Raw genomic sequence first — 123,063 nt, forward strand, 5'->3', positions numbered from 1 at the left:
AACCACTGCCTACCTATACCCATAGCACACACGAGATTAAGACGTGTTCCAGCGTGGATATATATATATATATATATATATATATATATATATATATATATATATATATATATATAGGAGTGACATGGTCGATCAAAATTGGAGGTCATGCCAGAATGAATAAGAAGCAGTAAGCAGTAAGCAGTAGTACAGTACAGCCTCGTGTTGAGTCAAAACTTGAGAGAAAAAGATAAAAAGGAGTGAACGGGGACATGGACATGTACCTGCCGGTCTTATCATTGGTAGCCATCCAATGGAAGACTTGAAGAAGGTAGGTAAAGATTGACAAGGAGTAGAAGGTCCATAAAACAGGACTCCAGGATTTCTTAGGTTCATGTGACTGATTACTGTAATAGCAGAAACTATATGGGCTTGACTGTGTTAATTGAAGTTAAGGTTTAACCTGTCGGTTTCATCATTTGTAGATTTAAAGTTTTGGCAGATTTTTTTTTATAGGTAATTTAAGGTTTTCTACATTTGAGGTCAATAAAAGCAATCGAATAATAAAGAAATTTGACAGACTCAGTTTTTTTAATGGGTTTATATTTTCACATAACATACTATTAAAGATGTCGATTAGTTTTACTCATAAAAAATAAGATCTTGTATTTGAATTATGTTTTTGTCACATACATTTGAATAATAATAATAATAATAATAATAAATAAATAAATAAATAAATAATGAAATGGATTTGTGTGGCTTATATTTTCATCTAACAAAATATTAAAGATGTTGATTAGTTTAGCTCATAAAAGAATAAGATCTTGGAATCTAATAATGTCTTTATCACATACATATGAAACAATAATAAATAATAAAATAATGAAAGAGATATGTGTGGTTTATATTTTCATCTAACAAATTATTAAAGATGTCGATTAGTTTAGCTCATAAAAGAACAAGACCTTGCATATTGGGAATCTATCATACAAATTGATACTGTTAAAAAAGATAAAAGATAGAAATTATGAAAAAAGTTATAGAAATGTTCTCCTTATTTATTTATATAGGAGTGAGGATTTTCCTTGATAGAGTAGCGAGATTTCCTCGTACAGTTAGAAAAATCTTATCTGAATACATCGTAAACCGTCGTCCTTACCAAAATGAATCAAGGATGGAGATTTGATGCAAGTCAATGCATGTTACTCTCAAGACTGCTGGAAATGTCTCACTGTTCTGCTGCCCTCGAGTAAATCCATGCATCTCATGAAGAAACGCACTAGTTACACATTTATTTCCATGAGAAGGGCCCAATCACGGCCCGTTTCGTGATTACACGGGCAAGCTTGGGCTGTTGCTTCGGTAATCATTGTGTGCGTGTGTGTTCCAAATGTTGTGATAACTATTCTTTGTGTCGCACGAGTATAGGAACAGTCGTTTTTATCGTGCTGTGGAGAAGATGTTCCATAGGACAAGGAGTTCAAGTGTACCCAATCAAGCTCGATAGAATCTGAACCCAACTGACCTGCTAGCGGTCGGGCTTCAACAAATGAACTCCTTCCACGGCTCAAGCCTTCCCCTTGGAATCAAAACCGAGTGCTCATCACACCACAGCTCCACAGTCCATCAGCTTCACCCTTCCCCTCCGGCCTGTTGGCCTTAGGTCACCTCTCTCTCTCTCTCTCTCTCTCGCATGTGGACAGCTGCAGGCGAACTACCAGCCACCGGTGAACAGTTGTCGTATCATTGGTTGGTGCAATATCCACGTTTCGGGGAAAAAAGACAGCGCAAGGACACCTCATACACGGCACTCGTCCTCGTCAATTGATACGTGACACGTGGCTCCCACGGTCAACCGGAAGAAGGTACGGTCAGCGTTGCCATTTTTGTTATTTTAAAGTTGCCAAACTTCGTTTTGCACTGCTGGGATTGTAAATGCTGCTGCCATTTCTTAAGACATGGCCATGTACGCCTCAACCGCACTGCCGTCCTCTCTTTTCCGAGAGTTTAGTCTCCCTTCGTATAATTAGTTTATGCTGATGTTTTAAGAAAATATCTAGAAATTCAATTTTTTTTCGGATGGATTAACGGCTTTAATTTTGGATATCAATGATGCTCATGGTTGCTTAAGTCAGACCTAAATTCTATCCTTGTCGAAGTCCAATTGACTTTGTTTGAGGTGACTAAAGACGCGTGAAGTTACTTCTCTTAATGGTGAAGGGCCAAGAAGGTTTCTCGCATGTTTGAATTAGAAATCCAAATAAGATATATAGTTGATACGAAAATATCATCCATTAATTATTATCTCACATATGTTTTTCATATGATATTCAAGCTAGAAAAATAAGACAAAAGACAAAAGCTGTCTTTTATCATTTTATCCACATATATATAAGTCCAAATAGTTATAGATTATCTATATTCTTATCACAAAAGATCAAATTAAGATTGTTAAAGATTATTGAAGATTTCATAAAATATTTTGTCCATTCACTAGTAAATATAAAAACTCACTTTTAACATAGTTAAGGATGACACATTTTTACTGCTCATTATCACAGTCACCTTCCTTAAGCTACTAACTTGGGTGTTAGAGGGACCGAGTTGATAAACCTTTTTTGACATTGATCTTCATGCATGTGACACCTCGGGAGATCATCATTTTTACTTCGGAGGTATCTCAGACAACTATGTATACATGGGTTAGAACCATATTGGACTGATCAGGACATTAACGATATCTTCCCATAATATTTTTAGTACTAAAAGGAGGGTCCGATGTTGTATAAATGTCGACCTATCGATCCTCTCAATGAACGCTTGAGTGAAGAGTCTTTATCCTGGACTCATAGTATCTTCACCCAAGTGAGATAGCAGCTATCATTTTTGTACATTAGTACATATACCTTGATGTAGATATCGATGAGATACTAATGCTTATTTGATGATCTAAGTCTCTCATCCCTAGGGATGGCCTTGAGTCACCTGCTTGTTCTCGTCGAGATATTTTTAAATCTCACTTAGCAAATATAGATGCTAATAAACATGATATAGGTCAACGTTTTGCTTTTGCCTTAATTGACTCAACAAACAATGTTACCAGCTTACTCACAATCCTTGGCTCCATCGCCTCAGGCACCCATCAAGGTTCCCTGGCCCAACAAGATGTTGACAACCTAAGAGCACCCAAGGCCTATCAAACCACCGATCAATGGGGCACTTCGATCCCCAACCATGAAATTTAGCGAATTGCACTAAACTCAGTAATGAGAAAAGGGGGTGGGGTGGGCACTTTTTATTGCTCATCACCACACTCACATTTCTTAAGTTACTAACTTATGTATCAAAGGGATCGAATCGAGAAATCTCTCTCGACCTCGATCTTTGTGTAGATGGCACCTCGGGATATCATCATTTTTACCTCAGATGCACCTCAAATAACGTTGCGCACATAAGTCAGAACCACATCGGGCTGACTAGGATATCAACATCTTTTTATAATATTTTTAGTGCTAAAAGGAGAGTCCAATATCGTAGTAACACATGCTTATTGATCCCCTTAATGAACACTCAAGCAAAGAGACTTTGTCTTCAACCCATAGTACTTTTACCTAAAGGGGCTAGTAGCTACAATTTTTGCACATTAGTGCATCCATCTTGATGTATACATCGATGAGATACTATCATCTATTCAATAACCTGAGTCTCTTACTTTCAGGGATTGCCTTGAGCCATATACTCATCTCCGCTGAGGTGTTCTTAAACCTCACTCAACAAATACATATGCTAACAAACATAATACAAGTCATCATTCTACTTTTGCCATAATTGGCCTAACAAGCGATGCCACTAGTTCACTAGAGGTACTTAGCTCAATCACCACTAGCACTTGTCAAGGTCCTTGACCTAACATGATGCCGACATCTAGGTGCGCCTAAGGCCTATCAAACCAATGATTGAGGGGGCACTTAGATCGTTGATTGTGAAACTCAATGGTCGACACCACTCTCGGTTATTGGGGGACAGGCACTTTTTACTACTCATCACCACACTTATCTTCCTTGGGTTACTAACTTAGGCATCAGAAGAATCAGGTTAGGAAACATCTCATGAACTTGATTTTCATGCATGTGGCACCTCAAGAGATCGTTGTTTCTACTTCAAGGCACCTCGAATAACCCTATGCGCATGGGTCAAAACCATGCAGTTAGAACATCAACAACATCTTATCATATCATCGATCCTCTCAATAAACGCCTAAGCGAAGGGGCCTTGCCCTCAACCCATAGTACTTTTACCCAAGGGGGCAACAATCATCATTTTCATACATCGATGTTTCCACCTTAACATAGACACTAGTAATATACTAGTGCCTATTCAACAACCTAGATCTCTCACCCGTAGGGATGGTCCCGGGCCACCTACTCATCTCTATTGAGGTGTTCTTAAACTTCACTATATAAATATAGATGCTAGGCATTATACAAGTTGTCGCTCCGCTTTTGCCTTAGTTAACCCAATAGGTGGTGCCACCAATGCACTCGTAGTCCTCGACTCCATTCCCACCCATAGTCCCCAACTCCATGCACTCGAGGTTCCCTGACTCGATATGATGTCGACATTGAAAGAGTACCTAAGGCCTATCAAATCATTAGCCAAGAGGGTACTTCAATCACCGACTATGAAATTCAAAGGATTACACCACCCATAGTTATGTGGGATGGCACTTTTTATTGCTTATCACCACACTCACTTTCCTTATATTACTAATTTGGATATTGGAGAGACTGGGTTAGGAAACCTCTCTCGACCTCAATCTTCATGTTGGTGACACCTCAAACAACCCTATGCACATGAGTCAGAATCATGTCAGGTTAACCTGTAACATCCCATTAGTCCCACATTCGAAGTGGCAATGTGTATGATTGACTTATATGAGTCTGATGAGTATATTATGTAAACTCCCGCTTAAGTATATTGGTATATGGTTGAAGGATCAAAATGAAGTTATTGGTCGGTTGGCTTATCAGACTCGGGTCATGACATTTGGTATTAGAGTCGACCTAGCATTTGGGTAGGGTGAGAGGGCTTGGGTAAGAAAGGGCTACCCATGGAGGAGATCAATTCACTTTTAAACATAGATCCTAAATATTCGTAATCATAGGTTACTCGTCTATATGATGAAGGACACCAATGCTGCTTTATTTAAATGTATTTTGGTTCGCTTTATTTGAATACTTCATTATTTGATGCCGAACTTGAACTTATAGGTCTGGAAGTTTCAAATCTAGTACAAATAACCATTAGGGCCTAGAGGAAGTTTTGAGTCAGAAGAGGTCAGAAGGGGTTCTCATAGGTGTAACTCATGGTCAGGTACAAACCATTAGGGCCTAGAGGAAGCATTAAGCTTAAAGGGGTTATTGGCTAGAGATGCCAATATCTATTAAGCTAATGATTATTGGATGGAGATCCAATACCTATTAAGAATGATCTATTAGGGGTTTTATGTAGGAGCTCTCTATAAATAGGAGTCGGGCTCAAAGGATCATAGGCTAGACCCCTAGAGCCGTCGGCCTCCTCATATCTTTCACCCATCTCTCCCTTGCCATGAGCCCCCTCCCTGGTGTGAGAGGATAGTAAGAGGGCCGACCCTTTCTTGCTTATTACTGTTGTATGGTGGTGCACTGTCATGATGAGAGAACTCACAATGAAAAAGAGGTGCATCATTGTTATTCGCCACTATGTAGATTATCGTTAGAGAGGAGTTTACGAGAATTATTTCATCCATTAGACCAGAATCTACATTTTAGGGGATATACAAACTCCCCTAGGTGAGAATGTATCGCTCCTTGATGAGGTTTTGTGATTTTGAGTTTTACGCTCATGGTCATCACCCGGCGATCCAATGCTCCTTGTTTGGGAAACGATTTTGTTTTAATTTTTTCATTGTGCATGTGATACTCCCTGATGTTTCCCAACATCTTTGCTCATATTTGAAGCACATATTTTACAAGTGATTATCGATCAATCACTCAAATAGGTTCTCTTATGGTTTGACATCTCAGATCGATTATTAATATGGTCAATAAAGTTGGAGGAGTTCGATATCTGATATATTTTGAGGATTGCCATAAAGACTTAAGCGATATCAGATTTTATCTTAGAACTTACTCTTCCTTCGTTTAAGATCGACAACCGTACCTCATTTGCATGGACATTGTCCATGAATGGCTTTGTCACCTCAAATGGAGGCGACATCGAACTTATTTTGAAAGGCCCAAATAGATAAGTGTACAAGTAAGCTCTTTTATTTGGGTTCAAGATCTCAATAACAAAGTCGAGTTTGAGGTACTTCTCTTAAGGCTCTAGCTTGCCCAAGAGCTTCAAGTTCAAGACTTGATAGTGTTTCGTGACTTGCAACTAGTCATAAACCAAGGGAAACTATGAGGCCTAAGATACGTTTATGGTAATGTATCTTACCGAGGTATAGAAATTGCTAGTCATAAGTGCCTTGCAAGTTAATCATGTGAGTGATGGCACGTATGACATACACTCTTTTTATATATTATTATTACGATATTTTTTCACTTTATATTATTTATTAAAATATATTATGATATTCATGGATTTGTATAATGGGAATCGGATCGTGATGAGATCACGATAATGAGACCGATTCATCTTTAAACACATACTATAAATAATCCTGATCATAGGTTAATCGAGATGGACATTCAGATAACTAGATAAACTGGTATATTATATACTCATTCATATGATGAAAGCGGTTGGTCACATAGCTGCTCATGTGGAAACACTATGGATACAGTGTAGGTGCTCATTGGAGAATGAGTTCATTGATTGATCCACTTACGGAATGTTGAATGGTAGATGATACCTCATTATCAGATAATAATTCTGTTACTGTTAGACTTGAGATACCAAGGATGTCATGTATGAAAACTTCACTCTTTGATACCAGACTTATAGGTCTGGAAGTTTCAAATCTAGTACAACTAGTTATTGGGAGTGACAGCCAACCTTTTGAGAGCTATTGAGTGTCAATAAATAATCATCCGCTCTCAATATCATGAGAGAAATATCTCATGTGTTCTTGCTTAGACAAATCCTTGGCTAAAGTCATTCGGATTGAGAGAGAAGAAGTTCTCTAGGAGAATCCAATTAGAGCGAGACTCGAGTATAAACCGTATGAGCTTGCTAGCACCATGTCCGGTATATGGTCTCTAGGATATTAGATGGATAAGGGATTATATATACATGATAAATGAGGACAGATAGGTATAATGGATTGGATTCCGCTGTATCGTTTGGGGACTGCGACGTAGTGGCCTAATACATTCGTAGTCGATGAGTCGAGTAAATTATTATGGAGATAGTAATTCATTGAGCTAGAAATAGTTCTGATAGGTATTACTCATGACCAGCTCGATATTTGACCTAGAGGGTCACATATATATGGTTGGTATTACGACGATTAGAGGTTCGTATATTAAATATCTATTGGAGCCCCTATCTTATTGGATATCCAATAAGCCCATGAATTATTGGATCCTGTAAATGAGATCCAATAAAAGCTAATGAGAGATTATTGGGTAGAGACCTACTAATCTAAGAGGCTTGGGTAGTTGGATAAAGATCCAATACCCAATAAGGCATAATCCATTAGGATTAAGTTGACAAAGGGTCTCAATAAATAAAAGGGAACCAAAGGGTTATAGGCTAAGCCTTCTTGGCTGCCACCTCCTATTCTCCTTTCCCCTTCTCCTCCTTAGCCAGTAGGTATGGAGATTTGGGCAGCGACTTAAGGAGCGTCTTCGTAGCCGCTACTGTGTGGATCATTGTTAGAGAGGAGAACACTTGATCTCCTTCATCCTCTCCCACATATTTGTAGGACTTCAGGAATATATGATCTTTCTATGTAACACAACTATCTCACATGTATTTTTTAGTTTCGTGGGTTTTTGCACACCAATCTTCGTATGATGACGAACACCTTTTGGGAAATCTAAGATTTTTATTTTTTGTTCTTCCATTGCGCATGTGATGTCGCCCTTAGATTTCTTTACAGAAACTAACCCATAGTTTTTTTTATATAATGTATTGCAAGTTCCCCATGAAGAGAATGCTCAGGTCAATATACTTGCCAAATTAGCATCGGCTTGGGCCATGAAGGATGGTTGGCTGCTAGTTGAGATACTATCAACTCGAACCATTGGCATGCATAAGATGACTATGGTCAAGAAAGAATTGAATCAGATGCACGAGATTTTGCACTACAAAAAAAATGAAAACACTCTCGATGGACCTTGGGTTGACCCAAAGAGTCAAGCATCATCAGACATGGTATTGACTAATTAGTGATTGCTTATATCCCAAGCATTTTAGTTAGCTATTCTTTATATGCCTATCACCTTGGGAATCCGAGAGGGTGCATGAGGGTATCTATGGGAAGCATATTGGTAGACAAATCCTCACTTTCAAAGTACTTAGCAAGGGTTCTACTAGTTGACATTGTACAAGGACATTATAGCCTATGCCCAAATTTGTGATTTGTACTAGAGATTTATGTAGATACAATATCAACTAATAGTCCATTTGAGTCTTATCGATTGTGGATGACCCTTCACTTAATGATGTATGGACATCTTCGAACCCTTTCCATTATCCTCAAGCCAACGAAGGTTTCTCCTTATCGAAGTTGATTGTTTTACAAAGTAGGCGGAGGTTAAGCCATTGGCATCAATAACTTAGAAGCAGGTTCAAGGATTTATATAGAAGAATACCATCACCCGCTTTGGAATTCTAAGAGTCATAATCACCGATAATGGAACTCTATTCAATAAGACAAAGTTCAAGAAATTTTGTTAATCATATGGAGTTCGTATAAAGTTCATATCGGTAGCTTATTTCTATATCAATGTTCTCGTTGAGGTCACCAACTGAGTCATTCTCGAAGGGTTAAAAAAATAGATCGTTGGAGCAAAAGGTACTTGGGTGGATGAGTTATAAAGTATTTATGGGCCTCTCAAACGACACCCAAGATCGAGTTGGAAGAGTCACCTTTCAACTCATTGACATTGAGGCTATCCTGTCACTCGAGATAGTCTTTCTAGCATATCGGGTTGAGAACCTTGACGAAAAAAACCCCGAAGAAGGACTTTTGGCTAGGCTTGACCTAATTAGCGAGGTTAGAGTAGAAGCGTACCTAAGGGTGCTGAGATACAAAAAAAATGATAACTAAGCTTTACAATCAAGGTGTTCACCATCAAAGAGTTAGATTAGGAGACTTGGTGCTTTGAAAAGCTATAGTCAATGATATAACTAAATCTCTGGATAAGCTAACACCAGACTAGGCCTGTTGGGTCATCAAGATCGTCCGAGATAGAACCTATTATCTTAAAACAATAGAAAGCATGGTGTTGTTAAGGATATTGCACATTACAAATTCAAAGTTCTATCCCAAAGGCATCCATAGGGTCAAGTCGGGGTAATTATGCCCCAAGTGTCAAGCCTTTGGTGTCAACTCAGCTCCCCAAGCCTTTACTTTGGCAACAAGCGTTGGATCTCCCCTCTGTCTCTTTAACCCCTTCACCTCCTCATGAAGATTGTTGATCATAAGAGACTGCTGATTAATAATAGAGCTAGTATTTCGCACATGTTAAAAAAGAGCTATGACATAATGATGATGTTCCAAGTCAAAGACTAATGGGTTAGCCATAATACAACAACAAGATACTAAAGGGGCAACCTAGGACCTATTACTTAACTTACTAATGCATCCTAACACTAGTCTGTGTCAAGAAAAACCTCCATGGGAGAGTAATAAATCTACTTTGCTATCTTGGAGCTCACAGACCCCGAGTAATATTGCTCCATGACTTCGACATTGCTTCATATTTTTTGTCATTCTTGTACGCCCTTCCATTTTGGTTGTAGTGGTGTGCCATGAGTTGGATCCGATAGAATGACTATTTTTAGTTCCCGGAAGGAACTTGCCCTTGCATAGGTTAAATATGGACATTTGCCTCTCTCCTTTCTTTCACGAGGACCTTGAGCTTCGGGGACCCCCTAAAAATGCTAACACCTCGTTTAGTTTATCTTCGATAATCTGCACTACCTCGAGCTCCCCGACCCATCAAGGTGCTAGTCATAGGTGCCCAGCAAGCCAATCACGTGAGTGATGGCACGTGTGACTTGATACAGAATCTTTTTGCTTATTATATTATGGCGTATATCACTTTATAACTATTGCATAAATGCATATATATTGTGATGTCCTTGGATTTGTGCAATGGGAATCGGATCGTGATGAGATCACGATAATGAGATCGATTCACCTTTAAATACATATCCTAAATAATCCCGGTCATAGGTTACTCGAGAGGGACATCGTGATAACCGGATAGACTGGTGTGCTGTATACCCGTCCATATGATGGATGCAGCTGGTCTCATAGCTGCTCGTGTAGGGACACTAGGGATACAGTACAGGTGCTCATTGGAGAATGAGTTCACTGATTGATCCGCTTACGGAATGCTGGATGGTTGATGATGCCTTATTGTCAGACAGCGATTCCGTAGTCCTAGTGGTGTATCTGGTCCTTAGACTTGAGACACCAAGGATGTCCTGTATGAGTGCTCCACTCTTTGATACCAGACTTATAGGTTTGACTGTTCTCAGATCTAGTACAGCTGGTCATTGGGAGTGGTAGTCGACCTTACGAGGGCTATTGAGTGTCGACAGAGGATCATCCACTCTCGGCGTCATGAGAGGAATATCCTATGTGTTCTTGCTCAGACAAATCCCTGGCCAGGGTCATTCGGGTTGAGAGAGAAAGAGTTCTCCGGGAGAATCCGATTAGAGCGAGACTCGAGTAGAAACCGTGTGGGTCTGACAGCACCATGCTCGATATACGGTCTCTGGGATATTAGATGGATGAGGGACTATAGGTACATGGTAACTGAGGACAGACAGGTCCAATGGATTGGATTCCCCTGTATCGTCTGGGGACTACGGCGTAGTGGCCTAGTACTTCCGTAGTCGATGAGTCGAGTGAATTATTACAGAGATAATAATTCACTAAGTTAGAAGGAGTTCTGACAGGTATGACTCACGGCCAGCTCGATATTGGGCCTAGAGGGTCACACACATATGGTAGGCATTGCGATGAGTAGAGGTTCGGATATGAGATATCCGACGGAGCCCTTGTCTTATTGGATGCAGATCCAATACCCACTAGGGAAAGGACCCATTAGGGTTTTGACACGGGATCTCTATAAATAGGAGGGATTCACAGCCTCATAGGCTAGAGTCTTTGCTTGCCCTTCCTATTCTCCTCTCCCTCTCCACCTCAGAGTAGGCCTGGAGTTTTGAGGAGCGTCGTCGCAACCCTGCTGTGTGGATCACCGCTAGAGAGGAGGACGCTTGACCTCCTTCACCCTCTCCTAAGGATCTGCGAGGAAACAGGGATATACGATCTCCCTAGGTAACACAATCTTTATACGCAGTTTTGTGTTTTGCGGATTTTTGCGCACCAATCTTCGCACGACGACGAACATCTTTTTGGGAATCGGGGATTTTTGTTTTATTGTTCTTCCGCTGCGCATATGATGTCGCCCCCCAATGATTTCCCAACAGTGGTATCAGAGCCAGGTTGTTCGTGCGAATGATTGGTTTTTGAACTGCGTGTATTGTGTTTAGGAAGAATTTTGACGTCAAAATCATTGACGCAAAAGCGAGGAAGGGCAGCAACAGTTGCTGCCCTCGATCTGCATACCTGCAGCCACCTGCAGCGGCAGCCGCAGTCGCAGCCAGGCAGCACAGCGCCGGCGCATGCGCAAGCGCTGTGCCTGCAGCAGCCGGCCGGCGGCCTGCTTGCAGCAGGCTTGCGGCCGGCGGGGCAGCAGCGCGGGCTGAGGCACCGCAGGGCAGCGGCGCATGTGGCCGCTGCTCCCACGGGCAAAAACCCCGCAGGGGCGGCCGCCAGCGAGGCAGCACCGCCTGCGGGCGCTGCCTCGCCGGCAGAACTGCCCGCGGAGGCGGCGACGCCCGCAGGCGAGGGCAGCGCCCCGCCCCTCACCGCACAGGCCGCCGCCGGCAGGGTGGCGGCGGCGGCAGCAGCGAAAAGGGGAAAGGGCATTAGGGTTTTCTGGGAAAAAGACAGTTTTGCCCCTCGGAATTTGAGAAATTCCAGTTTCTGTCTTTTGTCCAAATTACGAAAATACCCTTAGGAATTGAGAAATTCCCTACATGTCCCTGATTTCAGAAAAATATTAATTAATTAAAAGGTTTAGTTGATTATTATTTTTATTATTATCTAGTAGTCCTACATGATGATGATTATTTATACATGTGATGTATGATGTGTGGACGGATGATCATGGACCGTGTGATGTGTGTACTTGTGATTATTATTATTGAGGTCTGCGAACCTCCATTATATTTCTCGTTTATTGTCGGGCCTGCGTGCCTATGATTAAGTTGTAATCACATGAGGAGGCGCAGCGGGAGCGTGGATGCGACAGCAGGACCCACGAGACGAACGATCCTGATGCATGGAGATGCATCAAGATGTCGACGAAACCGACGAGGACGAGATGGACGATCACAGGGCATGGAGATGCACCGTTGCACACATAGATCTTGATGTGAGTGATTAGGCCTACTGGCTCGGGCCTAATCATATTAGGTTGTGGTCCATGATCATCTGATGTGATTGCTTATACACATACTAGATAAGTATATATATTTGCATGCGATGTAGATATATATTAAATATGTATATGTGTGACATGTCATATTAGGAGACCAAATTATAGAAACATCTCTCGATAATATTAAGTCGGTAAACGTGAGGCAATTAGATTGACCCACGTGGCCTTCCATCGTTATGAGTAGGAACCGAATCCCGGTGTAGGTTGAGTTGGTCGAGTCCCTCGAGACTCACCTATATCGCGATTCGCTATCTTGCTTACGACATAGAGATGTCACCGGTGACCTGAGGACATGGTATGCTTGGTCGAGTCCCTCGAGGGTATATCATCAAATCAGACTCATCTTGTAACGAAGGTGTTGACTTAACCGAGCATCATGGTTGGTCGAGTCCCTCGAGGCCATGGTGATTCGGAGGCCGAACAGGACGGGAATCACAAGGAGTTGTGATCGGCAAGAGTTGCCTACCTTTTAGGCTTAGTGTGATTGGTCGAGTCCCTCGAGGTTACACTAAGACGCTGATTGGATCCTGATCCCCACTAGAAGTCTGCCGGAGACTTCCGTTTCACGTGCTGAGGGTGTCGCGTGACTCGTTAGTAAAATAGTGGGAGCATATTAAGATAGAAGTCCATATCTTGATAGTTTATTTCTTGCAAAATCTGCATGTTATTCATTTTGCTACATCTTTATTTTCAGAAAATGTCGCTTTCAAATCCCTTACGTGGCATACTTGATGTCAACCGCCTCACTGGTCCAAATTATACGGATTGGCTCCGTAACTTGAGAATTGTTCTCACAGCGGAGAAAATCGTGTACGTCCTTGATACAGTGATGCCTACGCCCGAAGAAGGGGCAAGCGAGGATGAGATCGCTCGTTACGTGAAGTACATTGATGACTCCACTCTTGCTCAGTGCTATATGTTGGGCTCTATGACTCCAGAGTTACAAAGACAACATGAAAAGATGGATGCCAGATCCATTCTCCTACATGTCCGTAAATTGTTTGAGGAACAGGGAAGGACTCAACGATATGAGATATCCAAGAGCCTTTTCCGCGCTAGGATGACTGAGGGGACACCGGTTCAGAACCATGTCCTAAAGATGATTGAGTGGATAGAGAAACTCACAGGTCTAGGAATGGTCCTAGAGGATAACTTGTGTGTGGACATTGTGCTTCAGTCCCTACCAGATTCCTTTTCACAGTTCATAATGAATTTTAATATGAACAAGCTTGAGGTGACTCTCCCAGAGCTCCTCAATATGTTGAGGGAGGCAGAGAGTACTATTAAGAAAGAGAAGCCAGTTCTCTACACTGGTGAGACCAGAAAGAAAAGGAAAGCAGAAAGGTCCCTTAAGAAGGGAAAGGGCAAGGGCAAACAAGGTAAAGCAAAGGTTGCTAAGAAAGACCCAACAAAGGACAAAGGCCAGTGCTTCCACTGTGGTAAAGATGGGCACTGGAAGAGAAACTGCAAAGAGTACCTTGCAGAAAGGGCGAAACAAAAGCTTGATGAAGCTTCAGGTACATTCATGATCAGTCTCCATTTGTCAGACTCTTATGATAACACATGGGTATTAGATACTGGTAGTGCTTATCATATATGCAATTCGTTGCAGGTTCTGGCAAGGCCTAGGAGACTAGAGAGAGGCGAGATGGACCTAAAGATGGGTAATGGAGCAAAAGTTGCTGTATTAGCTGTTGGCGAGGTCGCTCTACATCTGCCTAGTGGAGCTTTTATTGCATTAGATGCATGTTATTTTGTTCCTTCTATTATCAAAAACATTATTTCCATTTCATGTTTAACAGTTAGTGGATATAAATTTGTTTTTGAGAACAATGGTTGTTCGATATTATTAGATGATAAGATCATCACGAAAGGAACAGTGCATAATGGTTTATTTATGTTAGACACCACTCCACATATCATGAATGTAAATGTGTCTAAGAGGAAACGAGATGAGGTGAACAATGCATACCTGTGGCATTGTAGGCTAGGTCACATCCATGGAAGAAGGATTCAAAAGTTGCTAAATGATGGATATCTAGATCCATTCGACTATGTGTCATATGCAACTTGTGAGCCTTGCATTCGTGGAAAACTGACCAACTCTCCATTTAGTGGAACTGGAGAGAGAGCCACTGAGTTGTTGGAACTCATACATAGTGATGTATGTGGACCCATGTCAACTCATGCCATTGGAGGTTACTCCTACTTCATTACATTTACTGATGATTTCTCAAGGTATGGATATGTGTACTTAATGAAGTACAAGTCCGAGGCCTTTGAGAAATTCAGAGAGTATAAGAATGAGGTGGAGAACCAGACTGGAAAGAGTATCAAAACTCTTCGATCAGATCGAGGAGGTGAGTACTTAAGTACAGAGTTTACTCACTTTCTCAAGGACCATGGGATATTATCCCAATGGACACCTCCTTATACACCTCAGCTCAATGGTGTCTCTGAAAGGAGAAATCGTACATTATTAGATATGGTACGGTCCATGATGAGTTTCGCTGACCTACCCATCTCATTCTGGGGATATGCCCTAGAAACCGCAGCTTACCTTCTGAACAGAGTTCCAACTAAGTCGGTAGTGTCTACACCATATGAGATATGGAAAGGGAAGAAGCCTGATCTTAAAGTTGTTAAGATTTGGGGCTGTTCTGCCCATGTTAAAAGACACAACCCCGATAAGTTAGAATCAAGGACAGAGCGATGCAAATTTGTGGGATACCCCAAGGAAACTTGTGGGTATTATTTCTATCATCTCGAGGACCAAAAGGTCTTTGTAGCTAAGAGAGCAGTGTTCCTTGAGAAGGAACACATTCTTGGCGGAGACAGTGGGAGAATGATAGAGTTGAGCGAAGTTAGGGAACCAAGCTCAAGCACCACTCTACAGCCCGAGTCTGTTCAGGTACCTAATACACAAGTATCAACTTTACGCAGGTCTGATAGAGTATCCCATCCTCCTGAGAGATATGTGGGACATATTAGAGCAGAGGATGTAGAGGATATTGATCCTCAGACCTACGAGGAGGCTATTATGAGTATAGACTCCGGGAAGTGGAAAGAAGCCATGAATTCTGAGATGGATTCTATGTACTCCAATAAGGTTTGGAACCTAGTTGATGCACCCGAAGGTATTGTACCCATCGGTTGCAAGTGGATCTTTAAGAAAAAGATCGGAGTAGATGGAAAGGTAGAGACCTATAAAGCAAGGCTAGTGGCTAAGGGGTATCGTCAAAGGCAAGGTGTTGACTACGACGAAACTTTCTCACCCGTAGCAATGCTAAAATCCATCAGAATTCTATTGGCTATTGCAGCACACTATGATTATGAGATCTGGCAGATGGATGTGAAAACCGCATTCCTCAACGGGAACCTGGAGGAGGAGGTGTATATGATGCAACCTGAGGGATTCGTGTCCAAGAACTGCCCAGATAAGGTGTGTAGGTTGCTTAGATCCATTTATGGACTAAAGCAAGCTTCCCGAAGTTGGAACATAAGATTTGATGAGGCAATCAGATCTTATGACTTCGTTAAGAACGAAGATGAGCCTTGTGTGTACAGAAAGGTAAGAGGGAGCGCTATCACCTTTTTGGTGTTATATGTGGATGACATCCTCATCATTGGGAATGACGTAGGAATGCTATCCACAGTAAAGACTTGGTTATCTAGACACTTCTCCATAAAGGACTTAGGGGAAGCATCTTATATCTTGGGGATTAGAATCTATAGAGATAGATCCAAGAGGATGCTTGGCTTGTCCCAGTCCAGGTACATAGTAACCATTGTCAAAAGGTTTGGCATGGAAAATTCCAAAGGGCAAACATGAATATGATACCTTATGCTTCAGCAATAGGGTCTATCATGTATGCCATGCTATGTACTAGGCCTGATATAGCGCATGCTCTGAGTGTCACGAGCAGGTATCAGGCGGATCCAGGCTTGGAGCACTGGAAAGCAGTAAAGTGTATCCTTAAGTACTTGAGAAGGACTAAGGATCTTTTACTAGTATATGGAGGTAATAGCCTTAAGGTTGAAGGCTACACTGACTCAAGTTTTCAGTCTGATGTCGATGATAGCAAGTCGAATTCAGGATATGTGTTTACCTTGAATGGAGGAGCAGTGTGCTGGAAGAGTTCCAAGCAAGATACCACTGCTGACTCGACCACAGAGGCGGAGTACATTGCTGCATCAGATGCAGCAAAGGAGGGAGTCTGGGTGAAGAAGTTCATCACAGATTTGGGAGTCGATACAGATAGCGACAAGTCGACTTCCTTATATTGCGACAACTATGGGGTGATTACTCAAATAAGGGAACCCGGGTCTTATCAGAAGTGTTCTGAGGAGGTTCCAGCTTATAAGAGAGATCGTGACCCGAGGAGATGTAGCAGTGGAAAGAGTTCCATCCGAAGATAACATTGCAGATCCACTGACAAAGCCGTTGTCTCAGATTGTCTTTGAGCGTCACAGGGGTCTGATGGGGATCAGACACATAGGTGATTGGCTTTAGGTCAAGTGGGAGATTGCTAGTCATAGGTGCCCAGCAAGCCAATCACGTGAGTGATGGCACGTGTGACTTGATACAGAATCTTTTTGCTTATTATATTATGGCGTATATCACTTTATAACTATTGCATAAATGCATATATATTGTGATGTCCTTGGATTTGTGCAATGGGAATCGGATCGTGATGAGATCACGATAATGAGATCGATTCACCTTTAAATACATATCCTAAATAATCCCGGTCATAGGTTACTCGAGAGGGACATCGTGATAACCGGATAGACTGGTGTGCTGTATACCCGTCCATATGATGGATGCAGCTGGTCTCATAGCTGCTCGTGTAGGGACACTAGGGATACAGTACAGGTGCTCATTGGAGAATGAGTTCACTGATTGATCCGCTTACGGAATGCTGGATGGTTGATGATGCCTTATTGTCAGACAGCGATTCCGTAGTCCTAGTGGTGTATCTGGTCCTTAGACTTGAGACACCAAGGATGTCCTGTATGAGTGCTCCACTCTTTGATACCAGACTTATAGGTTTGACTGTTCTCAGATCTAGTACAGCTGGTCATTGGGAGTGGTAGTCGACCTTACGAGGGCTATTGAGTGTCGACAGAGGATCATCCACTCTCGGCGTCATGAGAGGAATATCCTATGTGTTCTTGCTCAGACAAATCCCTGGCCAGGGTCATTCGGGTTGAGAGAGAAAGAGTTCTCCGGGAGAATCCGATTAGAGCGAGACTCGAGTAGAAACCGTGTGGGTCTGACAGCACCATGCTCGATATACGGTCTCTGGGATATTAGATGGATGAGGGACTATAGGTACATGGTAACTGAGGACAGACAGGTCCAATGGATTGGATTCCCCTGTATCGTCTGGGGACTACGGCGTAGTGGCCTAGTACTTCCGTAGTCGATGAGTCGAGTGAATTATTACAGAGATAATAATTCACTAAGTTAGAAGGAGTTCTGACAGGTATGACTCACGGCCAGCTCGATATTGGGCCTAGAGGGTCACACACATATGGTAGGCATTGCGATGAGTAGAGGTTCGGATATGAGATATCCGACGGAGCCCTTGTCTTATTGGATGCAGATCCAATACCCACTAGGGAAAGGACCCATTAGGGTTTTGACACGGGATCTCTATAAATAGGAGGGATTCACAGCCTCATAGGCTAGAGTCTTTGCTTGCCCTTCCTATTCTCCTCTCCCTCTCCACCTCAGAGTAGGCCTGGAGTTTTGAGGAGCGTCGTCGCAACCCTGCTGTGTGGATCACCGCTAGAGAGGAGGACGCTTGACCTCCTTCACCCTCTCCTAAGGATCTGCGAGGAAACAGGGATATACGATCTCCCTAGGTAACACAATCTTTATACGCAGTTTTGTGTTTTGCGGATTTTTGCGCACCAATCTTCGCACGACGACGAACATCTTTTTGGGAATCGGGGATTTTTGTTTTATTGTTCTTCCGCTGCGCATATGATGTCGCCCCCCAATGATTTCCCAACAGGATGGGTCACCTTCACAACTTTCTTCATCTTTAGCTGATCGACAATGGAATGATGGTTGGACCAGATTGAGACTGATGCCTCAAATGATGGCTCATGAATGGACTAAGGAGGAGCCAAAGAAACTACTGCTATGCCCGAAGAGGAACCAACTCCCCTTCTCCTTAAAGCTCAAAGATCCATACTTATAAGAGATCAAAATTATGATACTACATAGGTTAATTTCTTAAAGTGCAAAAAGAGGTAGAACCACATCGATCACCCAATCCTCGTCCATCTTCTTAATAGCCTCAAAAGAAGAGAGTAAATCTCTCAACTAAAGCATTTGATCTGTCTCCTTATTTGATAGAAATAGAAGCATGTTATCTATAGAGCATATAGACCAAGCGATACTTAATCCCCAATCCTAACCCGTACTTATGAGGAAAAAGCACTCCTTCTAAGCCTTAATGTTAGAAGGGGTACCACTAATCTTAAAGCTCTCCTAAGCAACCAGAAAGTAGCCACATTTTTCTTTGCATAACTTAAATTAAGTGGCAAAAACTTTACTGGTTGTAGTAATACTAATGTGGTAGCACTCTTTAATGAACACTACCAAATAGCGTCATGAGTTAGACATTATTTGAGAGGGCGATGCCATCTACCATTGGAGGCAAGACACACTCACTAGGTGGACGGGAGGTGAAATCCCACCTCTAGAATGGTAGAAGACAAGTAAAGAAACCTAAACATTGAGTTATAAGGATAGTGATCAGGCTAAGGGACTTACAACTCGAACTCGATCAGGATAAAATACTTGATTTGCAAGCAGCCTAGGAATTATGTGGTCATCACTGAGTCCTGATCATATATGCTTTTAATAGACTCTAATCCTAAAAGATATCTAGGTTCACTTGGACCGACTCTCCCAATGAATGAGAGGTTGGAATTCCCTTCATTCTTGGGCTATCCAAGGATAGAGTATAGCCGCTTCAACCATTTAGTAATAATGAGATTGGGAGAAACTTGTACAAGAAAAGAAAGATATCTAACCCACAGAAGCAAAATAAGTTCTTCAGGACCATGGTGATTTACCTTATTTTTTATTTTTATATTATTATTAGTTTGTTCAACTAGCTTCAAAGATGAACAACTTTCATTATCCTTAGAGTGAGGCTATGAAAAGTAAACTCTTAAGGAAGATCAACTGAAAGAATAAGCTTCACCCCTGTAGCTAAGAGAGATTTATAGGAAAGGAATCAACTTCTCCCCTCCCATATTGAAGACAAGTGTCTCTTTAGGTCGAATCCGAAAATACACTAATTAAGAGTAAAGGGACACCACAGAAGGTATGAGGAAGCTCAATGTTTGAAGATTATCTCGAAAAGCACGAATGAATCCTTTATGAAAGGAGGCATAAAGCAAAATGTACCCAAGGTATAGTTGAAAAAACTCAACTTACATGAGAAAAAACCCATCATTACGGGGGGCATAAGATAAAATATGTTTGAAGTGCATAAGTAAAAAAAACTCGACTCACATGAGAAGAAACACATCACAGTGAGAAACATAAGGCAAAACTGTTAGGATCAAGTTGGCACTAAGAGGAGGAGAGGGGTGTATGAATTAGTACTTTCGATAAAAACCTCAATGGTTCAAAGATTCGTTCGATAAAGCTTATATCAGAAAAAACATTTAAACTTGAAAGCGTTTGTAAGTGATTGAGGGCAGTGAGCAAGTAAATCAGTGAGTGATGAGAATGAAAAGCATGAAAGAAATGATACTAAAAGAAAGCACGCCAGATTTATAGTGGTTCGGTCATTGTGACCTATATCCACTTTTGATCCCTCCTCCGTTGAGGTCACCGGCATCCACTAATGATCTTCCTTCACGGGTTTAGGAGACAATGCTTACAAGTCTCACACCTCTCTTGAATGATCACAAAACTAGAAAGAAAGGAGGAGGACACTTAACAATTTTATAACCCAAAATCTCAAGATTTTTGTTCACACTTTCATTGTCCTTTCATGCAGGAAAGAGTGGGGTATTTATAGGCCCCCAATGGGTTAAAAAATGGAGCAAAAAAGTATCTCATCTTGGGTTTCCGAGGTACTGGCGATACCACCGCCAGTATTAGGCGATACCATCATTTGTGGACTGACATTGGGCGGTACCATCACCCAGTCTGGGTGGTATCATCGCCTAATTTGAGTGGTACGATCGCTTAACAGAGCCTCGAAGACCAGGCTCTGATAGTACCATCGCTTGGCATCATTAACTGTCGATGGTACCATTGCCTTTGGGCGGTGCCATTACATGACGTGGCTCCAAGTGGCTGAATGGGTCATCCAACTAGCCTAATTCAGCCCTATTTTAGGTCCAATTAGCTCCTAATTGAGTTAATAGGATTTCTCCTAAAACTAACTTAAACATAAAGTTCTAACTACGATAGTTATGGCTAAAACAATTACGATACACGTAATCTAAGTTATCTGGTACATCAATTGTTCAACCGAACTCTCAGTAAACTTTCGGCGAACTCTCGACGATCTTCCAGGGTGCTTTCGACAAACTTATAGTGAACTCCCAATGAACTTCCGATGAGTTTTCAATGCATCGTCTGATCCTTCGGTGTATCCCCCGATTCATCGGCCCGATGCCCGATCATTGACTTCGACCCAACTTCGATTATTTTTTAATCATTTTACCTTTCTCACGATCGTAGTTAGTCTTGCATCACTTATGGATTAGATCACTAATTTATCAATTGATTTCAATATCAAAATCCGAGATTCAATAATCTTCCCATTTTTAATTATGACAATCAATTGATGACGGAGTTAACTTTAACTCTCCGTATCTATATGTCATATTGAGATAAGGCAAACTTGAATTCAAAACGAATCATAACCTTTGAATTCAAGTAAAACAATTTTGATCATACTGATCAAATACAAGGATTTAAACCAAGAAAAATTAAGTTATAAGAACCAAATCCATGAAAGGATTTAAACCAAATCAAATCCATGAAAAAATAAGCTTCATTGAATCAATCTTCTACTTTCGTAAGGAGAAATGATTCATCATAAAATATCAAAATATGCATATTAGAATTTTATGAATCAAATCCCTATTCTTTTAAATAGAAGGAAGATTTATCGCATAATAGGAATTGATTATCATATAAAAGATCAAGTATATTAAAAGTCTATAAAAACTATTCTTTAGTGAATTGTAAGAAGAAGAAATGAAGGAAACAATCTCGATTTAAAAAAAATAAACTCAAGTTACGAAAAATCAAGAAATCCAAAAAATGTATAAAGGAATTCATGCATTCGGAAGATTTAACATACCTAATTCTCTTATAATAAAATTAAATTATTTCTCATTTAAAGGTTTTGTGAAAATATCAGCTAATTAATGTTTTGTATCAACAAATTCTAAAGATATATCATGGTTATTAACATGATCTCTAAATAATACCTAATGTCAATATATTTAGTTATAGAGTGTTAAATGAGATTTTTTGTTAAACATATTACACTAGTGTTATCATATTTTATAGATATTTTTTTCAAATGAATTTCATAATATTCTAAAGTGTTTTTCATCCATATAACTTGTACACAACATGCACCTGCTATTATATACTCAGCTTCAGTTGTAGATAATGCAATCGAGTTTTATTTCTTAGAAGATCAAAAGACAAGTGCATGACCTAAAAATTGACATGTTCGAGATGTGTTTTTTCTATCTATTTGACAACCAACAAAATCAACATCGGCATAAGCAATCAATTCAAGATTTTTAGTTTTAAATACCATAATCCTAGATTAGGAGTTCCTTTTAGGTATCTAAAAATTCTTTTAACAGCTTTTAAGTGAGATTGCTTAGGATTTGACTAAAATCTAGCACATAGTCAAACACTAAACATAATATCAGGTCTAGTTGCTGTAGAAAAATCTTAGGGGCAACATTACATGCGTAGTAGAAGAACATAAAACAAAATATCTAATTTTCCAAAGATGTGTTCGTCGTCGTGTGAAGATTGGTGCGCAAAATTCATAAAACTGAAAACTGCATATATTAAAGATTATGTTACCTAGAGAGATCGTATATCTCTGAATCCCTACAGATCTCTAAGAAAGGGTAAAAGAGGTCAAGCGTCATCTATTCTAGTGGTGATCCCCACAGTAGGGCTGCGACGATGCTCCTCAAAACTCCAGGCCTGCTATATGAAGAGGAAAAGGGGAGGAGAATAAGTGATAGCAACCAAAAAGGCTCCAGCCTATGAACCATTGGTTCCCTCCTATTTATAAAGGTCCCTTGTCAACTTAACCATAATTGATCCTGCCCTATTGGGTATTGGATCTCCATCCAACTACTCAAGCCTCTTAGATTAGTAAATCTCTATTTAATAATATCTCATTAGCTTTATTGGATCTCATCCACAGGATCTAATAATTCATGAGCTTATTGAATACCTAATAAAATTGGGGCTCTGACGGATATCTCATATCTGAACCTCTACTCATCGTAACGCTTACCATATGTGTGTGACTCTCTAGGTCTAATATTGAGCTGGTCATGAGTCATACCTGTCAGAACTCCTTCTGGCTAAATGAATTATTATCTCCATAATAATTCTCATCGATTGCGGATGTACTAGGCCACTACGCTATAGTCCATAGACAATATAGGGGAATCCAATTCAATGGACATGTTTGACTTTAGTTACCATATACCTATAATCCCTCATCCATCTAATATCCCAAAGATAGTATATTGAGCATGGTGCTGTAAGACTTATATAATTTCTACTCAAGTCTCGCTCTAATCGAATTCTCTTGAAGAACTCTTTCTCTCTTAATCCGAATGGCCTTGGCCAGGGATTTGTGTGAGCAAGAACACAAAGTTGGCTACCACTCTTGATGACCGATTGTACTAGATCTAGAACCTTCAAACCTATAAGTCTGGTATCAAAGAGTGGAATACTCATATAGGACATCCTTGGTGTCTCAAGTCTATGGACCAAATACATCACCGGGACTATGGAATCGATGTTTGACAATAAAGCATCATCAACCATTTAGCATTCCATAAGTGTATCAATCGATGAACTCGTTCTCCAATGAGTACCTGTACTGTATCACTAGTGTTCTCACATAAGCAACTATGAGACCAGTTGTTCCATTATATGGATGGGTATATAGCATACTAGTTTGTCCAGTATCTCGATGTCCCTCTTGAGTAAACTATGACTGAGATTATTTAGGATATGTATTTAAAGGCAAATCGGTCTCATTATCATGATCTCATCATGATCCGATTCTCATTGCATAGATCCATGGACATCACAATATATTTAAGCAACATACAATATAAAGTAATAAAATATCAAATAATAATAATAAGCAAAAAGACTGCGTATCAAGTCATATGTGTCATCACTTATGTGATTGGCTTGTAGGACACCTATGACCAGTTGCTATAAGCTATAATAAACTACCTATCAAACCCCTACAAGTCTTTTGATCAAAACCTTCTCCATTAATGTTCATATCTAATTTTGTAGAAGTACTCATTGGTATATTTATAGCCTTAGCACTATCCATATTAAATCGTTTTAATAGATCTAATGCATACTTAGTTTGACTAACAAAAGTTCTGTCACTAAGTTGTTTGATTTGTAAGCCTAGGAGAAAGGGTTAATTCCCTCATTAAACTCATTTTGAATTCATGGCTCATACTATTGGTAAAAGATTCACATAAAGACTCATTTGAAGATTCAAAAATGATATCATTAATATAAATTTAAATAATAAAAAAATATTTTTAAAATATTTAATAAACAATGTAGTATCGACTTTGTCTTTCATAAAATTATTCTCAATTAGAAAGGAACTAAGTCTCTCATACCAAGCCCTTGAGGCTTATTTTAAACCATAGAGAGCCTTAAACAACTTAAAAACATGATTCAGAAAAACGATATTCTCAAATCCAGGTGGTTGTTCAACATAAAGTTCTTCAGAAATAAAACCCATTAAGAAAAGTACTTTTAACATTCATTTGAAATAATTTAAAATTATTATAACTAGCATAGGCAAGGAGAATTCTTATGGCTTTAAGTCTAGCCATAGGAACGAAAGTTTATTTATAATTGATACTTTCTTCTTGGTTGAAACATTTGGCCACTAATCTAGCATTGTTTCTAACCATGATACCAAGTTCATCTTGATTGTTTCTAAAGACCTATTTATTACTAATTACTAAATGGTCACTAGGTCTAGGAATTCTTTCGTACCTCATTTCTCTTAAAGTGATTTAATTCCTCATACGTTGCAAAGACTCATGAATCATCTTTCAAGACTTCAATACATTTTAATTCAATTTAAGACAAGAAGGCTACATTAGCACAAAATTCTTAAATGAAGAGAGATTTTGAACACCTTTCGATATATCTCTAATGATTACCTCCTTAGAATGAGCATCTACATACTTCAAATTCTTATGTAAGGATTCTTTGGAAGAAGATACATCCAAGTTGCTTGAGGGAGGAGAGTTTTTATTCAAATTTAAAACATCAAAATTAAGATCATCATCAAGATCATTTTTTTTAAATTTGGAAAGCTCACTAAACATAACACAGATAGATTCCTCTATAACTAAAGTTCTTTTATTAAAGATACGAAAAGCTTTAGACATAGAGGAATAACCAAGAAAAATGCCTTCATCAGATTTTACATCAAATTTTCCTAAGACATCTTTTTCATTTAAAACAAAACATTTATAACTGAAAACTTTAAAATATAAAATATTATGTTTTTTATTATTCTATAATTCATAGGAAGTTTTGAAAAGTAATAGTCTTACAAGAACCTTATTCATGACAAAGCATATCGTGTTAATTGCTTCGGCCCCAAAATACTTGGATATGCTATGCTTATTAAGCATGGTTCTTGTCATTTCTTCTAAACTTTTATTTTTTCTCTCAACAACTCTATTTTGTTGAGGGTTTCTTGGAGTGGAGAAGTTGTAATTATACTAATTTGAATCACAAAAGTTTTTAAAATCATGGTTTTGAAATTCACTATCATGATCACTTCCAATAGAGACAATCATAAAACCCTTTTCATTTTGATATAATTTAGAAAATTTTAAAAAATATTTAAAGCAATCACTTTTATGTGCTAAGAATTATGTCCAGGTGTATCTACTATAATCATCAACAATTACAAAGGCATATTTACTATTTCCTAGGCTTATTGTATCAATTGATCCAAATAAATCCATATGGATCAATTATAATGGTCTAAAGGTGTTTATTTGATTCTTTAATTTGAAACTACTTTTATTTGTTTTTCTAATTGACATGCATCACAAACTTTGTCTTTGAGAAACTTGATACTAGGAATTCCTTTTACAAGTTCTCTAGTTGAAATTTGAGAGATTAGTTTCATGTTAGTATGACCTAATCTCTCATATCAAAGCCATGCATCATTGTCTAAAGTTGAAAAACACATTTCATCATAAAAATCATCAACATCAATAGTATGCATATTATTATTTTTTAAGGCAATCATAGATATATTTTTATGTAGTATTTCAAGTATATAAGCATTAGATTCAAATTTGATAATATATCATTTATCGCACAATTGACTAATGCTTAGTATATTATGTTTTAAAACATCTACTAATAACACATCTTTAATTAAAAGGTTTAATTTATTATCTATATTTTTTTTCTAATAATTTTTCCTTTGTTGTTGTCTCCAAATATACCATTCGTCTTGGCTAGTGAGCTTAGAGAAGTGTGTTGGATCTCCGATCATATACCTTGAGCATCCACTATCAATGTATCATCTCTTACTTCTAACTTATGATTATAGACATATATACAAGAAATGAGATTTTCTTTTAGGTACCCATTTAACCTTGGGTCTCTCATAAATAGATCTATCTATCATTGAGTAATTTATGGTTCCTTTAGAACCCAAACTAATTTGTATAGACTATACATTTTAAATAGATATTTATAGGCAAAATGATCATATTTTTCATAAAAATTATTCTTTAAGTGAGACATGTAATGTAGGTTCTTTAACGAAGATGGTTGGTTTTTATTGAGTGTTACTCACAAAGTCAATTCCTTCCTTTCTATGAATATGACCTTTATTAGCAATGATCATGTTTAGAAATTTATTACCTATTTTAAAATTTTTTAATATTTCTTGTAGTAAGACATTTTCTTTTCTAAGTGAATATATCTCATCACACTTGTAAGAAGCTAGCATACTATCATCATGCTCATTTTTTAATTTATCAAATTCACTAACAAGAGAAGCATACTCCTTTTTTAATAATTTATATTTTTTTTCTAACTAGCTTACATTCATCATATAGATCATTGAAAGTGATAAGTAAATCATCATAAGCTAAATGAGATTCGATTGAGTCACTTATCTCATCATTAAGTGTCATTAGAGCGTAGTTAGTAATTTCTTTTTTGTTAGTTAACTCTTCATTTTCGGATGCATTCGAATCATCCCAAGTTGTTTTGAGCACATTCTTTTTCTTTGGTAGCTTCTTCTTCACTTGGGGATATTTATTTTTAAATTGTCCTAGTTTCTTGCATTCATAGCAAATTACTTGGTCCTTTTTTAGTTCACTTTTGCACTTGGTTTCTTGTTTTGTTTTGTTTTATTTCTTTTAAAGAATTTTTTAAATCTTCTTATAAGAAGTGTCAAGTCATCATCATTATCATTGTCATCACTTGAGTTTTTACCAAAGTAACCTTCTTTAGTTCTAAGTATCATGTCATTCCTATTCGAAAGGTTATTCTTAAGTTCATTATGTATTATACACGTCATTTCATATGTCATCAAGGACCCAATAAGTTCTTCAAGTAGAAAGATATTAAGATATTTTGCTTCTTGTATTGTCATTACTTTAGAATCCCAACTTTTTGGAAGGGATCCTAATATCTTGTTAACAAGTTCAAAATTAGAAAAACTTTTATCAAGTGCTTTTAGACTATTGATAACATCCATGAAACGAATGTACATATCTCTAATAGTCTCGTTTGGTTTCATATGAAACAACTTATAGCTATGAACCAAAAGATTAATCTTTAACTCTTAATCCCTACTTGTGCCTTAATGTGTGACTTCAAATTTGTGAAAAATCTCATGTGCAGTTTCGCATATAGAAACCCAATTAAATTCATTCTTATTAAGAGCACAAAATAAAGCGGCATTCATCACTTTAGCATTCAAAGAGAAAATCTTCTTTTCCAAATCATTCCATTCATTCATTGGTTTGGAAGACTTTTCAAAATCACTTTCAACAATATTCCATAAATTAAAATCTATAGAAAGTAAGAAGATTCTCATTCTGATTTTCCACTACGTGTAGTCCATCCCATTGAACATAGGAGGACGAGTGATAAAAAGACCCTCTTGGTTGCCAGCTATTAGGATCAAGATGGTACTAGGGGTGGGGGGGGGGAGGGGGGGTGGTCGTGAATTAGTGCTTTCGATAAAAACCTCAATGATTCGAAGATTCATTTGATAAAGCTTACATCTTAAAAAGCGTTTAAACTTGAAAACGTTTGTAAGTGTTTGAGGGCAATGAGCAAGTAAATCAACGAGTGATGAGAATGAAAAACATGAACGAAATGACATTAAAAGAAAGCATACTGAATTTATAGTGGTTCGGTCGTCGTGACCTATATTCACTTCCGATTCCTCCTCCATTGAGACCACCGGCGTCCACTAATGATCTTCCTTCAATGGGCGAAGACCAACCACCCTTTTATAACACGTTTTTCTTTTCACAGGTTTAGGAGACACCCCTTACAAGCCTCACACTTCTCTTGAATAATCACAAAACTAGAAAGGGGTGAGGAGGACCCTTAGAAATTTTACAACCCAAAATCTCAAGATTTTTATTCACATTTTCATTGTCCTTTCATGCAGAAAAGAGTGGGGTATTTATAGGCCTCAATGACTTAAAAAATGGAGCTAAAAAGTATCTCATCCCAGGTTTCCGAGGTACTGATGGTACCATCGCCTGTAGACTAATACTGGACGGTACGACCACTTGACAAAGCCTCGGAGACCGGGCTCTAGCGGTACCACCACTTGATAGGGCAGTACCACTGCTTGGCAGCATTAACTGTTGATGGTACTACCTCCCAGACCACTTAGGAGGGTGAGCCTCAAGTGGTGGCTAAATGACCCATCCAACCAGCCCAATTCAACCTTGTTTGGGGCCCAATTAGCCCCTAATTGAGTTAGTATGATTTCTCCCAAAATTAACTCAAACATAAAGCTCTAACTATGATAATTAAGGCTAAAATAATTATGATACACATAATCTAAGTTGTATGGTACGTCAATTGTTCAACCGAACTCTCGGTGAACTTCTGGCGAACTGCCGGTGATCTTCCACCAAGCTTTCGACGAACTTCCGATGAGTTTTCGGTAAACTCCCGGTGAACTTCTGGTGAGCTTTCACTATATCATCTGATCCTTTAGTGTATCCCTTGATTCATTGGGCCCGATGCCCGAGCATTGACTCCGGTGCAACTTCTTTTCTTCTTTAATTGTTTTGCCTTTCTTGTGATCATCATAGTTAGTCTTACATTACTTATCTTAACACATTGATTAGATCATTAATTCATCAATTAATTTCATTATCAAAATCTGGTATTCAACAAAAACATATCTAAGAAGCATGAGTCAAGAAAACCAAATCACATGAGAAGAAACCCACTTTGATATGAGATACAAGCTGAAATATGCCAAAGGTGTGTGAATAAAAAAAACTTGACTCTCAAGAGAAGAAGTCTGCCATGATGAAAGGTACAGAGGAAGAGGTGCTTGAGGTATGCTCCATCTAAGGAGAGTCATCAAAGGCACAAGTCAAGTTAGGTCATGAAAGCTCTAAAGCGAGGCTTGCCCGAGGTATGGAGATCGAAGAAACCCAACTCCCTTAAGGCTAACTTGAGGTGGATGGGTTAGGTGTCGACCCCCTCTTTGCTTGAGATAGGTAGATCAAGTGCCAACCTCTCTCTTTGCCCTAGGTGGAGAGATCAAGTGTCAACCCTCTCTCCACTAGAGGTGGGTAGGTCGGGGGCCAACCTTCCCTTTTGCCCAAGATGGAGAGGGCGGGCATTAACACTCTCCGCCCAAGTTGGGTATGTTAGGCATCGACCTCCCCCTTTGCCAAAGATACGTAGGTTAGGTGCCGACCCACTCTTCCCCTAAAGTGGGTAGGTTAAGTGCCAACCTCCCCTCTTTACTTAAGGTAGAGAGGTCAAGCGTTGACCCCTCTCGGCCCGAGATGGGTAGGTCGAATGTCGACGTCCATAATTGCCCAAGGTGAAGATGTCAAGCTGACTCCCTCTTTATCCAAAGTCAATAGATCGAGTGCCCTAATCTCCACATAGCTCGAGGCAAAGAGGACAAGCTCCCCAATTCTCTTTTTTGGGCACACTTAAAGTACATTTGTCGAGCACTCTTGCTCCCCTAAAGAGAAATAATTAAAAGAGTATAAGGGCACCATGTCAAATGAGACAAATATCATGCCTCAAGACCCTCGCCAAAGAACTCTTAAAGCACACCTTCGAAAAAGAGGGGAGAGGAGAAATAAATAATAGGGAAAATATCATCAGCCAATCATCATATGACATATGTTTTTCATGTGATGTCCAAGCTAAAAAAAGGTGACAAAAGTTGTCCCTCACTAGTTTGCCCATGTGGATATAGGTTCAAAGCATACAATTATAGGTTGTATCTATCTTTGTCACCTGCATGGATAAAAAGTCAAATTAAAATTGTTAAAGGCTATTGAAAGTTGTCCACCTCGAAAAATATTCTATCTCTTCACTGTTAAGTATAAGAATTCACTTTCAACATAGTTAAACGGGGGCACGTTTTATTACTCATCACTCAACTCACTTTCCTTGGGGTACTAACTTAGATTTTGGAAGAACCGGGTCGATAAACCTCACTTAACCTCAATCGTCATGCAAGTGGCACCTCAGGAGATCATTGTTTCCATCTCGAAGGTATCTTCGACAATCCTGTGCACATAGGTCAGAACCATATCAAGCTATCTAAATCGTCAATGATATCTTCTCATAACAAAAGTAGAAAGAGAATATAAACCTAAATGTATAATTGATATATATATATTTTTTCAAACGAGACAAAGATAAAATTTAAGATAAAGATTTTTCAATAAACTATCAAATCTTTATCAATTAAGCTAATTAACACATTAAATTATCATAAGTTAACTTATTTTTATACCTTCAATATTAATATGACAGTGAAGAATCAAACCCATTTACTAAGAGGTTTCCAAATACAATAAGCTATCAAATATTTATAATTAAACTAATTGACATATTGAAAAATTAATTTAATAAATTATCATAAGTTATTTTTTTATACTTTAAATATTTCTATGATAATGAAGAATCAAACCCACTTAGATTCAAAATATCATTTGATATCAAATCTTTACCTCTCACCTCCTATATTGAAGATAAGTGTCTCTTCGGGTCGAATTCGAAGAGACACTAATCAATAGCGAAGGGACAACTCGGAAGGCGTGAGGATGTTTGATATATAAAGATTATATAAAAAAAATGAAGAAATCTATCATAACAAAAGACACAAGAAAAAACATACGTAAGCTGCATGAGTCGATAAAATTCAATCGTGTGAGAAGAAACCCACTACGACGAGAGGCACAAGACAATATATGTTCGAGGTATATGAGTTGAAAAAACATGACCCACGTGTAAAGAAACTTACTAGAGTGGAAAGAAAAAAAGCAAAATGTGCCCAAGATATGTGAGTAAAAAAAAACTAACTCACATGAGAAGAACCCTACCACGGTGGGAAATACAGTTGGGTAGGCTAAGCACCGAACTCCTCTCCGACAAAGGTGGGTAGGTCAGGCACCAATCTCCCCCTTTGTCTGAGGTAGAGAGGTCAAGCACTAACCTCCTCTTTGTCTAAGCTAGGTAGGTCAGGTGTCAACCTCTCTTTTGTTGAATCTCGGATTTTGATGATGAAGTCAATTGTCATTTGGTTATCTAATTCATGTGTTGAGATAAGTGTGCAGGATTAACTACGATGGTAGTAAGACATGCAGCAGGTGTTAAGCCGGAGCCAAGACCAAGATCATGTTGGGGGTTCGAGAGTTCGTCGGAAGTTTGAACAGTTGTCGGAGGTTCTGAGGGAACAATCCGAGAAGCCCAGGGGCTTGCCAAAGAAGCTCGTCGGAACTCACCAAGAGGATCATCGCAAGTCCAGGAGTTTGCCGGGAGTTCGCTGGAGCATCGTCGAGGGTTCGTCGGATGTTCGTTGGAAGTTCGCCGGAAGCTCGTCGGAAGAAGCGATTGACGCACCGGAACACGATCTGCAGTATTGATGTCTTAATTGTCATAGTTAGCATATAGATTAAGTTAGGATTGGGAGGTGATCCCATTAACTTAATCTGGGGCCAATTGGGCCCTTGGCAGACCTAAATTGGGCCGAATTGATCAACCCATTCGGACCTAGAATTTCTGGCCGACGGTGGCACCGCTCAGGAGACTCGATCTCCAAGGAGTTCTGGGTGGTAGTACCACCCCTATCAGGCGATGGTACCACCGACAGTTATTACTGTCAGTGGTGGTACCGCCCCCGCCCTTGTCAGGCGGTGGTACCGCCTGAGCTCGGTCTCTGAGCAATGTCAGGCCATAGTACCATCCAGACTAAGCGGTAGTACTACTCAGTGACAGATGACAGGCGGTAGTACCGCCCAGTTATGACGGTTGTACCGTCAGGACCTTGAAAATATGGGAATTGATACTTTTGAGCTCCGAATTCAAACTGATTGGGGCCTATATAAACCCCACCCTTTCCTACATAAAAGAAAACCAAAAAGCTTGCTTTTATTATGAGTATTTGAGAGCTTAAAAGTGTTATAAAAGGCTAGAGTTCCTCTCTCTCTTTTCTTTCTAAGTCTTGATTATTCAAGAGAGGAGTAAAAACTTATAAGTGTTGTCTTCTGAGCCCGTCAAAAGGAGAAAAGCTGTAAAAGGGTGATTGGCCTTCGCCTATTGAAGGAAGGCCTTTAGTGGACGTCGATAACCTCATCAAAGGGGGAAGCCAAAAGTGGATGTAGGTCAAAATTGACCGAACCACTCTAAATCTCAGTTTGCATTTACATTCTGCTCTTTATCTTAACTGCAAACTGCCTCCATTGTTTTACATCAACTATATTTTTGTTTGCTCTCAAGTTAAAGATCTTTCCGAAATGGTTTTCGTACGAAATCTTTTTAAACCGACGAAAGTTTTCTGCTGCACTAATTCACCCCTCCCCCCCCCCCCCCTCCTTAGTACTCTTGATCCTAACACTTTTTGCATGACATGTAGAGGTCGACCACTAAACCCCTCTCCACTTGTGGTGGGTAAGTCGAGTGCCAACCTCCACCTTTGCTCAAGGTGGAGAGGTTGGGCATCGATCCCCTCTCTGCTTACGGTGAAGAGGTCGGGCGTCCACCCCCTCTTCACCCATGGTGGGTAGGTCAAGCGCCCTATTTCCTATACTACTCGAGGTAGGAAAGACGAGCTCCCCAACCCCCTATTCCCTATATGTTGGTCAAACACCTTAGTCCCCCTCAAAGAAGAAATCAAAATAGCATGAGGCCAATGTATCAGATGGATCAGACATCACGCTTCAAGACCCTTCCAAAAAACTCTTGAAGCATGGGGGGAGGGTGCAAATGATATAGAGGATTTCATCAACCAATTATCATATGATGTATTTTTCACGTAGCATCCAAACTGATAGAAGGTGACAAAAGTTATCCCTTACCAGTCTGCCTATGTAGATATGAGTCTAAAGTAAGTAATTATAGGCTATCTTCACCCTTATCTCGTATGTAAACAAAAAAGTCAAATTGAGGTTGTTAAAAGCTGTTGAAGGCTACCCCTTGAAAAATATTCTATAGAATATTCTGTCTTTTCACTACTAAGTATAAAAGCTCACTTTTAACATAGTTACAAATGATACTTTTTATTGTTAATCATCGTACTAATCTTCATAGAGTTACTAACTTATGCATCGAAGAGATCCAGTCAAGAAATATCTCCCAACCTTGATCTTCATATAGGTGATACCTCGAGAGATCATCATTTTCACTTCGGAAGTATATTGGATAACCCTACACACGAGTCAAAACCATATCAAGTTAACCAAAACATCAATGATATTTTCTCATAATAAAAATAAAAATAGAATATAAACCTAAATATAGAATTAATATATTTTTTATTTTTGAAAAAATAAGTTACGAAAGAAAAAAAAAAGCCACATTTCAATAAACTATCAAATCTTTACCATTTAAGTTAATTGACATATTTAAAAATTAATTTATTAAATTATACTAAATTAATTTATTTTTATATTTTAAATATTAATATAATAACGAAGGATCAAACCCATTTACCAAGAAGATTCAAAATCTCACGTGATATCTTTATCCTATAGAGAATTTTAACATCAACCTTGCGCATGAATGACATGCACAAATCTGAGAAATTTGCATGCCCTTGTTATAGTATCCCTAAACGCTTAGGAAATATTCTTCGAGTCAAATATATATATATACATATATATTTCATTCTAATCGCTAGCAATAGAACAGATTTATTCTATCGTGTTTTGTCATTTTTGAGCTCCAATTAATAGCGAATATTCCATCATAGATAGGTATACTTGTATTTTGTGTGCATATACATAAATGCAATAGAATCTTTTTCTGTATCTACAGTCACACCCATGGAATCATACGTTGCACGCTTCGACAGGTGAGCGAGCATGTTCATATGGATAACATCTGACTCACGTTTGTCCGGTGCCAGGGACCACACCTGCAAGTGGCATTAGACCGCCGAGAGCCGCCTCCATCGGATAGTACTCATGGTAGCATCCCACCGCACAACGACATGCGAAGACGATGATGGCGCTCGTTCCCGATGTCCGTGTTATCTACAGCCACCCTTGTCGGACACACATACTCATGCACGCATAGCATTAATGACACCGGTGGCGTCAGTGAAGGGTTCATCTCGAGGAAGAAAAGGGTGGATAGGTATGGCGTAAGTATGAGTTCCTGTGGGAACCTCTGGAGGCGGTTGGTGGTGGGTCGTCTGTGCCCTACCTCCACAAATCAAATGCTGTCGTCGTCTTCTTCCCAACGCATTTCAATTTGCCACACACAAGCCTTCCTCATCACGGCATCGTCATCATAACTAGCAAAAGATAAGAAGATGAGCATCTGGGTTTCATTAAAAGGAGAAGGTTATTCCACCAGTGATGTAACAAGCAATAACCCTTCTATAATCCCCATTATAAGGATAACCACGAATAATTTAGTGGAAATCCAGAAACGATCCACTTGTGTAATCATGAAATGCTAATAGAAGCTAATTACCATCTTATTGTCGATCGATCGCATGTGATTGAAGTTGTTGACCGGCTCAAACTATTCCGTGCCCATCTTCTCAGCTCCCACCAATGATGGAGACGCAACTTTCCTCCATTAAATTAGTTTTGTCAGCGCCCCAACTAACAGTAACTGTACCCATTTGTTGCACATCGAGTCTTATCTCCGTCTGTGGGACGAGAAGCCATTTATTTGGTCACTCCCTTCGTTTCCAAGGCTTACAAGAACATGACATGATACCTCGTGATTGGGTGGGTGTTAATGAGGAGCAAATGACGACCATGAAATCTCTAATTATTTGGTTATTATATCTCCACTTGCCCTATTTATTTGATTGCAATACAAGGAAGTAACAGCTTGGCATTCGTCCGCTACCTGCGAGCAGATGTATTCGAGTCATCAATTATTTTCCATATGCCAAAAATACCCTTCTTCCTACTGGGGCTTACTATGAAATGGTCGAATCGACCCGCGGTGGCAACATCGTGGTTTCTTGCGAAATATGAGGATAATTACTTCAAAGTATTCATTGCCAGGTCACCTGGTCCCACCGCCACTTCTTCTTCGACCCTTCCGTCCGTTAAACTTCCGTCACAGTCTCCGACTTCATAAGCACTCCGCCCCCATTCACGAGAGAGAGAGAGAGAGAGAGAGAGAGAGAGAGAGGAACGAAAGGGAGGGGATTCGACGGAAGGCGACGATGACGGCTGCTCTGAGCATAGCGACGGCGGTGGTCATGCTGTCATGCATCGTGACGGCGGCGGTTGCTTTGAACGTGACGACGTTGCCCTTCGACGAAGGCTTCTGCCACCTCTTCGGCGACGACAACCTCGTACGCTCCCCGGACGGCCGCAGCGCCCGTCTCATCCTCAACCGCTACTCCGGTAATTTCCATCCCCGGCCTCGTTCGAGCATGCTCACCCTTGTTTACATATGTAGTATATATAGAGTGATTTATGCGTTGATCGTGGTCAATTAGGTTCGGGCTTCATATCAAACGACCTTTACGACCATGGGTTCTTCAGCGCCTCCATCAAGTTGCCGTCCGATTACACGGCCGGCGTCGTCGTCGCCTTCTATGTGAGTCCACGCCCTCTCATCTTCACTTTCCCTCTGCACAATATAGCGTTCTAGTAATCCTGTGTTGTTATTAGGAATCATACAATAGGAAAAAGGCTAGTTGTTCACGTTTCCTGCAAAATAATGAACCAAAATGGAATGGAGCGTCTGGTACATGAAGAAGGAAAGACACCTACGCCAGGCTTGTTGGTCCGATACCTTCATGCTCCTTTTGGACCGTTCAAACATTGCTGTCAACTGTTGTTTCTTGTGGAGTTCGAAGTTGTGTTTCCACGTACTGGTCGAAGTTTTAGTACCATCACCACCCAAATACATTGAAGACTTTGAGTTCTATTGGATACAGACGTGCTCGTCAATTTCAACCATCTAAGGAAATGCTGGGTTATAGGACGTTGCACTAAACTGTTGTATTGATTCTGGTATTGATGCTGAGTTGTGGAATTCTGCTCCGCAGACTTCTAATGGAGATATATTCGAGAAGACACACGATGAGTTGGACTTCGAGTTCCTGGGCAACACGAGGGGTAGAGAGTGGAGGATACAGACTAATGTGTACGGGAACGGAAGCACCAGTCGAGGCCGGGAGGAGCGCTACGTCCTTCCCTTCGATCCCACCGTCGAAGCTCACCGATACTCCATCCTGTGGACCTCCGACTTCATCATGTATGCCCCTTTTTACCCTGCCATCTCATCTTACGCTCATGAAATATGCCTTGGTTGGGTACATCCTCAGAAGAAGGCATTTTTGGTAATTTACTCTCCATTTATACTCTGCTGCAGTAGTAATCTTTTTTTCCTTCTTTGAGATGATGGAATACAAACTGTCAGTATGCTACTCCTCCCCATGCAATGTTTCCTAGTCCATGCCAAGTTGACGACTGGGAAATACTAAGGGTCGTGTTGTTGGCTTTGCAGATTCTACATCGACGACACCCCTATCAGGGAGGTGGTCCGGAGCGACGCCATGGGCGGCGACTACCCGTCGAAGCCCATGTCCGTCTACGCCACCATATGGGATGGCTCCACCTGGGCCACCGGCAACGGCAAGTACAAGGTGAACTACAAGTACGCGCCGTTCGTCTCCGATTTCTCCGACCTCGTCCTCCGCGGCTGCCGCGTCGACCCCATACAGCAGCCGGACTCCGCCAGGCGGTGCGCCGAGGCCAACGAAGACCTCCTGACGGCCGACTTCGCGGTGATGACCCCCAAGAAGCGTGCCGCCATGCGCCGCTTCCGCGAGCGCTATATGACCTACGCCTTCTGCTACGACACCAACCGGTACCCGCTCACGTTCCCGGACTGCGACGTGATTCCGTCGGAGCAGAGCAGGTTCTTCGAGTGGGGCGAGACCAAGTACCCGAGGGAGCGCCGGAGGTCCAGGCGCCAGATCCGGAAGCCGCCGAGGGCCGGCGACCCAAAGCGCGAGGCGGACGTCTAACTGCTGCTGTTGCTATGCTCATCCCGACAATATTCTTCCATTCTTGGTTGTTCATGTGAGTAGGACTGATGGCTTCTTTGTTTTGTTATGGTGTGTGCGTCGTCGGTACGTATTCGTTGATTCTTTGTGGGTGGTCATCCGTGTGCAACTTAATTTTATGTGAAGCGATGGTGGGTGTTTAGATGCTATCAAGGGGTTGGTTAGATCTCGTAGTCCTGGAGGACATCGATGGATGCTTTTCCCGAGTGCGAGCATATCGGGTTGGCCATTTGGTACACGCAAATATATGCTATCTTATCTTTCGGTGTGTTGCTTGGATATTGGACGGCTGCGCAGGGCAGAACCGGGAAGGCCCAAAGCAGCGTCTTTTTAAGCCATATGTATCTTCGTGGGTGGTCCAACTCGGTCGCCGTTGGTGATGGAAGTGGGCGGAGTTACTGCGGAAAAGCAATGTGAACTTGTAGAACGTGGGGGGCGGGGCGCTCCGGCGACCAACGGAGGTGGCTTCTCATCTGTCACGGCTGGTGGATAAGGGATATGGTGTGAGCAGCCACTGAATGTTATTCTCACGTTGTTAGAGGGAGAAGCTGAGATCGTGGGTCTCTCTGGTGTCCCTCACGAGTCCACAGATCCACAGCAGCAGCCGCGGATGATTAGGTGTGGGGTATGTGGGTCCTCCATTCGAGGTAATCCATCCGATGGATTGCAACGGAGACACCGGAGGACTTGAGGGGGTCGACGATGGTGAGTTGCTGCCAGCGAAATAAAGGGGAGACACAGTTGGGAGGTTTGCACGGCACATTCTTCATCCTCTTCTTCATGTTCCTGTCAAAAAGAAGACGGCCAACGTACTGAAATGAGCTGCGTTCCCATAGGAGATCTATCCTTGTTTTGGATTCGAACATTTGGTGCGCGTTAATCTCCAGAAAACATTTCTGCAAATCCAAGGATACATCGAGACTCTGCACCCGACCACAACACCCAACGTTTACTGCACCCCCTTTGATGATTCTGCGGCAAGACACAGATCATCACAAACTTTTTTTTCTTCTCCTTCACCGTCTGTAAAAGGGAGACGTATGGATATGGGTCGAGTTGAGCTTTGATGGGCCGCCAAGCGATCAGTCGGCATGACACTACTTGCTGAGCGGTGAAACTTGTCTCTCACCAGAACTGAAACCCCCGACTAGGCAGCTAGTCTGTTGACTCGGATCATTGACTATTGCTAATTTATAGGATTATTCCATATGTCGGACACTAATAGTCAACTTGAGTTCAGACTTATTACAAGCTTCAAAGCTAGATATAACTGAAGATTTAAAGGACAAGTTACACTCGATTAGAGATCCTACAAAAACTACGTTATGATGTAACTGAAGCCGTTAGATCAAAAGGATTATAGAATGTTTTGTTGTCCATTGTGCTAATCCAATGAGGTATTGGACTCTAAACATTTGAATTAGTATCGGATTAACAATGATGTGACATCAGGTCAACCATTTACTTCCGACCTCATCACATACCAACACTAATTTCTTCCCATCAATAGTCTCCCACCGCATTTTCCTTTCATTTAGTTTACTACATACACGACGTCTTTGATTCAACCCTACGACGGCCCAACGAGGCCGACGGGAAAGAGTAGAGGAGACATTCGAATATTCCGAGGGAGATATGCTTCAACTGTAGAGAGAGAGAGAGAGAGAGAGAGAGCTCCGCTGTTGAAATCGAACGGTTGTGATTACAGATCCTATGTGTAATCGTCCAAGCGGTGATGATAGTATCTATCACACGACTCACTTTTCGTATTACTTATATTTTATAAGCGTTGTCCCCTCCACACCACCAAAAAAAATCGTTTCCCTGATAGTGATAAGATTGCCTCGGAATTGAAGATGAAACATCACCGACGAAAGGAACGAAACGGCTCGATGACCGACGCACCACCAATTTCTTCTCCGGTCCGACACCGCAAGTCGGCAGCGTCTATTTGCGAGCAGTCAAAACCTTTTGGTATTTACATGTAGGATAAATAATTAAAGAACGATTAAGATTTCTTTATTTTTCGATATTTTTTTATTCACGCTAAAAAAAATGAATCATATGTGAACAGGAGTGGCTGACGTACTCACGGGTAAAGACCACGGGCCACGTGGGGGGATCTCGTCGCGTCCAACGCCGGTGCTTCGTTGGATCCCCACGCCCGTCGCAACGGATCCCGCACAACGCATGCGACCGTCACACGATGCCACACGAGACTTGTGGAGGGAGGAGAGTCGCGGAGAGATCAAGGGGAGGGCCTCGATTCAATGTGTCTTGGGAAATGATGCCGCTATTCGAAGCAGCTGAGAGATTGACAGTCCAAATGTCTTCTGTTTTGGGAGCTGGCAGACTATTCACCGCCACCTTTTCTTTCATCTAAAGCACAGTGTACCGGCATTATATATATATATATATATATATATAGACAGTTTGTTCATGAACTGTTAGATTAGACGTATATATACAACATAATCTCTTCGTTGATCAGAAAACATGCGTGTCATCCCTTTAAGGAGCGTGCGGCTCAACCTTCTAATCAAGGCATCCGTCTCCTCCGCGGTACCGCAAGTCTCGTCGGGCTCTCTCGCGAAGACAAGGATGCACCGACAATCTCTCGGAAAGCCTGGCGCCAAGCATCTCATCTCCGGCGCAGCGGGAGGGGCTCGGAAGGAGGAGAAGCGGAAGAGCTTCGCCAGCGCTGCTGGATCTGCGGTTGCGCAGGAGCCGGCGGCGGAGGATATGGCCATTGAGGCAGACAAGCTGCTCCGAGCGAGCTCGAGGACGAACAAGTCCATCCATCTCATCCCCGTCTTCACCATCCTCTGCCTTCTCGTCCTCTACTTCTTCTCCCACGAGCCCTCCCCCACAGGTTGGTTTGCCCTGCCGCCGCCGCCCAGATAAATTGTACGCTGACCTTCTCATCTCCCTGCTTTGTCGACTACAGATATGCAAGCCTTCGGTAGCTCCGCCCTGCGATTAGACTCCAGAGGTATAATGCTGCTCCTAAGGGCTCTCCTCGATGGCCTTGTGTTGCTTTCTCGCCGTGATTCCTCTATCGGCGGTCTCTTTTGGACTTAATATCTTCTTCTGGTTGTAGCGGCGGTTTCCGGAGCGCAGACCGGGGGACATGTCGGCGCGGAGAGAGGCAACGTGGCGTTGGCGACCCACCGAAGCCGTCGGAGGCTGAAGGCAGCGGCGGGGCCGGTCCGCCACCGGAAGATCGGGAGTTCCTGGCTATGCCGGGCACGTGAGGACTACAGTCGGTGACGAGCAAATAAAATGCATGGTTGCTATCGTTCCGTGTAGTCTCTCATCTGTGGGTAATCGTTCTATCTCTTTCCATGATCATTAAAGTGCACGAGAGTCGCAAAAGAATTACGAGGGATGACTAGAAATTTACAAGATAGATTGTAATCTTTTGTTTCAAGACTGACGTCACCCAATACGAGCTTGCGAGTCGAATCGCACTTAATAGCAACGCAATGGATATCAGGAAACAGAAATCACAGCGGCACGCATCGCAAAGCATCATGATAGCAAAACGGGTGCACACCCCACGGCGATGATTCGTGTGTGCAATTGATCTTGCTAGGAATCTACAATTCACAATCCGAATCAATTGATTAGAGAAGTTGGCTCACCCAATCTTGCAAATTACGTTCAAACCATCTATTTAATGTTCCCAATCCGAGAGAAATAAAATACATTATCTTTAATATCTTGATTTCTATACTTTCAAAAGTTTCAATCAGATGAATATGTAAATTTATACGGAAGTAAAATATTTAATATTATTTCTTTTTACGTCATCGATTCTGTTGACGAAAATATCATAAGATATATCATCGAGCATGTCTTGACTCCGGTTTACTTTATAATTATAGAGATCTCAATATAAATTTTAAAATTAAAATTATAAAATTATAAAAAAATATATAATTATTTCTCTAACTATCGCTACGGACCATATGTTAGGGAGCCCACCTGTTGCTTTTGTATCTCTCTGTTTGGGACATCGTTACCTATCTCGATCGTCACAGGTGGTTTGGACTCGCCATCTGCTGCCGCTGCTTTTTGTGTTGGATCGATGAATTGCTCCGGTACATCTCGTCATCGTTATCGTGGAAGCATGCAGGACTGCCGGCTAACAAATAGAGGTCTGATTCGTATCTCCATTTCCGATGTGCACCATCTCTGTGATCAAAAGAAAGCTGGCATCAAGCAACGATCTGTTTTCCTCTTCTTTTTACTGTCTGCTTCGTGTTTCCAAAGAGAGCACTGAGGCTTCCATTTCACCTGAACCGATGAGACGTCATGACAGCTACCCCCTCCTTATCGTCGTCCCTCGCCTGCGATCGAGCATTCCATGTATGAAACACAAGAGTCGATGATTGAAGATGACAGCCACGCACGTCATCCCACCGTGTCGTAGCAAAAACTTCGTCCTGCACCGTGTTCATCATCAATCATTACAAAAAACAAAGCTCAGCTAATCAATCCCCGGGGTAGCTGGAGAAGGGCAGCTGACGGGGCTGCACCACCTTCTTCCCAGTTGGGGCTCCTCTTCTAAGCCACACACAACTCCATAAGGGTAGTCGACCGGATGTTTGTTGTTCTTCAACGCCCGATAAAACAAAAAGTGTAATTGCAATCGTGGCACATAATTGGCGTGTCATCTGTAGACGGAGACTGTGCGATTCCGACGCTATCATTGAATTAAATGATTGACGAAGCAACCGACAGGGATTGGCTGTGGAAGGAAAGAAAAGGTTACGGCCGTGGAGACTCGCCCCTCAGGAACGGGCGAACCTATGTAATGATAATGCAAATAATCGTACCATATCACGCACTCATCACATACATAGTGGGTCTACTGCTTTGGAAATACCACCAGCATGATGTGACTCGGGTTTTGGCCCGAGTAAAAGATCGGGCAGTACGCCATTCGCTGTTTTTATACTGCTGCTGCTGCTGCTGCTGCGGGGCCAAACACATGTGAACTGCACCCTGTAATTGCAGCCGCTGTCCAGCCATTACGTTCTAATAATGCTAATGTGCTGACTTGATTGAGTCATCAGTGGGCTTTACGAACTAAACATCGATCGATTCACGGCATGAGGACACGTCAACGTGATCGACGAGTTCTCCGAGGCGCGCGCTCTCTCTCTCTCTCTCTCTCTTCGTATGTTGTTTCACTGTGGTGACTGCAAGCTGGAACCTCAGTGCTGCCGGTGCCCACTGACGCCACTATGAAAGGTGGTGAATGAGAGGGAATCGCTCGCTTTTCCTCGGTCTCCATCTGTGACGGCCCCCAAAGCCCGAGAGGGAGAAGGTTGCCTTTCCCCTCTCTTACCTCGGCGACGCTTTGCTGCTCTCTCTGGTGATTTTTCAATTCCGTCGGGCCAAATAGGTTCATCTCTTCTCTCCGTGACGTGAATTACACCGAATCTTTTACCCTTCTTTCGGTTCCTCTGCACTTTCGGTTCTAAATATTCTCAAAACAGGTTAGAGGTCTGCTGTATCTGTCTTCTGTGTTCTTCTAATCAGTGGCTGATTTCCTCCCCTATCTTGAACCATCTCTTTGTCGTTTGTTTTTGATTGTTTGACGGGTGTCCACCGGGACATCTGTAGATAGGCTATAATCTGTGCTGCTAAAGTCTACCATTTTACCTGCTTTTTAGGGCTGTCGTTGGCAAAAAGATTCTCTGTGCATTTACTGTTTGTGCTAGCAATTTGATCCGCAATGCAATCATCCTTAGCATGCCTGTGACGATGTTCTTTATCATGTTTGTGGTGTTGCTGTTTCATGATGTCTTTCAGATTGTTATTAGAACTCCATGGTTTTGAGTCTTTTGTTTTGTGCATCTGCAGGTTTGCGTTAGAGTGAGTTAGGCCTAAAATCCAGCTGAAACATAACATAGATTTCAGCAAGAATTCCTGCCGTCAGTGTGGTATATGATCTTTGACCGATTTGTCGTCTCTTAGGATCTGCAAAGCCAGTGTGTAAAATCTTTCCAAGTCTTCCAATACTCTGTTCGGCATAATGGTTTCGAGATCGTACTCAAACCTTCTGGACCTTGCGTCCGGCGAGTTCCCCGCATTTGGCCGGACTGGCAAGAAGCTCCCTAGAGTGATGACTGTCGCCGGGATCATCTCCGATCTGGACGAGGAGAACACCAACAGTATGACGTCGGATGGCCCCTCTTCTGTCACTCAGGACCGGATGATCATAGTCGGCAATCAGCTGCCGATTCGCGCTCACCGAAGACCCGATGGCAAGGGCTGGAACTTCAGCTGGGACGAGGACTCGCTACTCCTGCAGCTCAAAGATGGTCTTGGGGAGGACGTGGAAGTCGTATATATCGGTTGCTTGAGGGAGGAGATAGATCCCGCAGAACAGGATGATGTTTCCCAGACGTTGCTCGAGACGTTTAGGTGCGTCCCGACGTTCCTCGCGCCCGATCTCTTCTCCAAGTTCTACCATGGGTTCTGCAAGCAACATCTGTGGCCCCTGTTCCACTACATGCTCCCCCTGTCGCCGGACCTCGGCGGGCGTTTCGACCGGGTTCTTTGGCAAGCTTATGTTTCGGTGAACAAGATATTTGCGGACAAGATCATGGAGGTGATAAATCCGGATGATGATTTCGTGTGGGTGCATGATTACCATCTTATGGTGTTGCCGACCTTCCTGAGGAAGAGGTTTAACAGGGTGAAGCTTGGGTTCTTTCTCCATAGCCCGTTTCCCTCTTCCGAGATTTACAGAACCCTTCCTGTGAGAGATGAACTCCTCAGAGCTCTCCTGAACGCCGATCTCATTGGCTTTCATACCTTCGATTATGCCAGACACTTCCTTTCTTGCTGTGGTAGAATGCTTGGCCTCGCCTATGAATCGAAAAGGGGCTACATTGGGCTCGAGTACTACGGCCGCACTGTCAGTATCAAAATCCTTCCGGTAGGGATTCACACTGGTCAGCTCCAGTCGGTTCTACGGCTTGCAGAAACCGAAGCTAGAGTATCTGAGTTCAGGGATCAACTCAAGGATCGAATCGTGTTGCTTGGAGTGGACGACATGGACATATTCAAAGGAATAAGCTTAAAGCTTTTGGCCACGGAGCAATTGCTTGTGCAGCACCCGGAGTGGAGGGAGAAGGTGGTGTTGGTGCAGATTGCCAATCCCGCAAGAGGCCGAGGCAAAGACGTGCAAGACGTTCAATCGGAGATGCATACCACCGCTGAAAGGATAAATGAGAGATTCGGAAGGCCAGGCTACAAACCTGTCATCTTGATCGATCACCCACTTCAGTTCTACGAGAGGATTGCGTATTATGTAATCGCCGAGTGTTGTCTGGTCACGGCAGTGAGGGATGGGATGAATCTGATACCCTACGAGTATGTGATTTGCCGGCAAGGTACGGAGAGATTGGATGAGATACTGCAGCTCGGTCCATCGGTGCCGAAGAGGAGCATGCTGGTTGTCTCTGAATTCATCGGCTGTTCTCCATCCCTCAGCGGAGCCATTCGTGTCAATCCATGGAACATAGATTCCGTGGCTGAGGCAATGGACACAGCTTTGGTAATTCAGGAGTCGGAGAAACAATTACGCCACGAGAAGCATTACAAGTATGTGATCACCCACGACGTTGGGTATTGGGCAAACAGCTTTTTGCAAGATCTGCAGAGGGCTTGCCGAGACCACACGATGAGGAGGTGCTGGGGGATTGGTTTCGGCTTAGGCTTCAGGGTCATTGCGCTAGATTACACTTTCAGGAAGCTGTCCGTAGATCACATTGTGTCTGCTTACCGAAGGACCAAAAGCCGAGCCATTCTCTTGGATTACGATGGTACCATAATGCCTCAGACGTCGATCAACAAGACCCCGACCCCTGAGGCCATCAGTACATTGAAGAGCTTGTGCAATGATCCCAGGAATGTAGTGTTTCTTGTTAGTGGAAGAGACAAGATCACTCTGAGCGAGTGGTTTTCTTCTTGCGACAAGCTAGTAATTGCAGCCGAGCATGGCTACTTCCTGAGGTAAAACATACATTGTCTGGATCGTTGGACATCTTTAGAGTCGTAGTTCGAGTCTGCATTACCGGCTTCACTTATATAGTTCGATCTGTTTTCAGGGAGAAGTCTGATGCAGAATGGGAAACATGCGTTTCGGTGGCCGACTTCGACTGGAAGCAGATGGCAGAGCCGATCATGCAGTTATACACCGAAGCCACTGATGGTTCGTCCATAGAGACCAGGGAAAGTGCACTAGTCTGGCACTACCAGTATGCTGATCCGGATTTCGGGTCATGCCAAGCCAAAGAACTCCTCGACCATCTAGAGAGCGTCCTCACGAACGAGCCGGTGTCCGTGAAGAGTGGCCAACACATCGTAGAAGTCAAGCCACAGGTCAATCAAAAACATTCCTTTGTGATACCCGCATACTTTCATCGACATCACTGTGTATCATCTAACCCAGCTCAAGATGTGCAGGGTGTGTCGAAGGGCGTGGTGGCGGAACGACTTCTGTCCACAGCAAGCCAGAAGGGCGTGCTTCCGGATTTTGTTCTTTGCATAGGTGATGATAGATCAGACGAGGATATGTTCCAAGTCTATCATGAGCGCCATGGCAGGACCTAATCTCTCCTTCCGGATTTTGTTCTTTGCATAGGTGATGATAGATCAGACGAGGATATGTTCGAAGTCATCATGAGCGCCATGGCCGGACCTAATCTCTCACCGGTTGCAGAAGTGTTTGCCTGCACGGTCGGGCAAAAGCCGAGCAAAGCAAAGTACTTCTTGGAGGATACTACTGAGATCGTCAGAATGTTGCAGGGCCTCGCGACGGCTTCAGACCAAATGGCTCGTGCTGCTGCATCTCAAACTCCGCCACAGTGAATCAAGCAATGCTGTTTTTGTTCCTCCTGTGTTTATGTATATATGTCCACGTCTGCTATAACATAAACTTGGTAGAACATTTGCGCTCTACTTTTGGGATTGGACTGCTCCTTCTCGATTTCTTATTGTGTGCAAGTGCTCTATCTTTTCATGTGACCGACTGACTCACATATGGTTAGTCGTTAACACATAATCCCACGTTAAGAAAATCAAGTTTGGTATCTCCTATTTAAACTATAAATAAGAGCTTATATTTTAAAGTTAGATGCAACATAAGAAAATCTAATTGTTTATTTTAAGCTTTTTTTGTTTAGTAGTTTTTGGCCTAGGAATATCTTCCTAAAGCATTTGTAATAGTCCCTATTTTATAGTAGTGATTTGCTCTTCCTTCATCCGTGGATGTAGGACAATTGATCGAACCACGTAAATCTGGTGTTCTTGTCGCTTTTATTATTTCTGCTTTATTGTCTTTCTTTTTGGGTTGTCAAATTATCCTTTGGTAAATTTTCTAGCACTAACTCTAACAAACTAGTATCAAAGTCTGATTTCGGGATCTTTTGGTAACAATGACAATAACAAAGATCGTTGTCGAGAAATTCGACAGAAATATCAACTTCGGCATGTGGCAACTCAAGATGAAGGTCATTTTAGTTGAAGACGGAGTTGATTTGGCACTACAAGGAGTTGAGAATATTCCAGATGGTACGTCAAAGGAAGATCTTATGGGTATGGATAAGAAGGTCCGATCAAGCATTATTCTAAATCTCTCTGACGAGGTTTTACGGGAGGTAGCTACGGAGACTACGGCTAAAAGCATGTGGGACAAACTTAAAGCCTTGTATATGAAGAGGACAGTGGAGAATCGATTCTACTTGAAGCAGAGTTTGTATATGCTTCGGATAATTGAAGGTACATATATGCTCTCACATCTTGATAAATTTGATTCCTTAGTTATGAATTTGGAGAATATAGATACGAAAATTGATAACAAGGATAAGACCTTGTTACTTTTGTGTTCTTTTCTCCGATCCTTTAAGTATTTCTGTAATACTATGATTTATGGAAAAGAAACAATTTCATATCAGAAAATTAAATCTGTACTAAAATCTAAGGAGCAGATAGACAGGGATATCACTGAGGAAAGTAAAGGGAATCAGGCTAAGGGTCTGGTTGTCAAGGGGAGAACAGATCAAAGGGAATTTGACAGTAGTAAATCTAAATCTAGATCTAAATCCAGACATAGAAATTTGGAGTGCAGATATTATCATAAAATGAGGCACATTAAGGCTGATTGCTTTAAATTGAAAATTAAATTAAAGCAAAAGGAAAAAATTATTGAGAAAACTACTGAGTCCACTGAAGCTAGTGTAGCAGCTGATGAGAATGTTGGAAATATTTTCTTTGCTATTGATGATAGGACGAGGTCTAAAAATGAATGGATTTTAGATTCGAGTTGTTCTTATCACATGTGTCCTAATAGAGATTTGTTTTCCACATATAAATCTTGTAATGGTAGAATTGTTTTGATGGACGATAATGCCGCGTGTGATGTTGTTGGTAGAGGTACAATCCGAATTAAAATGCATGATGGTATTGTGAGGATGCTCACTAATGTTAGACATGTTCCTGATTAAAAAAAAAAATTTATTTCTTTAGGCACCCTAGAGGCTCTTGGGTGTAAATACGCTGCTGAAGGTGGAGTTATGAAAGTTTCTAGAAGTGCTCTTGTTATTATGAAAGCTTGTAGGTCTGGTAGCTTGTATATTTTGTAGGGAACTACTGTCACAGGCTTAATTGCAGTCTAGTCATCATCATTGTCTGATTCTGACATCACCAAATTATGGTATATGCGTTTGGGTCATATGAGTGAAAAAGGTTTGAGCATATTGAATAAAAGGGGTATTCTTTGCGGACAGAGTACTGGGCCACTTGATTTTTATGAATACTACATTTTTTAAAAGTAGAAAAGAGTCAGCTTCAATTCTTCGGCAGTTCACAAAACAAAAGTTACTCTTGACTATATTCATTCAGACCTTTGGGGTCCAGCTCATGTTCAGTCTAAGGGTGGTGTCAAGTATATGTTGACTTTCATTAACGATTATTCCAAGAAAGTTTGAGTTTATTTTCTAAAGCATAAAAATGATGTTTTACGAGAGGTAGCTACGGAGACTACGGCTAAAAGCATGTGGGACAAACTTAAAGCCTTGTATATGAAGAGGACAGTGGAGAATCAATTCTACTTGAAGCAGAGTTTGTATATGCTTTGGATAACTGAAGGTACATATATGCTCTCACATCTTGATAAATTTGATTCCTTAGTTATGGATTTGGAGAATATAGATACGAAAATTGATGACAAGGATAAGATCCTGTTACTTTTGTGTTCTTTTCTCCAATCCTTTATGATTTATGGAAAAGAAACAATTTCATATCAGAAAATTAAATCTGCACTAAAATCTAAGGAGCAGATAGATAGGGATATCACTGAGGAAAGTAAAGGGAATCAAGCTGAGGGTCTAGTTGTCAAGGGGAGAACAGATAAAAGGGAATTTGACAGTAGTAAATCTAAATCTAGATCTAAATCCAGACATAGAAATTTGGAGTACAGATATTATCATAAAATGAGGCACATTAAGGCTGATTGCTTTAAATTGAAAAATAAATTAAAGCAAAAAGAAAAAATTATTGAGAAAACTACTGAGTCCGCTGAAGCTAGTGTAGCAGTTGATGAGAATATTGGAAATATTTTCTTTGCTATTGATGACAGGACGAGGTCTAAAAATGAATGAATTTTAGATTCGAGTTGTTCTTATCACATGTGTCCTAATAGAGATTTGTTTTCCACATATGAATCTTGTAATAGTGGAATTATTTTGATGGGCCATAATGCCGCGTGTAATGTTGTTGGTAGAGGCACAATCCGAATTAAAATGCATGATGATATTGTGAGGACGCTCACTAATGTTAGACATGTTCCTGATTAAAAAAAATTTTTCATTTCTTTAGGCACCCTAGAGGCTCTTGGGTAATACGCTACTGAAGGTGGAGTTATGAAAGTTTCTAGAAGTGCTCTTGTTGTTATGAAAGCTTGTAGGTCTGGTAGTTTGTATATTTTGTAGGGAACTACTATCACAGGCTCAATTGTAGTCTAGTCATCATCATTGTCTAATTCTGACATCATCAAATTATGGTATATGCGTTTGGGTCATATGAGTGAAAAATGTTTGAGCATATTGAACAAAAGGGGTCTTTTTGCGGACAGAGTACTAGGCCACTGGATTTTTATGAACATTGTATTTTTTAAAAGCAAAAAAGAGTCAGCTTCAATTCTTCGACAGTTCACAAAACAAAAGGTACTCTTGACTATATTCATTAAGACCTTTGGGGTCTAGCTCATATTTAGTCTAAGGGTGGTGTCAAGTATATGTTGACTTTCATTAACGATTATTCCAAGAAAGTTTGAGTTTATTTTCTGAAGCATAAAAATGATGTTTTTCTAATATTTAAATAATGAAAGGCTTTGATTGAGAAGCAAACAGGTAAATAGATTAAGCGGCTTCGAACAAATAACGACATGAAATTTTGTGAATGTGACTTTGATGAATTATGCAAAAATGAAGGAATTGTTCGGCATCGCATTGTTAGGATAATGTCTCAGCAAAATGATGTGGCCGAATGTATGAACAGAATACTCTTAGAGAGAGCAAGGTGTATGATCTCAAATGCAGGGTTGACAAAGGGCTTTTGGACAGAGGCGATTAATATGGTCTGTTACATTGTCAACCGCACTCCTTCTGCAGCACTTAACTTTAAAACTCCAGAGGAAGTTTAGTCATATACTCCTACTGATTACTCTGATTTAAAAATTTTTAGGTGTCCAGCATATATGCATGTAAATGAAGAAAAATTAGAGCCTCGAGCGAAAAAGTGCATTTTCCTTAGGTATGCTTCTGGGGTGAAAGGATACAAATTATGGTGTTCTGATCCCAAATCCCCAAAATTTATAATCAGTAAAGATGTTACTTTTGATGAATTGTCTATGTTATCTTCTAAAGAGGAATCTACTAGTTGTACAAATGATAGTGCGCAGAAGCAGGTGGAGCTTGAGATTGGTAGTTCAGATTATTTTAAGTCGAACTCTTTTACTCAAAGAATGCCAGTAGATGATCCCGAGTCTACTGACGAAAATGATCTAGAGGAAGAGCAATATTTCATAGCCAAGGATAGACCACGGAGAGATATTCGACCACCACAAAGATATGCAAATTTGGTTACATATGCTTTGTCTATTGCAGACGAAACAAGTAAAGTTGGTGAGCCTACTACCTACTCAGATGTAGTTTCTTATGATAATTTCGCTAAGTGGTTGATTGCGATGACCGAAGAAATTGAATCTCTCCATCGGAATAGAACTTGGGATCTTGTAAAGCCACCTTCGGGTAAGAAAATTATTGGATACAAATGAGTCTTCAAAAGGAATAAAGGTATTCCAGGAGTTGAAGATGCAAGGTACAAAGCACGATTGGTTGCAAAGGGCTATAGTCAAATACATGGTGTTGATTTTAATAACGTATTTTCACCTATTGTTAAACATAGTTCTATTTGTGTTTTTTTGCTTTAGTTGCCATGTATGATTTAGAATTGGAGCAACTTGATATCAAGATAGCTTTCTTACATGGTGAACTTGAAGAACAAATTTACATGGAGCAACCTCATGGATTTGAAGTTGACGATAAGGAAGATCATGTTTGTTTGTTAAAGAAATCCTTGTAGTGATTGAAACAGTCTCCAAGACAGTGGTATAAGAGATTTGATTCTTTTATGTTAGGTCATGGTTACACGAGGAGCATGTATGATAGTTGTGTCTACTTCCGGAAGTTAACTGATGACTCTTTTATATATTTATTGCTTTATGTTGATGACATGCTTATTGTAGCTAAGAATTTATCAGAAATTCATACTTTGAAAATGCAACTGAGTAGTGAATTTGAAATGAAAGATTTAGGAGCAGCTAAGAAAATTCTTAGCATGGAGATCAGAAGAGAACGAGGAGTTGGAAAATTATTTCTGACCTAGAAAAATTACCTCAAGAAAGTCTTGGAGAGGTTTGGCATAAAAAATGCTAAGCCAGTAAATACTCCTCTTGCTAGCCATTTTCAGCTATCTACTGCTCAGTCACCACAGTCAGTTGAAGAGGAAGAATATATGGTATAAGTTCCATATTCCAATGCCCTCAGCAGTATTATGTATGCAATGGCTTGTACTTATCCAGATATTTCACAAGTAGTTAGTGTGGTTAGCAGATATATGTCTCGCTCGAGTAAAATACATTGACAGGCTGTGAAGTGGATTCTCAGATACTTGCAAGGGACTTCAGATGCTTGTTTGGAGTTTAGGAAAAATCATGACACTTTGGTTGGTTTCGTCGACTCTGATTATGCTGCGGATCTTGATAAATGAAGATCTTTGACAGGCTATGTTTTTTGTGTTAGCAGTTATGTAGTTAGTTGGAAAGCTTCCTTACAACCTGTCGTGGCTTTATCTACTACAGAGGCAGAATATATGGCAGCGACAGAGGTGATCAAAGAAGTCTTATGGTTAAGAGGTTTGTTCGGCGAATTATGTCTATATCAAGGTGTTACTACAATTTATTGTGATAGTCAAAATGCTATTCATTTGACTAAAGATAAGATGTATCATGAAAGGATGAAACACATCGATGTGAAGTTTTATTTTATTCGGGATACCAGGGAAAAGTCCTTATTCAGAAAATTCATACGAAGGACAATCTAACTGATATGGTTATGAAGCCTCTTCCGGTTTACAAGTTCAAGCAGTGCTTGGACTTGGTTGGTGTTCATTGTTAGTGATTGCCCGTTGGGGCTTTTGTGAAGAAGGTGGAGCAAGTTTTGTTAATTGTTAATATTGAGACGTGCCAATGTGGAGATTTGTTAGTTTGACAAGTCCCACATAGTCCCATATCAGGAAAATCAAGCTTGGTATCTCCTGTTTAAACTACAAATAAGGGTATGAGCTTTGAAGTCAGATGCACTACAAGAAAACCTAATTATTTGTTTTAGACTTTTATTGTTTAGTAGTTTCGTGTTTTATGACCTAGGAACATCTTCCTAAAGCATTTATAATAGTCCCTCTTTTATAATAGTGATTTGCTTCTCCTTGGAAGTACATAAATTTTGTATTTTTATCACTTTTATTATTTCTATTTTATTATTATTATTTTATTATCAAATTATCCTTTGATAAATTTTCTGATGCTAGCTCTGAGATATATCTTATGTTCATCGCTGCAGCATCGTAGACATCGGATGATCAAGCAAGTTCTTATGAGTGTGTGCGTGAGTACATGAAGGAACTTCCTGATTGGTCTTGAGAGTGCCAAGTCGTCGTAGACGTCGCATTGTCATTTCAGATGCAGATGAGGATGGACTGACTTCCACGTTTTCCCCAAACGTCCTGAATACAACAAGCATATGGCTTCATCCGATGGATGAAACTCGATAATATTTTCGGACACTTCCTTCTTTGTTTGCTAAGGTATGAGAGGTAAGTAAGGAGATTGATTTGATGTGATGAGACACTTTTTTTTTTTTTATGGTCCTCAAATTCCTACTCCTCCATCCGGCGGTCACTTTTTTGAGGACCAGTTTGATTGCTTGCTGGAGTGGCACTCACATGACATCTTAAAATTGTTCACTAGATTTCTTTAGACAAAAAAAAAACAAGTCATAGATCGATGGAGAATATTATAACGGTGGCGATATGTGCAAGTAATGTCTTAAGACATTAAGATTACCGATATGTGCAATTAATAATCTTAATTAAAATTTAATTAATTTTTAATATATCTTATCCAATCATATAATTTAATAATTAATATATATATTTATTAAATTCTTATAAGTCAATCTTAATCTTATCTACCGTCGATACGAAATTAATCGTAATTGAATTGTAATAAATAGATTTTTTTTTCCTTTGGGTGGTTGCAATATCATTAACATAGTAAAGCAGTACAAGAAAATAAAGTTTTTTTCCTCTTTCTATTTTTCATAAAATTATTATAATAATAATGATATTTAAGATGGACGATTAGAATTCAAGAAGGTTCTCTCATTATTATATAGGTAAGAATAAAAAATTTAGAAATAATTTCTTAATAGAATCTCAAAATAATATATCAAGATTACGACTCTCTTTTTATTGGTTAATAATCTTAATTAGAATTCAACTAAGTATTAATACGTCTTATCGAAAGACAGAGAAGAAGAAAGTGTTTAAGATGCAGCGGCTCTGCCTTTTCCTTCTCCTTCACACTAGATTTTGCAGCTAAGGAAAGAATGGGGTAACACCTAAAGCTGGCAAAGCACGTTGGATTAATGTTCCCATCAGCTGACATATGGGAAAGACGAGAGCGCTATATGCACTTGTCTCCATGTGGCAGATGCAGTGATCAATCATTCCAGTATGTGAAGTCATGCTCTGTCCAAGTTGTCCGGCTGATTAAGGGACACTCCAAACGCAGACTTGGACAAGCATAATAGATGGACATGGTGTGGCTTGCAGGCAACTCCATTGTCTGGCAAACTCTTGAATGGTTTTTACCCTTGTTGATGTTGCAGATGGAGCGAGGAAAATACCAGTCCTACATGCCCAAACCGTGACACCTCTCTTTGGTTAAATCATGCTTTATATCTAATGACGTAGTGGATGATATATAGATTAAGATGATTGCTCGGAGAGTAGGAGGTGTAAACCTGCGGAAGATGGCCACAAGAAGTGAGATGAGATCGGAAGGTACTGCAACTATTGGGTGGAGTTGAGAAAGTCAGCAGTGTTCTTATCCATGTACCATTTTACCAGGTTCATTACTTCGGAAGAACAAGTTCCTCCAAGGTTGGTGCCAAAGGCCACCAAACTTCACTTGCCTCCGAGATATATGTGTAACCTGGTCTTCAGAATCCGTCCGTCTTTTTTGATATTAAGCCTTTGCCTCAATCGCATGAGTACCGGTAAGAATCACTAGCACAGATAGTATCTGATCTCACAGATTGAAACAAAAAGGAAGGAAATTGCCTGTTGCAGTTTGTAGAAGAAAGGAGCAAGTGCAGTCATACAGCAGCGACAACAACACTCGTAGTGATGTTCGAAGAAGAAAGGGTGTGCATTAATCACTCAACAAAATGCTGTCAAGATCAGGTGTTATCGAGATGATTAGTTAGCAGGAATAAACGCTATCATACAGCATGTACGGAGAACTTCGTCGGACAAATAGCTATCGAATGGTTGAACCATCACCTCTTCTTTTATTGCTTGATGCAACCTAAACCTACTCTCTCATCGGTTTTCTTGCTTACGTGCACTCCCCTGAAACCCAGCCCCGAGGCCAAGGCTGCCTTCTGCCACAAGGGACCGGGATCTGATGCATCATCCTCTCTCTCTCTCTCGTTCTCTCTCTCTCTCTCTCTCTATCTCTTGTCCTAACCAAATTGGTATCATGCAGATGTAGAATATGCACACCCTCGAAAACTTTCCTGGGAGCTGGGAGTCTCCCTACATTTAGAAAGAAGAAATATAGAACACTGCTGGGAGATAAAACCATGTCCGCTTGCGTTGACCGAGTGGTCGGGTAGTCAGACTACGTCCCCTATAAGAGCAGCACATCACTTACCAGAACCTTACCATCTCTCTTGCTCAGGTTTGTCTTCCATCTTCTCGGTCCCTTGATTGGGTCTTGCAGGGGAGACATGGGGAGGCCGCCTTGCTGCGATGAGATGGTCGTGAAGAAGGGGCCGTGGACGCCGGAGGAGGACAAGAAGCTGGTGGAGTACATCCAGCGGCATGGCCATGGGAGCTGGCGAAACTTGCCGAAGAATGCCGGGCTGAACCGGTGCGGCAAAAGCTGCCGACTCCGCTGGACCAACTACCTCCGTCCTGACGTCAAGAGGGGGAAGTTCTCCGAGGACGAGGAGCAGATCATCATTCACCTCCACTCCATCCTCGGAAACAAGTACGTGTTGATCAGCTTTCCTCGTCAACACCAGTTGAGCTATCAACTTGTTTGTATCTGTTTTTATAGCAATGTATTCATGCAGGTGGTCTACCATTTCCAGGCGTCTACCAGGAAGGACAGACAATGAGATCAAGAACTACTGGAACACCCATCTCAAGAAGAAGCTCCTCCTTATGGGCGTCGACCCAGTCACCCATGCGCCCAGAACTGATCTCGACCTGCTCGCCCTCCTCCCTGTTCTTCTTGCTGCCGCCACCGGCCTTGGAAACTTGGGCAGCTCTTCGAGCGATGCTCCTGGGCTTCAAGCAGATCCTGTGCACTTGGTCAGGCTCCGAGTGCTCCAGACGCTGATCCAAGCCACGACTGCTGGTCCCAGTATCGATGTCATGAATCCCTTGGGCGCAGCCTCCCTCGGCTGCGCCCAACCGAACCAGCAGCTTGTGGGACTTGCTCCTGACCTCTCGGCCGTGGCCAATCCCGGTGGTTCATCCTTCCAAACCGGGCCGAAGACTGAGAGTTGCAGTGGAATAGCCGTACCAGTAGTGTTCAGCTCCTGTGCCGTTCCCACAGCTCGTTCCGTCCACCCACCAATTTCGATTCCCCAAGAATCGGCACCGATGGACTCGCCTGCTTCGATCCCGTTCGAGGATTGGCATGGACTCAATCCAGGTGAATCTAACGCTGACGACATGATCTGCTGGAAAGATATTATAGAGTAAGCAATTTACTTCCCATTTTACTCGATTTCGAAGAACACTCAGCCAATGAACGCCACTGAAAAATCTGCTTCTTTATGAACTTTGCGATGCAGCCAAATATGTTGGACAGGACAATCATAGATCAAGAGTGACGATCACAGGCGTCAATTTTCTGCGCTGCGCTTCAGTCATCTGTCGATTTGCTGACTGTTCTTTACGAATAGAATCTATCTATTTCGACGCACAACAACACACACACACACACACAATGTACGAGAGGTTGGTCACACATTGTTCTCACTGTCTGTAGCATATGATTTGTGTCATAAATCTTCTAGTTTTCTTGGAATTAAAGAGTTGTGCATTCATCTTTCCTGGAGTGTCTATGTGCCTGTTAGAATTCTTCTGGAGCCATGCATCCGAATGCAAACCATGGACTCTGTACAGTTTGATGATTAGTTTAGTTGGAGTAGGAAGCAGCTAGCTACTGAGAAGGACAGTGTTGATTTAGATTTTATGCGTCAAGTCATGAAAGTATTAATTGCTGCATGATATAATATTATATATATATATATATATATATATATATATATATATATATATATATATATATATCAGGCATATAAAGAAACAAAAAGGTCCATTATTAGTTATCAATTAGGTAAGATGGATTTCTTTAGCAGTAAGCCATCCACCGGTGTAGAAGCCTAACAGATCATGATTCATCATCGCTTTCTCCGATCTAATGCACTGTTGTATTGCTTGCAATCAAATGTTACCACAGACTTTTCTTCTTGAAGCATCATTATGTATGAACTGTTGACTTTGTGAGATGTTATAATAAGGGGTCTTACCAAAGACTTACCCTAAGAGTTGATCATGTTGCTGATCGATAAGGAGTCTGACACAAAGCCAAAGACTTATCATAAGATGGATTGTTACTAAGTAGAATATCATCGAGCACCACAATATCATAGGCTTTATGTAGTCGACATGAAAGTCTTATCAGCTTGATACATTGATCAAATGGTCTGCTAGCTTCGCGACCGTAACATTTCGATGATCTCATACAATTACTATATAAAATATATTAGATATTTATTTTTTTTACTGACTTTTAATGGTCTGCTTGACGTCGAGGTTCCGTGCTTTGCTCAGAGAGTTAGAGAGTTCCAAAAGCGTACGTAATGGATTAGGTAGATGGTTTACTAGGGAAGATTGGTTTCACCGGAGCAGCCGTGAGCAAATCTGCTTTTGCTTGTGACCTGCTATCGGCTCACGCGGCATTTCTAGAATCAAGATGACACGAGGCTCGGGAAGTCTTCAACTACTTTAGCTGCTGAGCTGAAGGCAACACCTGATTCATTCACCTTTCCTCTTCGAGGATAGAGGAGTCAATGCAGATGGTTTCGGTTAAGCGTTTGAACTCCTTTAAGGATTGTTTGGTTCTTCTTTATTGACCCGAAAACAGGCATTTGTTGTGTGAAGTGTAAAGTAATATTTTTGAAGAGACTTTAGATGTTTTTATGTTGTTTGATGATAAAGTGGATGTCGATGATAATGAAACAACAAGTTTGACTTGGTCAAAAGAGAGGCAAAAACAATTGTTCAGTAGCTAAGGGGTGTTTGTTTGAGTGGGAGTGGTCCCTCTAATGCTCTACATAATACCTCGATTATTATGGTTTGATGAATTTTTTATAATGATGTTCTATTCCACTGGTATTTTATATTAGGCCGATGCCCACATGACACGATTATTGATTTTTCTTCATTGTACGTACTATCGCGTATCAAGTCATGATTGCGATAATTAAGTTTAAATAGATAAATGAGGTAGTAGAGACCACTAAATAAATATAAACATGATAAGATAATGTAGTCCTAATTCAACATGTTGCATGAAGCCCACAAACAAAATATACTGCCATTGGGCTGTGGGCCTGAGGATTGTTGGGCTATCAGCCAATCCTTAATGCTTCTCTAACCTAAACAAGCATTTTCTTGGAAATTTGTTTGCTTCCATAACGCAACATTATTTATTGTTTTTGTTGGTGAAACATCTCTTGCTTCCTCCCCACTGCTGAATTCACTTAATAAAGCAAGAGACAAAGATAGGTTTGGCCTCATCTTTGGAGAAATGTGTGACATCTCTCACCACATATCATTGGATGGATTTAATTCATGCACTATTTGCTCGCTTGGCGAGGGTGAGGAAAATAAAAAATATCTATGAATTAATAATAAAAATATATTAAAAATCGATACAAGCTTAACCCTATCTATATCATCCACAATATATATATATATATATATAATGTGAGATCAATTATAAGACCTTAAATTATCTTCGCTCAAGTATAATTTTCTTATATTTTCTTTCGTATAGGTCTCAAAAAATTTGCAACTCAGAAAGCATCCTCTATGGATACCTTAGAAGAAACCTAAGAACACCTAAAATATTTTTTAGGTCCCATCGTCCCCCACCAAAATCTAAAGATACGTTAAATATTTATAGATGAATCGATTTTTTTCTTTGATGAGAACTACATATCGTACTAGTGTTTATTATTTTCATAGGATATTGACTTAAAATATTTTAAAATACTTATCAATCCCAACACGTATTAGTATTCCTTATCTTGATAGGAGATTGATTTAAAATATTTTAAAATACTTATCAGTCCCAACACTAATAATAAGATAGAAGGGAGCAATTTGGATCGGTGAGAAGAGTGAAGAGTTGTTTGCTAATTGCAAATGAACTTTGCAACCACTGCATGCGTCCTACCTTTCCTCCTTCCGTCACCCAAATAATGCAGCACTTGGATCGATCAGTCTTCTTCATTTAGAATCGACATCAAAATCCCAATCCTCAGCTTAAACTAACGAAAACAAGTATTCAAAGAATTTTGCATTGAGTTTCCAACACCAGAAAACTTGCATGTCTGTCTTTGCATGACAAGTGATCTTAAGAACTCTTTGCATGGGATCAAAATGAAAGATTAATCGTATAAGAAGGGGCAACCAAACAGCTTAGAATCGTAACTCCGACATGTTTCAAGAACGTTTCCAACCTTCCAAACATTGCAACCTTCATCATCCATCATCTGTTGTTCTGTAACACGTTGCCGAGCTAACAGTCACATGATATGACCTCTTTGTCTACCCCACAAAAAAAGAAGATTATAACTTTCAGCTTTAGTCCATGTCCATCATGTCCCCCCCCCCCCCCCCCCCCCCAATCATGGTTTCTTTCGTTTTCCAATGGTGGCGGTAGCAATGAGCTTAATAATATATATGTATAAGCAAGCATATACGTCCAGCCTTGATTAGCTTGGTTTATTAGGCTCAATTACCTGTTGGGCATCTGATTAGCTGTTCATGTATGATTTTGAAGGCATATATTTGTCAACAGATCCTCCAAGCTCGTCAGCAAATTCTCCCAAAACTACACTGGTGATGGAATGGAAAGGACAAGAGATACGCATTGGGAAACCATGTTCTTACAAAGATGAAGCATTAATCGCAGCACATGCCATGTTGACATCAACCACTTTATCTCTGGAGACTTTTCACCACCTTGTGGTTTTGTAATCACGTCAACCCAAGTTTAGGAGGCTATGGCTATGGCTATATGAGAGAGAGAGAGAGAGAGAGAGTGAGTGAGTGTCTGTGTGTGTGAGATTCTATCCGAATAATGCAACACAGAGGGGGTCCGCTTCCGTCTGTCCTCCTTTGGGCGAGTTTTATGGGGTTCTCCAAGGACCTCGAGTTACTAGTCTTTTGTGCAGGGTAAGTCCTGCGGCAGCCTAGAACAGTAACGTTTCAGGAAAAGTAGGCACAGTACTGCCCTACCTGTTCGTCTCTCCAAGGCATACAGTAGGAAGATTCCTGGGGTTTGCAAGTACCAACATATGCTTTGGACAACGCCACGCCAAAGAATGCATGCATGCAGTGCCGGAAAGAAAAAGCAGTTTGCATGATTGAGTAAAGATGTCAGAACGCCTCACATGATGGAAAAAGCTAAAGTAATTGGACATCTCACATGAATTCACAGCGAAAGAGAGTCTCAAAGGAAAGCGAGCGTTTGATCCCCAAACCCAACAAAACTCCAAAGCCAAGCATGTCCGAGGAGAAAAGAATTACTATAACGACATGTCCCGAGCTTTCCCCCGCGTCTTTTTGCGAGTGCAAAAGAGGACCAAAGTAGATCTCTGACTTAACCTTCCATTGGTGGAATCAAGTTGCCATGTGCCTGTGACTAATCTTGGCTGATCTGCTTCCCTTGTTTTCCTAAACGCTACAACTGTGTCATGTTGAATGTTAGGTCTTGATAATAAAATATGATAAGAGAAAAAGTATTGGAAAGAATAAAAAATATAAAAAAAATTATTGAAAAAACTTTATTGAAAAAGTTTAAATGTATTAATATGTTCATCTTCTATTTATACAGATCAGGAGAGATTTTCCTTAACAGAGTAGAGAGATTTTCTTATATAATTGAAAAAAATCTTATCTGCTATTATGCTTTTACAAGATGGTGTTCCTATCGAGGATATCAATCTTGGATCGATGCAAAGCAAATAATTTATGAACGAGATGCTTCGTGAGTAGGGCAAGAGCATATCGTTACTGCTGTTGCTATTGTTGCGACTACGACGATAACGACTACAGTAGAGGAGAAAGCTACAGCAATGGAGAAAGCTATAACAATGCTGTAGTAGAGAAAGAAGCCGCAACAAAAGAGAAAGCTCTAGTGATGTTACAGTGATACTACAGCAGAGGAGAAAACTACAGCGATGCTACGGTAGAGAAGAAAACTATTTTACATTGAAGCTATTCTCTCCCTATTTATATATATTAAGAGGGAGGATTACTCTCAACAGAATAAAGAATTTCCCTCAATAGAATAGAAAGATTTTCTTATATAGTTAGAAAAATCTTATCTACTAGATGTTATTCATGTATATATTCTTCAAACATATGCACCGATCCACATCATCATTCAGCGGTCCTCCTTCATGAGAACTAAATCAGTGCAATATTGAAAGGACACTGAGAGGAGTTGGTTCTCTGGAGAAACAAGTAAACAATTTCTGATACAAGCACTGTAACGTAACATCTTTAGACAAGACGATCGTAAACACATTACAAGCATCATCACAAGCCATCATCCATCATGTAAATTGTATTACAAATAATTCCAGCAGCAGCTCTTTCTTTACTTGTTGCTCTTTTTTTTCAGTAGGCTCCCAACTCTCTGCATGAATGCCTTCTTTTTCTTTTGCTGTTGTTGTTGCCGCTGCTTATTGGGCGAGGTTGCTCCAATTTCAATATTGCCCGGTGTTAATCCTTTCGCGATATCCAAGCTAACAACATCCATCTTCAAGTCCAATTCATCGTATGTGGACTCGGTCTCATGCTCCCTCTCTGTTGACAGATCCTTGTCCATTGTCTTGCAATTTTCCCATGTTGTACCTTCCAGATCTGTTTCTTCTTCTTCTAGAGCACCATTATACGTCTTCTTGTCCTCCATTATCACTTTATCGCTGCTATGTTCTTCCAGCTTTTCCAAAGCTACTTCTGAGTTTGCTTTCTGTGCTCCACACACATCACCTGTATTTTCCTCTGAGGAATCAACTGAGACTGTTAGGTCAGAATGCTTTGAATGCCTTGATATTTCACCATTTTGCTCGGGCTTCTTGGATGCGGCCTCAGCTACTAACAAAGATAGTTCTTTCACCTTCTCTAAGGCTGCAGTTTCTCGTACCCTGAGGTCATCGTTCTCCTGACTTATACTTTGCAGCTCATTCTCCTTGTCCAATAGCATCTCCTTCAGTCGCAAACTCTCAGCCTTCGCTTCTTCCGCGTCTATGCTTGCGGAACCTGCCTCAGACTCCAAATGCTTAAGCTTATCCATCATTCGGAGTTCCTCTTCTCTTGCAGCCCTTACTCTGAGTTCTGCTTCTTTCAATGAGTCAGTTATCTTCTCCATGTCTGCCCTCATGGTGGTAATTTCCTCCTCTGATCTCTCAATAGAATTCACAAAATGAAGCACTTTCGAGTCCAGCTCAGATCTCGAATTCCCAATTTCCTTTTCAAGTCTTTCGGCAGTATCTTGAACACTAACTATCTCATGCTTCGCTTTCTCTTGGATTATCTCGTAACTTTTTTGATTTGTCTTGATACTCACCTTCAACTCCTCTATCTGAGCATGGCAATCCTCAACCTCAGATTGTTTAGTTAACAACCTTTCTCGTGTTTCACGCACTTCTGTCGATACTTCATGCAAAGCTGAAGCCAAGCCATCCATTGCCTTCCGATCTTTCTCAAGTTTGCACCGAGCAGCATCCAGTTCATTTTCCAATTTGTTCCTCTCCTCTGTCAACTGTTGCATATTTAAAATAGCCGCCTTCTCATTATTTAGAGCATGAATTTTTGCTTCCTCTGCAATCTGAAGCTCAGATTTTAGAACAGCAATCATCTTTCCCATCTCTGCTGCTTCTTGTTCTGCTACACCAAGATGCTGACTTGATTCGTCGAGTTCTGTTGTGCGTCTAGCAACCTCAAGCCTCAAAGATTCCACCTGAGCTCCAAGAGCAGCTACTTCACGTTCTTTGTCCTGCAAGACAGCATTGTTATCCTCCAGCTGTTTCATGACAGAAGCAAGAGTCTCCAAGGAGGTTTTTCTCAGCTCATTTGCTTCCTCCAGTTGAACTTCTAGCAGCCCGGTCTTCTTCTTCCACTCCTCCATTAGACAGCTAGTATCTGATTCAGCCTTCTTTGAATCGATGACCTCGATCCTAAGACCCTCAATTGTTGCTTCCATCTCTACCAACCTTTCTTCAGCAGCCTTTGCTTTCTCAAGCTCATTCTTCAATGTAAAGACCACCAAATCTAACTCCAACTTGGAGTCAAGCAAGGCTTTAAGCTGGCTGGTTTCCCCCGAAAGAAGCTCCAGCTTCTCTGCATTAATTTCTGCACTCTTCATCGCTTCACTAGCCTGAATCAGGGCAGTGTTCTTTGCATCAATGGCCATTCTAAGTTCATGTTGTACCTTTTCGAGCTCCTCCGTAGTCGAAAGTAATTTGGCAACATTCAGGGCATGCTGGTTTTCAACAATTTCGAGCTTCGTCCGCCACTCTTCTTCTCTCTTCTTAGCACTTCTGATGTTGTCTTGCTCCAAATTGCTTGCACGAATCTTGTAAGCTTCCAAATCCTCCTCAGCTCTTTCTTGAGCAGAAAGATTCTCTTTGAGTCGCTCACTAGCTTCATCAGCCAACCCCTTGGCTTCCTTTAATTCCTCGAGAATGTGGGTCTTCTCTGCTTTAGCAGAAACCAATCGCTCATTTGACTTCTTAAAGTCCTCCTGAGCCAAGTTTAACATTGCTTTCAAGTCCATTTCCTTCTCAGCTAGCTCTGAAGCTTCAGTGTTCTTACCCTCCACAGCTGAATCAAGCAAAGCTTTGAGGCGGCTAACTTCCCTGGATAAGAGCTCCACCTTGTCTGCATTGATCTCAGCAATCTTCATCGCATCGTCAGCATGGCCCAAGGCACTGTTCTTAGCCTCTGTGGTCATTGCCAGTTCTTGCTTCACCCTCTGGAGCTCCTGAGTTGTGGAAAGCAGTGCCGCAACATCAAAAGCATGCTGGTTCCGAACAATTTCAAACTCCTCCTCCCATTCGTCTTCCTTCTTCTGTGCAGCATCGATCCCAGCCTGCTCCAACTCATCTGCCCGGAACTTGTCGATCTCCGAAGCTTCTTCTGCTATCCTCTGTGCAACAAGCGCATCTTGAAGCTTGTCGTTCGCCTCGTCAGCAGATTTCTTTGATAATTTTAATTCCTCAAGAATTAGGCTCTTCTCCTTCTCAACAGATGCCAACTGCTCTTTTGCCTTCTTCAGATCCTCCTGAGCCGCACTCAGCTGTGTCTGCAACTCCAATCCCTTGACCGAGCGTGGTTGCTTCTGCAATTAAAACCGAAAAAAATCCAAGACACCAAGTTATTCTTTAGAGCCAGAGAGGGTAGCTGAATCATACCAAGGGACTCCAGTGTCTTACATCAGAAGTGGTGATCTTAGGCGAACGGTGCTCGATGGTAGGCCTAGATTCAACTGACTTCGGTGATCGATCGATGGAAGCGCGTGATGGCTGCTGAGGTGAAGGCGAAAACGGATCTGCCTTGGTAGATCCACCCCTTCCGGATTTACCAGCCCTAGGAGTTGCTGGTGTGCCTTTGCTAACAGAAGCTTCAGATAAACCGGATCTGTGTACAATGTATGCATCTTAGAGCTTCTAAGCAACCAAATCAAGCGATTGTAGCACAAAGATCAGCAATGCCAAACAAATTTAACCCTAGATCAGATTGAAATGCAAGAAAAACGAGAGCGATAGCAACCCTCAGGGCATAGTCCCATAATTCACAATCAGATCGAGACTACACGAGTGAGAGAACAGAGTGCATATTTAACCCAAACTCGACGAAAAAGATGGGAACTTGACGACCGGATCAAGCCCAATAACCCCGCATGTTGGAACTAGGAGTGAAGGAGTAGAGCACGAAGGCCGAACGGAATCAACGCAACACCGCAGGTAACTAACTTTTCACACGCATTTCAAGCGATAAAAGAGACGGAATGGACCAAAAGATTACATCTCGAGGGCAAAATTGGAGGGAAGCAAGATTCGCCCACCTGAGATCTGGGGAGAACAGGGTACTTACTTGGATTTGGAGGACAGCATCGTTGGCGGCCCTAGAAGAGCAGCAGCGAGGTGGAAGTGGAAGAAAGAGGGAATGCCGACAGGTCGAGATATTGGAGAGGGTTTTGGAGTTTGGGAAAGGGGACGCTTTTGGCCAAGAAGAAGAAGAAGAACGAGGAGGAGGAGGATTCGAGCAATTATAGCAGTTGGGTTCTGCAAAAGATTACTCTTTCTCACGACTCGTCTTTCTCTGACACCAAAACTGCAACCGCAGTTTTCAGCAAAATATATGTAGGAGTGTTGAAAGGAACTGTCTCACCTTCATATTTATTCATGCCTATACTCTCTCTCTCTCTCTCTAGTTAGGTCTGTGCGTGAAGCAAATCTGTCACCAGATTTTGCTCTCTGCAGCAACGAGACTCGTGGTTGACCTCAAAAAATACATTAGAACTTGGCCACTTGGACCTTCGTACTTGTTCTTCTGGCGTCTCGATTGGGAATTATGATGATTACATGTCTCCCAGTTCGATTAACTATCATATAAAAAACATTGCAGACTGCCTCAAGTGGATTCAACTGCTGCCATTTCGATAGAAAGAAGTGAAGAGTTACTGTCCATACGAAGTGATGCTTCAATCTCTTCTACTGTCGCTCACTCTGTTGGCAATTAAGGCTTATTTAAGGCCATACAACGAACACAGCTGAGGACATGAACGACCTGATTTCGTAACAGGAAGGAACCCTAATCTCTGCGATGCTTGTCATTGAAGATAAAGCAGGGCGCCATGAATGCAAGAGAGTAAAAGGTTAAGCTACGGAGTTGACTTGCGTGGCGCGAAAGACCAAATTGAAGTGTGCCTTCGACAAATGGCTGGCTCTGTTATCTCTCCACATCCACCTCCACCTCCACCTCCAACTCCACCTCCACCTCCGAACTGTCCGTCGTCCACTATCTGCTTTTGGCAGTCCCTTCCGCTGCGTCCAGAGCAATAAAGACGGAAGCGCAGACTTCGTCACGGCACGGACCGAAAGCTTCTCTGTTGCTTTAACCACTGAGGGGAACGAGTAGGTGGAGCGACAGTTGCGTCACAGTTTGCTCTCGTCTCAGTTTCTTCAGCCCAATAAATTGGCCCCATTTCCCATTCGCCCTTACTCCGTCGAACTCTTGGTGTCTTCGGACAGCGACTACCCTCCACTTCGAAGTCAGCTTGACCACTGTTCTGCTGAGTTCCTGTCGATATTTATTTCCACATGCCCAAATGGCATCGCCTATGAGATGCACGACACGGAGCCTGTGGTTATCTAAAGTGGAAGAAAGGATGAAAGAAGAAGACAAACACACGCAGAGATACCTAACGAGCCCGTGTTTGACACCGGCCCACTTCCGGCTACATTTAGAGTTGGGTTCCTTGTTCCATGGCCCAGTCTTGGATGCGAGCGCCGCTAGGGTGCAGCCTTGGGTACGGGTAAACGCACATCGCCGCCGCCGCTGCTGCTGCTGCTGCGAGTGCCACGAACAAAAAGACACAACAAGCCCAGAGGATTCATTCATTGTGCCGGACCAGATCTCACCCTTCTCCCTCTGGCCGAGGATATCGACACTGTGGTGTCTCTCTCACGTGGCTCGACCATTGCGCTCCATCCGTGTGGATCCCACCATGCCACCTGTTTCGTCCACTCTCATGATGGTGCGTGTACACGTGTCTCACGGCTCAGTCGCTCCGACGCCATTGACGGACGATGATTGAAGTCGTTCGACAATCACGTGCTCCACGCGGCGTCTGTGCCCACACCGCGCTGCCGGCTGCACATGGTACCCACCCGCCAGACGTGGAGCTGCGGTACTGCCGCATCCCCTGTGCGTCGCACTGCCCGCGTGTGACCCACCGCCTTTGGGCTTCATTCAAAGCCTTGATAGGTAGGCGTCGGGGTAAATACTAATAGCGTAGCGATAGGGCAACAGAGAGCTACGCGACAAGTCACACGTCAGGCGGCTGTTCGTCGTAATGTTGCCGACTTCTTGTACCTCAAAACTGCGTGCGTCGTTGGACTTATCACCCTTTCAGACACGCCGAATATATATTATTGGACGATTTTTCCAGAAAATATATACATTTAAAAAATTTTAATTAATTTTTTTTATTTTTTTTTTCAAATAATATTTTTTTAAATTAAAAATATCTAAATTATTCTTTAAAATTGTTTATCTTGTTTTGATATATTACAATTTTTTTGACCTATTATAATATTTAATCATTATAACAGAAAAATATAAATAATCTAAATAGACTTCTAATGTCAGTCAAACTAATCAAAAGACTAAAAATATAATATTATATAAGATGTACTGAAAATACTATAAAGGTTAATAAAAAATATTATAATAAAAACACTAAACATGGGTTAAAAAAACCAGACGAAAAAAATTGGTGAAAAAACTTTTGAAGAATATTTTAGATATTTTTAAATTAAAATATTATTTAAAAAACCTAAGATATAAATATTTTCTAAAAAATCGCCCTATATTAATAATTTTAAAAAATAGAATTTTAGAGCTGTCACACCAACCAACTCTCTATTTGCTTTTTTTTATCTCAACGTTTACCTACAAATAATTGTATTAGTTGTTTCTGCGGCCTCAGAGTAAACTCTTTTTTTGTTAGATGTTTAGAAACTTTGAACTATGAATCAGATAGCACACGTATAAATTGAACTCACCAGCCAGAAAACTAGCACGCGTCTATTGAGAAAAAACAAGTCAAAGGTCGTAGAGTTGAATTGGGAGGGGTATGAATCATGTGATGACTAATATAACTCACGTGATACCATAGTTAATCATGTGTGTGTATATGTATATATGCGCGCCGTACCACATTGTTAAGCATCTTTAAAGTGAATCAATCACATTAATGAGATCATGTGGCACTGATGCGGCCTTCCTGTCGTCCAATAAAATACATAAATAAATAAATAAAAAGAATGGCCGAGCCAACCTTATCACATGGCCATGGGCTTCCGCCACGTGACGATAAGGACAAACGAACACCCAGCGACTATAACGTAACGTGTCGCTCCCTACACCACATCCAATGCTAATGGAACCCCCACCTTTCAGTTTCCATCGAATGGAACCATAGAAATGAGGCCGCGGACGGTGGCGGCCCACTTAAATATTCGTGCAGGCTTGATTGATACCTTTGTGCGTCTGTGATCCCCCGCGAGAGGTTATCGGCTCCATTTGGCACGTGCGACGAATCAGCGGTCAAACAAACCCGCCAGTCTCGCTCGTCACCCGCTTGCTGTTGTGAGTTCACCACAGTTAGTTTGGTAGTTATGAGCAGGTTAAACAAACTGCATTAAAATAGACTAATTTCGCAGAAGAAAATGAATTAAAAAAAAGGCTTTTCGTAATTGATTAATTGCTTATATAAGGGAAATCGATGAAGCTTGAGAAAAATAAATAAAGGTAAGAAAGAAGAGCAGTGGAAGCATTGAGGAGGCATGGAAACATCCACAGTGAATGGAACTGTACGATTGAAGTGCAAACAAAAGCACACACGTGAAACGGACCCACCACCACACCATTCTTTTGCGTGTGCGTCTCCATCTTTCTCCCCCCTACCACTCCGCTTACCTTCCTCTTCTGCGCCTTTACGCCCTCTTTCCACGCCTTCTTCCTTGCTCTGTCAACGGTAGCTGCCAAGCTCCCTGCTCCGCTCTCTCTCGCGCGCACGGTGGGTGACAGGAACAGAGGGATCCGGTTCATGCGCAGGAGGCGGACCGCCTTCGGTGATCGATCGAGAAGAGGATGAACCTGTGGGCAGATGATAATGCCTCCATGATGGAGGCCTTCACCGATCTCCAGGGCTTCCCGTGGGCGGCTACTCCTACTCCGTCCACCCCACCCCTTCCCACAGCCTTGGATCCGGGGAGGGCCCTAATCGGCCCTGCCACTCCCGCTCCGCCTCCGACGGCGTACTTCAACCAGGAGACGCTCCAGCAGCGGCTGCAGACCCTGATCGATGGGGCGGGGGAGAACTGGACGTACGGCATATTCTGGCAGTCGTCGGTGGACGCCGCCTCCGGGGCGTCTTTCCTTGGGTGGGGCGACGGCTATTACAAGGGTTGCGAGGAGGACAAGCGGAAGCAGCGGGCCGCCAGCGCCGCCTCCGCTGCCGAGCAGGAGCACCGCAAGCGCGTTCTGCGGGAGCTCAACTCGCTCATCTCCGGCGGCGGGTCCTCGGCTCAGGACGAGACCGTCGAGGAGGAGGTCACTGACACCGAGTGGTTCTTCCTCGTCTCCATGACCCAGTCCTTCGTCAACGGCGACGGCCTGCCCGGCCAGGCTCTCTACGACGGCGCCCCCTCCTGGGTTGCCGGCTGCGACCATCTGGCTGCCGCGCCTTGCGAGCGCGCCCGCCAGGCCCAGCTGTTCGGTATCCAGACCATGGTCTGCGCCCCCGTCGGGTCCGGCGTGCTCGAGCTCGGATCCACCAACGTGATCCTCCACAGCCCCGAGATCATGGGCAAGATCCGCGTCCTCTTCAATTTCGGCTCCCCGGATTCGCCCTCCACTGCTGCCGCATCCTTGATCGCGCCGCAATCTGCAGCTGCGACCCCCGCTGCAGACCAGGGAGAGACGGATCCGTCGGTGCTCTGGCTAACAGAACCCTCCATGGTCGAGATCAAAGACTCCGTCTCCCCTGCACCGGCCGCCGCCGACATCTCCGTCACAAAACTCCCGATCCAACTCGAAAGCAACCCTAGCTCCACTGTCCACATCGAAAACCCTGCTTCTTCTATGGAGATCCAAAAAGCCCTCTACGGCCACCAGCAACAGATCCATCAACCGCAGCATCAGAGTAGCGGCAGTAAACCGCAGAGCCAACCTTTCTTCTCCAAAGAGTTAAATTTCTCCGGGTTCGCCTCGAACGGCTCCGTGGCTTTCCACTCGGTCAAGCCGGAGTCGGGGGACATCCTAAATTTCGCCGGTGGCAAGAGGAATTCCTCGCCGGTCCCTGTCACCGGCAGCGTCTTCTCCCACCACCAAGCCGCCGCTGTGGCAGACGACAAGAAGAACAGCAAATCCACGGGGACGACATCCATGGTGAGCAACAACGATGAGGGGATGCTCTCCTTCTCGTCGGCTCCCACAAGGCCGCCCTCCAATAGCCAACTGAAGTCTTCCTGTGGCGGCGGTGTCCTCGATGGTGCCGATTCAGATCAGTCGGACCTGGAGGCGTCGGTGCGCGAGGTGGAGAGCATCCGGGTGGTGGAACCGGAGAAGCGACCGAGGAAGCGGGGCCGTAAGCCTGCCAACGGTCGTGAGGAGCCTCTGAACCATGTAGAAGCCGAGCGGCAGCGCCGTGAGAAGCTCAATCAGAGGTTCTATGCGCTGCGTGCGGTAGTGCCCAACGTGTCCAAGATGGACAAAGCCTCCCTCCTGGGTGATGCCGTCTCATACATCAACGAGCTCCGGTCAAAGCTTCAAGCTACGGAAGCCGACAAGGAGGAGCTGCAGTCACAAATGGAGATCATCAAGAAGGAGCGCGAATCCGCCCCTGCCCGCCCAGCGCCGCCGCCTCGATACGACGTCAAGATGATGAAGGGATGCCATGGGGTGGAAATCGACGTGAAGTTACTGGGATCGGAGGCCATGATCCGATTGCAGAGTCAAAAACGGAATCACCCAGCCGCAAGGCTGATGGCTGCATTGCAGGACCTCGATCTCGAAGTGCATTACGCAAGCGTGTCCGTGGTGAAGGACCTCATGATCCAGCAGGCAACGGTGCAGATGTCTAGCAGGGTGTACACGCAGGAGCAGCTCAATGCCGCCCTTTACTCTAGACTGGTTGCCGAGACACCACCATTCAGCAGATAAGTCTGCTGAGAGCGAGGACAGTTTTGGCGAGGATTGCTGGCTCAGCCTGCGTTTACTTGTGGCCGGCCGGAGTTCGTAGTTTATGTGCCGAATTCTGTGTCATGTCTACTGATATATAAACGGAACTGTGGAAGTTGTCATGTCTACTCCTTAGGGTTGCAGTAAGTTTCTCAAAAGTGAGACGGAGCTGCGGCCAGGAAGGTCGGTATTTGTACGCAAGGAAGGTGGTGCTATGTCTCTGTTGCATGTCTACTGCTGCAGCTTTTCTCGGATCAGAGATGGCCTTCTGGATCTTGTTTCATGTGAAACGTGGCTTGCTTCATTTTAGATCTCGCAGGCACTACAGCAGTACAAGAGGCCAAAAGTCATGCTGTAAGAGGCACTGGCATGAACTTGAGGTCCTTTGTTTCTTAGAAGGATGGTTGCCATTATTTAAAATCCAAGAACAATAATTTTTAGATGTGCATGAATCACAAGCTGTCACTCTGGAATAGAATAGAATATAATACTTCTCACAAAAATGTCTGGTAGCACTCAGAAGGATTTCTTTTCGTATGAAACCAAGCCATGCACTCCTCCCTCCGCCTGTGCAGCTCCTGTTCGGACCTGGAACAGGAGATAAGGACAGAAAATAAGCATCTAAATAAATGAGGACTTACATATAGTAATTTCAACATCTTCCTATATGACATATAACTGTCTTGTTTTTGAACCTAAATGAAAAAAAAAAACAGTTGTTCTTGTGCTGAAATTTTCCAACTCATATCCCTTTCCATACAATCCTGGCCTTCTTTGGGGAGGGAGTCCTTAGTGAAGTTACAAAAAAAGATAAGGAAATCTGTAATCTGCACAATTTTGGTGGTGGTGGTCATTACCAACATTTCATCCAACAAACAGTAAGAGTATAGGCATATATCTTCAGAGAGAACAGAGCTAGATTACATTGAGATACATTTTAAATTATTCTAACTCCCCCCGATGAGAAGAAAGAATGAACCGAGTAAATGACAGAAAACTAGATTATCTCGAAATCAATCACCAAGCAAGCCCCACAATAAATTTTACGAAGCCAATTAAATTGGAGATGAGATATGCAACATGGTGTTTGTTTCGACATTTTCATAGCTCATCATTTGAGAATACCAGAGGCCTCTTCAGTGGTTACAGTCCATCGTATTCTATCACTATAACTAAAAGAAGGCACGAAAGTTGATCCAAATACCAAGCTCCACAATCAATGAGTAACGGTTGATTAGTATGTAACAAGTTTAAGCTATAAAAACAAGTCATACCTCGAATCTTAGCACCTCCGAACGTAACAGATCATGAGCCGACTCCAAAGATGATGCACCAAGATCCTGAAATCCTTGCTTGACAGCTTGCATGGTGTAAGGAATAAACTTCAATATGGAGCCTTTGTCAGCTACAGCACCAACAACTCCCTGAGCAACCTTGAGCTTCAGTGTGTCGCCCAAGTAGCGGGCATCACTACCCTTTGTCATAGCTTCTAAAGAGCCCATGCCCCGATACTTCTTGACTCGGCGACCATTCTGTAAAAGCAGATATCAGGCAGGACAAAGTCATTGCAGTGCAACAACAAAATATCGAGCCCTGGAAAGAGAATTGGTGTACAAATGCCATCAAAAGCTTCAAGATAAACATGCTCACTTTGCAAAGCAAAAAAGTCTACACGTGTGTCTTTTGATGATACACTTGAGTATTCAGTCTTAACTGAGTGTATGCACTTGAGTATTAGTTCTGGGTATCGGGGTCAATTGGTCACTCTTTATATGGCTTCAACACTTCATTAGGTGCTTATTTTTAAGATTTGTCCACCACACTAGAATTACATCAACTTCTTTTAATTTAGGCAAAGAAGATGTACCTACCTGTTTAATCTCAGCCACCAGACGTCATTTCCTATAAAGAAACATAAATGAATTGAAGTCCCCATAAAATTATAGGCTTATTCTCAAGACATATTTTCTTTGTGGTTACTACAAGATCTCTAGCATGAACGACAAGGCAACGGGCCTTATGGATCTGATAAGATGCTACATTCTTTGGTTTGAGAATGTGAATTTGAAAAGAGATATTCATGTTATGTACTCTTTCATTATATGGCATATATTTCAAATGTGAACTTGAGATAGGCATATAACAGAAAACAGAGCTTTAACATAAAGCCAAGACAATTGTGTAAACCCAGCTATGCGAGCATACAAGATCATCTAGTTTGAAGCATTTCATTCACTACGCTGATCATCAAACAGCACGAGTTAAAACACATGTATATACAGAAGATGTCATACTGTTTAGATGATACGATGATGTTAAAACCGTTGACCAGAAATTTTTTGCTCTTTTATGACAAGTTAAATGAAATTTCCTTCCATCTAGGGCTCATTAACAAGTCATTCAGCTAAGTTAAAAACTCAAATTATGCCTGACCTAATTAACAATGCATGATCATAGCAAGTCAGAGATTAGATGCATGACTAATTCAAGAATATGTAAGATCTGGATATATAGAATGCATGCTGCATGTTGCACGCAGTGGCAGATGATCACAACTCAGAGGTACGTCATAATAAACCAGTAAAGACTAAGAATTTCCCGATCTCTAGGTAATGTGCATGAGGACATTGCACAGCACATGCTGGCCTTGATCATCATGCATAGTTGATGCATTCGAGCAGTTGCCCATGAAAATAAACAAACAACAACAAACGGTTATTACAGCAGGCATAATATATCAACGAGGGAAGTTGTCTAAGAACATAAGCAAATATTTATCTCTTAATAAAACATACCAGATACTCATAAACACCAGGAGCCTCACCACTACCAGCTAGAAAACTGCCCATCATCACAGTAGAAGCCCCTAAAACCAAAGCTTTCACGATGTGTCCAGAATTTGAAATCCCACCATCAGCAATAACAGGCACATCATGGTCCTTTGCAAAAGATGCAACCTTGTATACTGCTGTTGCCTATGCAAATCAATGCAAGCACAGCGTTTAAATCTCTAATAGTCTTAAAAGAATGTGTGAAGTTATACAGAATGATTACACCTTTGCAGCCACTAGAAGAGGCTTAATGCGTATTGTAAAAATTAGTAATCGACAAAGTATTATTCTGCAGGTGATACAAAGTACAATGGGGATGAGGTAGTAGAGATAGCATACCTGTCCTCTGCCCACAGCACAGACCTCCTGGGTGGTACATATGGATCCCGATCCCATGCCCACCCTCAACCCATCAGCCCCGGCCTTGATCAGATTCTGAGCCTGCGGAATCGTGACAACATTCCCTCCGATGACATCCAACTCCGGGTACGTACTCTTTGCATGCTTGATCATCTCGATCTGGTAAATCGAGTTCCCCTGCGAGCTGTCCACCACCACGACGTTCGTCCCGGCCTTCACCAGATGTTCCAGCCTCTCCTTGTCCGCCTCCCGGGTTCCTATCGCCGCCCCTATCACGAACCGCGCATCAGGTCCCAAGGATGGCACTCCCAACCTCGGGAATCCCTTGATCCTCTCCACGTCGCCCTTGGTGACCAGATCCACCACTTCCCCGTCCTCCGCCACCAGCGGAGCGTACTCCAAACCCCCGCCGGCGAGGAAAGACGCCACCTTTTCCAAGTCGTAGCTCGCCGGGGCCGACGCTGGCGCCGGCCTCATGTACTCGGAGACAGCAGCGGCCCTGTCCGCTAGGCCCTCCCAATCGGACTTGGCGACGACGCCGACAACCCTCGATTTGGAGGTACCCGACTCGGTGACGAGGGCGTAAGCGGCGGGACCGAAGTCGGGTACGGTGTCGGAGGGCGAGAAGAAGACGGGGTCGGTAGCAAAGGGGATGCGACGGGCCTTTGCGGCGCGGACAATGGCGGCCTGGTCTTCGGGGGGGGCGTTGCAGTGGACGATGGCAGCGCCGCCAAGGGAGGCCATGGCGACGGACATGGAGGCCTCAGAGACGGTGTCCATGGGGGAGGCGACACAGGGGATGGAGAGGGGGAGGCGGCGGGAGAGGCGGGTGGAGAGGTTGACGGCGTCGGCGGGGAAGTCGATGTAACCGGGGAGGACGATGACATCGTCGTAGGTGTACGAGACGCCCTGGGCAAAGAGTCGCGTCGCAGGGAACCCGTCTTCCAGCTCGTAGCGAGGGCCGTTCATGGCGTAGTCGTAAGGTCTTCTAGGGTTTCAACGAAGAGCGGGCAGCGAAAGAGGTCGAACACGAGAGAACGGGGAGCGGGGCGTTACACCCGTGGACACGCCACGCTTAGAGAGGTTGGTGAGGATCCTATCCAAGAACAATTTTAATCGGAACCCCTGCAAATCGTCTCAGATCTCGACCGTCCACCCACAAGCGGCCGCAATCACCGTCACCAACTTCTTCAAACACCGAACACAGTGATTGGATAGCATCCGAAGTTGGCGGGGGGTCGCCACTTTGGCTGCAGCCGTATCCGACGGATATACTAATCGACGGTGGAAATTGGAAGGAAGCAGCGGCACGCGTTGGACGCTACTCGGATGGTTGACAGCGGTACTCTTCCATCTACTTCGGGATGATACATCTTTTAATATGGATTGAGATTTTTTTCTAATTGTTCGGCCAATGATCTCCTGCAGCGTTATTTCTGGGATTATCTCAAAGCTTTTGATTCGCAAACCAAAGGTGTTCGTCCCAAACGATTGTAGCCACAAGCAGACTACTCTCCCCCTTTCCACCTGCTTTCAACAAGCGGTCCAGTTTTATCACAAGATCGGACGGTAGAGATTGACACGAACAGAAACAACTTCGACGGATCCGTCGATCAATAACTCTCGACCTTTCACGGTGTTTCATAAACATATCATACATGCGGAAACTTTACCCAATGACAGCGGTTAATTTGCTGCTTTGGCCGTGTGAAAGGTCGACGACTTGAGACTTTCCTACGGGTCTTATTTAGCTCTAGTCGGTACCGCTAAAGCGGCGGCCTCTCCTGTACCACATTCGTCGATCGTCGGTGCCGGAAAGGGTTCATGGGGCTCGGAAAATGCCATCGCCATCCCCCCTTTCCCCTCTCGTCCTCGCCTCCGGATCCCGCCAATCCCGCCGCACCAACCGATCTCGACCTGGATAGCTCCGCTGCTGCTGCTGCTGCTGCCGCCGCCCTCGAGAACGGCCAGAACGACGCCCACCTCCTCCCTCCCTTAGGCCGCGGCGGAGCTCCGCCGCTGTCTACGTGGCTGGCGACCGGTCTCGTTTCTCGCATGAGCTGGAAACCGACGGATCTGGACCGCCGGAAGGCCGGCTCCCTCTCGATCAACCGCGATACGACCCCCTCCGCGCCGATCCCGCCGCTGCCTCCGATGGATCCGGTGAGATCGGTGAAGGAGATTGAGGACCGCGAGGAGGATGACGTTGATGAGGAAGACGAAGAGGGGAGGAAGCAGCCGCAGGGGCGTTCGTTAGCGCAGTGCGGGCAGAGGCGGAGGAGGCGATCGCGAAGGCAGCCAGAACAAACGCCGTAACGGGGCTGGGAGGTGAATGTGTGCTTCCGGCATCTCCACCCCGCTCCCTCCTCCTCATCCTCCGTCGCCCATAGGACCATCTCCTCAGCCATCGATCTCCGGGCGCCACCCATTTCCTTCTTCTCTGCTTCTCCCCTTCTCTTCTTTGTGGGGATTCTTCGACGACGGAGGCGGTCACCTGTGGTGTTCGGCATATATACACACACAACAGTGTGGTGATAAGAAACCGGTTTAAGGTAACCGCTAATGGCTTACTGGTGGATTTAAGTTTGGGTGGGTGGAAGGAACAAACGGCTGGAATGCGTCGGGGAGCATCATGATCTCTTGGAGGAACACGCGATCATGATGATGGATGGAGTGGAGGAAGCGAAGAAGGCATCGATGGAGCACGAGACCGCAATCATAGCGATGTGGGCCGACCATTCTCGTGCACTCACTCGAATACAGATGCAGATTTATATTTCATATTAATTAGTTTGATATGCTAAATTATGTGTATATTTATTAAAATTGCAGAGTCACATACACACACCGACCTCAATTATCGCAATTGATTGGGCTAAGAGACCTTTTGACTCCGGTGGTTCCAACCATCATCCTCGCTCGTTGTCATCTTTTGGCCGCTTTTCTTGAAGACTATCCTCTGTTTAGCAAATGTAGTTCAGAACATTCACATACCATTGTTTATATCTAACAAATATGTTTTTAGTTGCAATCGATGACATAATTTTTGAAGGAAATGACCGTTGAATATCCTACTTCTAGTTTCATACATATCCTAAAATAATATATTTTTAATTTAATTATTACTATCAATAAGAGTATAATAAAAAATAGATAATTTTAAAATTCAAACTAATTAATTTACTAAATAAAACGATAAGATTTCTTTTGTATATACTCATCTTAACATTGGTAACTATAACTTTTAACCAAAAGGTAAACACACATATAATAAGTTATGACGTTCAAAAGCTATAAATATAATATACTCATAAGTTATCGTTGACAACATACATATGTTTATTTCCTTATCCAATCACTCGAATGAGGTTTTAATATTCTTATATGCAAAATAGTATCATATTTTAAAATCATAAATATATGATAATTAATAGTTAAAATATTATTATAACTTTTTTTAGCAAATATAATCCTAGAATATAGTATATGCAAAACAAAGAGAAAAATTTTACAACGAAATAATTTAAAACACTTATATACACATGAAACATATCAAATTTATAAATTTGTATATCTCATATCATAACATATATGTAAATTCTCACATCATATATATATATATATATATATATATATATATATATATATATATATATATATATATATATATATATATATATATATACCATACATTGTAATACATACATGCACTCCCACAACATATGTTATAATATATATGTATATTCTTACATTGTATTGTCACAGACAAACTTTAAACAGGATGTTTGATGTAATGCTTATGTATGTCCGTGTCTTTTGGTATGTTCATACTTTGCATAGCATATAGAGGGACGCCCGAAGGCTTAATAGTCTCATTTTAGTTGGGTTGGTGGTCGCTTTAGGCTTGTAAATAAAGGTTGTGTCATGTGGACACTTGTAAGAGATTTTCGATCTATAATGGACCATTTTGACCCTTTGTTGTGCAACTATTCAAAGCTTGTAAAGTCTGTTTGTAATTTGAATTGTCTATAAAGTGTTTTCGGATATGTTTCCTTATGGATTCCGAGTGAGGCGTTTTCTCTAACTCACTTTCTCTTTTGTGGGTCCTAAGGGACCATGGGAGGCTGACCTTTGCGGACGGACAAGCAAGGGTGCTGCACGACTTAGGTAAAACCAGATAAGTCTATGACAGATGGTATCAGAGCGGGACAATCACTCATAGAAATACTTAGCATGCAAACGTGGGGGACCTAGCGGGGCTGCATTGAGGGCGGTCAGCACACGTGCGACCGTTTGGGGGAAAACAGACATGGGAGATGTAGAGAAAAGGAGTCGCTCGGAGGTGCAGACATATGAGATTGGCATTCAAAGGAATGGCCAACCTTTTACGTAAGAGGCACCACGAGAACAAGCAAGCTTGGAAGAATGCGGAGCGCACAAAGGTTGGGATGGCTGAGTTTAAGCTACAGCTCAACGTTGACAACTATACTTGATAGTACTCAAGGCAAGCGAGACGCTTGGTAAAGGATGAGACCATATAAGGTGGAATGAGTTGCTTAGCGACCGAAAGAGTTGTGCAAAGCTCACAGAGGTGAGGGAAATTGCTAACTCGAAGAATTCGGTACTCATGCATGGGCTTGTATGCGGACGATGGAATGTTCGTGGCCATCCCCAAGCGACCGAAACTCGGCACCATGGAGCATTAGAACTTTCTCTTTGGCATGTGAAGGATACGTCCGTAGGAGGCTAAAGTGTGCAACGAGTTCAGTATTTTTCTAGGCCTTGAGTGGTGCAGCGGGGGCTGTATTGGCATGGAGTCACAATCTAGCAAGTGCGTTTGCAGGAGGCAAAACAATGCACAGTTTGTTCAGCAAATCGAAGTAGTCTGAAGGGGATGGTGGTCTGCGAAACGAAGAGAGATGTTACTTCAACGGGATAGATATCTAGGAGGGATAAGTCTCTGCTCTTTAGAGGGAGAATCATGTGTAACAGACCGCACATGTTGAGGAGGAGTACCTCAATAAACAACAACCCCACGAAGCTCAATGGATTGAGCAAGCGGCAAGGAGTCGTCGCATGATCTCGCTTGAGAGAATGCATTGGAGGATGCATTACGAGATTAAGTCGGGGAGTAACCCAAAGCAACACAAATGAAGGCACACTTGGAGTCGATATGAAGATCGAATTCAAGGGAGGGCTAACCCGTGGAATTGTGGGCGTGAGGGCCACCATCAACTCAATGTAAAAACGGGGAGCAGAGTAACTTGGGTATAACTTGGGGAAGTACCCAAGCCGCATGAAGGGAGCCAACATAGAAGATGGAACATGGAGTGGAGATACAGTGTTTTCCTTGGATAGAGATCAAGGATATGAACTCTTGCAGAGGCAAGAGCAGAATCATGTTGTTCTATGGGTCCTTCATTCTGACAAAGCGGACTCATCTTGCATGGTGCCAAAGACGAAGGGAGCTTCTGGGCACATGCACCTTATCTCGGAGAAGCATTTGATGGAGAAACTAAGGCGACTTAACTTGTGGAGGCGATGTTGGGTTCAAAAGGCCTTGGCATGGGACAAGAGGACGTGGAGGCGGGTACTCTTGAAGAATATGCCATAGTGTTATCATTCAAGTTGCCAGGCGGGAAGCGGTGCACAGCGGAGATTGTGCTGGTAGGGGCAGAGGCCTAGGATACAAACAATGGTGCACCATTTTCAGCGAAGTCAATGGACTTTGAGAGCTACTAGGCGATGGACTGTCCTAGAGCGGTGCTTCATCTAGGTGTGACCTAATAGTGGGTGGATGAAGGTCGATTGCCAAAGAAGCGAACAAAATCGAAGGTGGAAGAGACCCTGCGATGTATTGGCAGAGGCCACACATGGAGGGATCATAATTTGAGTTCATCCCACAAGGATCAGAATGCAATAGAGATGTCACCATGAGGCGACATGGTGCAACGGATCGTGGTGGAATAGTTCGTGGCAATGTGATACACACGACATTGTCCCGTGAGGGACTAGATCATACGGAGGTATGATTGGGAGCTACTGGAAGCTCCACTTCAGTGAACAACATGATGGCAAGAAGGGCTATGGATTCAAGGAGTAAAGGCCATGGTACCACAGAGGCGGGTCTTCGGTGCGTGCATCGAATTTTGTATCGGATGAAAACCTTGGTCATCAGCATATGGGGGCTATGTTCCATTAAGGGAAAAGTTTGAATGCAAGTACCAATGAGTCCCATGGGAGGGACTTGATCATGCAGAGGTATGATCGAAGCAGCTGAAGAGTTGGACTACTCTAGAGCCCATATCGCTTAAGGGAGCCCGGCAAATCAGAGGACAAGGTCGAGTCAACGAACGTTGCTACCAAAGAAGCTAAGGAGAACAGAATCGATGCAAACCTTATAATGCGATGGCAAAGGCCATGCATGGGAGTTGCAATCTGTCTTTCCATTAACCAAAGGGAGCTGCTTGGAGAACACAGAGGTATTGAAGTAGGGGGTCGAAAGGGGCAAGGAAGTGACGACGAGTCCAGAGGGACTTAGCTATCCTAAATCAAGCATCAGTTAGAATGGAGGTGGACTCAGAGGAGTGCCACAGAGACATATCTATTGATCATGAAGAAAAGAGATGTAGATGCAAGATGACGGATAGTAAAGCCATGGGCATGGTAGTGCCATGGTACCACAGAGGCGGGACTTCCGTGAAAGTCATTGATCCCTTGCTCTCATGGAGGGAGAGTGTTTGGTCGTGAAAGGGGCCGAGGAGGTGGAGCATGCAGAGGCAAACTCTAAGTACCAAGACAAAGCTGAAGGGTAGAGGCCAAGGAACTTCGTAAGATTAGTGTCAACAAGCTTCTCATCAAGATAGTCGAAAGCGAAGGACTTCTTGTCATGCAAAAGTGCACGACCAAGGAATGAAGCAAGTAGTACACGGTGCTGTACCTTTGCTACTCAATGGAGTATGTGATAGGATTGATGGAGAAGACGGTATAATCCCAGAGGCAACCAAATCTATTAGAGAATTACTCCAAGTTGGGGTGAAAACTTCCTACATTCTAGAAGTTCGATGGCATTGAGAAGGTGAATCACAATAACTAACTCAACACAAGGAGTGCAAACATTTCAAGTGCTTCAGAAGTGTTAGCAAAGAGCAAGCGAAGGCTAGTAATCAGCTCAATGCATGGAGTACAACCTCGAGGAGGCAGGCAAAGTCAAGTAACCTTTGCCTTCTTAACTCTTAAAAGAATGAGCGAAACCGAGTACCCTAATTCTCTTATCTATCCAGTAGAGGAGCTCTGCACAAGTTCAAAGACCCTTCGAAGATAATAGAAAATAATAGTTGTCAAATCCTCACCGACGGTGATCAATGTTACTGAGAGTAAATTATCCGCTTCATTTCCCAATGAAATGCCAATCGAAAGCGGAAGTGATGTGAATCTAGTTGGAAGTGACAACTAAGTGAAAGAAGAGTCAATATGCAAATTTTGTGAAGGAATGACCCAAAACTTCAGAAGTTTGTGAGGCGATGCTCATTAAAGCTCCAACAAGCATCCACCCAGTACAAGCAGCATGAGACATTTGAGAGATTGGCGCATAGTAAGGATGGTCTTTTTCTTCATCTGGAGGATCCGCAGGAACCAACAGGGATCAACACAACTTAGCCAACCCCACATTAGAGTTAGAATTATTGGCGAGTTGAAGCAGCATTGCGAATCAAAGGTTCGACTACTCAAAAATAACAGCGGAGAGCAGTTGGGAGCCAGGAGGCGCATTGCAGTTGGACCAGAAGATTGAAGACTCAACAAAGGCAAGAAGTTGTAGTGTCGACAAAGGCTTCGACGAGGACGTCGAAGGAATAAGTGGGGGAGAATGTCATGGACAAACTTCTAAACATAATGTTTGATATAATGTTTATGTATGTCCATGTCTTTTGGTATGTTCATGCTTTACACAGCATGTAGAGGGACGACCGAAGGCTAAATAGTCCCATTTTAGTTGGGTTGGTGGCCGCTTTAGGCTTGTAAATAAAAGTTGTATCATGTGGACACTTGTGAGAGATTTTCGATCTGTAATGGATTATTTTGACCTTTTGTTGTGTAACTATTAAGAGCTTGTAAAGTCTGTTTGTAATTTGCATTGTCTATCAAGTGTTTTCGGAAATGTTCGCTTGTGGATCCCGAGTGAAGCGTTTTCTCTAACCCGTTTTATCTTTTGTGGGTCCTAAGGGACCATGAGAGGCCTCAGGGAGACTAATCTTTGTGGACGGACAAGCAAGGGTGCCGCACGGCTTAGACAAAACCAACTAAATCCGTGACAATACGTTATAATGCATACAAGCTCTCCTACACCGCACGTCATAGCATATACTTGCATTGCACATTGTAACATATTCAAACACTCTCATACTGCACGTCATAAAAAAACATGTGTGCTCTAATATCACATGTCAATATATATATTATATATATATATATATATATATTATATATATATATATATATATATATATTATATATATATATATATATATATATATATATATATATATATATATATATATATATATATATATATTATGCCTAACTTATAACGATCGTATAATTTGAAATATACTTTTTGAAATACATTATGCTTATGATAATTTATATGACCATTATTTTATAGTGAATTAAACTTATACTTAATCGATTGAACTAAAAAATAAAGATATCAATGAAAGATCGCATTGTATAATGAGCGAGCATATTAGGAGAGCAATACACCTATCAAATTAGGAGTATAGGGTCATGAGATGTTTTAATCAAGAACTCTACCTCTTGAATTATTAATTTATAATAATTAATTATAATAATTTATAAAAAAATTGATAAAATATCTTATAAAATAAACTATACTTAATGTTAAAATTCATCTAGATTATACTATTATTTTTTTAATAATTCACTCTATAATTAAATGAACTAGGTAGTATCGATCGAACCATCATATAATTTTGAGAAGAAATTTTACTTTACTATTTTAGTTGACCAAACGATCTTGAATTATCATGAAACTTTATAAAAAAAAATTAGGAGATATATAAACTAAATACATACTAAATTTTAGCTTAAAATAGAATTATTTGGAGGCTAAACTATTATCCTAATTTAACTATCAATACTTATTATGTTTTATTGAAATGAGGTTGGGATTGTCTAAACTTATAAATCTATTGATAATAGGTGGTATTGACTCAATTCTAAATTTTATAGAATCCTAAGAAAGGTTTTTAAAATATATCAAAAGGATAAAACATACTTATATCCATAAAGAGGTCAATTTAGGTTGAATAGAAACCCTTCTTAAAAAATAGGAGATTATGAGTATCGGATAGTAATAACTCTATGTTTCAATTTCAGATTAAAATCATACTAGAGACCTTAGAACCATAAAAAATTCATACAAGATATATAAAAAAAAATTAAAAATTAATTTAAAATCAGTATATAATTTGTAAATTAAAATCCTAGGTATAGCAAGAAAGAATTGGATTTTTCTTATCTCAATCTTCCTTGGATTGGGGTTTCTTTAACTTCATGAGAAAAGACGAGAGAATGATCAAAGAAAAAGAGAAAGGGTCATGAGTTATCAGGTTGATATAAAGAATATTGTCAAAATAAGATAGAGGTACTTAGAATGTTATTTCGAGGCATATGGTTCAATCTTATTAGGTCTCATTTTAAATTTATTTTAAATTATTTTAATAATATAATTTTAATATTTTAGCAACTTCAATTAAATTTAATTTTATTTGATAAAAAAGATATTTTTGGTCTAAACTCATCCTTCAATTTTACTTATGTATCTCAACATTTAGTATAACACATATTTTTTTATTTATATTTTTAATTAACTTTTTATTATTCCATTCATACCTAATTAGTTTATTATCTTCCACGTACATAACTCAAACTTTCTTAATTTAATCATGTTCAAACTCATTCAAGCCTTGAGATTCACTTAAAGATCGGTTAAAGTTCAACCACCACTTTTAATCACTATACATATAACTTAGGCTCATACTCGAATCAGCTAGTATATTTAAACCTGTTGCATTGAAGAATCATGCCTTTTGGTTGTAAAATATGCTCAAAGTAAATAGTAATACCTATATATATTTAATCAATATTTCATAGAATGTTGAGAATAATAATTTTAAAAAATATATATTTTAATCTTAAAAGTTAAAAACATATTATTTATATCACTAAGTAAAGATAATATATACATATTATTTATATCTTTATTATCGTATCAATTATAGTTGAATGTGTGTCAGATTCAAACAACATTACTTATTACTTACTGAAAGACGTGTCCTTTTGCATTTAAGATTGTCAAGTTGAGTCTATTATAATCGTAAAACATGATTTAGATTGGCCCACTTAAATGTTCTTTATGAGAAAATAAGATCAAAGCATCATAGATAGAACGGCATTTGGATTGGGCTACATGAATTGGAAGATGCATATTCTGAAATCAAGATCAATGCATTGTCGAGGTAGACCAACATGTTCATGGAAATGCTAATCTTGGAAGAGAAAACACAACAAAAACAAATGCAGAAAAGTGCCCTTAGCATCTCCCAAAGAACAAAAAAAATTTCTGGATCGAAAAGAAAAAACAAAATAGAGGCAATCAAATCCGATCTTACCATTCCTAAGTGGATCACCCGAGGGACAATGATAATAGATTCACATCAACTCGGCTTACGATGCCATGCCAGAATATGTTATTAGTGTTACCAAATTAAATCATATTCATAGTGATCATATAGATTATAAATATCAAATCGCATTTACGGACATCATGTAAGTCATGAATATCAAATCATTTTCAAAGAGATTATGAGTACTAAAGATTTTTTATTTTATACCATAGAGAATTATTTATATATTAGCCATCGATTCTTTATATTTATTCTTGATTATAATCATCTCATATATCGTATCATGTACGATCAGTTAGTCTTATATCTAAGTTTTAATGTCACAAGTGAATAGCAATCTTCATGTTCTTCACAATTTTTACGATCACTCTATCACGCCGATAATACACACCATCAGTCTTCTAACATATCCAATAAATTCAAGTTAGTACTACTAATTTTCGTTAGCATCTCTATAGATTGATTACTACCGATTGTGTTTGTTAATTACTTTAAAAAAAATATTAAAATTTTAAATATCTAAACTATCTCTCATCACTATAAGTTTTAGTTTTGTATATTTAGAATCATTATTGGTAACATGAGCTTCACCTTAAAAAGAAAATAAGGTACGTCAAATATTATTTTTGGTGTAGGCGATGACAATGAAGACAACAGCCATCTTTATATTTGTTAAAAATTTATTAACATTGGTCCAAGTTAAATCACTTATCATTAACATATATCGAGCCAAACACAAAATTAATCTAAAAATTTAAGCAATAATTTAATCCAAAAACCTAAATTACTAGGTTATGGGTCAAATTTAGTATATATAATCTGACTTTCTTTTAAATATTTTAAATATCTTATCTATCAGAATCTACTCAATCATATTAATACATCTTCTCACATATATTATTTTTAATTTTTTATTCATTCAAATTATTTTTTTAATCATGCTATGATATTATGCTAGAATTTAAATATTAATGAGTTTTGAGTCAAATTGATTAAGCTTAACATATATTCTAACCATATACCAATTTAACCTAAAAATATATAAAATCTGACTCTTTCAATCTTTAACGGGATGAGACTATTTGCTCATTCTATAACACCCCCAACTTAACGGATAGACTAGTCTATATATATATAACTTGACTCTATTTATAACATCTTTAATATTTTTAATATCTTATCCATAAAAATCTGCTCAAACATATGAATCCATCTTCCCACATTTTTTAATATTTCATCTTTTTTAATTTATTTAAATTATTTTTTTAATTTATGCTATGATATTATGTTAGAATTTAAGATGAGTCCAAGTCAAACTGGTTAGGCTTAATATTTATCTAACAAAATATCAATTTAACTCAAAAGTACATATAATCTGAGTTTTTCAATCTTTAACATTATGAGACCATCCATTCACTCCGAAAAGCTGAGAATCATATAATGCCACAATCAGATAGGTTTCCTTATAAGAATGCAAGGTCCAAACCAGAACAAATAACTCTCATAAAAAAAACTATTACATAATTAAATCCATAATCAATCTACCTATAAGATATTCTATAATATATTTAATAAATTAATTATATAATTCAATCAATAATCGATCCATCATGCTTTCACTGTGCATTAAAAAATTAAGAGATAATCTCTTGGATTAAGTTTAAGAAGGCTTTTATAAAAAAATATTTTCCTACAAATATTCAAATGCAAATGGAGGAAAGATTTCTGAGGCAAAAACTGTTGAATGAGAAATATATGACTTGTTTTATTTATTGATAAATAGGGAGAGATTTCTCTACACGTAATTTATGATTTATCCTTGAATATTAGATTTCTATATATTTCTCTATCAATGATTTATCCTTAAATATTAGATTTCCATATATTTCTCTATCAGTTCTTCTATCATACTCCCGAAAGATTAATCTTCTATCAAGAATGTCAATATGACAGATTAAGCTACAAAAGAGGAACCTAGCTGAAGTAGGAGAATAACGATTGGCGCGCTTAAATCTATTTTGAGAAAGATGGCGGGCGGATGTTGTGATTTAGTTGAAGTTTGTGACTTGATTTCTTGAGTACTAAGAGCAGCGGGAGGGTTGTCAGAATTGGCAACGATGTGCACCTCCAAGGATAAGGGGGCCAAGAGGTGGTAGTGGGTGCTTTGCTAGTTATAAGTGCCCTGCAAGTCAATCATGTGAGTGATGGCACGTGTGACTTAACACGTAGTCTTTTTGCTTATTATTATTATTTGATATTTTATCACTTTATACTGACTATTGCTTGAATATATTGTGATGTCTATGGATATATGCAATGGGAATCGGATCATAATGAGATCACGATAATGAGACTGATTCGTCTTTAAACACATATCCTAAATAATCTCGGTCATAGATTACTCGAGAGGGACATCGAGATAACCGAACAGACTAGTGTGTTGTATACCCGTCCATATGATGGATGCAACTGGTCTCATAGTTGCTCGTGTGGGGACACAATGGATATAGTACAAGTGCTCATTGGAGAATGAGTTTACTGATTGATCCACTTATGGAATGCTGGATGGTTATTGATACCTTATTGTTAGACAGCGATTCTGTAGTCCTAGTGGTGTATCTAGTCCTTAGACTTGAGATACCAAGGATGTCCTGTATGAGTAATTCATTCTTTGATACCAGACTTATAGGTTTGGAGGTTTCAGATCTAGTATAACCGCTCATCGAGTGTGATAACTAACATTACAAGGACTATTGAGTGTTGATAGAGGATCATTCACTCTCAGTATCTTAAGAGGAATATCTTATATGTTCTTGCTCAGAAAAATCCTTGGCTAGAGTCATTCGGATTGAGAGAGAAAGAGTTCTTCGGGAGAATCCGATCAAAGCGAGACTTGGTTAAAAACTGTATGAGTCTGACAGCACCATACTCGATATACGATCTTTGGGATATTAGATGAATGAGGGACTATAGATATATGGTAATTGAGGACAGACAGGTCCAATGGAGTGAAATCCCCTTTATCGTTTGGGGACTACAGCGTAGTGGCCTAGTACGTCTGCAGTCGATGAGTCGAGTGAATTATTATGGAGATAATAATTCACCGAGCCAAAAGAAGTTCTAACAGGTATGACTCACGGCCAGCTTGATATTGAGCCTAGAGGGTCATAGACATGTGGTAGACGTTGCGATGAGTAGAGGTTCGAATATGAGATATCTACCGGAGCTTCTATCTTATTCGATATCCAATAAACCCCTGAATTATTGGATTCTATGGATGAGATCCAATAAGAGCCCATGAGAGATTATTAGATAGAGATCTACTAATATAAGAGACTTATGTAGTTGGATGAAGATTCAATACCTAATAGAATAGGATCCATTAGGGTTAAGTTGACAGGAGACTTCTATAAATAGGAGAGAACTAGTGGTTCATAGGCTAGAGCTTTTTGGTTGTCTCTCTTATTCTCCTCCCCCTCTCTACCTCAAAGCAAGCCTGGTGTTTTGAGGAGCCTCGTCGTAGTCCTACCGTATGGATCACCGCAGAGAGGAGGACGCTTGACCTTATTCACCCTCTCCTAGAGATATGCAAAGATTTAGGGATATACGATCTCCTTAGGTAACACAATCTATCTTATACGTAGTTTTAAGTTTTACGAATTTTTACGCACCAATCTTCGCATGACGATGAACACATATTTGGGAATTTAGATATTTTATTTTTTTCTATTCTTCCACTACGCATGTGATGTCGCCCCTCAAGATTTTCCAACATGCTTGACCTCCTGCTATGCAACCTGGGCACTATAGAACTCGACAGAGATCAACCCACGATAGGAGGATGGCAGTAGCAGCAAGAGTGACAGTAGTAACAGTAAGATGATAATAATAATAAGTTGACCCATGAGAGGGTCGCCAAAAGAGTAGCACCAATGAGAGGCTAGTGAGGTTGTTGGAGTAGGAAAGAGGTTGTGAAAGCAGGAGAGAGGAAGAATAATAGCATTAAATTTCTTACCATTGTTGGTCTTGGTGAAAAAAAGAGAGATAAGGAAAAGGACTAGTGAGAGTGGCGATAAGGCTTGAAGCAAAGAGTTGAGAGGAGGAGGGTGCGGTGGACACCGTGAGGCAGCCAATGCAGCACTTGATGTAGAGATGAGCGCTCTAGAAGAGAGTGCTTAGGGTAGAGAGCGGTAGTTGATAGAGTTGCAATGTTGGAGAAGGCGTTGATATAGGGAGGAGGAGGCCGTTGGCTATAACAAGGCAGATCAGGGAAGTAAAGGCGGGCGCTTAGCTCGCTTGAAGTCCATTGACGAGGAAGATCGGTGGCGATAGAGAGCAGAGGAGGAGCAACAGTAGTGAGGAGTTGTGGTGAACAAGCCAGCGACTTTCTTGAAGTGGATTAAAGGCATCGTAGTAGTTCTCTGAGGAAAGACTGTTATTGTTGCTGCAACAATGATGACAAATTGATGGTGTCTGGTATATATTAACTACGGAAACAAAGAGTGAAGTTGCTAAGCAGAGGAAGAGACTAGGCAACGCTGATTAGCAGAGAAGAGATATAGATGGATTATCGAGTAAGGGAGAAAATTAATAGTTGGGAGAGGAGGGATTGCTATCGTCAGACAATGAGAAAGGAGAAGTCTTCGATAGGCAATGACCACAAAGAGAGGCAAGGAAGTAGTGAGCATAGTCCAAAGCATGGAAGCCTAGCAAGTCACAGTAAAGAAGGGAGTGGAGGATTTGGATGGTGGTAGAGGGACAGCACGATCGCTTTACTGGTGAGGAAGAATAGAGAGGCTTCATTTGTGAGGAAGAACAGCTTTACAGGCAGAGAGCGAGAAAGGAAAGAGGAGGGGATAACCGTGGAACAAGAGGAGGAGGATGAAATAAGAGAGAGGAGTAAAGAAGGTTAAAAGGGTGGCGACCACGAAGAGGGCCGAGGAAGGGAAGAGAAGATCTAAACCTAAGAGAAAGCAAGGGTAGATCGGAGAAAGGAAGAGATCGAAGGCTTTAGGTCAAAGAAAGAAGGAGACCAGGTAACGTTTGGTGATCGAAGAGTGAGGGTAGTTGGTGGGTTTTTAGGGCAAAGAAAGAAAGTAACAAACGTGAGGGTCGACGAAGACCGCCGTGGTGGCTTGGAGTCTACTGATTAGCGACAGATCTGTAGTTGCTATTGTCGACAGTGAAGACAATGAGGAAGAAGAACCTTGCTCGAGATAAAAAGAGCTCTGATACCATGTCAAATTGAGGAATACACTATGAAAGAGATTTTTCTCAATCATGCACTCAAATTACATAATTAAATTAGCTATTCAAATATATGATTTATCCTTAAATATTAGATTTTTATATATCTCTCGATCTTCTATCAAAAGGAAAAGGATAATATGTCAAGTATCAAATTAAGTTTAAAAGATTAGCTAAGTATGTTAAAAAAATGGTTAGTATAGATATTTATATCTCGATTAAGGGACAAATCAACATTTGAATTTTCGATATATGCGGCTGTGGTTAATAAAACTTGAATTATGGAAATGAGACTCGAAAAACTTTGAAGAGAGAATCAAATAAAGATTCAGAGCAAAAAAGAAAGAACGTCAAAAGAAGATATTTAATTGTTCATACTTCCGTCAAAATCAAACTACTTATGAGAGGACCAAGAGGTGAAATATTTAATAATAAACATAGAAAGTACAATAAGAAACGAGTTAAATATAAATATTATAATAAATTTTATTTTAATAAAGAATAAAGAATGTTGATGACTCTCTAGAGTATGATTTTATTATGGTTAGAAGGGTCATAAGATTACCGAATATCTTTTATAGAAGACACATACTAAGAGGGTCTAATTTGAAAGGATACCCTCAACTTATCACACCGAGGCTAGCTATAAAAAATCTAAAGCATTGAAAATGTTTATGTCATGAGACCATAAGATGCTTATCTTTCTAATATTGTAGTATCAAGTAGTATGTTAGTGTCTTATGCAATTGTCTCAATATTATTCGAGTGCCCCTCATTCCTGTGTGTCTATAAATTTTGTTAAGAAGAAAATTAATATTTATAAATCTTGCATAGTCAATATTAATGATAAACAGCTTCGTGTTGATTTAACTAAACTAGAAATGTCATTTTTTGATGTAATTCTAGGAATGAACTAGTTATCCAAGTATTATGCCACCCTTAATTGTCAAAAAAAGATTATAAATTTTTAGATCCCCGGTATAACTAAATTTAATTTTTATAGGTGCCCTACCAATATTCCTGCTTAAATCATTTCAACCATTCAAGCTAAACATCCTGTAACATATGATGAATAATATGTTTAAGTTAATTTTAGATAAATTTGTTTTGACTTTTATTGATGATATTATGATATATTTAAAAAGTAGAGCAGAGTAGAAGAATATTTAAGAATTATTTTATAAGTCCTAGGAGATAATAGGTTATATGCAAGTTGAAGAAATGAGACTTCTAATTAAAGAAGGTAGCATTTTTGGGTCATGTGATTTCTAAAGAAGGAATTTCAATCAATAAAATGAAAGCTATTGTACAATGGAATAGATCAACTGATGTATGTGGGGTTCATAGTTTTAGGATTGGCTAGCTATTGTAGAAAATTTGTAGAAAGATTTTCTAGCATTGTTGCACCTTTAACTCATTATGTCTTTTTGTTATGGAGGCTTGACTATATATATCTTTTTGTTATGGATGCTTGACTATATATAGTGGTGCTTCAAAAAGCAGGATTGAGATGTGTTATGATGCAATATGGTAAGATCGTAACTTATACCTTCAAACAACTAAAATTATATAAAATGATTTTTAATTGGTAATAATAGTCTTTGCTTTGAAAATATATAGACATTATTTGTATGGTGATAAATTATTAAAAAATATAGACATTATTTGTATGGTGATAAATGACTTGAAGTATTAAAAAATTATGATCTGACTATAAATTATTTCCTTGTATGAATAAATATTGTTGGTGCACTTAGTAGGAAAAGTACAGATAATATTGCGACTATGATCACTACTCAAATATGTGTTCTAAAAAAATTGTGAAAGTTGGGAATTAGAGTACATTGGCATGAACTAGGGGTTCGAGTTACTTATCTTACCATTCAACCTACTTTGATTGAAAGAATTAAATATACTCAGGAGAATGATACTTATCTGAAGAAAATTTGAGATGATGTCAAAGCAAGATCCCTTCATAATTTAAAATTCATAAATATGGCTCTTTTTGATTTGGTAATAGAAATTATGTGTCAAATAATCTAGACTTGAAAATAAAATTAATAAGAAAAGCTTATAACACAAGTTATATAATGCATCAGATGGACATAGATGTAAAAGAAAATTTTTGGTGGAATAATATGAAAAAAAGTTATAGAATTTATTTGTCAATAAATAAAATTTGACCATAGGAGATCATTTGAAAAATTAGAACCTTTACCAATACCTCAATGAAAGTGGTATGATATATCTATGAATTTTATGTCAAGATTACAAAAACTCACCACGAAAATGATGATATCTGGGTGATTATGGATCGAGTTACTAAATCAACTCATTTTATTGCTATCAGAATTGATACTTTCACTTGAAAAGTTGGCCGAATTATATATTGAAGAAATTATTAGATTATATGATATATTGGTGACCTGTTTCAAATAGAGACCTAAGATTTGTTTCAAACTTGTAGAAAAAGTCTTGGTAAGTCTTTAAGAGCATAACAAAGTTTCAGTGTAGTTTCACATCGATAATCAATCAGAAAGAGTTATACCAATGCTTAAAGACATGCTTAGAGTTTGTGCTATTGATTTGGGTGGATTTTGGGATGGAAGATTATAATTAGTGGAGTTTGCTTATAACAATAACTATCAAGCAAGTGTTAAGATGTGCCCATTTGAAGTAGTACTACATGAAAGAAAATATAGATCTTCTATATGTTAGGATGACATTAGTGATAGTAAGCACTTGAGACCTGATATAATTGAATAAACTATTGAAAAGATCAAATGATTAGATAGCACCTTCAATAATATAGAGTAGACAAAAGAGTTATACTAATAATAGAAGACATGATTTGGAATTTAATATTAGAGATCATGTTTTCCCAAAAGTTTCCTAGCAAAGGTGTTATAAGATTTGGATTATGTGGTAACCGAGTCCTAGATTTATAGAATCATTTGAGATATGAGAAATAGTTTAACAAGTAGCTTATAGACTTGTCTTACCACCTGCACTGCACTGGATGGACTCCATAATATGTTTTATTTGTCGATATTGAGTAAATATATTCATGATCTAGATTGTATAATTGAGCTTGAACCAATTTAGTTGGAAAAAGATTTTATCATATGAAGAGCACAACATCATATGTGAATGTGTAATGGAGTAATCATAGCAAAAGAGAAACAACTTGGGAACTCGAAGAGATTACGAAGAAGATCAACTACCTTTAATTATTTTTTGATTCAAGTATGTTAAGTTTAGAGGACTATATATATATATATATATATATATATATATATATATATATATATATATATATATATATATATATATATATATATATATATATATATATATATATATATATATATATATATATATATATATTTCTTTTGGGTACGGGGAAGGAGAGAATGTAAGGAATACCCATGATATGTAATTAAGATTACAATATGGGACATATTTGAAAATCTAAGATATTAGAGTCTTTAGTGTGTAACCTCTATTATTTTCTCATGAGAGCGTCTTTCTTCTTCTACACATGAAAAGAGGTGGTTTTCTAGAAAAACTCTATGGGGTCAACACCCAATGGGGAATCAAGATCGTGCCACGGAGTAGGTAAGGATTATGATCTTTCTTATAATTTCTTCATCAAAATTTTTAGATTGTAAGAAAAAGAATCTTATGATTTGATCAGATACAAATCTTGATCTTATAACGAAGAAAAAAAGAACGGTGTCACAGCAAGTCGTGGATGACTTACGGTGGCGTATGGTGTGATGTGTGTGAGAAAGGAGTTGCACCATAAAGAAGAGATGGAGTGCCTCGTGAAATTTGGTGGGGAGGAAGAGAATGGGTGATGTGTGTGCATGGTAGATTTGGCAGAGAGAAAGAAATGAGAAAAAATAAATAAATAAAATTATAATTATTCATTATATTGATTTATATTATTTGAATGATCTTTATTCACTATATCATTTCTAATAGTCTAGGATTAAGGTAAGTATCCAGTGACTCTATCTGATTTTTTTTAATTTAATTTAATAATATATATTTGTTAATAATAAAATTATATGATTTGTAAGCGTTAGAATAAATAAATTGTTGGCTTTTGAAAATAACTATGTCGGTAGTGCAGTTATTTTTAAAATGATTGAAAAATATTTTATTATTGTATGTTTGAATGTTATCTTGTTTGACAACTTTGAAATGATATATAAAAATTTATACATTAGAAGGATATATTGATAGATTATTTTAAGTGATATTCAATTGCTTAGTCAGTTTGACTATGATTTAGATCTTACTAATGAAGGTTATATGTTAATTAAGTTTATAAACTAATTTCTTCTGGACCTGACATGGAGATAAATGTATTACTTCTTTTCGGATATATGCCTCTAGCTTTAATTATGGTTATTTATAAACTTAGATGTGAACTTAACTATATTCATACTGATTCCGGATTAGTTAATGGTAACCTTTGCATTAAAATGGTTTCTATTCACTTATGTTTTTGTTATAAAAATATATTCAATGATTATGTTTGAAACTTATTTTATATATAGGCATAAAGGAATATTTAATATATATATATATATATATATATATATATATATTTAGATACAAATTTAAATGCATAAAGGATATACAAGTTTAATAATACATTCTTTTGTTACTAGTTTTAAAGTATATGAATTATGATGCCAATAATATAACTTTTGTTAAAATTTTTCATATCACAAGGAGTAGATAAGATTTGATTTTACCTTGAGCAAATAAATTGTATTATTTTAAGGTATCCAACTCTTAAAGACTTGTCATGTAATAAACCTTTAGTTGGATGTCATTTGGTGAACTTATTTATATTTGAGAGTTCAACATATCACTGATGTTATTTGTGAACATTTTGGATGTATCTATTTTGTGTTGTATGAAGTGGATGAATTTGATTTTAAGCTGTGTGTAAGTTTAGGTCTTGTAATTCTCATAAGGATGTTTTGTGTTGTGTGAAGTGGACGTGACTTATGCTCTCTCTCTCTCTCTCTCTCTCTCTCTCTCTCTCTTTTATCTCATATACAACAAAAAATATTTCCAACAATTTTAACATTGCTTATATAAGGTGTGATACAGCCCTCCAAAGCTACCAAAGTGATGACTTTAATCTCAAAGTTGCACGCGAGTCTTGTTGACCTCTCTTCATAGATGATGGGTATGCATGGCATGGCAGTCAAGGTCAAGCAAGCATCCATCAAGAGTCGCTTTAGCACGTGTGCCCCCCCCCCAACCCCCCAACAGTTTGTTTGGACTCCAAATGCAATGCACCCTCTCGTGCTTCATCTTTTTCATTCCCTCGCCCCTCGTTCTTCATCCCAAACCAATCATTCTAATAAGGTTTTCCAGTGGACGGTAAGATTGACGTCTTCAATGTTGGGTTGGCTGTTTATTGTGAGCCAAAGACATGAGTGAACACACACAGTGGGTAAGAATGTCGCTTTGTCAAAAGTCGTACCGAGGTTTTGCTTTGTAGAGATTGCCGGACAAGCTTGGTTTGGACCAAATAGATGCTTTGCTAATGCAAACAACAGTCGCTGAGATGGACAGCTGACCTTCCTCCAAAGAAGAAGAGGAAGTCCTTAATCCTTTACTAATAACCTTATTCGGTCAGTAACCATATATGGATTTGAATTCTATAATACGTTGATTGGGAGTTGCTTACTGTCATCTCCATTATTTTTTTGATTGTACCAATAGGTGTTCATTCAGCTAATGCTGATGGCATTGCTTACTTGTTTCTCTAATTCTAGTGTTTCTTGAAACGCAAGCTTCGTCGATCGTTGACCGACTCATGTGGAAGAAGACATAGTTATATGTATATTATTACCACCGCAGATGCTTATGGTTGAGAGATTCAGCAGTACTAATCACTCATCTGAGGCTTATTTCAATGTTTGCTATCTATCTGGCAAATCAAAACACTTTGCAGATTAGAAAGAAGATGAACATGGTAGGTTTGACTTCCTTGTCTATCTGAAGAAAGCACTACATTAGATAAGTTGGCAAATGAAGAAAGAAACTAGTTAGGCTTCTAACAGTGCATATCATTCTCTCCTATAATATGCATGCTCATGAATGCTGTGCAGGCCCAGCGGCAGGGCAACACTGTGATGCGCTCTCGTCACTTGTGCTCCGATTCCACGCTGTTACTAACACCCCCATTTCCATGGTCTTTCTCGAGGAAAAGAAGCCATGGCAAGCAATCGAAAGACGACACAGACGCATCCGTCTTTCTACGTGTCCAACCACCCAACCAGCAGACTGCAGCCCCATCACTGTTCCTTCTTTTATGTCTTCCGTTAGCCATGACATCACCTGCCCACCAGAAGTGTGTGTGTGCGTGCGTGGCCATTGGAGTCGGGTCAATCTTGTCACCTAAACCAGGGTCTCTTCCTTAACCTCGGGATGAGGTTGTCCATGAGGTGGACCGAGGACGACACCCAGCAGAGCTCCATAGCTCCACCGTCACCCACCACTAGAAAATTCTCGGATGCTGAGTACCATCTTCACTAGAAGAATCGCGCACTCTTCGTCCTTTCTCTCGAGTTCAACCTGCATGCAGAATTCCACGCCACCACTGGCCACTGTGGTTGGCGACTTACCATCACTCATCAACTGTGTTATTCTATGATAGATATTCTACCCTCAGGCAGTGGATGGGAAAAGGTCAAGAAGCTCGGCGTGGTGTGGTGTGGATATCCACACGGAATTCCCCATTCCCCGAAGAAGATTATACTTAATGCCATCATCAGGTTCATTTCATCAAAGTTTCTTTTGCCCCAGCAAGTGCTATGTGAATCAAAAGGAATTGGGGCAAAAGCAGCTCCCCTCCTCCACAGTGCACACTGTTTTTGGAGATAAGGCTTGTTCATATTTGTTCATCATGGAAGTTCCAAATGGGGAGTTGCATTCATCACGAAGAAAATGACCCAAGGAAGAAAAGTCCAGAGGTCTAAAACTAAAGCAAACAGCATTAGCTGCCTTTCACATATAATAGTAGATGAGAGAACCTAGTGTTAGGTCAGTGGGGTTCCTACCTAATTAATTAATTATAATATATATATATAATGTATGAGATGAACTGATTAAAATGAAGTCTTGGTTTACCAAATTATCAATTACCAGCCAATTAAACATAAAGAAAGTGGTCCAGAGTGCGGTTGATGAATGTTACTTGGACATGAGTGCTGCTGAATTAGACACCACATGGATTGATGAGGACGTGTAGTGACATGTAAGATGGTAGCTTAGTTATTACAAGGCAATTCCATGGTTAATTTATTGGCCAACAAATGAGGCCACAAAGTATGCGCAAGTAGATCAGATGGAGGGATAGAATTGACATGCATTCACAATAAACAAATGGAGGAGGTAATGGTAAGGGCGGAATGGTAGAGAAAAAGGAGACTTCCTAGCAATTGAACTCGACACAATAGAGGAGAGAGAGAGAGCGGATAGGAACGGCCACTCTCTCTCTCTCTCTCTCCCTCTCTCTCTCTCTCTCTCTCTCTAAAGTCTACAAAGGCCACAACCCCTGCCCTTAGCAGCCCTTCTTCTAAGCCCGCAGTCTTCCTCTTTCCTTGCTCGTGTCTTTTGAATAGAAATCAGCAGGAACACAGACGAGTGGAAGGTGTTGACGATTGAAATGGCGATCGATCAGGAATCCCCCTTCAAGGAGCTCAATCTCAAGAACCGACGAGTCATGGTGATGATCTTTCTTTCATGTATTATCGTTTGTCTTTGTTGGTTCTCTCTAATATTGGTGCTGTGGGTTTCTGATGTGGTGGTTGTCTTGGATGGATTGGTACTGGAACAGGGCGGAGGAGGGCCGGCGGACGACAACCGGTGGCCGCCGTGGCTTCGTCCCCTGCTGTCGACGAGGTTCTTCGTCCCGTGCAAGCTCCACGCCGACTCCCACAAGAGCGAGTGCAACATGTATTGTCTCGACTGCACCGGGGGCGCCTTGTGCTCGCTCTGCCTCAACCATCACCGCGATCACCGCACCATCCAGGTCCGCCTCTCTTCTTCCTTTCTTACGCTCTTCCCTTTGCATCCGTTGGCCGGCATAGCCCTTGCCATTCCTTGTCCCGCCATATGAATGACGGCTTCTTGATGGAGGATAGATGGATGGATGGGTTCCGCTGTTCCTTCCCTTCCGCCGATGAAGGCAGCACCTTCGGTAGCGGTTCCGTGCTTATTCCACCCAAAGAAATCCCCACCTTCTCTCCATCCATCGCTGGCACTGCTTCATCCCGAGGCAGCGCATTCTACCTCGGATTAATCTCTGTTGGTTGTTGATGCAGATTCGGCGCTCGTCCTACCATGACGTGATCAGGGTGTCGGAGATCCAGAAGGTACTAGACATCACCGGCGTGCAGACGTACATCATCAATAGCGCCCGTGTGGTGTTCCTGAACGAGCGCCCCCAGCCGAGGCCAGGCAAGGGCGTCACCAACACCTGCGAGGTCTGCGAGAGGAGCCTCCTCGACTCCTTCCGCTTCTGCTCCCTCGGCTGCAAGGTCCGCTTCCCACTTAATTCCCCTCCGCCGATTACACATCTATTGTACTGAATGTCGATACGCTGAATTCAGATTTCCGGCACCGGGAACGATTACAACGGCAGCAGGACGAACAAGTCGACCACGAAGAAGGCGATGGCAGAAGCATCGGACTCGGAAGAATCATACACCAGCTCAAGCCGGGGCCACGAGAAGAGCAACAACGTGAAGCAGAGCTTCACTCCGTCCACCCCGCCGCCAGCTGTCGTCAGCTACCGGAGCGCCAAGAGGAGGAAGGGCATTCCACACAGAGCCCCCTTCGGAAGCCGCATCTTGGAAGTCTAGGCCATGCCGCCCTTCTTCGTTACCACCACCCACAGTGATACATACTGATACGCTACTACTACTAGTGTCCACCACATAGGCAAACTTATCGAAGCAGTTGCTGAAGCTTAAACTAAGGCATGGATTCTACAGTTATTACTATGTGATGGGTTAGTTAAGAGGAGGGACAGTTAGGTAGGTGGACTGGGGATATCTAAGTTTTGTGATGGTAGATAGGTTTTGGGCTTGATAAATGTAAATACTGATAAAAAGGGGAGCCATAGGGAGATGGTTGGCTACATAAAAGGATAGAAGAATGTGTAATAAAATGCTCCTTGTCTACTTCGTGTTAACGATCGGCCATGGGTGCGACGGAGTGTGGTGGCTGCGCCCGCCATCTCCAGCTTTTTCCGGTAAAGGCGGGTGGCGTCGGCTCTCGCTTCCTGGGGCCCACGCTCGTGGCCTCCGCCGTGGTGGCCCGCGTGCGTGCAAGTGGTTCGTGGGGACGGGTTCTATAACGGAGGGGTCCACGCTGGCGGCGTTCCCTTGGTGTTGCGTTGTCCACAGGACCAGCCTCCACCGTTGACGTCGTAATTAACCACCACCACCTCGCTTACCAGCATAAAGTAATCAACACTCGGTGCCAAGGAGAATACTTAATCGGGTCGGATCCTAATCTTAGAAAAGTAGAAGCAATAAGTGGAATATGTTTTCTTCGCGATGGTGGCGAGACCCACACGTGCCGACCGTGGCACTCGAGACGTTTCGTGGCTCGGATTGAGCTTCCACTGTCCGGGTCCCACGTGTCGGCCCCGTCGCGGGAACATCCCGTGCACCTGAGCAGATTTTTTTTCCCTCTACATCTTCCTTTGTATGTCGTCGGGGCGTGTCGACAGATGATCATGGCCGTTGATGTGATCTCACGTGAATCCTGCGATGCGAATGTGCTGACTCAACTAGACGGGTATTAATTGGTGGGGGTCCACGTAGGGCCTACGTTCTCCAGCGAGAGGATAAGTATGGAATTAATTGAAGATAAGGATAAATAAAGCAGATGGATTCCTCGGCATGGAGTGGCACGTGTTTCTTACCCTTTAAGCATGGAAAACGCGCGGCTCACACGTGCTTCCTCCACCGACGAACGTACGTATCGGCGTCGTAGCTCGGCATGAACGGCGTCAGATTTCAAGTCAAGTCTGACACTTAATCTTCCGCTACTGCTTCTTCCTCTTCTTCGTGTTGCGGTTAAACGAGAGCTTTGGATGCGCATGAAGTGGCCCCTGCCGAGAACAGCAACCACATCCTCCCGTGAATTTGTTTCTTTATTCTCCTCTCCTATCTCATGATGTGAGTTGCTTGCTCATCCTTCATCCTCATCCTCTACCTGACAGCTGCTCTGTCGACTGCGGGACCTTTCGTCCTTGTTCTTCCTTCCATACGGTGGCTGGGAAACCGGCAAAGTCTTGTGGATATGGAGGTAGAGATAGCCAATTTGTTTACGGTAATCGCGGTCTTAGAACGTGATTAGAAAATGAACACTTCCGGACGAAGTGGAACTTTCACACATCAGTCGCACCATTTTACACAAACATACATCATTAAAGGAACACACCTCATCTCTGTAATGGTGTGGGAGAAGGTGGACACCCCTTGGAATTGGGTGGCCAACTCGCAGTCCATTATTGGTGATGAGAGCACGGTTGGACCTCTGAGGAGCGCCCATGCCCAAATGTCTCTCAACCTTCCGGAAAAGTCTGTGTCACAATTGAGGGGATGGGTAAGCATACAGGTGACTAAAAGGCAAACAGTGGAGTAATTCAGGCGTTACTTGTGACTCTAAAAAATGAAACAGCGCAATGACCAAGTGACGGAGCACTCGTCCTCCTTACACTGGCTTGGCTCAGTGTCTTGGTGGCATATTTCTACTCTCCGAGAGCCAAACTCGTGGGCATGTCCTCGAGTGACCTTCCGGACAAGTCCATTAAAGGTTGTATTGTCTATAAATAGGCCCATCTCTTTCGATGAGGTGAAGATAGTAGACTTAGCAACATGCTCAAACAACATATGCCAACTAATTTAGTTAGTCAAAATCTTAAAATAATACTAAAAAATCTCTCGAAAATATAGTGGGATCAAGAGATCACAGAAGAAAGTATGGAGGAGAATAAAAACTTACAATCTTTTAGACCTTGAATCTCTGAACTTCTTGGCTCCTTATCTTTGCATTATATGAACCATTTATCTATAGAGGAGTAAACTCAAAATTTTAACTTTAACTATAATAGAAACTCTTATCTAATCACAAAGTTTGATTTAATATTTCAACATCCTCTCTCAAATTAAACTTTACAAAAAATATTATGGAGAGCCTTGAAGCTTTATGCAACCTACTTAGATGTTGTTATTGTGTGTAATGATTTCTGGATTCTATTAATTTTTGAGCCACACAATCTACAGTGGTCATCCATGTGCTCAATCTATCTCATTTGTCTTGAACCAATCTTCAAATATAAAATCAATCTGATCAACATAACCATTTGCATAAAAATTTAACTTCTTTATCATAGAATATTCATTAGTCTTTATTGCTTCTATATCTTCAATAATAATCTTCAAATCAGCATTAATAACATCTTTTGAATACTTAATAAGTGATTTTATAAATTTTTTATTTTTATAGGTTGGTAAATGGCTTTTACATTTTTCAATAAAAATAAAATCATCTACTCCAAAAAAAAATCAATAATATCCCTGCTGGAATATGAATCTTGCTTTTGTATGATATTGGCATCTTTAATCTCAATAAGAATACTATTGAGAGAATCTACCATATGTGATGAGGTCTCTTTTTTATCTTTTTCAGTTGAAATAGCTTCACTTTTTTCTAGTTCTTGTATTTTTTTTATTTACTTTAAGATGATATATATCTCTTTTATAAATATCTTTAGTGTTATTTTCTCATCTTCTATGTTAAAAACCATTCTTTTTTTCTTATATTCGAAGAGTAATTCAAAATCTCTATTATCCGTCATATCTTTAAAACCATCAAAGATAATTTCTTTTAAACTTTTCGATCCAAATAAGTTCTCTTTCCATCTCTAGTAATTTTCTTTTATCAAATCCAGGTAACAATGAGATCCAAAATAATTCATAAAAGTCATCATCCTTATTTTCAATCATCTCTTTTGAAAGTAATCAAAATTTTAATATGTCGATATTTCTTTGTTATCTAATCAACATCAGTGATCTCTTTTACTTTTTCTCCTATTATAATGTAATTTTGTTGATTGCTTTCTTGAGCTCAATATCTTCTCTTATTTGATGGTTGTCATGATCGAATTTGTTCTTTTCTCTCTTATTAATTTTTCTCTATAGTTTCAGATTTTCTCTTTCTATTATTTTTCTCTCTAAATAATCTTATTTTCTCTCTCTAAAGTTTTTTTTAATGTTCTGGTAAGTCATATACTCGAATCTCATCTTTGTCATTTATCCTTGTAAAAAAAAAATGTTTGAAGAAAAAACTCATAAAATTCTACTTAAAATCCAATACATATAATCTGATTCCTTTCGTCCTTAAGAATATTCTTTTAATTTTCATAATATTCACATAAATATTTCTAAGCATTATTAGCACTAGGAAGCCACATGTGCATACCAACTGGGATAAATTATATTTTTCTGAGAGAGAATAAAGGATTTATTTGTATGCAAGTCTGGGAGACAATTTTATTAACTACTTCAATCTTTTTCCTACCTGTATATTATCAACGCTAGCTTTAAGGAGTTTGATGATGTTACGGTCATATCAGCAGCAGATGCAGCTTTAGATTTCCTGTCATCGATATTTCAAGCCCTTGCAGAAATGAACCCGTAGATCATGATCATGATCATGATCATGGAATCTTTAGCGTTCCAAAGCATCATATTGGCGACTCTCCAGAAACCAGATCGATCTGTGACATTGGAAAGATTGTCAGAAAGATTCGTCTCTCCGTCCCATCTTTTTAACTGGTCAGTTGCCCGTCGTCTTAAACAGTGGCAACTGCGTCAAAAGACTCACGGGAGGAGTCATCAGTCACTACTTTGCATGCCCAGCTCAGTGTCTCACTGCTGACACTCTGAGGGCCCCTGCAGGGATTCACTTGGCCGGGTGGACTCCTAGCTTTTGCGTATACGCGTTAGAGAGAGAGAGAGAGAGAGGAGGATGATGGTGTCTTAGCTTTATCTGATGCCCTTTATTCCAGATTGCCTCTTTCTTTCAAGCTTGTTAAGCTTGTTTGAGACTCCTCTTCCTGGTTGGTTTGCCGATGAATTCTTCTCCCGTCAGCCTCGGCGTTAATCAGCTTCGTGGATTGTTGAACCACTTCAGAACAATTCGACAAAGCTAGAAGAGGAACGATGTGGCTTCTTTCTTGCAACCGTAAGACCTATCCTAGCTAAATGTCATACCGACAGCATAATCCTCTTCCAGCTTATCTTCATCTGTTTGTTGCATATACATTTCGGTCCAACCTCGCTTTTCTTGAACCTTGAGATCTCACTTTCATAACCTCGGCAGAGAACATTCATTTGCTAGCCTCTTTGATCTTTTAACTGACCCCATCACGTGCTCCAGTTGGTACACGAAAGACTCTACTTCTCTGGTGTCACTCTGGCATTTACTACGAACCACTTGTGTTCTTCCTGCTGATGTAGAGGTGTTATCTTTATGCTCCATGGAGCTGACTCACCGATGATAACCCACATATTCGATTCCCATGCCATGTTGATCATGTGTTAGTCTAAAGCCGTCGAGGTGGGCGACTGGAACTGTGGCGAAAAGGAGATCAGCAGTTCAGATCTTCGAGAAAGAGACTGGATTCTGAGACAACATGTTCTCGCCCTCCAAGAACAAAAAGCTGTGTCTTTGACTGCTGATAAAGCCAACACATCCTCAGTTTGGCGTACACCGAGACCGACTGTTGGGTTGAGCAGTAAAATCTGATCCCAACATTGGCCATCGGCAGATGCTCACCGAAGCGCATGAGCAGTGACCCACTGGAGGATTCCTTTGGCCTTGATTTGACTTCATGTCGATGAGGAGGAGTTTGTCTAATGTCGATAGTCACCAACTCTCAACAATAATGTTGCAGTAATGTTATTGGCATCCTCCTCGGTCAACCAACCATCAACCCTCCCACCACATGTCCGTCACCCACCCTAGCAAAGAAAAACAAAGGAAATATGGAAAGATAAAGAGCCAAAGGAGCCTTGACAAAAGCAATCTAACCATCATCTCTCTTCCTCCACACTTTGCTTTGCAATCAAGCACGTCTGATTCCTTCACCACACTTCATAAACCCACCCATCAAGCTGAAGTAGAGCTCTTTGTCTCTCACGACTCCTCTTCCCTTCTCCCTCTTTCAATCTCCCAGTTCACTTCCTACTTTGATCCCCATCAATTTCTGCGCTGCGATTTCTTCATGGCCGCTTCCGACAACCAACAATCTTGGGTTCCGTATGTGCCGACTAGAGATTGCTCTATGGGCTTCTGTAGCATCTACTGTCCGCAGTGGTGCTACGTCGTCTTCCCACCCCCTCCCCCTGTTGAATTCACCAGCGACAACTCCGGCCTCACCTTCTCCCCCCTCGTGATCGTCATCATCGGCATCCTCGCCGGCGCCTTCCTCCTCGTCTGCTACTACGCCATCGTCTCCAAGTACTGCGGCACCTTTGACTCGCTGCGACGGTGGCTCGATCCGCCCGGCACAGATAACCGCGAGGTCGACGATGGTAATGTCGGACAATCTCGCCGCCATGAAGCTTGGCATGCCTCCCCGACGAACGGGCTCGACGAGATCTTAATCAGTAAGATTGCGGTCTACCAGTATCGGAGAGGCGATGGCATGGTGCAGGGCACCGATTGCGCCGTTTGCCTCAGCGAGTTCCGGGAGGATGACAGCCTTCGGTTGCTCCCCAAGTGCAGCCACGCCTTTCATCTCCGGTGCATCGACACGTGGCTGAAATCGCACTCTAATTGCCCCCTCTGCCGTGCCAATATCGTAACAGTCAATCCAGCGTTGCCGCCGCAGTCGCCGTCCGCTCCAGAGCCTCAGAACAACCCTGAGGTCGAAGAAGCTGCACAAGCTGATGAGACAGTTCTGGTTATAGAAGATCTAGTCGTCAATGCAGAAGAGGAGACAGATCCCGGAAGCAGTCGCGATGCAGCAAAGGATCCTTGTTCACAGATCTACCGTGATTCGAGAGGGGTAGAAGAGACGGACGCAATAGTTGAGATCAGAGACGACGACATCCAACCGATGAGGCGATCGTCCTCGATGGACGCTTCGTGTTGCGACCGGGTTTCGATCGCCGACGTATTGCAAATGAGCATGGAGGATGAGTTGCTAGCTGCAAAGGAAAACGGGCTGTGGGTGGCTACCAGCTCCTCGAGGCGTGCAGCGGGAGATCACAGCAAGGTCAGGAGATCGCAAGAGAACAGGGGATTGCATGGTGTTATGAGCGCAGTGCCGATGAAAAGATCATTCTCCAGCGGGAGGTTCTGCTTAACCAAGCAAGGAAGGCGAAGGAATGGTCTTCAGGTACAAGAAGCTGCCGAATGATCTTTTGTGGAAGAACTCCCCATTGTTGAGTTGGACATGAGAGAAACATGGTGATTCTTGGGCAAATAATTCTGGTAAGAGCTCCCTGGTTGTTCTGTATACATGCTTCGGTTTGAGTGGCTTCGAATTCGTTCAACACAGCCCATGCTTGGTCTCCATGTTGTGTCGTTGTTTCTTCTCTTTGCTTTCTTGCTCTTATTCTGCTTCATACGACTTCGACCTCGCGCACGGCCTTCTGGCTTCATCTTTGGTTTTGTTCATTGCCAAGTTATAGGTAACTCAGAAAAGATGATCCTTTGTACGAAAAGGAAATTGTGGATAATTACCTGGTGTTTGATGTATTGTCTCTACAATCTTTCATTGGGTTGGTAATGAAATCAGTTAACATTCGATGAAAACATGGTTTGCTGCAAGCATCGAGTGGGCACGGGAGCACATAAGGTTGTAGACCAGAACAAGCAAAATTTAACTTTTGGTCAGGTATCAAAGAACCCCTCTGGTTCTTTCCTGGGGACCTCTCCATGGTCAGGACAAACTCCATTCGAGTAGCACTCCATTCTTGATCAAAGGGTTAGGTAGGTGGTGGAGGGTTGAGAGGTTGGCCAAAGCCAGGCGGCTGCCCGTGGAGCGTCTTATTCTGAGGAGGCTGACATACTACCCACCTGAATACAGATCCAGTTCAGGTTGATGTTCGCCTTGAAGCTTTTCGGCCTACCAATGGCTTCCCATGAATTATTTCGACAAAGAAAGCTAACAGAGGTGTTTGTGATGTCGTGGATTCCCTTACCTCAGAGTTAATGAAAGTGGACCTTCTCTATCCGCTTCAGCTGACATGCCGAGGAAGGAAGCATGTGGGAGACACAATACAATGTTCTTGTGGGAATGATTCGTATAGCACGAAATCCACCAAACTTAGGGTCGATGCGTTGACATGCAGCAGGATATCGACAAGTGATTGTAACAAAGCACAGGACGTGTCCAACTACATGCAGATTGTAATCTACTTAGCTAATGGCAGAGCCACTAGTAACTTAATATTGTCATCGATTTCAATTCCCGTGTGTTGTTCGTAAGCTCTAATAAATCTCGGCAAAAAACTCCGATCAAATCTAAGTCGGAAAGATACGAGCATTTATAGCCACGTGTTTCCTATGAGGTCCGCTCCTTCTCGGGCGCTCGCACTGTTCGTCTTCATCGTGCTGCACCCTCGTCGGCATCCTCCCTCCTCTCTCCTGCATTCGTCGGGTTCGACGTCCTCTCCGGTGCCGATTTCTCCAACCGTCCCTCCGCCCCCTCCCCGTCGTCGTCGATCGAGATGCAATGGCTGTCGCATCCACCGTCGACGGCCTCCCGCACCGCCATGACGGCGGCCTCGTCGGGCGGTGCCTTCAGGTCGCAGCGGCAGAGGGGGCAGGTGGCGTGGGCGGCGAGCCAGGAGTCGATGCAGGGCGGGTGGAAGGCGTGGCAGCAGACGGTGAGCAGGCGGATTACGTCGCCACCGGCGAACTCGGCGAGGCAGACGGCACACTCCGCTCCGCACTTGCCCTCCTGCAGCCCCCTCACCAAGGAATAGGGCAGCGTGGGGAACGACGCCAGGATGTCGGGGTCCAGCCCGCGCAGGCAGGAATCCGCGGCGGCGGCGTTTGAGGTGGTGGGCCGGCGGACGGCGCTGGGCGACCCTCCGTAGAAGAACGCATAGGTGAAGTGGAGGATGTCGCGGAAGAGGAAGATCGAGAGGAAGAAAAGGAGAAGGAAGAAGAGAAAGACGATGGGGAGGAGGATGGGGATGGAGCGGGACGGGGGGAGGGCTTTGGAGACTCCGGCAGCGGGGGAGGGAAAGGAACAGTGGGGGGACGGAGGAGAAGATGGGGAAGGGAGGAGGGAGCGGCAGTGGTGGTGGAACGAAGGTGGGTTGCTCGCCATCGCCAAATGGGTCTGGCTCCGGGAGACCGGTTGGCGGCGCTTCGCATGGAACTTTGGTCGAACAATTGGTGGCGCGTGAACTTGGCCACAGATTGTTACTCGTTCGCTTATTTGCTTCAGAGAGAGAGAGAGAGAGAGAGAGAGAGAGAACGGCGAGTGTCGGAGTGGTTCTTCTGTGGTGGTACGTACGAGGGGGCTGGTAAGGACGTGGGGGACGGGGTTGGGAGGCGGGGAGAGAGGGTCGGTAGAGAAGAAGACTCGGGGAGAGCGGTTAGCGGTGGACGGCCGGTGCTTCGCGTGGTTAGTGAACGGGGCTCATGTGGCTGTGGGCCGCTTCGCGGAGATCGCGTCGTGTGTATGTGTGTGTGTCGAGCAGCAAACGCGGCCACTCACACTCCGCGATCGCTTCGGAATACGGACACTTCTCATTTGGATCCGATCTACCCGCTGGGCGACGATGAAGGGTGCCGCATTGCGTCGAGTCCAGCTGACCGCACACCCGCCTATCATTTGACCGCTCCCTTCCTATTTTGACCCTCTTCTTTGTTCGTTCCATCACCACCATGAAACCTTGATGAGATTTGTGCTATTTCTGATTTTGATGTACCAAGAAATCCACAGTATCTGCTTCCATGTTTCACCAGTAGTCATTGCAGGAACACGACCCATTTCTGAAATGGTGGAATCGGCTTCTATCCCTTATCGTGAATGCTCGCCGACGGAAAAGTCCTGAAACCAGTTTGATCGCTGCATGACAGTCGCCGCACACTCTTAAGGTTCTTCATCATATCGATTTCATATTTCGGTGCCATCTTTATCAATCCAAACCACAGCTAACTTCTCACTGTGCTGAGAAAGCGAGCCTTTCTTTTCTTCCTCCTCGACGTTGAGCAACAGATCTGATGTGTCCGGCACATGACCTGCTGCACTCAATCTTTCGCTCATGTAATTTAGCATCGGATATATGCTCTCTGACTCTGGATGAGACTGATCCCCCACCATGAACTCGTATTTGATCCCATCTACCACGATCGAGCTGCACCCCGGTGATTTCCTTATCCCTCTTTGGTGCATCAGGCTCCTCACCTTTCTCACCTCTTCCCATCTCTCTTCTTAGCAAAGATGTTCTACACAAGCACGTACGCGCCATCGTTGTTTGGCTCTATTTCCCGTAGGCGTTCAGCTACGTTCTCGCCGACATCGATGTTGTGGTGTGTTGGGTTCAGCCTATATGGGCTTGGACAATTGGACCTATTGAGTCCAAATAAGTAATTAAGAGAGAAAGGGTAAAATTGGGCAGCGTGCAACGTGTGTGCGCAGAACTGAGTGCAGCGTGCGCGGCCGCGTGCAGGGAAAAAAAAGGAGAGAGAAATAGAGAGAGAAAGTAAGGTTTTTGAGTTTTCTGCTTGACGATCGGTAGCCAAACGTTGTCAATTTCGGCCCAAATTTTATGTGGAGAATCCTTGCAGCAAACTCTACAATCCTAACGGTGTTGATCTGCAGTTTACCCTCTCTAAGGTACTTTCCTGTGATATCCACTCTATAAGACCTAGAATTCTCTTTCGAGGAGATCCATCCTACGTGATGAAGATATGCTATCCTTGAGCCAAGATCTATGATCTTGATGTTATTCTGATCCTCTAGTTATTCTAGAGAAGACCTACTGTAAACCTGTTATCATTATTATTGATAGTGGAAGTTTGAGGTGGACTACGGTCCCGTGGTTTTTCCTACATTGGGTTTTCCACGTTAAAAAGATTTGGTCTCATTGTGTGATTGATTTATTGCTCTGTTGTTTATGTTGTGCTGATTGATTTAGCATTTTGATATCAAGTTGGTATTTTGATGAGGAACCTATTTTGATACACAAAGAGGGAAAAGAGTTATTCCGCATTAACAGGTTTCTTCCCAACAAGTGGTATCAGAGCATCAGGTTGTTTGGTGCTAGTTTTCTTGTGTGATTGAAATGGAGCAGTCAGATGGTATGATTAAATTGAACTCATCAAATTATTCCACTTGGAGGCGTCTGATGGAAGATTTGCTCTATTGCAAAGATTTATATAAGCCTATCAAGGTTAAAGATAAACCTTCTACTATGGACGATGAAGAATGACAAGTTCAACATAGAAAAGCTATTGTCTATATTAGAAGATGGATGGATATAAACTTGCATGAGCATATTTCAGATGAAACCAGAGCTGATGTTGTTTGGCAAAGGTTAGAAAATCTCTTTGCGAAAAAGACAGTGGGAAATAGAATTTCTCTCCTCAGAAGGCTTGTAAATTTGAAGTATAAAAATGGTGGTAACATTGTTGAGCACATAAGCCTATTTCAGAGTCTTGCAAACAAGTTGGTTGCTATGAAAATGAATATAGATGATGAGATGCAGGGATTATTACTTCTCAGCTCTTTACCAGAAAGTTGGGAAACGTATGTGGTGACTATTTGTAACTCCACGCTGGAGGGGACTCTAACCATAGATATGGTTAAAGACAGTTTGCTAAATGAAGATGCAAGAAGGAAAGAACAAGGTGAAACTTCTTCTGGTACATTTGTTATTGAAAAACAAGAAAGACGTGGAAGAAGTCATAGCAGAAATCCATATGGTTATAGAGGAAGATCTAAGTCTAGAAGAGATATCAAATGTTTTCACTGTAATAGGCCAGGTCACATGAAGAAAGAGTGTAGGTTTTGGAAGCGAGAACAGAATGAAATGAAGAAAAATGAGAAAGAGATCAATATAGTTGCTGCTGAAGGTAATATCACTATTGTCTGTGATGAAGGTTGTGTTAGCCTTGTAGCTCAGGATAGTAATTGGGTAATTGACTCTGGTGCTTCATTTCATGTTACTTCTCATGGTGATTTTTTTAGATCTTACACTGCTGGTGATTTTGGTAATGTCAGAATGGGAAACAATGGTACATCTAAGATTGTGGGTATTGGAGATATTTGCTTGGAGACCAGTATTGGGAGCAAATTGATACTCAAAGATGTAAGGCATGTTCCAGATATTCGTCTTAACTTGATATCTATAGGTAGACTTGATGACGAGGGCTTTGCACATTATTTTGGTGAAAGTAAATGGAAACTCACTAAAGGTTCTCTAATTGTGGCAAAAGGAAAGAAGATTAACTCTTTTTATGTCATGGAAGCTAAGCTACACAAAGGAGAGATTAATGCAATTCGAAAAGGTGAAAGTATAGATCTTTGGCATAAGAGGCTTGGACATATCAGCGAGAAGGGACTTCAAACTCTTGCTAGAAAGCAGTTCTTACCAGAGTTGCAAGGTACATCTCTTAAATCTTGTGATCATTGCTTAGCTGGAAAAACACATAGAGTTGCATTTCAGACATATCCATCATCTAGAAGATCTGATGTTATTAATTTAGTTCATACTGATGTTTGTACTATGCAAACTAGAACTCTTGGAGGTGCTCTTTATTTTGTTATTTTTATTGATGACCATTCTAGAAAAGTTTGAGCTTTTGCTTTGAAATCTAAAGACCAGGTACTCAATGCTTTCAAGGAGTTTCATGTCAATGTTGAAAGAGAAACTGACAGAAAACTAAAGTGTATTCGATCAGATAATGGTGGCGAGTACAGGGGTCCTTTTGAGAATTATTGCAGGTTCCATGGTATCAGGCTTGAGAAAATAGTTCCTAAAACTCCTCAGCAGAACGGTGTGGCAGAAAGGATGAACAGAACCATTGAAGAAAGGATTAGGTGTATGCTTTCCCACGCCAAGTTACCAAAGTCATTTTGGGGGGAGGCTATGAGAACTACAGTTGACCTGATAAATCTTTCTCCATCAGTTCCTCTGCAAGGTGATGTTCCAGAGAGAGTATGGAGAGGAAAAGATATATCTTATAATTATTTGAGAGTCTTTGGGTGTAAAACATTTGTTCATATTCCCAAAGATGAGAGGTCCAAGCTTGATAATAAGGCAAAAGCATGTATCTTCTTGGGATATGGTCATGAAGAGTTTGGGTACAAATTGTGAGATCCAGTGAACAAGAAGATTATTAGAAGCAGAGATGTTGTGTTTCTTGAAGACCAATTGTTTGATGATGGTGATAATGTTGAGAAGCCAGAAACCTCTGTTTATATTCCTTGGAGTTTGGGTCCAGTTCCTTCACCTGTAGTTCATGATGATCATGGGGGAGATGAACAAGAAGATTATGGTGAGAATACTAGTGATGATACACCTACAGTTGATGATGCTGAACCAACTGAACAGACACCTCCACCACCGGTTGAGATTCCATTAAGAAGATCCACTAGAGAGCGACAACCCTCTACCAGATATCCTCCACATGAGTATGTTATGCTTACTGACGGGGGAGAGCCAGAAACTTACCAAGAAACTATTCTACATGAGAATAAGAGTGAGTGGGTTAAAGCCATGCAAGAAGAGATGAGATCCTTGCTTGAGAACCATACCTATGACTTGGTAAAGCTGCCGAAAGAGAAGAAAGCTCTCAAGAATAAGTGGGTTTATAAATTGAAGACTGAAAACAATAGCTCACAATAGAGATACAAGGCACAACTAGTTGTGAAAGGATTCAGTCAGAAGAAAGGTATTTACTTTGAAGAAATATTTTCTCCGGTTGTGAAAATGTCCTCTATCCGAGTTCTTGGTTTGGCTGCCCGCTTGAATTTAGAAGTTGAGCAACTTGATGTAAAAACAGCATTTCTTCATGGTGATTTAGAAGAAAAAATTTACATGGAGCAACCAGAAGGTTTCAAAGTCAAGGGAAAAGAAAATATGGTATGTAAGCTTAGGAAAAACTTATATGGACTCAAATAGGCACCTAGACAGTGGTATAAGAAGTTTGATTCCTTTATGATGAGCCAAGAGTATGATAGAACCACATCTGATCATTGTGTGTTTATGAAGAAATTTTCAAATGATGATTTTATTATTTTACTGCTATATGTTGATGATATGCTGATTGTTGGTGATGATGTTGGAAAAATTGGAAAGCTAAAAAAAGAGCTAAGTAAGTCTTTTGCCATGAAAGACTTGGGATCGGTGAGACAAATACTTGGCATGAAGATTCTTCGTGATAGAAAGAAAAGGAAGATTTGGCTATCTCAAGAGACTTACATTGAAAAAGTTCTTGAAAGATTCAACATGAGTAAAGCCAAAGCAGTTTGTTCTCCACTTGCAGGTCATTTCAAGCTGAGTTCAAAACAATGTCCTACAAGTGAGAAAGAAAAAGAAGAAATATCCAGAGTGCCTTACTCATCTGCAGTAGGCAATTTGATGTATGCTATGGTTTGTACTAGGCCAGATATAGCTCATGCAGTTGGAGTTGTTAGCCGATTTCTCTCAAATCCTGGAAAAGGAACATTGGGCAGTAGTGAAATGGATATTAAGATATCTAAGAGGTACTTCCAGGTTGTGTTTATGTTTTGGCAGTGATGAACCTGTGTTAGAAGGTTACACAGATGCAGACATGGCAGGTGATACTGATTCCAGGAAGTCCACTTCGGGATTCTTGATGAGATTTGCAGGAGGAGCAGTCTCTTGGCAGTCTAAGTTACAGAAGTGTGTTGCTCTATCAACCACAGAAGTAGAATACATAGCAGTTACTGAAGCCTGCAAGGAAGCTTTATGGATGAAAAAGTTTCTACAGGAATTGGGCTTGAAACAGGAAGGATATACTGTTTACTGTGACAGTCAGAGCGCTATTCACCTCTCCAAGAATTCAACATACCATTCTAGATCCAAGCATATTGATGTGAGATATCACTGGATTCGTGATGTGCTTGAGATGAAAGAATTACAGTTGGAAAAGGTGCATACCAATGATAATGGTTCGGATATGTTGACAAAGTCTTTGCCTAAGGAGAAGCTTGAAACATGTAGGCGAAGAGCGGGCTTGGTACAGCCCACCATATGAGCTGGAGGGGGAGAATTGTTGGGTCCAGCCCATATGTGGGCTTGGACAATTGGGCCTATTGAGCCCAAATCAGTAATTAAGAGAGAAAGGGCAAAATTGGGCAGTGTGCAACGTGTGTGCGCAGAACTGAGTGCAGCGTGCGCGACGACGTGCAGAGAAAAAAGAGGAGAGAGAAATAGAGAGAGAAAGTAAGATTTTTGAGTTTTCTGCTTGACGATCGGTGGCCAAACGTTGTCAGTTTCGGCCCAAATTTTATGTGGAGAATCCTTGCAGCAAACTCTACAATCCTAACGGTGTTGATCTACAGTTTACCCTCTTTAAGGTACTTTCTTGCGATATCCACTCTGTGAGACCTAGAATTCTCTTTTTGAGGAGATTCATCCTACGTGATGAAGATATGCTATAATTGAGCCAAGATCTATGATCTTAATGTTATTCTGATCCTCTAGTTATTCTAGAGAAGACCTACTGTAAACCTGTTATCATTATTATTGATAGTGGAAGTTTGAGGTGGACTACGGTCCCGTGATTTTTTCCACATTGGGTTTTTCACGTTAAAAAGATTTGGTCTCACTGTGTGATTGATTTATTGCTCTGTTGTTTATGCTGTGCTGATTGATTTAGCATTTTGATATCAAGTTGGTATTTTGATGAGGAACCTATTTTGATACACAAAGAGGGAAAAGAATTATTCCGCGTTAACAGGTTTCTTCCCAACATGGTGGACTGCATCCGCTAAGCAGAGCACCCCGCACTGCACCATTTGGCTCCATGGGCATCTTCTCGATGAAGTTTCTGGCTTCCCTGAGCAACCCAGCTCTGCTAAGGAGATCAACCATGCACCCATAGTGCTGCTGGCATCTTGGAGCATGCTCACGTATCCTGAGATTGCCGCACTGGGCGAGCTGCGGTCGACGAGCCCCCTCAGCATCGTGTTCCGTATCACTGTACCGGGTTGCTCCGTGTGGTTGAAGACCATGCAGGCATAAGCCAAGCTTGTGTTGTCTGAAGTCGCAGAGGAGGACAGAGAGAGAGTGGCAAGGGACGGCACGTCGTGTACGAAACCAGTTATAATCATCTGGGCATGGATTTGCTGCAAATCTTTGAGGTTTGAGCAGCTCAGCTCCAGTAAAGGGAGACAACTTGTGATGTTGGGGGTGGGGGGTACTGCTTACAGCGGAATCATCATCTGTGACATAACACAGGTTGAAGAGAATCCTCAAGCTTTGACTTCAAGGTTTGTCGAATAGCTTCAAGCATCTCTTTGTGTGGTCATGGATAATCGACTACAGTTCATATCTACTGGTAAGACTCACTCACAAACATAGAAAGTGAAAGAAGGGGAAGGAGAGCAACCTGGCACAACACAAAATTTACATGATTCTACAAGCAGGCTTAAGAAGAATCACAAAGATGATGACAAACTTACACAAAGCAAACCATTTAATAAAGATGTTACAGTCATGCTTACATGGTAGATCCATTTAGAGACATCACCACCTGTTATGGCTGCAGTGATCTATGAAACCTAATCATACATGTTACACATTTCTTGCCAATGGAGACAGATGAATTCTTGAATCCTTCCACCGCCAGGCACAGATGTTTGGAATGGGTTGCCTCCATGCAGACGTTCTTGGCACCACTGTACCTCCAAGTGCAAACACTAAAAGGCATTGCCTGAAAGGGCTGCCCCTGTACAACCAACTGTATTAACGTCTCTAATGGCCTCTTAATATTAGGGCCATTAGAACAGAACACCTTACATTATATCACTTCACCAAGATGTCTTCCTGCAACCACAAGCTCAGATCTTCTCCTTCACTTGCTTGCCTACAAAGAGACGCAGGTACTGCTGGATTCCAAGTCTCAGTGCCTGAAATTAAAAGACGAAGTAAGATACAAGGCCTCCAAGTATCACTAGTCAATAGAAAGGTTTAACAGCTAATATAAGTTGGTCATTCTAAGAGGTAAGTTTACCACTGTCTGATGCATTCAGATGTTTTGGTACATCCAATTCAAGGCTATAGAATGTGATGTTTTCTGCATTGCCATAAAATCCCATGCAACTCGTGGGGCTTGGAAAAGAGGGCAAACTTCCACTCCATGAAAGTTCATCCACCATGAAATCTTCCTCCATCAAGTTGACGACATGTGAGGGGGAGAGATTTCCTGGTGTGGGTGATTCTGTTACATTAGTATTACCAACAGTAATTACTGACTTGGAGATGCTCTCATCCGGAGAAGTCTGCAGAGGCATAAAAAATATCAAACAATCATGCAGACAAATTGCTGCTAAAGTTTATTCTTATGACAAAATGTTTCTCTCATTCTACCATTGCAAAGTTTTTTATGCTAATTTCATAAATGAGATCCTCACAAGCAGAAAAGCAGTGAATAAAACCTTCCTCGGCATCTGGTCATGATTAATGATTCTTTATTCATACCTTTGAAGCATTGGCAACCATTTGTGATTCCCGGAAGCCTTTCATTATTGGCTGTAGCTGAACATCTCTACCAGTCTCTGGAGAAGTTATGGGTGTTGAATCTTCATTTTTTTCAGACACATTTGTGACCACAGTGGAATTTTCTTCCGAAATGCTGAGGACATTGTCAATGTATCCTCTATAGCCAGATTCAGCTGCAGAAGAGGAACATCTTTTAGCTTTGGATTCTGCATGAGGATCACCAGCTTTCAGCCCATGATCATTTTTTTTGACTACACGGCACAGCGCAAAAGGTCCCTGATCACATGAAATTAGCAAACAAAAGATCAATCAAACAAAAGCTAATAACTTCTCCGACTCAAAGATGTTCTATGATCGAGAAGTCATCTACCAGAAAATTGGTAGATCCTTGATAAAGATCTTCACAAAGACGATACTCATGCATCACCCAACCAGTCCTTTCCCCTCCGGGAGCCCTTCCGCGGTAGAACACAAGGGTTTTTCTCACACCATATACTGAAGGCTCACATGCAATTTTCCGGTCTTTACCTGTGGCTTTCCAGTAACCAGATCCTGTAGCTCTGTTTGTGCGTGTGCCATTAGGATACTTACGGTCTCGCGGACAAAAAAAGAACCACTCCAAATCTCTTTTAGGAAGAAAGGACTTGTCTGCATTCATTGAAAGAAGGTGATCTCAGATGTTTTCACTCACTTTAACCAAATGAAAATTTAGATATTGAACTTATAACAGTCATTTACAAAACCATTATAGGTTGTAATTCAAAGTCAGATTTCATTCTTTAATAAACTGCATTACTAAAATTAAGTACAGGAATCTATCGACAACATTACTTTATCATGCAGATGATGTTTAAATCTGTCAAAGCTGTATGTTGCGATTACTTTTGGAAGAATACAGAGTGACTGATCTATCACTAACTTCACACACAAGTTTAATGGGTGTACTCAATACCTATAAGTATGGAAAAAGCTACAGAACTCAGATTTGAGCAAAGACATGAAAAGCCTTCCCTCATCTTTTTAAGGTGCTTGTGTACTTGGTGCAAGTTGAAGCTTCCGCCTATTTCTTTAAAGTGCGCATGCAAGTACCTCTTTTCTATTGTAATCGCCCTTTAAAACTTGGATGATCAACAAAAACAAAGGTCATGATGTGTTAGATTGGTGGTGAGATTAAACTTTCCCAGATCAAACCAAGGAGCAGACAATCAACAAGAAAATGTTGATAGTAATCTTTTTATTCATCATATCTTTTACCAGAGAAATCTACAGATCTTACTAGTAAGCAGTAGAACTAGATGAAGGAAAACAAATCGCAACTCAAACCTCATGATAACATCTTCGAAATCACAAAGCAATATAGAAGCATGGCATGCTAAGGCATTTTGGCAAACACAATCAATACAAGCAGCCATCACCTGGTAAATCCCATGGATCGTACTTGTACAGCTCGATCACCGGAATGATCTCCAGCTCAATGCTAAGTCCAGCGACTTTCCTCTTCAAGTAATACCCCACCAATTCATCATCGGTCGGACGAAATCGGAACCCCGGTGGCAGCGAGACAGAACTCATCTTATCCACTTGGAGGTTTGGGAAAAGGAGGAGGAAACAATGAGAAACTATCCTTGTAAAAGCTGAGCACGTGGAACTCTAAACTCTTCAGATTTACAGATCCTTGCTCAAGATGAAGATTTGGAATATCCAAAAGAGGAAACTTTTCTCCAATCGAAGCTTCTCCATCCACAAATTCCGAAGGACGAAACCTTTGAACGTCAAAACCATCCTCCTCCGTGAACTCAGAATATCAGAAAGCTTAATCCAAACTCCCCAAAGAAAGGAGAGCAAGGCGTCAGGTAGGGATAAGTGGGTAGAGAAGGTAGTGGTAGTAGAGGAGGGAGCAAAGGGAGAGACAGATTTTATAGAGAGGGAGGAGGAGGAGGATGAGAAGGCGTGCGGAAGCAGCCAGAGGCCGGCTTTGTGTGCCCGAAGCGAGTGGAAGCGCTGAAAGCAGAGAGGCTACGCGGGCCAACGAAATGGCTCCGTTGTTCACACTTGAAAGCTGGTTTCCCGGCAATAGTCAACTGCCACCAGCAGTCGTCGTCTTACTGTCACGCATGAAGAGCACACGATTTCAGCCATAGTCTTATCAACTTATCATATAAATAAAACAGCCTACAAGCAACTTTAATACCAAAGGTTTCAGACAACGGATGTTTACTTGCATTCACATCTCGCAACACCGGTAATAGATCGATACGTCTAGATTCTGCTTCTACCAAGAAACAGGTTCACATTGCTTTCAACAAAAGGAAAAAAGGGCAAAAGAAACCATCAGGGTTACAGGTCGAGAGAGAGAGAGAGAGAGAGAGAGAGAGAGAGAGAGCTGGAAATTTGTCGATGGACTTCCACGTCAAATAGACCCCGGTAACTCGATGATGTACAGTGTCAAGAAATGAGTCGCACGAGACATGGTTAGGTAAACATTTGACTATTATGTAAGATCTCAATCGGAGACAGTCTGATTCTAAATGGCATGCAAACGATTCCCTGAAGGATTCCTACGACATTCCTCGGTGAAGAAGAGTGGAAAACGGGGATTCGAAAAGGATAATATATTTGATGGAGAATATTGAATTTGTACAGTTAATATGTTAGATTTGATTTCTAAGAGGAGAGAAAGAAGGAGTCATACAATCATGCAGTTATTCTCATTCAATCTAAAGTTACAACACCCTTCTCCTTGTTTTCTTCCATAATCTCTCTATTTTAAAACCCTAACTAATACTTAGTTTTTTTTTTAAAGTACCAACATATTAGTATCAATATTTCTTCCTCTTAATATGTCGTTCAATAACATCCATAACTTCTTTAAAAGACTCAAACTCATCTCTTGACAGTGCCTTAGTAAATATGCATGCTACATGATCATTGGAGTTGCAGTACTTCAATTAATATTCTCTAATTGCTTCTCTGATAAAGTGATGCTTGAATGTAATGTGTCTAGTGCGATCGAGTTCTTGGCTATTACTATTGCTCATTTATTGTCAAGATCTTCGTTCCTTTAATTTGCATTTCTCTAAGATCTTCAAGAATTTTTCTAGGCTAAATTGCTTGAGAAGTAAGTAGCAATGGATGTTGAAATATTTTTAGCTTCTACAGAGGATTGTGCCACTGATTGCTACTTCTTTAAGCTCCAAGAAAATACACCTACACCAGAAGAACTTTTCATATCATCTGTATATCCACTACAATCACTATCACAAAATTTAATCAGATTTAGGTCTTCTTGCTTGTCAAAACTTGATTTCAACTCATTTAGTGCCTTACAAATATTGAGAATTTTTTTTTTGCAACTCCAAAAGATATGTGAGTAGGACTATTCATGAATCTAGAAAGCATACATGTAACAAATATAATATTTGGCCTTGTAGCTATGGAGTATAATAAATTACTAATCAAACTTCTATAAAGAGTAACATTAATCTTCTTTCTTTAGTTTTTCACTAACTAGTAATGATGTTGCTACAGGATGATGATATTCAGATATATTAAACTTCTTCATAATTTTTCTCTTGATATATCTCAATGTCAAGAAAACTCTTCTACCATTTTTGTACTAATTTATGCAAGCATCAAATCATCAACATAAAATCCAACAATAATTATATATGAACCTTTTCTTGTTTTGGTGTATATCACTCTTATTTTTTGCCAAGCCTTTTTATATTGAAGCATCCATCAATCTCACTGTACCAAGCATGATGCTTGCTTCAATCCATATAGTCTTTTCTTCAACCTATATGCTTTGCTTTCTTGATCTCCAAAGCAGCACTTTGATCAAATATAACATCTCTGCCATGGTATCCATTGTGTTCAGATGATAGAGAATATTGAATTTGTACGACTAATATATTCTAAGAGGAGAGGAGGAAGGAGGAACACAACTACTCTCATTCAAACTAAATTTACGACATCCTTCTTATTGTTTTCATTTATAGTCCCTACTACTTTAAAACCTTAATTAATACTTAATTTATTTATAAAACTGCCCCTCATATTTTTTTAAATATCAACCCATCAATACCAACAATATTCTCTGAAAACGATAACTCTGATGTGATCCTCCGACATGCATTCCACACGTTATTGCACAACATATCACTGGATCGATCTGTTGGTGTGTAAAAGCAGTCAGAAAGCAACGCTGATTAGCTGCTACTTAGTAACCCGGATTCCTTTGGGGACCATGGTTTTGCTTCATGCCTCATCGGAATGCACTATGTTAATCTTTCTTTCTTTAATGTTCTTGATCCCTATCTTTTTCATTTCACGTGAACTTTGGAAAGAATATATAGTCTTTTCAGATATGCACTCCTATATTCGCCTACAGGGGAAGAATCTTTTGCTGCTACATCAGTCTAAATGAATCAGCATCAGTTCTTGTACGAGAACTGTTGTTGCATTGATGCCATTGACCGTGGAGTCGTCGCGACTTGGTTTGATCTCGAAAATATAAGTTCATCAAGGGGGCCCACAGGGGTCACGAGAGGAGACTAGATTGGGGAGTAAATCCGATTGGTATGATCCTGAGGCACTATTTGCTTGCTAGAGATAGATTTGGTGTCATCCCGAGATACGCCTTAGCTTCTCTGAGGTCTCTACATAAGTGGTCAATATTAAGAGGATGTTCTCGATCCAATCTCTTTGATGGTAAAATTAGTTAGGAGATAGAAATAATAGAGATCCTTGCTCCTTTAGGCTTTAGGGCTAGTTTTTATACCTGAGCAACCGAAGTAGTGTGGTCGATGGCTCATAACGAAGCCCCCCACATCATTCAGGGGCTCATTTATGTCGACGGCTAGTGAGCACACCTCTCTAAGGGTGGCGTTAGAGAAGGATGGCTATGAGAGTATTGTTTGTCAAGGCTGGAGTCTATGTAGGATGAGCAGGAGATAATCCCATGTATCAGGCATCCGAAAGGGGGAACTAGGCTATGTTGCTTGGGATTAACACCCTCTATAGTTGGGCATGGCAGGGTTGACAGGTTGCTTATGATAGGTGACCCAAACGAAAGGAGCAACCAGGAGGATGGGCTTTGCTGCTAGGGATTAATGCATCTTGCGGCTAGCTTATGTGGCCCTCCTCGAGATCGAGGTGGGCACGATCTTGAGGAGGGCATGGACTAAAGGATTGTGCTCCTATTGACAACCGTAAGGGAGGGGTGTGGGTTTTTCTGTGCATGTCATCGCCTAGGTGGCAATCCACGGTTGGGTGAGTCAGTAGTGTAACGCTTATATCATTATTTTTCCTATCATTTGTCTCCCCCGAAAGATATACTTTGGGGCTTCAATAAGAGGATTATAGGCATGTCATTCAACTGTTTTCATTTTGTCAGGGTTGAATTTTATGGTTTTTGTATTTGGGGCACATCTCATTTGGCACACCCAGATGATGAGTCATGGGCCAGGTTTTCATGACTTGCTTGTGTCAGAAATGTTATGGCTAGTGGCAGTGTTGGTTGGGTTTCTTGACTTATTTGTCTAGGGGTGTGTGGCACCTTGTTTGCCCATCTGTCACGGACTTAGTTGGTTTTGCCTAAGTTGTGCGGTACCCTTACGTGTCCATATATAAAGGTCAGCCTCCCCGAAACCTCCCATGGTCCCTTAGGACCTATATAAAAAAAAACAGGTTAGAAAAAGTGCCTCACTCGGGATCCATAAGCAAACATTTCAGAAAACACTTCATAACCAATGCAAATTATAAATAGACTTCGTAAGCTCTGAACGGTTGCACAACAAAAGGATCTAATATGGTCCACTATAGATCGAATATCTCTCACAAGTGTCCATATGATACAATATTTATTTACAAGCCTAAAACGACTACCAAACCTAACTAAAATAAGGCTGTTAAGCCTTTGATTGTCCCTCTATATGTTGTGCAAAACATGAACAAACCAAAAGACATGGACATATATGAGCATTACATTTAAACACCATGTTTATAGTTTTGTCCGTGATATTCTCCCCCACTTATTTCTTTGAGGTTCTCATCAAAGCCTTTGTCGATGCTGCAACTCCTCACCTTTACTAAGTCTTCAATCTTCTGCTCTAGCTACAATGCACCTCTTGGTTTCTAGATGCTCTCCATTGTTATTGTTGAGTAGCTGAACTTTTGATCCGCCATGTTGCTTCAACTCGCCAATGACTTTGACTCTAGTGTAGGGTTGGTTGAGTTGTGTTGATCCCTATTGGTTCTTGTGGATCTTTTAGATGAAGAAAAAGACCATCCTTACTATGTGCTAGTCTCTCAAATGCCTAATGCTGCTTGAATTGAGTGGATGCTTGTTGGAGCTTTAACGAGCATCGCCTTGCAAACTTTTAAAGTTTTTGGATCCTTCATCTACAAAATTTACTCATCGACTCTTCTTTTACTTAGTTGTAACTTCCAAGTAGGTTCACATTACTTCCACTTTCGATTACCATTCTATTGGGAAATAAAGTGGATAATATACTCTCAATAGCATTGATCACCATTGGTGAGGATTTAACAACTATTATCTTCCATTTGGTTTCTTCAAAGGGTCTTTGAACATATGCAAAGCTCCTCTACTGGATAGATAAGAGAATTACGGTACTCGATTTCACCCATTCTCTTAAGGGTTGAGAAGGTAAAGATTATTTGACTTCGCTTGCCTCCTCAAGTGTTGACTCCATATATTGAGCTGGTTACTAGACTTCGCCTACTCTTTGCTTACACTTCTGGAGCACTCGAAGTGTTTGCACTCCTTGCATTGAGTTAGCTATTGTGATTCACCTTCTCAATGCCATCAAACTTTTGGAATGCAGGAAGTTTTCACCCTAACTTGGAGTAAGTCTCTAATAGTTTTGGTCGCCTTTGGGATCGTTCTGTCTTCTCCATCAACACAGCTGCCTACTTCACTGAGTAGCAAAGGTACAACATTGCGTACTGCCTACTTCGTTCCTTGGTCATGCACTCTTGCATCAACCCGAAGTCCTCCACTTTTGGCTATCTTTTTGAGAAGCTCGTTGATTCTGGTCTTACAAAGTTCTCTAGGCTCTGCCCTTCAGCCTTGTCTCGGTACTTGGAGTTTACCTCTGCATTCTCCACCT

The 123,063-nt window shown here is 41.3% G+C and overlaps 11 protein-coding genes across 16 annotated transcripts; 7 read left to right on the top strand and 4 right to left on the bottom strand.

Moving 5' to 3' along the window:
* The first annotated feature begins 35,852 nt into the window (after nt 1–35,852).
* LOC103985313 (probable xyloglucan endotransglucosylase/hydrolase protein 30) lies at nt 35,853–37,938 on the top strand. Its single transcript, XM_009402968.3, has 4 exons — nt 35,853–36,116; nt 36,212–36,312; nt 36,767–36,975; nt 37,228–37,938. Exons 1-4 carry the CDS (start codon nt 35,933–35,935, stop codon nt 37,748–37,750), a joined length of 1,017 nt encoding a protein of 338 aa, XP_009401243.2. The 5' UTR covers nt 35,853–35,932; the 3' UTR covers nt 37,751–37,938.
* A 2,328-nt stretch (nt 37,939–40,266) lies between these two features.
* On the top strand, nt 40,267–41,270 carry LOC135611784 (uncharacterized). Its single transcript, XM_065107414.1, has 3 exons — nt 40,267–40,661; nt 40,737–40,781; nt 40,890–41,270. Exons 1-3 carry the CDS (start codon nt 40,286–40,288, stop codon nt 41,057–41,059), a joined length of 591 nt encoding a protein of 196 aa, XP_064963486.1. The 5' UTR covers nt 40,267–40,285; the 3' UTR covers nt 41,060–41,270.
* Nucleotides 41,271–42,921: 1,651 nt separating this feature from the next.
* LOC103985314 (alpha,alpha-trehalose-phosphate synthase [UDP-forming] 5) lies at nt 42,922–46,799 on the top strand. Of its 4 annotated transcripts, none has more exons than XM_018826531.2 (5): nt 42,922–43,202; nt 43,664–45,823; nt 45,919–46,192; nt 46,277–46,361; nt 46,455–46,799. In XM_018826531.2, exons 2-5 carry the CDS (start codon nt 43,836–43,838, stop codon nt 46,679–46,681), a joined length of 2,574 nt encoding a protein of 857 aa, XP_018682076.2. In that variant the 5' UTR covers nt 42,922–43,202; nt 43,664–43,835; the 3' UTR covers nt 46,682–46,799. The 4 variants fall into 4 exon arrangements, with proteins under 4 accessions (XP_018682076.2, XP_064965361.1, XP_064965359.1 ...); XM_065109289.1 differs by having other exon boundaries at nt 42,934–43,172; XM_065109287.1 differs by having other exon boundaries at nt 43,158–43,296.
* Nucleotides 46,800–55,075: 8,276 nt separating this feature from the next.
* On the top strand, nt 55,076–56,792 carry LOC103985315 (transcription factor MYB93). Its single transcript, XM_018826150.2, has 4 exons — nt 55,076–55,328; nt 55,398–55,709; nt 55,795–56,427; nt 56,524–56,792. The coding sequence occupies exons 1-4, from the start codon at nt 55,300–55,302 to the stop codon at nt 56,549–56,551; spliced, it is 1,002 nt and encodes a 333-aa protein (XP_018681695.2). The 5' UTR covers nt 55,076–55,299; the 3' UTR covers nt 56,552–56,792.
* Nucleotides 56,793–61,406: 4,614 nt separating this feature from the next.
* Nucleotides 61,407–66,666, bottom strand: LOC103985316 (WEB family protein At4g27595, chloroplastic). Of its 3 annotated transcripts, XM_065109291.1 has the most exons (4): nt 66,462–66,664; nt 65,132–66,378; nt 64,471–64,675; nt 61,407–64,376 (listed from the first exon to the last, which is right to left on the bottom strand). In XM_065109291.1, the coding sequence occupies exons 2-4, from the start codon at nt 65,149–65,151 to the stop codon at nt 61,632–61,634; spliced, it is 2,970 nt and encodes a 989-aa protein (XP_064965363.1). In that variant the 5' UTR covers nt 65,152–66,378; nt 66,462–66,664; the 3' UTR covers nt 61,407–61,631. The 3 variants fall into 3 exon arrangements, with proteins under 3 accessions (XP_064965363.1, XP_018682320.2, XP_009401250.2); XM_018826775.2 differs by having other exon boundaries at nt 61,407–64,373; nt 65,132–66,666; XM_009402975.3 differs by having other exon boundaries at nt 65,132–66,664.
* A 2,084-nt stretch (nt 66,667–68,750) lies between these two features.
* Nucleotides 68,751–71,265, top strand: LOC103985317 (transcription factor MYC2). Its single transcript, XM_009402976.3, has one exon. The coding sequence runs from the start codon at nt 68,918–68,920 to the stop codon at nt 70,988–70,990; it is 2,073 nt and encodes a 690-aa protein (XP_009401251.2). The 5' UTR covers nt 68,751–68,917; the 3' UTR covers nt 70,991–71,265.
* Nucleotides 71,266–71,373: 108 nt separating this feature from the next.
* LOC135612697 (inosine-5'-monophosphate dehydrogenase-like) lies at nt 71,374–75,291 on the bottom strand. The gene is made up of 4 exons (XM_065109292.1): nt 74,179–75,291; nt 73,804–73,983; nt 72,283–72,540; nt 71,374–71,596 (listed from the first exon to the last, which is right to left on the bottom strand). Exons 1-4 carry the CDS (start codon nt 75,166–75,168, stop codon nt 71,525–71,527), a joined length of 1,500 nt encoding a protein of 499 aa, XP_064965364.1. The 5' UTR covers nt 75,169–75,291; the 3' UTR covers nt 71,374–71,524.
* Nucleotides 75,292–97,677: 22,386 nt separating this feature from the next.
* Nucleotides 97,678–99,373, top strand: LOC103985321 (protein RGF1 INDUCIBLE TRANSCRIPTION FACTOR 1). The gene is made up of 4 exons (XM_009402980.3): nt 97,678–97,914; nt 98,026–98,220; nt 98,513–98,728; nt 98,801–99,373. Exons 1-4 carry the CDS (start codon nt 97,855–97,857, stop codon nt 99,050–99,052), a joined length of 723 nt encoding a protein of 240 aa, XP_009401255.2. The 5' UTR covers nt 97,678–97,854; the 3' UTR covers nt 99,053–99,373.
* A 4,899-nt stretch (nt 99,374–104,272) lies between these two features.
* On the top strand, nt 104,273–105,789 carry LOC103985322 (E3 ubiquitin-protein ligase Os04g0590900). Its single transcript, XM_009402981.3, has one exon. The coding sequence runs from the start codon at nt 104,494–104,496 to the stop codon at nt 105,631–105,633; it is 1,140 nt and encodes a 379-aa protein (XP_009401256.3). The 5' UTR covers nt 104,273–104,493; the 3' UTR covers nt 105,634–105,789.
* An 892-nt stretch (nt 105,790–106,681) lies between these two features.
* Nucleotides 106,682–108,120, bottom strand: LOC135612698 (RING-H2 finger protein ATL29-like). The gene has a single exon (XM_065109293.1). It carries the CDS (start codon nt 107,554–107,556, stop codon nt 106,825–106,827), a length of 732 nt encoding a protein of 243 aa, XP_064965365.1. The 5' UTR covers nt 107,557–108,120; the 3' UTR covers nt 106,682–106,824.
* A 6,957-nt stretch (nt 108,121–115,077) lies between these two features.
* On the bottom strand, nt 115,078–118,029 carry LOC135612700 (NAC domain-containing protein 71-like). The gene is made up of 5 exons (XM_065109294.1): nt 117,346–118,029; nt 116,301–116,578; nt 115,910–116,206; nt 115,443–115,710; nt 115,078–115,338 (listed from the first exon to the last, which is right to left on the bottom strand). Exons 1-5 carry the CDS (start codon nt 117,500–117,502, stop codon nt 115,235–115,237), a joined length of 1,104 nt encoding a protein of 367 aa, XP_064965366.1. The 5' UTR covers nt 117,503–118,029; the 3' UTR covers nt 115,078–115,234.
* Between the last annotated feature and the right edge of the window lie 5,034 nt (nt 118,030–123,063).

Source organism: Musa acuminata, chromosome BXJ2-5 (genome assembly GCF_036884655.1).
Source record: "Musa acuminata AAA Group cultivar baxijiao chromosome BXJ2-5, Cavendish_Baxijiao_AAA, whole genome shotgun sequence".
In the NCBI taxonomy this organism is placed as follows: Eukaryota; Viridiplantae; Streptophyta; class Magnoliopsida; order Zingiberales; family Musaceae; genus Musa; species Musa acuminata.

Excerpts from the sequence above, each read along its gene's own strand:
- LOC103985313 (XM_009402968.3), top strand. The coding sequence starts at position 35,933 with ATGACGGCTGCTCTGAGCATAGCGACGGCGGTGGTCATGCTGTCATGC. Across the intron at positions 36,313-36,766 it reads GCGTCGTCGTCGCCTTCTAT|ACTTCTAATGGAGATATATT; the intron begins GTGAGTCCACGC and ends TCTGCTCCGCAG. Across the intron at positions 36,976-37,227 it reads TGGACCTCCGACTTCATCAT|ATTCTACATCGACGACACCC; the intron begins GTATGCCCCTTT and ends TTGGCTTTGCAG.
- LOC135611784 (XM_065107414.1), top strand. The coding sequence starts at position 40,286 with ATGCGTGTCATCCCTTTAAGGAGCGTGCGGCTCAACCTTCTAATCAAG. Across the intron at positions 40,662-40,736 it reads CCACGAGCCCTCCCCCACAG|ATATGCAAGCCTTCGGTAGC; the intron begins GTTGGTTTGCCC and ends TGTCGACTACAG. Across the intron at positions 40,782-40,889 it reads CCTGCGATTAGACTCCAGAG|CGGCGGTTTCCGGAGCGCAG; the intron begins GTATAATGCTGC and ends TTCTGGTTGTAG.
- LOC103985314 (XM_018826531.2), top strand. The coding sequence starts at position 43,836 with ATGGTTTCGAGATCGTACTCAAACCTTCTGGACCTTGCGTCCGGCGAG. Across the intron at positions 45,824-45,918 it reads GAGCATGGCTACTTCCTGAG|GGAGAAGTCTGATGCAGAAT; the intron begins GTAAAACATACA and ends ATCTGTTTTCAG. Across the intron at positions 46,193-46,276 it reads TCGTAGAAGTCAAGCCACAG|GGTGTGTCGAAGGGCGTGGT; the intron begins GTCAATCAAAAA and ends CAAGATGTGCAG.
- LOC103985315 (XM_018826150.2), top strand. The coding sequence starts at position 55,300 with ATGTCCGCTTGCGTTGACCGAGTGGTCGG. Across the intron at positions 55,710-55,794 it reads CACTCCATCCTCGGAAACAA|GTGGTCTACCATTTCCAGGC; the intron begins GTACGTGTTGAT and ends GTATTCATGCAG. Across the intron at positions 56,428-56,523 it reads TGCTGGAAAGATATTATAGA|CCAAATATGTTGGACAGGAC; the intron begins GTAAGCAATTTA and ends TTTGCGATGCAG.
- LOC103985316 (XM_065109291.1), bottom strand. The coding sequence starts at position 65,151 with ATGCTGTCCTCCAAATCCAA. Across the intron at positions 64,676-65,131 it reads ATGCTGTCCTCCAAATCCAA|ATCCGGTTTATCTGAAGCTT; the intron begins GTAAGTACCCTG and ends CATTGTACACAG. Across the intron at positions 64,377-64,470 it reads CTAAGATCACCACTTCTGAT|AAGCAACCACGCTCGGTCAA; the intron begins GTAAGACACTGG and ends TTTTAATTGCAG.
- LOC103985317 (XM_009402976.3), top strand. The coding sequence starts at position 68,918 with ATGAACCTGTGGGCAGATGATAATGCCTCCATGATGGAGGCCTTCACC.
- LOC135612697 (XM_065109292.1), bottom strand. The coding sequence starts at position 75,168 with ATGAACGGCCCTCGCTACGAGCTGGAAGACGGGTTCCCTGCGACGCGA. Across the intron at positions 73,984-74,178 it reads GTGCTGTGGGCAGAGGACAG|GCAACAGCAGTATACAAGGT; the intron begins GTATGCTATCTC and ends TGATTTGCATAG. Across the intron at positions 72,541-73,803 it reads CTGGTGTTTATGAGTATCTG|AATGGTCGCCGAGTCAAGAA; the intron begins GTATGTTTTATT and ends CTGCTTTTACAG.
- LOC103985321 (XM_009402980.3), top strand. The coding sequence starts at position 97,855 with ATGGCGATCGATCAGGAATCCCCCTTCAAGGAGCTCAATCTCAAGAAC. Across the intron at positions 97,915-98,025 it reads TCAAGAACCGACGAGTCATG|GGCGGAGGAGGGCCGGCGGA; the intron begins GTGATGATCTTT and ends GTACTGGAACAG. Across the intron at positions 98,221-98,512 it reads GCGATCACCGCACCATCCAG|ATTCGGCGCTCGTCCTACCA; the intron begins GTCCGCCTCTCT and ends TTGTTGATGCAG.
- LOC103985322 (XM_009402981.3), top strand. The coding sequence starts at position 104,494 with ATGGCCGCTTCCGACAACCAACAATCTTGGGTTCCGTATGTGCCGACT.
- LOC135612698 (XM_065109293.1), bottom strand. The coding sequence starts at position 107,556 with ATGGCGAGCAACCCACCTTCGTTCCACCACCACTGCCGCTCCCTCCTC.
- LOC135612700 (XM_065109294.1), bottom strand. The coding sequence starts at position 117,502 with ATGAGTTCTGTCTCGCTGCCACCGGGGTTCCGATTTCGTCCGACCGAT. Across the intron at positions 115,711-115,909 it reads TGGTTGCCAATGCTTCAAAG|ACTTCTCCGGATGAGAGCAT; the intron begins GTATGAATAAAG and ends ATGCCTCTGCAG. Across the intron at positions 115,339-115,442 it reads TCTGAATGCATCAGACAGTG|GCACTGAGACTTGGAATCCA; the intron begins GTAAACTTACCT and ends TTTTAATTTCAG.